Source organism: Populus nigra, chromosome 10 (genome assembly GCF_951802175.1).
Source record: "Populus nigra chromosome 10, ddPopNigr1.1, whole genome shotgun sequence".
NCBI classification, from domain to species: Eukaryota; Viridiplantae; Streptophyta; class Magnoliopsida; order Malpighiales; family Salicaceae; genus Populus; species Populus nigra.
Window position 1 is genome coordinate 5487214 of NC_084861.1, and position 136929 is coordinate 5624142.

At 33.6% G+C, this 136929-nt stretch overlaps 12 protein-coding genes, 2 long non-coding RNA genes and 1 pseudogene across 19 annotated transcripts; 5 read left to right on the forward strand and 10 right to left on the reverse strand.

Annotated features, from left to right (window-relative positions):
- Positions 1–780: 780 nt before the first annotated feature.
- On the reverse strand, positions 781–2457 carry LOC133705161 (uncharacterized). Its single transcript, XR_009844220.1, has 2 exons — positions 1023–2457; positions 781–864 (listed from the first exon to the last, which is right to left on the reverse strand). It is a non-coding gene; the product is annotated as an uncharacterized LOC133705161 (long non-coding RNA).
- Positions 2458–2994: 537 nt separating this feature from the next.
- LOC133705977 (alpha-mannosidase I MNS4) lies at positions 2995–12189 on the reverse strand. 2 transcript variants are annotated; one of them, XM_062131446.1, is made up of 18 exons: positions 12086–12189; positions 11809–11985; positions 11211–11330; positions 11038–11130; positions 10689–10775; positions 10266–10356; positions 9786–9841; positions 9507–9579; positions 8040–8149; positions 7228–7278; positions 6777–6865; positions 6570–6651; positions 6363–6476; positions 6026–6105; positions 5337–5472; positions 4340–4410; positions 4000–4246; positions 2995–3675 (listed from the first exon to the last, which is right to left on the reverse strand). In XM_062131446.1, exons 2-18 carry the CDS (start codon positions 11956–11958, stop codon positions 3484–3486), a joined length of 1842 nt encoding a protein of 613 aa, XP_061987430.1. In that variant the 5' UTR covers positions 11959–11985; positions 12086–12189; the 3' UTR covers positions 2995–3483. The 2 variants fall into 2 exon arrangements, with proteins under 2 accessions (XP_061987430.1, XP_061987431.1); XM_062131447.1 differs by lacking the exon at positions 12086–12189 and having other exon boundaries at positions 11809–12077.
- A 1437-nt stretch (positions 12190–13626) lies between these two features.
- On the reverse strand, positions 13627–16868 carry LOC133704665 (rRNA-processing protein EFG1-like). Its single transcript, XM_062129571.1, has 8 exons — positions 16632–16868; positions 16425–16554; positions 16218–16348; positions 15754–15892; positions 14943–15057; positions 14561–14624; positions 14147–14428; positions 13627–13925 (listed from the first exon to the last, which is right to left on the reverse strand). Exons 1-8 carry the CDS (start codon positions 16788–16790, stop codon positions 13920–13922), a joined length of 1026 nt encoding a protein of 341 aa, XP_061985555.1. The 5' UTR covers positions 16791–16868; the 3' UTR covers positions 13627–13919.
- A 2450-nt stretch (positions 16869–19318) lies between these two features.
- Positions 19319–30904, reverse strand: LOC133705461 (putative ion channel POLLUX-like 2). 4 transcript variants are annotated; one of them, XM_062130681.1, is made up of 24 exons: positions 30583–30903; positions 29996–30075; positions 29529–29647; positions 28914–29194; positions 28019–28090; positions 27041–27113; positions 26600–26698; positions 26367–26521; positions 26177–26281; positions 25713–25799; positions 24520–24604; positions 24291–24438; positions 23820–23896; positions 23664–23744; positions 22334–22528; positions 22130–22243; positions 21129–21209; positions 20871–20997; positions 20710–20786; positions 20493–20540; positions 20332–20401; positions 20178–20251; positions 19839–19949; positions 19319–19752 (listed from the first exon to the last, which is right to left on the reverse strand). In XM_062130681.1, exons 1-24 carry the CDS (start codon positions 30669–30671, stop codon positions 19651–19653), a joined length of 2550 nt encoding a protein of 849 aa, XP_061986665.1. In that variant the 5' UTR covers positions 30672–30903; the 3' UTR covers positions 19319–19650. The 4 variants fall into 4 exon arrangements, with proteins under 4 accessions (XP_061986665.1, XP_061986664.1, XP_061986666.1 ...); XM_062130680.1 differs by having other exon boundaries at positions 21117–21209; positions 30583–30902; XM_062130682.1 differs by lacking the exon at positions 20493–20540 and having other exon boundaries at positions 21117–21209; positions 30583–30904.
- A 7916-nt stretch (positions 30905–38820) lies between these two features.
- LOC133704060 (serine/threonine receptor-like kinase NFP) lies at positions 38821–42072 on the reverse strand. Its single transcript, XM_062128795.1, has 2 exons — positions 40876–42072; positions 38821–39718 (listed from the first exon to the last, which is right to left on the reverse strand). Exons 1-2 carry the CDS (start codon positions 41998–42000, stop codon positions 38978–38980), a joined length of 1866 nt encoding a protein of 621 aa, XP_061984779.1. The 5' UTR covers positions 42001–42072; the 3' UTR covers positions 38821–38977.
- Positions 42073–43154: 1082 nt separating this feature from the next.
- LOC133705226 (serine/threonine receptor-like kinase NFP) lies at positions 43155–43892 on the reverse strand. Its single transcript, XM_062130355.1, has one exon. The coding sequence runs from the start codon at positions 43890–43892 to the stop codon at positions 43155–43157; it is 738 nt and encodes a 245-aa protein (XP_061986339.1).
- Positions 43893–53250: 9358 nt separating this feature from the next.
- LOC133705369 (acylamino-acid-releasing enzyme) lies at positions 53251–61868 on the forward strand. The gene is made up of 18 exons (XM_062130512.1): positions 53251–53436; positions 53737–53915; positions 53996–54305; positions 54501–54722; positions 54817–55035; positions 55164–55238; positions 56024–56159; positions 56645–56796; positions 56897–56979; positions 57070–57191; positions 57282–57360; positions 57814–57991; positions 58807–58867; positions 59989–60111; positions 60232–60429; positions 61195–61263; positions 61446–61522; positions 61624–61868. Exons 1-18 carry the CDS (start codon positions 53288–53290, stop codon positions 61685–61687), a joined length of 2496 nt encoding a protein of 831 aa, XP_061986496.1. The 5' UTR covers positions 53251–53287; the 3' UTR covers positions 61688–61868.
- Positions 61869–61872: 4 nt separating this feature from the next.
- On the forward strand, positions 61873–64645 carry LOC133705229 (pentatricopeptide repeat-containing protein At3g23020-like; annotated as a pseudogene).
- Positions 64646–66905: 2260 nt separating this feature from the next.
- Positions 66906–68559, reverse strand: LOC133704903 (CBL-interacting serine/threonine-protein kinase 4). The gene has a single exon (XM_062129961.1). It carries the CDS (start codon positions 68504–68506, stop codon positions 67208–67210), a length of 1299 nt encoding a protein of 432 aa, XP_061985945.1. The 5' UTR covers positions 68507–68559; the 3' UTR covers positions 66906–67207.
- Positions 68560–72687: 4128 nt separating this feature from the next.
- LOC133704979 (uncharacterized) lies at positions 72688–74748 on the forward strand. Its single transcript, XM_062130061.1, has 2 exons — positions 72688–73005; positions 74511–74748. The coding sequence occupies exons 1-2, from the start codon at positions 72877–72879 to the stop codon at positions 74610–74612; spliced, it is 231 nt and encodes a 76-aa protein (XP_061986045.1). The 5' UTR covers positions 72688–72876; the 3' UTR covers positions 74613–74748.
- Positions 74749–79814: 5066 nt separating this feature from the next.
- On the forward strand, positions 79815–82379 carry LOC133704672 (3-ketoacyl-CoA synthase 11-like). The gene is made up of 2 exons (XM_062129582.1): positions 79815–80863; positions 81435–82379. The coding sequence occupies exons 1-2, from the start codon at positions 80084–80086 to the stop codon at positions 82215–82217; spliced, it is 1563 nt and encodes a 520-aa protein (XP_061985566.1). The 5' UTR covers positions 79815–80083; the 3' UTR covers positions 82218–82379.
- Positions 82380–84134: 1755 nt separating this feature from the next.
- On the reverse strand, positions 84135–89718 carry LOC133706027 (armadillo repeat-containing protein LFR). Of its 2 annotated transcripts, none has more exons than XM_062131534.1 (8): positions 89380–89718; positions 89133–89296; positions 88842–88984; positions 88529–88767; positions 85187–85292; positions 84959–85097; positions 84750–84877; positions 84135–84606 (listed from the first exon to the last, which is right to left on the reverse strand). In XM_062131534.1, the coding sequence occupies exons 1-8, from the start codon at positions 89558–89560 to the stop codon at positions 84351–84353; spliced, it is 1356 nt and encodes a 451-aa protein (XP_061987518.1). In that variant the 5' UTR covers positions 89561–89718; the 3' UTR covers positions 84135–84350. The 2 variants fall into 2 exon arrangements, with proteins under 2 accessions (XP_061987518.1, XP_061987516.1); XM_062131532.1 differs by having other exon boundaries at positions 89133–89302.
- A 7719-nt stretch (positions 89719–97437) lies between these two features.
- LOC133705356 (uncharacterized) lies at positions 97438–99608 on the reverse strand. The gene is made up of 3 exons (XM_062130496.1): positions 98606–99608; positions 98310–98502; positions 97438–98216 (listed from the first exon to the last, which is right to left on the reverse strand). Exons 1-3 carry the CDS (start codon positions 99011–99013, stop codon positions 97651–97653), a joined length of 1167 nt encoding a protein of 388 aa, XP_061986480.1. The 5' UTR covers positions 99014–99608; the 3' UTR covers positions 97438–97650.
- Positions 99609–115056: 15448 nt separating this feature from the next.
- On the reverse strand, positions 115057–120643 carry LOC133705141 (pyruvate kinase isozyme A, chloroplastic). Its single transcript, XM_062130251.1, has 6 exons — positions 119846–120643; positions 119561–119651; positions 119266–119459; positions 117720–117841; positions 117144–117622; positions 115057–115830 (listed from the first exon to the last, which is right to left on the reverse strand). The coding sequence occupies exons 1-6, from the start codon at positions 120431–120433 to the stop codon at positions 115529–115531; spliced, it is 1776 nt and encodes a 591-aa protein (XP_061986235.1). The 5' UTR covers positions 120434–120643; the 3' UTR covers positions 115057–115528.
- A 3784-nt stretch (positions 120644–124427) lies between these two features.
- Positions 124428–128967, forward strand: LOC133704219 (uncharacterized). Its single transcript, XR_009844016.1, has 5 exons — positions 124428–124939; positions 125021–125073; positions 126123–126195; positions 126888–127024; positions 128318–128967. It is a non-coding gene; the product is annotated as an uncharacterized LOC133704219 (long non-coding RNA).
- The last annotated feature ends 7962 nt before the right edge of the window (positions 128968–136929 follow it).

Genomic DNA, 136929 nt, shown 5'->3' on the forward strand with positions numbered 1-136929 from the left:
AAGACCATCACTAGCATTACAAGGGATCATGTTATTATTATCTTAGAGAGCACAAGATCTGCCTGCTTTAAAAGCACTGGTGGAAGTCATAATCGAACTATAGTTTTGCTTCTCATTCAAAAACGATACCTGGTTTTTATTATTCTTTTCACTTTTCTCATTGAGCGTCTGCTCAACTTTAAACAAACAAGTACATACAAGACAAATCACATTGAAAAATAGCAAGGCTCTCTAGGCCCAGTTTCACTTCAGGGGACGTAAGCATCTAGCCACATTAATACTTGCACCTTGATGTTTCCCTTTTTACATCGGCAATTTGTTCTTTACTTGATAAGATATCAGGCCCCAGTGCTATTAGCTGGTGGCAAGTTCCAGTGTTTTTCGGCCAAGGTGGAACCAAAAGAAAAGGAAATATCCATTCCCACTTACAGATCGTTACTCAGTTGATATCCGAGTGATGCTAACATTCAATCTGGCTAGATAACGCATTAAAAACAGTTCCCCTCACCTACCCCAACTTCTAGCCATTACTTTCACCTTCCCAACTTCAGGACCACATTCCTCAAAAGTTATAAACTACAGCCCATTGAAGAAAACAATTTCATCTACCTAAAACACTTCATTTTGAAACCAATTCTGGAGGATTCGTAGGATATATGTACTGAAACTGGTTCCTTTGACAAAAGTACTGCAAACTTTCCCACAACAAACAAATTTTTTAAACACAAATCTAAAAGCAAATACGTAAAACAACTTAAATTATTAATGAAAAAACGATGATTTTCCCAAATAAATAATGAATCTTACTGTTAATTTGACGAAGTGAGATTTCTTGGGATTTGATCCTTGAACGGACTCAACCACCTAAGCAAGGGAAAAGGTAAAAGTTAAGTCCAGTTCATGAGCTACTTGCCACTTTTGTATTGATCTACAATATCAAATGAAAGGTCATTCTTGCGTTTTTTTTTTGTTGAAAAGTATAAAGGGCTTATAGTTTTACTAGCAGGATGATTTTAGATAACCTAGTTTTATAGGAGGAACTGTGTTTATGAATCTGGGCAGTACTCTGCTGGAAAATTTGCAGTCTTGTCTCTATATCACTTCATTCTGATCATCCATCTTTCAAAATGCTGCAGGAGCACATATTAGAGGGACACGTGGTGCAGGGAGGAAATACTTCTCTTTTGAATTTCCATAATAGATCCAAAACCTTCATATCTTTGATTGAGTCTAAGATATAATAAATGTTGAGAAGTATCTCTCATGAAGCTTCATGGATAACACTTCCCAACTCAAATCGGCTGGAACTTCTATGCTTTCTAATTTGGTTCTCCCAGATCATTGCTCTCAATTTAGCAACATGATCCGATCTTCCAGCAACTGCATGGATATCAGACAAAAGAACAAGATTACCAGAATATTATCAGGCTCGATCTTGAATAACGCAGCTCCTGAAATTTCAGCCAATTGAATCTTGTGATGAACCCAGCATGACTGCTACGCTACTAACAAGGTTATATGCTTATTCAAGGCACCTAGCATGACTAAGAAGGTCATCAACAACACCGGCATAGAGCTTTGCCACTGATTGAATTCCATGATCATCGGTCATTTGCTTGAAACCTCCTCCCTCGTTCACAATGCCCCCAATGTTACAAGCAGTCAAAACCACTAGAAAGCAACTATATCAAGTTTTATTTTTTCCCTTTGCATCAACGTCGTGGGCCTTGGGCTTTCTCTGACACCTTTCTTCCCCTACCTCTGCTGTACTTGCTTTGGATAAAGAAATGCTATCTTGATTCGGTCCATGATTTGCAAAGGCAGTAATATTTTGCAGGGCAAATCTTTCTTATAGACCTTTCTTAAAAGCTTTCAAAGCTCTTTCTTTTCTTGCACCATTTGCATACACATCTATCAAACTGGTAACCACTGTGAACAAGCTAGTATGATACCCAATATAAAGTTCCAATTTGGCCTTTGATACCTTATTCCTAAAGAACTCATACACGTCCAAAGCATTATGCGGCTGCTATTTTTAGCATCCTGTCAAAAAAGAATTCTGCAGCTTCCAAATTCCCTGCTTTACAGAACCCAAGACCATTGAATTTCAAGTCACAACATCACGAATTAGCATAGCTTCTAAAATATTCCAAGCAGCAGAAACTATCACATCCAACACTACCAAGTCCTTCATAGGCACTATCTCAAAACGAATGCCTCCTCAATGTCCCCAGCCTTGACATATCCTTGAATCAAACTATTCAAACAGATCACGCTCCTCTCTTCCATCCATGATATATATGTTGTCCAGCATAAACTCTTTCGCTGTTTCCATACCCCAAAACCATTGAACTCTTGCAAACAATATCTCTATCTTCCATCTCTGCAAACAACACCAATGTATAGAGAGCAGTGAGGTCGGAGGTGATGGTGATAGAGCCTAAAATTACAAGAGCGAATATCTCATGGCGCCAAAATTGAATTAGGGTGGTTTTAATTGTTGGGTTAAGGAGCGTAGAGTTTTGGAGAAAGAAATGGACGGGTTGTGTACGGTATAAGATTAAAAATACATTTTTAAAAAAAATTTATTTCAAAGTATTGAATTAGTATCTTTAAATGATTTTGATATATTTATATCAGATATTTATATAAAAAAACATTAATTTAGTAATTAGTGATTCTATGCCTTTTAGCAATTGGCCACTGCTACAGGCACGAAAACACCACAGGGCCAGCGACCCATTGGTGGATTATGCCTCTACTAAAATGGGGGTGCGATGTGGATTTCAAGCCTGTATCCCGAATCGAAAAGGGGATAAATCCCGAATCCTAAAAGTAGAGATTAACTTGTAAACCAGAGCTGAATTCAATCAAAGAACCCTAAAAACTAAACATTTGTCAAACCTGATTGAATCCTCAAGAACAGCTGTGCCTGGCAAAGAGACAGTGAATGGCTGCCATGTCGTAGCAACTTTTGTACTGGAGTCAAGGATCTCACTAATAATCTCAAATTACCAATAAAATCAATATTTAAGGCTCACTATAAGTATAATAGTACATAAGGTATGGCGAATCATGGTAAGTTACAAATGCTTTGAGCTCGTATTCCCATCTCCTTATCCGGGAAACATGGAGACAAGGTAAAACAAATATAGGATCACTGTTTGTTTTTCTTCTTATATTTCTATCCCGAGCCAGAAACCCGCTTTCTCAACAATTGCCGAATTGCCCAAAACAGTCATCAGAAAACATTGGTAGTCTGGAGCCAAAAATATCAACTAGTTCAGGGTTTGCACAGGGCCAAAGTCAGTGCCATGTCAAAAATTTCTTCCATTTCTCTATCATAATTCCTGATCTTTTCCCCGGTGAAGCTAGCAGGATTAGAGCAGCTGATGCCTTGTGAATCTTTGGTTGCCCAAACAGTACTTTGCATCAAGCAGATATTCCTATTATTCACTTGATTCCTGTACATTCCTGTCATGATCAATGTTCTTGTTTTTCGTTCTTGTTTTTCGACAGAGAATTATCAGCACTTTGTTGGGAAACAACCAGCAGAGAATGGCTATCAGCCACATTCTCTCTTTGGTGCGTGGAGTGATCCTCCTGAGCTGTACGCGTTGCATCTAGGTATGATATTCCATATTTTTGTCCATGAGTTAATCCGGGGCAAAGTCCCTGCAAAGAAAAACCATCAACATTCCATGTCAAGATTATTAAGGCTGTTGCAAACAGCAGATAACATGTAGGTTGACACTCCTTGTTTTTACTCATTTATTCTATAACTTCACAGTTGGATATTCATTGAAATTCAAAATGACACGTCAGGGGATAACAACACTCAATTTGCATCAAATTTACTAACAGCATTCTTCCTCTTCTTAAGAAAACGTAAAATCAATTAATACATCTTTAACAAGGTATCATATAGGATTTAGTGCTTAATAGTAATAAAATGAGGATGCAGGCGGGGGATTTGGAAAAAACAAAAGGTAAACTAACCTTCATCAACCCTGATGTAGAAGTAGACTCGAGAAAAGAGGAATCTGATGGATAGCTGGAATGAACCCAGCTCCCAGAAAGCACACTGGCATTATTTTCTTGGGGATGGATTGAGATGTCTGATTTACGAGATTCCTGTTCAATGCCACCACCTTTACAGTTTGCACCTAAATATGAACAATGTTCACGTATGAGAGATATTTGTGGGGTTGCAGGCAATAAGTGGCCCTCTGTGCTGAAGATGTACCTGTAAATGAATAAATATTTCCAACAAATGAGTGAAAATAAGAGATAGTAGAGAATTAACCTTGCAAGCACAATTAAAAGCACAAAGCCTTACTTGTATGGCCCATTTTCTACAAGGTTATCTGGACCCGTAGCCAAATCAAAAAGAAGCCATAGATACTTGACCTAACAACAGTTTTAGCAAGTAATTAATCAAATGCAATGGCATAATCAAGGCATAGACGGATTAAAACTCATGAAGCACAGCAAATGGAAAGGCAAAGTCACTAATATAACCTTCTGCATGGCAGGACACACTCATTTATTGCCATAGAATATGAGCATCAATCCCTCTTATATCAAATATTAAAAAAAATAATAATAAATAAACCTTCTGCCTTATTTCCATGAAGACACCTTATCCTCCTTGCTGTACAGCAGTTTTTATCTCTTCTAATAAATCTATTCTTCTTTTTCCAGAAAAAGGGAAGCAAAGATGATTGTGCCTAATTTATCCCGTAGGAAACAAGCTATCATCAAAATATAAATCTCATATAAAGCAAACAGTCAAACCCAAGGTTCGCACACCTTGGCCAGAATAGGAGTGGTTCAGTTTGGCCAAGGCAAAAAAGTTTAGCTGCTGGGTTTGAATAGAACATAACCCATTTAACCAGTCTGCATACCAACCCTAATCCTAGTATCTAATTGAAATTCTTTAGCATGTACTTAACACGTAATGGCACACTTTTCTCAAGCAGAAGGAAAAAACACATAATATGGAAACCAAACAACATATTAAAAGAATTTTATAAACATCTTCATGCTATTTTTTTCGTTGCAAACATTTGAAAAGGTAAAATTTCCCTCTCATCATAAACGATCTTTACATTCTCAAGCATTTTCACAACCTTCCATTATTGGATGACAAGACCATCTATCAGGGCAATAATATTAGAGATAACTCCTAAACATGATGAACAGACAGTCTTGATATTAACCAAATCCACAAAGATGAAAATATTCCATCCCATTTGATGGTATGGTTCCTCTATAATACCAAGCGAAAAGGAAAATAAAATATCTGACTGGAGTTACCCAAAAGTAATACTAACAGTTTCGGCCAGGAAAAAGCTCTCCATGTGGTCCTCTTTCTTGTGAAATTCTACATCTACTATATGGCAATAACCACAGGGGCATCGAGCCCCATATTGCAAGCTCACAACCATATCCCTTCCAACATCAAGATATCTGCAGAGGATAATTAGAGACATGGCTTCAATTGCAATTTCGTGACAGTAGAAGCCACATTAGGTGGAGCACGGGAATTGAAACAACTAAGTTAGGTGGCTATGCAATCTGGCAAACAGACCAGAATCTGTTTTATAGCAGCTTACATTCCAGAATATTTCTCGAATTTCTTTCCAGGTAATATTTTGCATCCAGGTAATTCCAGTCTACCCCAAGTTATCTGTTTGTAATTAAATCTGGTTAACCTTTTATTATTATTTTATGCTAAATGTGAAGGTTAAGTAGAAGGAGCTAACAGCTAGTAAATCAGCAATGCAAATGAATGTATTATTCTCCAATTTTCTAACTGGGATCTACTGCCTATGATAAACATATATAGAAATTTCATGGTACTGGCACGTCAGTATGTGATCCTTTCCAGATCCACTGGTTTCTTCTTGGTAGACATAAAGAAGCAATGATATTTGTCAGTATATAAAATTTAGAAATCCTCAATACTGGAAAAACAAAAAAACATTATGCAAGTATGAAGTTGTCACAGATTTTATCTGACCTCGGATCTCGGGTAGCTTTGTAAAGCCAATATGTGCTCTCTATCAACTCTGGGCGCAGTGGATAACTCTTCTGCCCATGCTATAAAACAAATGTATGGAAAAAAGATACAAATATATGAGATAATATATAACACACAAGATGTCTATTAGCATGCAAAGTTAATTACTTAAAGAAAAGTGCACGGTGGAGGGAAAAGGCAAGAGTTATGGTGATGTCAGGTCAACAGAATAGACATTTCCTGCACAGCTATTTGTAAACCCATAGAATGGGCCTAACATCTGGAACACTTATGAATAATAACTTTCTTGGGCTTCCAATAAAAATGATTTGGATACCTGAACAGTCAGAGTAGCAAGATTAAAGCCTTCTGGAGTAAAACCATATCTTTTCCAGACACTGAAGAATGCAGCATGAGTTCGAATTGCAGGATCAATATCTCCTGCTAAAACCTTTACTCATATCCAATCAACCAAATATAGATTCAAAAAAAGGCAGTCATAAAATCTATAGTCCAAAATCTAGAATAAAGAAAAAGAAAATACCTGTAGGCCTGGCCAGAAGGCCTGCAAACTGTTAAACAATGGCCAGACAATAGCAGCAGAATCCATGTTTACCTCAACATACCTATAAAGACATCTAAAATTAAGATCCAATGGGTGAATTATTGCCCCATAAAAGAGGAATAACAAAAGAAACCAAATATAACAGATATATTTATATTGAAGCACAAAATAGCCACAAGATTTTACCAAGGATCATTGTAAAGATAGTGCATAGCAGCTGCATAGGCTTCTTGGAAAATAAACAAATACTCCTCGTCACCAAATAACAAATAAGCCTGAAAAGATGAAGAAAATTTTCAGCCCAAAGATTCTTGTGAAATGAACAAATACTCTTTGCATAAAGAGAACCTGATTTATCTACTATAGCAAAGAAATCTCTACCATTATCTGTGAACAGGAAATGATTAAAGCATTTTGATAGTGCTGGTTCTGCATAGACAATTATTTCTGAAGTGCTCTTTCTAAAAACCTTAAAAAATGGTGTCCATCAGTTTGGAATTAAGGCTTAGTTGAGTTGAGTATTTTTACCCCCCTAATTCATGATATATAGAACACTAGTCATAAGAAAGTGGAAAAAAAATTTGGTGACTCTGATAATTAAATACTTTTTTGATGGAATCACTGTATGATCACATACCTTTAAGAGATATTCATAGAAAGAGTCAATACTTGTTCCTATTCCAGCATCCTGCAAAGCAGCAAAGGAACATGAGTATTGTCCCTTGGGGAAAAAAAATGAATTGAGTTGCCCAAACGTTGAGAAAACTCAACCATGAAGAAATATGTGACAAGAAGCTTGATTGAATTTTTCAAGTGAATGCCATCCCTAATTTTAAGGTCACAAAGAGTGCACGAGCAAAGAATACCACCTTCTCCAGAATTTTTAAAAAAAATGCTCTCAACCATCATTTCTGAGCAAGTTAAGACAAAGTTGTCAAATATCATCAGACATGTACAATTTCAAGCAAAATATCAAGCAATGTGACTTCGATTAACCCAAATTCTTATTCTCAAACCAAATCATGTCATCAGCTAAATACTGAGATTTCAACCAAGTTCCCATATTAGATATCGATATGCTGCATTTTTTTTGGGGGGAGAGGAAGGATGTGGGTGGATGCAATAAATTAAATAAATACTGAAGCTGAGATAAAAACTGCTAATATGTGCCCTCCTCATACTTTTAAAACACACGATGACATCAATTGACAAGGTCATTACAATGTGTTTCAAAAACTTCTGTTCTTTTTTTCACAATTTTCTTAAGGGATGGACTAGTCAGACAAACCATATAGCAATCTGTAATTTGCTCCCACAATTTAATTATTCCTCATTATTCAACTTAAAAGAAAATGTCTAGGAGATTGCCATGTTGCTGTCAAATACATGTAATTTTAAAAACACGAGATCTTCTACATACTTTGAAATGCTTCAAAAAACAAATGTTACCTTTTGTGTCCATTCACCTGTAAATACATTGATGTGAGCACCAACCAAATTCAGCTTTGAACGGCGAGCCCATAATCCACGCACGGCATTCTTTGTTACTTGCTCAAAAACTGCATTTCCATGAAGATGAGATGAGAACAATGACCAATGTCAATAAGTGGATCACAATCAACCTTTGCAATTCCCCACAGAAACTGAGAAGTAAAAGGATAATAAAAGAAACCAGTCAATATAAGAAAAGAAGCTACAAAGTGATATGGAGATACAAAAGGCAGTTTTAGGATAACGTTCTGATAAAGTCTGAATTGACATTAGAAAGTTAATCTTTTATCAAATAAAAGTCAGAATCCAGAAAGGCACTGTAAGGTCCACTTGATGGATGAACATACAATACCCATAGTTGCTAGATACAGTACCACCACATTATGGAACAATTTAGCAGAAGGTGAAGATTGCTTCTGTTTTTATTTCTGGAGTTGAGGTGGAAGGGGCTGTTACCCTATTATGTTTGAAGTACCAGTGAATTTATAGAAAGTTTATACAGTAACTATTAATTGAGGCAAAGCCCCTGGTCAATATACAGAAGTTGCTTGATAATTAACTAAATATAAAGTAACTGAACACTGTTTCAAGTCAGGTTGAGATGCGTGCAACAGCTAGGGAGTCAATGGACTGCCTCTTCTGCTCAAGTCTCTTATGCAGCAACGCTCATTCCAATGCAGGTGAAAAATTTATTACATTGGAGGAGGATTCATTTTTTTGTTTTTTCGATTTGAACCATCAGGAAAGAGCGAGAAATAGGTCACTCTTGTTCCGACTTTCTCAAATCACTATATCCTAGAATATTCATGTGCATAAACTAAACGTTCATATGCTGTTGTAGCTGTCTACAGTATGACTAGAGAAAGTCTTATTCATAATAATGTTACATAAATGCCTTAATATTTCCATAATATAGCCAAATTAAATTTCTTCAGCCATGCTGCCAAAAAGAGCAGACAAAGGTGCTGCCCGTGCCAATCCTCATGGAAAAATCCTATTCGGATCTTGAAAATCTCACCATTGACCATGGACAGCAACTGAAGAGATCACAAATCTGGCACCGCTGCTTTGCAAGGCTCAGGAGTTTCTATTCAATAAATGATATACAAATTATGGATTCCATCTAAGAAATGGCACATCTGACAAGCTAAGAAGTTTGAGATTTGCAAAATATGAAACCTGGCAGTAAGCCAAACACTACTGGGCCATGATATAATAATGCAAGCACAATCTAATTTGTGTGAAGATGCAATTTATAACATTTTTATACATAAATTCTGTATTAAAGGTTGAAAAACACAGCATTATCTCAACTTAATCATGACATCTCATTTCTCTAGGAGAAAATCAGAAACCTCAGTTACTAGATGGAAAACAACAATTCAATGGCTAGCCTGGAAAATGTATCATGCTATGAATACTTACTTGGATCATTGGTCAAGCGACTAAGCATCCCAAATTCCAAAGTCAAGGTTCCACCACCAGCAGTTGACGTTATCTAAATACACCAAAAATTGCATTTCACAAGCTACCCAGTCATTTTAGGATATTGAATTCATGGAGTCAATTCTACAATGAATAACATGTAGCAGCAAAAAACATTTACTATAACTGTTTGAAAAAGAGGGGTGCTATAAGGTGAGGGAAGCATTGGCAAGTATCTCAAGAAATCCACATAAAAGGAGAAAAGGAGGGTGGCTTTACCCTGCTTTCCTGTTCATCAACCCCATATAACAGATTGACGGACCCAAATGGAATTCCTGCAGTACATCATAGCTTAAGATCAAATTAAGATAATATTACAGCATTTATGAACTTGCAAGGCCAATATTCGAAACATGCAATTGCTTTCAGAAATTTTAAATTTAGAGATTGATGGTAAGACAGACTCTATCCAACAAAAATAAAGCTACAAAACACATCCCCTAAAGTAAGCTTGAAGACAATAACTAAGAGGTCCTATTAATAAAAAAAAATGTCAAAAATATGATAGGCTTAAAACAAACCACAAATATAAATTCATTATGAATTGCCAGAAACATAAACTCATGAGTCACGACCACTCATAGAACTACAGATATAGTGCAAATTCTGTGTCCATGCCACAGATTTCACCCACCTCCCGAGGATGGAATGCCAAAAACCACAAGAAATATAGCAAATGTCAGTATCTAGTAGTCATACCTGTAGGAGTGTCAAATGCAGGTAGCATTCTCCGAGCCAGATCCTCAGCTAAGTCAAGCAATTGATTGTCATAGGATGGAATTCTCATACCCTGCAACCAAAAGATGGAAGTGGCATTCTCCCCGGATAGAATATCGAAAGGGTATCTAAGCATTTACTCATTATTGAGGAGCAATCAAGCACATCAAGTTTCAAATATAAGATATATTAGCACCCAAGAACATACTGTCTTTAAGCTATAACTTACGTGCAGCATGCACACACTTGTGTGTCATGCGCATTGCTTTCTTAATGCTTTATTTTGATATTTATTCATAGTAAAAGGCGATAAAATTCATTACTAAATGTTTCCCATTTCTTCCTTATCCTTAACTAGAAAGATATTGCAAAGAAAAGATTTACAAAGGTGATCATTGTATTTACCGTAGCATAATCACTTGCAATAAGATGAGCAGATAGTAAACCTCCAAGGACCCGGATGGTAGTCTCAAAGACAGATACTGTTTTATTCTGGAAACATGATAACAGAATCAAAAAAATAAAAAATAAAAATTAGATAAGATGTCTTCTGATAACTACAGACATAGGTTTTATAACTTCAGAAGGATAGTCATTTGATTGCTCGACCAAAATGATAGGAGGGGTAACATGGCTTGTAATTTCTATGATGTAAATTTCAATATAAAAATGCATTGATGCCTGTTAAAAGGTTATTCCTATCAAAAGTATCAAAACATGTGAGCTCAAATCATCATAGTAAATGCTTACTCACTATATCAAACCGAAGATTTTTACCAATCCAATCAACAGAGGAAGTGAACCGTTCTCGGTCACCAAGTAGAGCCAGCATATCCAAGGAGTCAATCTGCGACAGCATTAATATGTTCACCAAAGTTTCATATAATAGCTTAAAGACAAAGAACCAGGAACAAGGATATCACCAACCAGAGTCAAAGCATAACCCCCAAGGCTGTCTTCTCCTTCACATGATAGAGGCTTTAATTCATCAAGCGGAAAAGCATGCTCCATGTATCCATTAAAAGCATGATAGAACATTTCACGAACCTATATCATACCATCAACAAAAACACATCACGCACATGAAGAAAAATCATTTCTTTATTTCTTTTCTAAAAAGATTAATACTATTCCCAAAACAGAGATGGCGCCATTCACCAAAGATTCGTGAGAGGAAAAAATACATAGAGGGATTTTTGTCAATTGAGCAATGCTTAAAGCTTCAATTAGTGTGATTGCAAATAAATTCATCAATGCAATTAAATAATAAATGGGCAGGATCAAATTTATAAAACTTGTAAGAGCAATTCTCGAACTCCAGTAATTACAAGAGAGAGAGAAAACAGCTAAAAAACTTGAAATTCGATGATAAAGCTAAGAGGTGAATGCTTGAGCAATGACAGATCCAATGTCAAAGAAGAAGAAGAAGAAGAAGAAGAGTTTTCTTTTTTTCTTCTTATGATATTTCGAGGTGAATTAAAAAGAAGAAGAGGCAAATTTAAAAAAGTAAGGAGGGAGGGAGTACCTCGTCTCGAAGAAGCGTGGCTTCCTCGGGAGTGACACCATCAGCCGCAGTTTGTCGAAGGAAGATAATGTTGTTGTGGTTGGTGTCGGCAGATAATATTGAGAGCAACAACAACAAGGGCAGGCATCGTTGTTTCCAGGTTTTTTCCATTCCTTGCTCTCTCTGATTCCAGTCTCCCTGTTGTTTTGGTAACAACAAAGATATATCGCAGTAAATAATAAATAAATAGATATAATGAATGAATGATTGAATGCTCGTGTTTGAGTTGTGCCCTTGCTGAGAATTGAGCTTCTCTTTGCTCTTCTGTTTTACTTTTACTACGAAACCATTTCCCTTCCGTCCCAACCGAGTTTGGTAAGTGTTACTGTTACCCCCCCTTTTTGGTAATAACAAGAAGAGTTGAAAGAAAAATGAAACTTGCTTTGTGTTTTTTATTGTCGTGTATGGATTATTTTTTAAATTTTGTTTTCTTTTAATATTAAAATATTAAAATTATAAAAAAAAATACTAAAAAAATATCAATTTAACATTTCTTAAGACGAAATCACTTTCCAAAAACACAAATATTTTCAAATACATTTTTAACCACGCGTCATTTAGTTTAAACGTGTCTTTGGTATATATTTAAATTTGTGTTTGTGTTTAAAATAATTTGAAAAAAATTAATAATAAGTTAACTTTTAAAAACTAAATTATTATCAAGTTCATTATAATTTTTTAAGATTAATAAATCTATTTTTATAATTTTTATATGATATCAATATTACTCTTCATATTTTATATTTTTATCATTTTACATTTTTTTTCTATTTATCACTATTTTTTATAATATTTTTTTTAGTTTTATCTTTTTTTATTTATATTTTTTTTTTAAAAATATTATTCATATTTATTACTCTATACTGAACCTATTTATATTATTATCTATATTTTTATCATCAATCATTTTTATTTTTTTTCTTTACATTTTTTTTAAAAAAATTATTATACAGAAAAAACTAAGAAGATGATGTTTCAATATAACAATTGCAATATTATCCTATTTTTTTACTACTTTAAAAATAAGTTTGAGTTTTTACTTGTCTTTATCAACACATGTATTATTCACTATATTTTATTATATGTAAATATTAATTCACAAATATATTTTTTATTTACTGTAAAAAAATATATTAACAACACCTACATATTAATTCATTCATGTTAAAAAAAAATTACTAACCTGCAACTAAGAGTGTCGAATATGATTTATAATTAAAATTTTTATTATAAAAAACAAATTTAAAAAAGCATATATATTTATTTTTTTTATCAAAAAGTAATTATCCAATCCAAACACCGGTAAAATAATTAGTACCAAACTATGTATAGATATTGCCTGCTGGTGAATCCATCAAACACAACATAGGCATTCTTCTTTGTATATATATAAAAAATCTCACACTATCCCACGACCTCTATGAATATAAGTTAAAAGTAAAACTCTCACACTATTCCAGCAACCTCTATATGAATATAAATTAAAAGAAAAAAAGAAAGGATCGGAGCCATAAGAAACCGTGATAAAATAATAACATTGCATCTTAACATCTTTAACGTGTTGTTTTGGAGAAAAAGTGATTGCAGACTCGAACGAGCTATGGCAAAGAGATAACAATTGAGCACGGATACATTTTTCAAGCGAGCCCTACAGGAACTCTCTTTAGAAAGAAAGGAATTCAAGGGCGAGGAAACCAAATTTTCAGCGCATGACAACACATTCAAATCCCTGATAAACCATGTTCAGATCCAACTGCCTCTACCACAACAACACCAAGGTTTGCCAATCTTTCATCTCATTTAACAGGAGAATGGGTCTGGGGATACATATAGATCAGAAAGTGAGTTTCTGTCGGAAAGAATTCTCAAATAACGCTAGCTTTCCAGAGACATTGGACCAAGTTAACATTCAGAAAGAAAAAACAACAGATTCCCAACTGTTTGTTGATATAAAAAAATATGAAAAATATTTGGCGGTTATAACAGATCTGCAAAAGAATTTCATAGATATATGATAACAAGCTAATTAAATTGATTATAGTGAAGTTACATGCGTGCTGGTTTCATCCGCTTCAGGCCTGCAAAATGGAGGAAGAAACAAATCATGCACCGCAGAAGTTTGATAATTAATAAATATAACAGCAAATAGAAGCATGTTCACACAAATTGACTTGCACACCTAACAAACTCCAACTCATGAAATTATTTTGAAGATAATGAATACAGCAGTCTAGGATGGTTGAAAGAAATAAAGAGATAGAATGCAAGATGGACATAATTACAGCCAAGGGTAACATACCTGCTGCTTTTTCTTCTTTGGCCTCCTCTTCCTTCGGGGTTTATGAGCATCGGAATTTGAACTGAGATTACTGCCGTGGCCTGTCCTTGTACTTGAAGAACCCCCTGCCCTAAAGGAAGATCCACTTATGCTACTTGATGTATTACAAGATGTTGAAATTCCAGCCCTCTGTTTCCATGAATTTTTGCTTGATGAAGCTCCAAACCTTGATTGAGCATGCACTGGATTTGCTTGCAAATTATTTGAAGGCCGAGGAGGAGGCATTAGAGCTCTGGCAGCTGTCTGTCTCCATGGAAAAAATTGATGTCAGAAAAAATGTTCATTTTCTTTTTTAAATAACAAAAAAATAAAAATAAAAAATAGCTGATATATAATTTCATTAAAACAGTGCAATATTCAGGTTTAAAAAGTGACCTGATTCCTTTCATCGCTTGACATTCCAGATGCTGCTTTGCCAGAAGCACTAGAAGCTGGTTCCCTGAAAACAAATTATAATATGCACCTTTTAAGGTATAAACCAGTTTACACCATATGCAAAACTATATTATGACAATCTAAATATAGGACCAAATGGGTGCGCAGAGCCTTCCAGTCTAATGTGACAGCATAAAGCTTGCAGAATAAACCATTGTACATGCATGTTTATTTTTTCATTGCTATCTTGATTCAGTAGTAAATGTGACTGATAAAAACATGAAGGAAATATAAATCAAGCAACTGATAAGATAAAATAACTTGCCCAACTGCAAATGTAGATCTTGAAACTAGAATCTTCCCTCACAGTTATGGTATATACCTTGTACTTTTATCTGTCCATTCATCATCTGCATCAGCTTCATCACTCGAGGTTTCAGCTAAAAAGAAATCGTCTTCACTCAGATCCAAAAGACCATCATCCTCACTCCCTGTCTCTGTTAAGGTAAGTAAAAAAAAAAAAATCATCACAATAATAAGAAGATATCACAAGAAAACTTTAATGAGAATGTATTAGCAGGTAAACAGCATGAATAGGAGTATAATCCACAAAGCCTTTTGTAATGTGGAAAGCATTATTGGTGGGTGCTTGCTTGTTCAGCTTATGACCTGTATCATTTATCTTAAATCAAAGATGTCACTCTAGAGATCTGCCCACAACCCAATAAATGGTAAAACATTTAAAGCTAAGTAATATCTACCAGGCATAGAGGCTGGGTTCCCACCCTTGGCAAGGGCACAAAAAAAAACCTCATTTCTTCATTCTAGCTACGTACAAATTCGCAAAATATTGTGGTGCACAGAATGGTAAGATAGGGAAAAACATTCTTCCTGTGACAACAGACAGTGTATTCTTTATTAATACAGATACACATAATTGTATATTTTAGCTTCATTTCTTGAGGACAATGATTTGTCTAAACACAAATGCCTGCAAAAAAACTTAATCCATGGAGCAGATCCACAAGCATGAAATGGTGATGTTTCTACATCAAGATTTCGAGAACAAACCATATCCACCACTCACTGCTATAACTTATACAAGGGTCATTCTTTGGGTCCAGTAGCCAAGCAAGAAAGTTCATATCATTTTATTTAGAAAGTTGCAGAGGTAAGCAAAAGAAAGAAGATACCTTCCAAATCCTTGCCGCTGGCTGCAGCAGCAACTAAGTTGGCTTTAATCTGCTTGCGCAATCTATTTCTCCTATCCACTATGTCTGAATCATCACCTCCAGTAAATAAAGATACATATTTCTCGGTCTTGGGGAAAAACTACAATTCCAAGAGAAAATAGTAATGTAAATAGAAAAAAAAATTTCAGCTTAGAAAGATTTCTTTTTTTAAAGGGAAAAAAAAAAACAAGAAGCAGGACAAGCGGAGCTCATGTATTTGTTTAAAATACACCTCCAAGAAGACTCAAGTGCAAACTAAATACAATACAGTCAACATTTCATCTCACACTGTATGGTAGACTGTATCTTTAGTTTCAATCAGGTAAGTACAGAACAACAGTAAATGTCCATTACATATTTGCTCAACTAAAGGGCAAAATATAGCGTTGCAAAAAAAAACATTTAGAGCAGCAGCAGCAGCTTACCCTAACATATTCAAGATCTTCTTTCAATTTAGAAAGCTGGTCAGCAACATCAGCATCTTGGGGTAGCTGACCAGATGAAGCGCGCAGCAGTTTCTCAAGACGCCGTATTCTTCTATCTATCTTTCTTCTCTCTAAACAAAACAAAGGAAATGACTTTGAGGATTTAGCTTCAGACTAAATAATGAAAAATATATATATTTCACTTACCAAAAAACTTAATCTTCCGATCTCGCAAGAAAATCTCGCGTTCAAGAGCCAAACGAGTATGAATTTCTTGTTGCTTCTTCAATTCCTCTAACCTCTTTTCTTGAGCTTCTCTTACTTGAAGTGGAAGTTCCTTGTATTAAAAAGAGAACTAATTAATGGTGAAAAAAACCCTAATTGAAAGTGAAAAAAGGAAGTAAGAAGTAGTACCTTGCGGAGCATGCGATCTATAGAGCGGATTTGGTTCTTGATAGAGACGGATTTGGGCTTTTGTTTAGGCTTCTTGTCTACGCCTAATCCTTTGGAACGGCGACCTACAGGGGGTTTGCGCTCAGCCACTCTTCGTTTGCCATAGCCACCATGGGCCATGTTGCAGTTCGAAAGTTGATATGCCTCCCTTCCCCCCCTCCCCTCTTCTGTTTTGTTTATTCTCGTTTACTCGCTCGACAAGATTTGGGATCCTTTCGCTATACTATGATACGACCTTTTTCTTCTGCTTCGCTTGTTTGTTTTTCAAAAAGTGTTTTTAATTTTTATTTTATTTTTTAAAATTATTTTTTTATTTTTCATGTTAAAAATAAATTTTAAAATATAAAAAAATATTATTTTTATATATTTTCAAATAAAAAATATTTAAAAAAATAATAATTATCATAATTTTAAATATTATTTTAATATTCTTAATGACTCGTGCAATGTCGTAGTCTAAATAAAAAATATTATAACAAAAAAATTAAAAAACAATTATATTTTAAAAACAAATAAGAGAAATTCGATAACCAAGTTTAATTTTAATTAGTTTTATAATACAATAAAAAATGAAATAGAAACAACAAATAAAAAAATTATTTCGAGCAAAGCAAGGCTAACACGGGAAACTCATGACCTGAACATGAAATATATATAGATTATATATTTATCAGGCATCCTAAGTTATAAAATCAAAATAATTCAATAAAAATAAAATTAACAAAAAATAAAAACAAAACTGGAAAATTACGAGATAATTATAAATCAAATTATTTAATATCGCAACACACGTTTTTTACTTAATTGTGTTTAATGAATTTGTTTATTAAAATTAATTTGTAACATAAATCATACTTAAAAACTAGTGAATGAAATAAAAGAAAAAAAAATATTATGTAAGACTGTACATATTAAAAATATTATAAAAAAATAAAACATTTTAAATTTTTAAAAATAAATTTAATCTATAATATATAAAAAATTATAGATGTATCATAATAGCCTTTTAAAAAATTAAATACACCCAATATAATTCAAAAAATTACAATCATTTAAAAAATGCTTAATAAGCCAGAGAAATGACACAGAACAAGTATTAATTAAAACATAAATTTAAAAATTATGTAAAAAATATATATTAAAAAGCTATTAATTAAAAAATTAAAATAAAAAAATAATGAGATCGCGCGTTGCTGACCCTAGTAAGTCAAGCCAAGTGCTTGGCCCATTAAGAAATGACATGTGTAGGGGCTTTTTGTTTTGTTTTTTTTTTTTTTAAGTTGATAGGATGGAGAATATTTTTAACCCAAAACACTTAGAACCCACTCCATGTACTTTGTTAAATCAATCTATGGTTTAATAATACAAAAAAAACACCTAAAAACCTGAAATAAAAAATCTTCTCGGGTTCATATTTGTGTTTTTAGGCACTTCCAATGAAAGCAAAAAAACACTTACTCTAAATTCTTCTCATTGCATAAAATTATTTGACAATAAATCGACTGTTTTAATAGTTAGAATTGTCACAAATGATAATTTTTTCTCTTTACATTGAAATCCGACGAGTCTCTCTTTCTCCCCCACCAAAAAAGTGATTGATAAATAAAGAAAATAAAGTTTGGTATCAAAATAGATTTTTTAAAAATGATCACCTAAGAGTAAAAAAAACAAGGGACAAAAATAAATTTTTAAGATAAATTTCAAAACCACCATCTATTTCACTTTTTTTTTACTTTATTTATCTATTTTTCAATTCAACCCTCCGTAAAAAAAAATTCAATTAAGTATTGATTTGGGTTAAAAAATGATAAAATATGCAAAATAATAATTTAATGATCAAATTAAAAATTTTAAAAAAATCACTTGCAGTTCAAGAAGGAGCTCTAATTTTCCTAAATTTTTCCTCAATGAATACACTTGAGTTTTTTTTAGAGTGTAGCGATATATTAAAATATTTATTTTATTTTTAATATTAATATATTAAAATAATAAAAAAACTATATATATTAATTTAAAACTTAAAAAAAATAAAAATTTTAAAAAACACAATCTAACCATACTCAGAAACAGTTCTGCTCAGTACTCGCAGATCTCACATTTCTTCTAAATTAAATTACATATTAAATAATTGAATACCATTCAAATATATGATTGAAACAATTAAAAACATTAAAAACTTGTTCAATTATTTAAAGACAGATTGAACTATACATCCAAAGTTACATAGAAAAAGCAACAAAGCTTTGAGCCAGAGTGCATCATAACTGAACGAGAGTTTGGATCTACGAGGGTCCCTAAAAAGAGCTATTTTTTTTCAATTTTTTTTTTATCAAATGACACGTGACGGGTTGGCTTTGAAACGGATCAACCCAGTTGAATCCAATTCTTGACTGATTCAGTTCAGGCCAAATCAATCCAGTTCTTACCAAATTAATTACTAAACCCTTGAACCAAACCGGTCCTAGGTCCGATTTACTGGTTAAACCAACTAGTCCAATCCGGTTCTAATAACCATGCTATGAGCTCTCAAGGGTCATCAAGTGCCCGCTTACTGGTTGATTGGATGCGGCCACAATTTTTGTTCTCAAGTCATGGTTACAATAATCCCATCCTCGCAAAAATTTTCTGATCAGATGAACAGCTAAAAGTGGTATCTAAATTCTGGTTACAAACCAATTTGAAAATTATCAACCAGCATCACCTGTGCCAACCTCCTTGGGGCAAAAAATACAGGACAAGGGATTTTCCCGCATATTTACACACTGTATACTGTATGACTCTGCTCTGGGTAGCCATTCCTTTAGTTAAACTACCATTAATCTTCTCTCTCGTCATTTTTCTTTTATTTGGGATGATTTTGACACTGTTTCTGCTTGTTAGGCAGCATCCACATTAGACAGAAACAAAGATGCCCTGCAACAATGGAAAAAAAAAATGCAGGAAGCGGGAGCAAAGGCAGATGATGACTGAAAGTTCACGTTTACAAAACAATGGGCTGCTCTCCTTCAAGCTCGGAGATAACGATTAATGCGTCAGTCAAAGACAGGGAAAGGGGTTCTGATTTTACATTTGGATTGATAACCTGCAAAATTAAGGTTGGTGAGATGTCTAGACCAAAATGGTTAAAACCTAAACCAAATGCTAATATACTTTCTTAATCGTCTATACCTTTCTAGAATCTTTCACATAGCCTATAGCAACCTCTCGACGCAAATATGCCCTTTCAGAGAGCTCTGCGAATGAAGGATTCTCCCCCTCCTTCATGTAGAGGTTGATGTCCTGCCAAAGAAACACAGAATAATGTAGCTAAAATGTGTAAAATGGGTTGGTACTGAATAAACTCCATACTAATTCTAGAATGTTTACTCCATCACCCGCAACTCAAGGAAATGGAAAAGAGCAGCCCCGAATCTCCTTCCACGACCGAGTCACTCTTTGATGAGAAATATGCCTAACTCACCTAAGGAGGCTTGACACCAAAATACAATACAAGGAAGATGAATTTACCTTCACATAAATTTCATCACCCTCTGCATTCAAGATGTCTTTCCACACCTCATTCAATTCACTGTTCTCTGCAACTGTTATGTAAACAAAAAGTTACTCGAACATGGTAATAATGGAATAGTGTAACAGCAAGTAGAGTACAATGATTCGAGACCTTGAGCTGTCACAAGGCTCATTACTTCCTCTGCTGCTATATAAGTCAAGGATGGCTTGATTCTTGAAATCTGAAGAGATAGCATGAGCTTAATAAATACCCACACAAAACAACAGTGTTCTTGACATAAAGCTGAACAAGGCTGTTATAGGATGTGTTACTTGTTTGCCTAATTTTGAGTCGACAATCTCTGCAACTAGATTTTGTACCTGCAGAACAGTTGTTTGTTATATTGATGAGTTGATTATCATTTCTCGAAAAGATAGATCAATTCATTATGGCTAAATTTTTTTGGATTAAAAACTCTCAAAACTAATCTTCAGAAATAAAAAACTTGGATCCATATGATCAACTGAAATTAACAGGAATCATGTTCACCTTGACTCCAAGTTTGTTGCAGATATTTTCAGCAAGAAGAAGAGAGAAAGCAGATTGCTTGTCTGCCCTGGATGGATCTGAAGATAGATAACAATTAGTGCGACGCCACGTCAACCCAATAAAGCTTTGCATGTTGTTATCTCCAAGGCACGTATTTTTACCTCCTAGAAGCCATTCTCTATCAGATATTACCACGATTGAAAAGGAAATATCTTCATCTTTATTGAAAGAATTCTGAATATCCAATATGGTTTCCTGTAATGCATCAAAATTCACGGGGTTTCCAATCTGCAATATTTGAAAGATCATAAAGCATTAGACTCAAAGAAAAGAATGTTTCCAAGAAAAACAAAATAAAGAAAATGGTGTAAAATGGCTGTTCTTGGCTTGGATGAATTAGATAGTACCCTGTGGGAAACCTGGATGTTTTTGAGTTTTCTTTGATTAGCAACGCTGCTGGTCCTCTTCCTCTCATCTAATGGCACATCTGATAATATCTCCTGCATGTATTTGTAGAGGAGGTGAAACTAAACTATAGATCAACACGTTTGATCTAGAAGCTGAAAGCACGTCATGTGTAAACATTAAGTTCTGTTCTATCAAGTTCCAAAAATTATAAGTCAAATCACAGGGGACGCCAGACTTAAATTGTCCAATAGCTAAACAGATACTAAATGCGAGAGGAGACTCGACAAGAAGAAGATGAAGAAGAGGAGAAACAAAGCATAGAAAGTTATGCTTTGACATGAGAAGTTATCAATGGGACTGGAAACAAACAGGCAATTCAGTCTTATTCAGTAAGAAATGGAAATTGACAAAACGCTATTGGTAAAATCCTTTGAGGGCTGAAAACTGGAAAAGTGCAACAAAGAAACCCTCTTGGTGGGAATCTGGATACAATGACGCAAACAAAATGTCCATATACACTTTCACGGAGTTAGAAGCTAAACAAAGGATATTTATGATAATGGTACATTTCTACAGAAGCATTCTGCAAACAACAATTCTGAAACATTTAAATTCTCCAATACAGACTACAGCTGACTAAATCATCTCTTTACTGTGTATATCCAATGCTACCTTCAACATGGTATTCCTCTATTCTCCAGAATAAATGTATCAATTTACTAATCAATTAATCCATGGGATATGTATCCTGGATCATTGACTGCCTTAAGGTTAGCAATAATTTTTTATAGGCTGTTCCTAAACCATTTCTGATAAGTTGCACGTCTACATCATACATGTTCTCATTATAATTGCTTGTGTGTAATTTAATTTTAAATTTCTGGTAAGCAAAACCAAATTTGAGGAGCACTTATTATTTAAATTAAGAGGTATGAAGATGAACTGCAAGAAAAATTGAGAAGCTATCATTTAAATAAACAAGTTAAAAGCTCTAAATTATATAGCAGCATACCAACACACTCCCAGGTCCAAGATAATTATCATACTCGTCTATCATTTCTACAACATCTGGGCGCCATCCAAGAAAAAGAATGCGTTCTTTTGGTCCTAGACTCCAGTCTGATGCCTACATAGACAAGCAAAACAATCATACAAAGCAACAAATATAATCCAAAAGTAAACTATTGATTGAGCAATCATCTCTAGGAGAAGATACCTTTGACCCTGATCTGTTGGAGCGTTTTACAATATTTTCAAGCCGTGTTTTTCTCAATTCTATAGCCGAATTTAAATTGTCACTGTTATCTTCCGGAACTTCCAGATTTTGAAAAAAGGAAGCTCCTTCTTTGAAGACACTGGAATATGCAATTTGTGGGCTCCTTTTACCGTGAACTGGACCAATGAACAAGATCTATGTAGCAAAAGCGAGCAGATTAGAGAACAAGTAAATAAGATCAAGGGGGAACCGTAATCAACCCAATAACATGAGTGAAGGAGACATATTTGAAACAATATACTGTGAGTAAACATATCTTTCCATGTGAAGTAGTAGCCATCTAAAATTTATATAATGAAGTTGACAATGAAATAACATAAGACAACACAATGGCATGGCATATAGGATATATACTGCATAACATAAAACCATTGATGTTCACAAAGTAAAACATGAAGAAAGTGGTAAACTAGGCAACCATACAATTATATGCAGCCAGTGATGGTTGGAAATGACAGATAGTGACCCTTCATACACTGGAAATTGCTCTAATTTATAGTAATTCTAGAACCTAAAGCTCAAAATATCTTTTCTGGGAAGATAGTAACTTAACTAATCCATTGAACTATACAGCATCATTGACTTCCACTTAATGATACATGTTAATTTAGTTTATAGTTACCATCATTAACTGATCCAAATACAGTAAAATCCAGTGAACTGCAGGCATTTGACTCCAAGTCTCAAACATGCAATCATCAATTAGAGATAGAAGCAACACTATTTTGCAGCAACAATCAATCAACTCATTGACATGCAAGGGCAAGGGCTCATATGCATGCCTGTTCTTAGTCAAATTTGGAACCGTTAGATTTATCCTGGCAGCAAACTAACTGCTGCAGCATGTTGTTACTTGAAACTAATCTGTTATCTTTATATTTTCCCAGGTAGATTATTGGATTTACCGGATTTAAAAATATTAAAATCAGATACCATAGGCAGCATGTGATAAGACAGTGAAACAATAAAAACAACAATGCACACCTAGAAATTAATAAACCATGAGGCTGATATATGATTGCCAATTTGCAACAATATCCAATAATCATTCTGAAGTTTTCTGAGTACAACCTCAGTATTTTTTAATCAGGGTCAGACTGAAAAGATAAAGCAGTTTCATGTGGCTAAATAGGTTGGCATTTCAGGTTCCACTCTTTGCTTTCATATAGAAATTAGAAGTTGCACTGGATTGCATCTTAAGGTTAGGATCCTAAATGCGCAAACTAAAGGATCATGTATGCTAGTTCAGAAATCCATAACATCCACATACTTTGTCAGCTTGCTGCACAACCTCATCATCATCTGGGTGGAAGAATATTTTCCCATTCCGGTAGAGACCACAAACCACTACCTGAAGAAGAAAATATCAAACTTAGTGGACTGCATGACAGCTATCTTCTAGCTGAAACCATGTGGATGACATTACCTCTTGAAATCCACGTCTTAGCTGCCAATACTTAATTCCAGCTAGAGCAGGAAAACTGCAAAGATTAAATACATTTTCTGCAACGCGTAAACATGATACCGATTAGCGCTTTCTGTACAAATACAAAATTGGGCAATGGAAAAGATATTTCATACAATAGAAAAAGGAAAAAGTTCTGCTATTTAAACTGATTAACTTCAAGGGGTATTGTATGGGGATATGTTTTAATAGCCCAAGAATTAACCCAATTTGCACAGAACCATTCTAATTCAAACCAAAGCCAATTGTGTTTAGGCAGGAATTTTCTTTTTTGCTTCGGATAGTAGAGTTGGGAAGGTTCAAGTAGTATTTAGGTGGTGCTGCTTTCTTTCAGTAGGAAATAGCATATTAACCCAAAAGGAAACCTAAACTGTCTCTCTCTCACAGACAATACTGGTAGCCATATTTATGTATGGGAAATTCACACCGTACTTTGATAATTAAGCAAGTGTCTGTAGATCTTTATAAGCCCTTTCTGTCGAGAACATTGAACAAATAATTTGGATGCAACATTTTCCACGGGCTCCACTTTCACTCCTGAAATTGATTTTAGAAGCTCGCATGTTTTGGTGTTTGAAACCTGTATATCAAAATGAACCCCATATTCAGTTAAATTTTGCACAATAAACTTTATTAAGTGATCAGGAAAAACCTAACATACCTCAACAATGGTGGGAACTGAATCCATCCTTGCAATAGGTTGAAGGGCCAGCACAGATAGAAATGCATTGGTATCGATTTCATACCTAATCAATAGAAGATCAAAAATTAATATAATTCTAGTTTTTTTCTAGTCTTGCTTTCGCAAACAAATTCTTAGAACTGCACATTCCCAAAACATAGATGATCTGTTCACTAAGAAAAGAAGCAAGATTCAGATGCACAAAAAGTGAGACTTGTAACAGTCAGTTCCATCATTCTAACAAAATCAGAGGCCATTAGATCCAACATCCTTTTATCCTTCCCCATATTCCCGTAAACCCTATAAGAGCTACAGTATTTCTTGGTCAAGCAAAGTCCTATTGGCCAACACCTCAACAAAGTCATCATGTTGATTATTTCAGGTGCATGCAAATTAAAATCATTGATATCGCTAGCAAGATGCCAAAGGCCAAAATTGAGATCAAAAGGCACAGAAGGAGACAGTAGGGAACACTTCAAGTTATGTATGTACTTGATCTGGAAGCAGTTGATCAACGGATTAAATTATGACAGTAAAGATAATGACATGCAAAAGTACAAATAGTGATGAAAAAATTAACAAAAAGGTATTAAATGCAGTCAATTTAATGTGGCATCTTTGTAGTTTCTTTGTTGCTAATGACCATACTCTTTGTAAGTTTCGTTGTTGCATATTGAACAAAATCCAGGGAAGCATCTTGGAAGGGTCTAATATATTTCCTACAAATCTTGAGTTCATCTACTACTGATTGTAAACATTATTTGATACAAATTCAATGCTGTGGAGAAAAGTTTTGCCCGTATGGTAAGGGCCAATGACCACCATAGTGGACAAAAGACACTGAAGGACAGCACTCCTTCTGTCAATGTAATTAAGGTACAAACCTTATCAGTCATCACAATAAAGCATCAAGGAAACATGGCTCATCGATACAATTTGGACCGAGATCCAAATATATTATCCACAATATTTACAGGTTAACAGTTAAGCTTAAAAATGACATTTACCATGGTAAGAATATCTCTATCATTAACAAAACAACTCTGGTGCTTGTCCGTGTACTACAAGATGATTTCCACAAAATGAAAGGGAAGCAGTTTTGTGTGACATATTGCTAACATGTCAATTAATATGAGCAGATAGTCCTACAAATGTTGCTTTGAATTTCTTACCCATCTCCTTTTGTTGGCAGTATAATTATGGAACGTGCCTTATCAGCTGCAGCTCTTGCAAATGATTTTGTTAAGCTAAGGCTGCAACTGTACAAATAAGAAGCTGAACATGTGAAAACAGAACACTCACAGATAGGTTGTTAAAATTCAAATGTAATGTATATGTTCTGGTTGTTTGAATTTATAAAATAATTTTATTGATGGGTAATTCTTTAACGAGAAGAAAGTTGTTGAAAGAAAAGTCCTAGATGCTTGGTGTGCCTTATAAAGAGAGAAATTCATGCGTAATGAAATATTTGCATCGAAATTAAATTATCGCCAAAATAAACAACTGTTACAACCAAAGGATGTTGATGACGAAAGAAGGAACTCTTGGCAAAGCCACAGGGAAAGAAAAGAACATGGTTGAAAGATTTTGCACAAGCCCTGCAGCAATTAACAAAGAGGATTTAATTATACCATACCTTTTGGTGAGGACATCAATGTGGCTAAGATCTTTGGCGATATTGTCGGCTAGCTTGTCCATCTGCTTCCTTGGGAGGTCAGACATGAGTAGAATTTTCTGCCTCCTGTAAAGACATACAAAACACAATCAAAGGTGCATATAGCACACATACTGCAACAGAACAGTCCTAGCAGATGAGAATTAATTACCTAGCTGTAGCAGTACCTAAGCGGACAGCAAACTCATGGTACTTGTTTAGCTGCTTTAGTATGAAAGTAAGACGACTGTTTACTCCGCAAATGATGATATGATCAGTCTCAAGAACTTGCATTTGTGCCCCTTCCCTGAGTCTTTGCATGTTATGCTGTCCAAGTAACAGTCTTAAGAATGCAACTTAAATACAATTCAGCATCAGTAAGTAGTTCCTGTTCCAATAGCTTACCCTGAACTGTTCAGTCATTGTGCTCAGTAGCCGAGAGTAGAACAATATACCCCATATAGCAAGAACAAAGCCAATAACGCGTTCAACTCGTGTTCTTTGCTGCAGTTCCATATATAATGAAGTTCTTTAGAATAGAGAAATGTAAGCAAACAATTCTGAAAATGTAGGAAATCTTTCTAATGAATGAACTTTAGAAATTCCAAAAGCCAAGTTCACTTGGAGGTAAATCCGTGCAAAATTACAAAGGCCACTATTAATCATGTATGGTGGCATTTGGAAGAGGTAAACAACCCCCCAACAAAAATAAAATAAAATCCCACCCAAAACAAAATCATGCATTTTCTTATATATTAAACATTCCCTCAAAAAACACATTGAAATAGCTTTTAATCCCTACACACTTAATAATCACTCCTGTAAGCATTCACCTCTTTAACGCACCCTTAAATGAGTAGAAGATGAACACAAACATGCCCAAGCTTCCCAGAAGCAGTCCTCCAGAGATTGGCTACCCCTGTATTGTTAAACATAGCACAAGCCCAGATTAGCAAACAAGTGAGAGCACTAGATGCAGCCAGAGTTAATTAAGAGAAGAACCAAATAAGCAACGGATCACAGCTAGAGTGAGTTCCTTGATGAATAAAGAATGGTTGGCATTGATAAAGGGAAAATGATTTTACTAAAAAAGCTCACATAGAAGATTTTCAGCTTATAGAATGGAAACTTAACATCTGGTTAACAGAGATGAGCTATAACCAGATCAAACCTGAAGAGATCCTCTCCAATGTCTGTTTCAAATAGTTTAAGAGACAAAATACAGGATGGAGGCATCAATAGATGGAACTTCTTTATGCAATGTTTGCACATTTTTGTCCATTGATCAACTTGAAAATAGAGCACATAGAAGGAACAAACAAGAAGGCACTGAAAGTCCAATGTCAACCAAATGTTTAAAAATGTCATCATATCCACCAAAAAAGGTGACAACATGAAGAGTGGAGGCAATGGCTGTGACTAAAATAAGCCTGAGGAAAATGAAACTTTTGTTACAAAAATGATAGCCTGCAAGATAGGCATATAGATGACATGTAAGTTAAAAGTTTGTTGGTTTAAACTCTACAGCTTAATGCATGAAATGCACAAAGATCCTCAAATAAAAATATGGGCATAGCTTTATCCATGCAATGCATTTTAATTTTCCACATAGTCCCTCCAATCTGCATAAGCCAAAGGATTATGGCAAAATTAGTGCATTGCAATCTTGCAAAAGTTCCAAACCAAGAGGTATTGGAGACAAAAATATCAAGGCATGGTGCAGGCATGCATAAAGCTAAACAGTTCCATTTTCCATCAGAAAGTAACAAAACTATCCTCCTTTGTCATTGTATTCTCCAAAGGGAGCAGTTGTTGGTAGGTTACCTGAACTTGAAAAACAGGAAACCTCCAATGACAACAAATGAGAAGCAAGCCACGAGTAGCACCACAAAGGACCTACAACACGTTTACAACAAAAATGATCACTAAAAAACAACAAACCAAACATAGGGCCCTCATAACTTTTCACATGCTGAAAAACATAATTTGCCAATATAACCCAATGACTGATGCTAAATTTTTTAGGTGCCTTATTTTTTGTGGGAATTTAAACTATGGAAGAGATTTAACAAATACCTTAAGCAGACCATGTCCTTTTCCAGTGAAGGTTTCATTGAAATACTTTGTTGCCCAAATGTTAACCCTTAGAGATTTAACAGATACCAGAACGATACACAGGCTGTATAATTTTCAAGTTAAGGTTTCAATTAAGTACTTTGGTACCAAAATTCTAACCCTAAAGATCAAGTTGTCCACATATTTACAAATGTTTGCTAAATATTAATTTAAATATCCATCTCAGAAATCTAGTAACCCATTATACACTCAAAACGATTGCAATGCTTCTCAAGCAGCCAAGTTTACCACAAAACTCCTAATGCAGAATAACACAGTTAGATTTAAGAGTGAATAATTGACAGATAGAACTATAGAAAACCTTCTTGGCATAATTGGTGATCAGTAGACCATTTGATTGTACAAACATGCTTGGGATTTATGCCATTAGAACTCTACTTATTTTGTTTTACAGGAGAACAAATCCATGGTTTGTTTTCCCTTAACTGCAGCTACATCAACTTTGTATCATAATGTCTTGATGACATCTTATCTTCTAATCCCTCAAAACATAAGGGATAACGTACAAAACTTATTGTGATCTAGCTGGTAGAAAAAAAACAGGCACATGGACCAGAACAAGGATATTTATTGTTTCACTTACGTAGCAACATTTCTTTCAAGTTGCATGTTGAACAAATAAAGTAGGCGTGATAAGCTCCACTTAATATCTTGAAATGAGGGTAAGGACACATCCAACTGCAGAGGTGTTGGTTTGTTCAAGGAATTAGATACACAAGCAAATGGGGAGTTTGTAGTTCCAAAAGTCCCAGCCAAGGAGGGAAGCAAGTCTTTGACAATCTTTATTAATGTATTTGCAGAATTTAAGTGTGTCAATAAGCAACACATTGCAATTGATCCAATTGTAAGTTTAGCTTGGCAATCCTGCACATACAGTAGATCACATCAACATAAATATGACAAATTACAACAAACACATTTACTTGTAAAATTTTCTACAACGAGATATGCAGAAATATTGTACATCAATCTAGATCTCTTTTCTTTCAGTACCAGATATACAACAAAAGAAAACGCTATGAGCCAAATATATAAAATTGTACACATGAAGTAGAGTAAGAATCAATGCAACCAAACCATTCTTTTATTTTCTCGTTGTGGAAACATCACAAATGGAAAAGGAAGATCCCATTCCTCTATTACAGTGTATCCAACTTTTAACTTGTTCCATATTCAGGTTCTTTCACTTAATGCTTACCTCAGAGCTACTATTTGGCTTCAAACTCAAGAACTTGGGATGTGAATTATCTGGAATATCTGTATACACCGCACTATCGAACTTATACCATGTGCTTTGATTAATGGCTTTACAATTCCCTGAAAAATGTATTTTTTAAGATAAAATGTTATCACAGTTCATTTAAAAATGATGATGTAGTATCAGCTAAGCACCAAAATAGGAAGGATTATGATAACAATTGACACAGAAATTAATGTCAAAACAGATTGATACAGCATTTTCTTTGATTTGAGGTGCTGAAATGGTTGCAAACTTATTGCCTCAGAACTTATGGGCTCTGAGTAAAAAATTGCATCCTTGTAAAACAAATAGATGAACTTGATACTACATTTAACTAGACAGAACCCCAATCTAGGTACAGTTCTGACCTTGTTATCATACTTGAGCACTAAACGAGTGGTAAAGGGTTACGGCTTCAAACTCACCTCCAGTGTTGCATAATCCAAACTTACAAGCTCCAGAAGCTGGAGACTTGATCCACCAAAATCGGCATGGAAGCGATTTCCTGTAAAAATACACTGTCAGCGTGAAGTTGTTGATGTCATCCTATAAAACAAAGTACCAACACCACATGAATTTAGCACACTTTTCCATCTTTTCTGTTAAAAAAAAAATTATTGAGTGTAGCCATCTTAAATGCTCAGACCGGAAAATTTTTGTTTAACAAGAGCAGCAGAGAACAAAGAAGACCTCTATCGGGCTGATACTATAAAAAATTCTTCAAGAAACTCCTATCTTACAGAGTATTTTGCATCCAAGAAATCAAACAAAGCCGAACAATTCTCGACTATGTAGGAAAATAATTCTTCAACATATTTTCCTGGAAAAATCTTTATGTGAGCAACATTTACCATAAAAGGTTCACACACTGTCTTAACTATCTCAATTAATGAAGTCCACTTCTTGTTATTGTCAATGTTGTACTTGACTCCAGAAAATAAGTTTAAAATGCTACATACATCAACTCAAAAGAACGTGCGCGTGCAGATAATGAAGATGGAGAAGTAATGACCTCTTAGGTGAAGAAGGAGTTTGATTCAGTCTGGGGATTCGAGATGGTAAGATCCATGGGTGGGAGCTCTGCAAATGGCTGAGAAGCATCTCTCTTTTTCGATGTTTTTATATTGTTATATCCAGTGTTTGAGGAAAGTACTGAGAGAGAAAGAAAAGGAAGAGAGCGGTGAGATGTGATGTACCAGCAGAAAGTGCGATGTTTTTCTGTTGAGAGGGAAAAGGGAAGGGGGAACTGGAGAGACAAAGAGGAGAAAAGAGGAGTAAGTACCCTTTCCAGTCTAGGAGTGCCAGTGTTGCTGACTTGCAGAAGGACAAAGGTATCTTGTGGACCACTTGTTGTGAGTGGCCATCTGTTTTTTATCCTCGTTCGGGACTTTTGGATCTTGTTATTGCCGTTGGCCCGCTTCGTTCAATTCTTAAAAAGGAGATGTTTCTAGGCAAATTTTAGAAGGAAATCCACGTGGTTTATTAATAAAAATTTACGATTAAAAAATTTGTTTTTTTATGATTTTATATTTGCGTAACGTAGTTACCTAATATGATATGGTCACTAAAAACTTATATAATTGTTAATTTCAGAATCCATGATATTAATTAATATACATGCATGCTGAGCCGAACACCTACATTAATTAAAACGAAAAAAGAAATCCACGTGTGTATATATACAAGGATTAATGCTTGGGATCATAAGAATTAAACACGGCCTAGGAGTCCACTTTAACCTGTATTATTTTTATAAATAAAAAAAATTTCAGAAAATGTTGTTTTGAGAAATTAAAATAAAATAAGTTAATGAATTTTAACCATTGATGGAGTTGTGGATTAACGCAACAGGCTGACTAGGTCAAATTAAATCAATTTTATAATTTTATTTTATTAAAAAAAATTAGAAGTGTTTGAGGTGATGTATCGATTACTTCTCAAAATATTTTTTACTCGAAAATATATCAAAATAATTTTTATTTTGTTTTAAAAAAATTATTTTTTATATCAATGCATCAAAACAATTCAAATACATATAAAAAATTAATTTTAAGCAAAAAAAAGTAAATAAATAAATTTTACTCTATCCCTATTTAAAACAGAATGCCAAAGAAGAGCTTTGGCCAAGGAGAAAGACTAGTCGGTAAGGTAGTTGGTGGACCTAACAAGTAGAGCCATGCCAAGTTTAACAACGGATTCAAGTTGCTATGATCTCCACCTTCAAATTATAAACATCTTTGAGGTGTTGGATAATATGAATTAATTTTTATAATCCTAGATGGTTTGTAGAAATTCTGAACAGCAGTTTTAATACACAAAAAACAGCTCAAATCCAATCTGATTATTATAGATTAAAAAAATCTTATTAGTGCTTTGTTTGAGGAAGTTGTTTGGTATTTAACAAGACAAGGTTGATACTTAACCATTAATATTAAGTAATAAGTTCAAAGGGAATGGGAAATTTATTGTTCACTCACATCCAATACACTATAGATTATAATAATAATTTACAGTGCATTCTTTTTTTTGCACTCTTTTTTTTCTTTTTTTCCCCAAAATTATCCTTGTCAGTTTTATTTTTTTTTAATATTGAATTGGTTAAAAATTTCACTTTGTATTTTTTTTTTAAATATTGTGGATTGCTACGGTGTTTTCTCACGTGATTTTTCTATTTTATTCTTTTATTTTCTAAAATTATATTTTTTGATTATATTTTTTTAATATTGAGCTGATTGAGAATTTAGTTTTGTGATTTTTTTCTTTAAAACATTGTTGATTGCTACAGTGTTTCTCCACATGGTTTTTTTTTATGATTTTCTCTAAAATTATCTTTTTTTATTTTATTTTTTAATATTGAGTTGGTTAAGAATTACAATTACAACATGTAAGGGAAACATTGTAACTTTCCTCGCAAATTATTGTGAATTGCTACAATGTTTTTTTCCACATAGTTTTTTTTCTAAAATTATCTTTGTCAAATTTTTTTTTTAATATTAAGCTGCTTAAGAATTACAATTACAAGTAAAGCTAAATCATATGGGGAAAACACTGTAACTTTCATCACAAAACACTATGGATAGATACATTTTTTCCTCACATTGTTTTTTTCTAGTTTCTTTTGTGTTTTTTTTAATATTTTTTTTCCAAAATTATCTTTGTCAATATTATTTTTTTAATATTGAGCTGGTTAGAATTTAACTTTGTAATAAAGCTTAATCACGTGGGGAAAACACTGTAGCTTCCCTCACAAAATACTGGGGATTGCTACAGTGTCTCTCCACGTAGTTTTTTTTCTTATGAATTTTTTAAAATTATCTTTGTCAATTTTATTTTTTTAATATTTAGCTGGTTAAGAATTACAATTATAAGTCATTACAAATAAGGCTAAATCATGCGGGGAGGCATTGTAGCTTTCATCAGAAAACACTTTAAACTGCTATAGTGTTTCCAGCATGGTTTTTTTTTTTCAAAAATTATCTCTATCGATTTTATTTTTTTAATATTGAGCCGATTGAGAATTTAGCTTTGTAATTTTTTCTTTAAAACACTGTGAATTGCTGCAGTGTTTTCCCACATATATTTTTTTTTTATGATTTTTTCTAAAATTATCTTTGTCAATTTTTTTTTTAATATTGAGTTGGTTAAAAATTATAATTACAATAAAACTAAATCATATGGAGAAAATGTTATTGTTTTCCTTACAAAACACTGTAGATTGCTATAATGTTTCTCTAAATGATTTTTTTTATGATTATTTCTTAAATTGTCTTTGTCGATTGTATTAGGAAAATCACTGTATTTTTACTCATAAAACATTGTTAATTGCTACAATATTTTTTCTAATGGGTTTTTTTCCTTTCAAAATTATCTTTGTCGATTTTTTTAATAATAAGTTGGTACAGAATTTAGCTTTGTAATTTTTTTTTCTTTTTATTAACAGAAAAGCAAAATCATGTGGTGAAAATACTGTACTTTTCCCCACAAACACTGTGAATTACTGCAAATCATTTTGTTCAGTCTCTAAATTTTTGATCGCCAACATAATTTTTTTTATCATGAAATATTGATTTTATTATACTTTTAATTTTTATTACTTATGTAATATTGATTTATAATTATAATATCATTAAATATATTTATTTTATAAACCTACAGCAATACTCCGTAATGAGATCTCATTCATAGAAGAATGACTTATTTTTAATCCCACCAAAGATAAATATATTCATGGCATTGAAGAAAAATAAAGTCAACACCATGCTTCCCTTGTAATGATACCAGTGTCGTTGCAAGTGGGATAATGAGATGCTAATATTACAAGGTAGTGCTCGGTAACGTGGATGCCGCACATAGCTGTTCGGTAAAAATTTAAATATATATTTTTAAAAAAATTATTATTTTTTAATTATTTGAATGTGTTAATATTAAAAATATATTATTTTAATATATTTTTTAAAAAATAAAAAAATAATATAAATTATATTTTAGAATCTTATCTAATAGTTAAATTTTTTAGTTGAATTAATTTTTTAATATAATATTATAGTTTTGATTAAATATTATTATATTTATTTATTGGATAAAAATTAAAAATAAAATAATATAAATTTATAAAAGTGTCAAGTTAAAAACAATTTAACTAGAAAATATATATTAAAAATTAATATAAATTAGTTTAAAATCTTAGATAGAATTCTCTGACAAAATAATCACTGTAACGCTACCTGAAAAGGCTATGGCCATCTCAATCAGAAACGTGAGTAAAAAAGGGAAAGAGGGCAGACCACCGCAGGATAATGTAGTTGGACGGGAAGAGTGACAAGGACGGACAGACAGACAGACAGCCCACTCAGCATCTCTGAACCAAGCGAAGCATTTTCGAGATAAGAAGCGTGAGCTCTTTTCTGTTATCAGGACAACGTGTTCATGGACCACCCACGTGGGACAGGGATGAGTAAATGCTAGCTTCAATTTCAGCTCCGATTTAGTGTTTTTTTTTGTCCTAGATTTACGCAACTTGATACTTAATTCTTTATTAAATTATTATTTTTTTTAAAAAATTCACCCCCTAATTTCATCTAATTTTATACTCATAATTCGAGCAATTTACAATGATGTTTTTGGCTATGAATTTTTTAATTTAACTTCTAATTAAATTTAAAATTATAATTCTATTGTAATTTTATTCCTGATTTAAACTAATTAATTTGATAAAAATTAAATTTAATCTTATAAAATTTTATTCTTAATTAAATCTAAACTAAATTTTCAAACTTAATTTTTTAACCATCAAGCTTCTAATAAAATTTATAACCAATATTTTACACTCGATTTCGATTCTTAACGTTGAATCAAACATAACTTTTTTTTCTTTCCATAGGAACCAAATACAAGCTCAAGGATGTGGCCTCCAAGTTGCTTAAAAGATAGTGTGGGAGTAAAAAAATTAAAAAACTGATTAAATCAAGAAAAATTAAAAAGATTAAAAAAACTAAATTGTAAAAAAACTGATTAAAATTTTTAAAAAACCAATTGACTTGGTTTCAGTTTTGTAAGCCCGGAAAAAACCGAGTCAAACAGGAAAAAAACCAAGCGAAACCGAACCGGTCGATTTGAATTGGGTTTTGTTTTAAAATAACCAAAACCGGTCAGTTTGAACCGGTTTCGATTTTTTTTTATAAAAAATAATCAGTAAGTATGAATGCGTGTCTTAGATAGAGGTGAGTAAAAAAAATTAAAAAACTGATTAAATTGAGAAAACTAAAAAAAAATTAAAAAAACTAAACCGTAAAAAAAACTGATTAGAATTTTTAAAAAACCAACTGACTTGGTTTCGGTTTTATAAGCCCGGAAAAAACCGAGTCAAACAAGAAAAAAACCAATCCAAACCGAACCGGTCAGTTTGAACTGGTTTTTGTTTTAAAATAACCAAAACCGGTCAAGGTTTCGATTTTTTTTTATAAAAAAACCAGTTTTATTAATTCTTTAATAAAAACCAAACTAAATAAAAAATAATCAGTAAGTATGAATGCGTGTCTTGACCATTTGGCAACGCTTGTTGGAGAGATCAAAGTCAATTACCGTTTCACACAGCTAGCATGCACCGGATACCACGTGACCAGGTTTTTCCAGTCTTTGGACGCATTGATTCAAGAAACACATTTTGCTCCGCAGCACAAGCAATCTCACTCGCCCGTTCATCTGAATCTTTCGGACACGATAAATACTAATTGGAGGACTAGCTTTTTCTTTGTTCAATTCAAGGTCTTTTTAGGAGTGCTTCCTCCAATAGAGGCCACCACCTTCTCGATAGTCTACTAAACTCTCTCAGCTTGTAAATCACAGAATTCGCAGATGAAACCTGTTAATTAGGAAGTCCTAATATGTATGAAATAATTTCCATTGTTATAATTCTAATATGGAAAAACATGTGAATATAATCCCTTTTCTTTTAATTAGGAGCTGGAATTCCTGTGGGATTATTGAGTCACTTTCCAGGAACATTCCTGTTTGAAAGTTAAATGATATTTATCATTTGTTGGCCTCTTTGTGAGCTAACTTCCCAGCTCTCTGAAAATATTCAGTCATCGATCAGCATTCCCTCAAAGAACTCTGGTAGTTGGTTTTTCTATTAACAATTTTCTAAATCAAAGTCTAATCCTAATATAATTCAAAGAATTGAAAGTGGTTAATTGTTCGCTCTTTTCTTTATTCCTTTCATAGCCTACGGAAATTGTTCGATAACTTGTTATACTCATTCATAATCTCATATGAAAACATATTATTCCAGTCTCCGTACCATGTTATATTTCAAACTTCAACCCATGCCAAGTCATTTGTAAGAATCCAAGCATGTTCCGCTCAAGTCAATTGACCAATTAACAGGTGATTGAGCAAGCAAAACTCCTGCCTCGTACGTAAGACATGGACATGTTGTATGTCTATATATATGAACATAATTCCCCTGCTCAATCATACGCATTAATTATCTGCAACAGAGTCCTTAAGTTCATTTTTAAAAAATGGCCTTCAATGGAAATAGTCGTGTCACAATTGTTTTCACTTTGTTCTCCATTTTGTTGACTTTGAGCACACTCCAATGTGGTGCAGCCATGAGGCCACTGCATGAAGAGCAATTGTTGAAAAAACGCTTTCCACTTATCGAGTCCCTTCAACGGGGTCCAGTGCCGCCATCTGCGGCTTCCCCTTGCATCCCTGGAGTAAGTGGCACCTGCCAGTTGAATGAAATGAACTTCGTTGGCCGTGCCAATCGTCAACCACCGCCTGCCTTTCCCAGCTCAGTTACTGAGCAATCCAAAGCCTCTAACTAGTCCATACAGTAGTAAGACTGCAACCGGGATATGGCGGTAGGTTTCATGCCCTAAAAATAAAACGAAAATGCGGCTGGGACATTGTCTACTTATTAATCCTGTATTTTGTTCTTTCGTATGCCAATTAAGTACTCTATTTCTTTTTTTTCTTCTTCTTCTGAAAAAAGAAACGTATAAACAGCAGCTTTACGTATAGCTTGTGTGCATACAGTTGTTATACCTACAAATGTCATGGTGACGAGTATGATTTATACATGTATCGAATCTATCAACAACAATATTTAAGAATTAATCTGAGTTTCTCTTCTCTTTTTCTTGTTCTTTTTTCAATTTTGCTAGTTAGTGAAATATTCTTGTTCTTTAATAAATACTGGGCTGGGCTGGTTTGCTGCCAAATTCCTCCAGGTCTGTGAGTTTTCAACATATGGTACTGGTACGTACGTAGTGCTACATTAAAATTAAAAGTAAACTATAATTTAGTCCCTGTGTTTTTTATGATTTAGTGAGTTAATTAACCTTTGAGTTTTGAAAATTACAATCTAGTTTTTTTTACCAAATTTGACTGTTAAGTATTTTTTTTTCTAATTTCTATTACCCTATCTTAATGTATTTTTAGTTTTGTCCTAATAGGTGAGATTGAAGATTTTTCATTAAAAAAAAATGATGGACATTTCAGAGAAAAGGAATAATTAAATTGTTATGAAGAGCTAATAGAAGGATCAAATTCTAAAATAAAATATGAAAAATATAGGGATTTAATAATGGATTTTTTTAAACAAAAGGAATTAACTAATTATTCAACTAAAAATATCAAAATCAAGTAATAACTGCCTAAATACTCTAAGAAAACTAGGGTTTTTTTATGATGTTTTACTATTCATATCAAGAGTAAAGAATCTTAATATATTTTTTAATCATGTTATAACAATATTATGTTATAATTTAGTTAATTCGTGTACGACAAGTCAGAGGTCATGAATTCAAACCCTGAGGATTGCAAATATTTTTTCAATTATGACAGATAACATATCATCTATTTTTTTTTTAAAATAAAAAATAGATAACATATCATTTATTCCCTCAATAAAAAAATAACAAGAAGGTAAAGAGGAGTAAGGTGTTGGGCCTACCCTTTGTTGTCTCTTTTTTTTACACTCAAAAAAATAATTATATATCTAATCTGAAAATAATAATAGTAATAACAAAGTATTAGTCAGATTGAAATTAGTTTTTTTATTATTAAATTTTTTAAATTTATTTCTAACATGATTTTTTTTTTAAATATTTTATCTTTCAATTACACAAAATAGAAACTTGTTATTTTGAAATTGTTTATTGACTTGCTTTAACACTACTGTCTGCCTTCGTTATATTTTGCATATTGAAATTTCGTTAGATTTAGGTTTATATATATATATATATATATATTATGATTTTCTTATCCGACTTGAGGTTTGGTTTGGTGAAGAACTAGAATTACTGGGTTCAGGCAATCAAATCAACACTTTTTTTTTTAAATTATAATAACATTCTTTTATTTTTCATACAATTACATAGAAACTATCCAGACATATTTTTTTGCTTTTCAGTTAAAATTTATTTTTTAAAATAATTTTTTATTCAAAAACCATGATATGGATAAAAAAAGACATGATTCTGTTAAAAAGGAAAAACACAAACAAGGCCAGAAAAGTTTTGCAAAACAGGCCTTGTGCCTGATGAGCATGGAGACAGTTCTTATATTTTGCAAGATTTATCTATGAAAACGTTGCAAGAATTTTTTTTCCATTTACTCTAGTTTGTGTACATCAACATTCTCTCTTTCAACTCTGTTGATGGCAAAAGTTGGAAGCCATATTTGAAGCTTGCCACACGTCAAGGTAAAAGCATGCTGCAGTAGCTGAAGGGAAAGTTGAGAGTTTCAGGCCAATTTCCACTTTAATTTGTTTATGTGCAAAGTGGCACCGTATGTTTCAGTCTTAATATGTATATTACATCGTATTATTAAGCTTAAATATATAACCCTTTACTTTAATGACTCCCTAAATCTGATCACCAGCTCCCCAAAAACACAACTTATCTTGCCATTACCTGAGGGTTTGACAATCCGTCTTCTGAGATGTCAAAAAACAAATCATCGCTCTTGCACAAGGCATAGACAATATCCACCATGCTAGGCCTCTTTGATGGATCTCTATGCAAGCAAGCAATTGCAACAGCCATTGTATTCATTACACTCTCCATTGAGCATGACTCCTCTAAAAGAACCTTGTCCATCCATGCTGTCAATCTCTTTACCTTCCTCCTCTCTTCAACATTTCCTTCCAGAATTCCAATAGCTTCTGCCCACAAAACCTTGCCTTCTTCATCAATTGCTTCTCTTCCTGAGATTAGCTCAAGCAAAACCACACCAAAAGAGAAAACATCCATTCTCGTTGACACCACACCATCAGCTAAATATTCAGGCGCAATGTAGCCTTGAGTGCCAACAATGTGCATTGTTATGGCGTTGCAGCCTGATTTTGCTAGTCCAAAGTTGGCAATTTTGGCTCTCATGCTGGAGTCCAAGAGGATATTGCTGCTTTTAATGTCTTTGTGCACAACCCTTGGCCTAGTGTGCTCATGGATGTATTGGAGACCATTTGCAACATCAATTGCAACGCGTAACCTTGTTTTCCAGCTTAGTTTTTCTTTCTCGTTGCGATGCAACCACGAATGTAGAGAGCCATTGTCTACGAACTCATAGACCAGATAGCAATTTGCATCCTCGGGGTCTATGCAAAAGCCCTCTAGCTTCACCAAGTTGCCATGGTTTACCTTCAACAGGGAACAGTGAGTTTGCCACACAGCCATACAGAAATGTATTTTCATAGATGATTAAAATGAAAATCATTAAGCTTTTAAACATAATTTGGTGGGTACTAGACAAATTATATCACAGTTCTGCTTTGGCTAAAGCATTTTATTCTACATATTTAACCCAAACTGTCCAACCCATGGAGCTAAAAGAAATAGCTTAAAAAAATATATACGCTAAGCTATTCCAGTAGCTTGATATCAGGCAATGAAATCATTCACTTATTTACATATTTTTTTATAATAAAATCATTCACTTATTTATATATGTTAGCATTTGATTTCGAATATTTTGCAGTTAGGGACATTCATTTATCTGCAGAATTTAGTAAGGCAAGGATATCAAGAAAACAAAAGGTTGACATTTCAGTATTTAGCTATGGCTTGAAAGTCCATGTTCTGATAATGGCATCATGACTTCTTTTAACTGGGAAATCGACAGCCTTTATTGATTTTGTTCGAAAGAACGGAGAAAAGATGGCATTTGACTACTGCCTTCATCTGATGAGGAATCCACATTCCGCAATAGCATTAGCACGCCCTCAAAGAAATGGGCTGATCTGACATTGACATCCTAATCTCATTATGAAGCTGCGGAATAGACAGGTCACTTCACCTAACCATTATAAAAATTAGACACTTGCAAATTTTAATGGAAGTCAGACACTGGGGTCCTTGTCATGTCTCAATTTTTAATCCCGTGTTTTTCTGGATTCCTCATTATGGCCCCTCCGCATTTGGAATTATGTAAAAATTTCCTATCGCCCAAAATATCCCAGCCCACAGAAATCAAGCAGATGAGATTCATGAACTTAATCGTCTATGTTGCTACTTGGGAGTTCAGGTCAAGACTAGAGGTTTTTCATGCCGGCGATAAGGCTAGACCTCTGCTCTACTAGAACTCTGATCACTGGTATGCATTGAAAGCTTGTGAAATATAAAATGCCAAGTCGTCTTTAATTGGGTTATATGTGTTAAATTTTATGAGCTGTAAAAGCACGGAAACAGCAAAGTTTTATGCAACTGGGTCCCTGATCCTACTATCTCATTGGAAACCAAAACAAACAGTAAAGGCTGGAGTATATACTGTAATCAGTGAAAGAAAAAAAAAAACTTACCTTCTGCAATATCTTGAGCTCCTCACAGGCATTCCACTTCATCTTCTTGATGGCATAGGTCTCTCCATTTATGGACCCTTTAAACACAGATCCTTCAATCAAGCAATTTTCACTGAACCCGTTAGTAGCTTCTTTCAGTTCATCAATCTTAAAAACCCTGTACTTATCCAAGCAATCTGAAACATCTGCCATCAAACTCACTTCTATATCCTTCAACCCTTTCCTTCCCCCATTTAACTGCATCCTACGCTTCTCCTCAACTTTCTCAACATCTCTTCTCTTCTTCAACACACCCTCTCTATAAAACCAAACCCCACTTACCAAGACCAATAAAAGCCCAGCAATTCCTAGCCCAACTGCTAATCCTATAATCACACCTTTCCTCTCTGTCTTCTCAGGGGGCGGCGCCCCAGAAGGAACAACTACTGTAGGTTGTGCCAGTTGTGGAAGTTGATTGACTGGAACGAATATGGTATCATAAGGCTGGATGTTATTGCCATTAACATCAACAATAGATTGTGTTTCAACTCCAAATGTTGAAGCAACTGAAGATAAGTTATCAGAAGGCTGAAACACATAAGATACCAGATAATTCACCTTGTTTTGCAACTGGGTTTGATTAGGACACTTGCAAAATATTGGAAAGATCACCTCTACTCCTATGTCGAGTAGTTCGGGGATAAGTGTAGGGTTGAAAAGCTCAACAGACTGGTAGGTCGTAAGGTTTTGGAAGTATTCAGTCGAGACAATGTAGAAAGTGTTGCCTTCCAGGATGGTATATGTGATGTTTGCAGAGGAAATGCTAGTGCTATTGATGGGGTTGCAAGAACATGATAAAGGGACAAAGAGGGGTTGATTGGGGATGAGAGGTGAGGTTGGAGAGGAGATGTTACCTGGTTTTGATATCATAAGGCGGCTAACCGAGAAAAGGTCACCGATTGAGGCAAGGTCAAGGAAGTTAGGAGCTGAGGCTCGGTAGAAGGCATAGGTTTGACATGGAAAGGAACTCTGGTTGGCTGGGCAGGTGAATCCCTGAGTGCTTGGCTGGGCTTGCAAATGGTGGAGGATATTACTGTAAGAGAGAAAGAAGAGGAGAGAAGAGACTAAACGGGATCCGGGTCTCATTTTGGCTCTTGATAGTTCTGCTTTTCTGCCTTGCAATGTTTTGTTTTAAAGAAGGTAAAGATGTCTATGGTTTCAAGGTCAAGGTGATATTAGTCAGCTAGTCAATAATATGGTCCCGTTTTTCTCTTCTTCCATCAATGAAAGGGGTCCAACCACCTGCTGGATCCCACCTTCGTGGACTTTCAGTCAGCTTCAATGGATGGATTATTTAAAATTAGATGAATAACAAATACTTCGTCGAATTTAAAAGAGTTACAATCAACTAATTTTGATAAATAACAAGATTACAGTTAAAAAAACAAAACTCATCCGAATCATTCATTTTGATTTTGAATAAAACCCGTCATACATATTCACATAAACTCAACTATTTTTACGATTAAAATAATATTTCTTAGTCTTTATATATTTTTCTACCATCAGCGTCAGATATCGTATCAGACTTTGAAATGTTCATGTTTCATATTCGAACAGAAACCAGAAAGAAGGGAGCGCATAAGGAACAGACTTGACGCTAGTTTTCAATCGATCCAGGTCCACAAGAGTTCTTCTTTCTTTTTTGATTATCTTCCTCGCCTATGTATAAAACTCAATCCATTCTATTTCTAAAATAGATTATTCATCCTTTAACTTTTCGAGAAATCCTTCATAAGTGATTGTGAATGACCGATTTTTCTCAATCTTTTCAACCTCTTGGTTCTGCAGGAATAAATCAGAAAGATTGAGAAATAGAACTATTTAATTTGATTGGTTCTCAATAATCACGAGATGATCTTGTTAGGATGATTTTTTTTTTTGATGGATGCTCCTATTATACTTGTAGTTTCTGAAAGATGAGAACCAACTATATAGCATGTATATCGAGATATAATCTTGAATGTTATTAGTTTTGGTGCGTAGACCAAATAATACAATGCAAGTAAAAGTTTTTAAATTCATAGAAATATAGAATAGCATATAAATTATCATGCTTGCATATCCACCATTTTAGTTTCCAATAATTACATATCTAATTTGATTTATAAACGAACATATGCAAGCATATATTTCATGCTTGTTTGAGTAATAATAATGAGATTCTTCATTGTCATGCTCAGAATAACTAGGATTTCCAGAAGAAGATGCCATTTGTTTAATATTATCAAGCATCACCATCAGGTTCCAATTCTGTTAACTTTCAATGCTCTATCTGTAGGTTGTGCCAGTTGTGGAAGTTGATTGACTGGAACGAATATGGTATCATAAGGCTGGATGTTATTGCCATTAACATCAACAATAGATTTTGTTTCAACTCCAAATGTTGAAGCAACTGAAGATAAGTTATCAGAAGGCTGAAACACATAAGATACCAGATAATTCACCTTGTTTTGCAACTGGGTTTGATTAGGACACTTGCAAAATATTGGAAAGATCACCTCTACTCCTATGTCGAGTAGTTCGGGGATAAGTGTAGGGTTGAAAAGCTCAACAGACTGGTAGGTCGTAAGGTTTTGGAAGTATTCAGTCGAGACAATGTAGAAAGTGTTGCCTTCCTTGATGGTATATGTGATGTTTGCAGAGGAAATGCTAGTGCTAATATTGATGGTGTTGCAAGAACATGATAAAGGGACAAAGAGGGGTTGATTGGGGATGAGAGGTGAGGTTGGAGAGGAGATGTTACTTGGTTTTGATATCATAAGGCGGCTAACCGAGAAAAGGTCACCGATTGAGGCAAGGTCAAGGAAGTTAGGAGCTGAGGCTCGGTAGAAGGCATAGGTTTGACATGGAAAGGACCTCTGGTTGGCTGGGCAGGTGAACCCCTGAGTGGTTGGCTGGGCTTGCAAATGGTGGAGGATATTACTGTAAGAGAGAAAGAAGAGGAGAGAAGAGACTAAACGGGATGCGGGTCTCATTTTGGCTCTTGATGGTTCTGCTTTGCTGCCTTGCAATGCTCTGTTTTAAAGAAGAAGGTAAAGATGTCTATGGTTTCAAGGTAAAGGTGATACTAGTCAGTGGAACTCTTGCTAAAATTCTAGTCAATAATATGGTCATGTTTTTCTCTTCTTCCATCAATGAAAGGGGTCCAACCACCTGCTGGATCCCACCTTCGTGGAATTTCAGTCAGCTTCAATGGGGGTTTCAAGCTAATATTATATCTTATTATTTAAAATTAGATGAATAATAAATACTTCGTCGAATTTAAAAGAAATACAATCAACTAATTTTAATAAACAAGAAGATTATAATTAAAAAAAACACAAAACTCATCCGAATCATTCATTTTGATCTTTAATAAAACCCATCATACATATTCACATAAATTCAACTATTTTTACGATTAAAATAATATTTCAAAGTCTTTATATATTTTTCTTCCGTCGGCGTCAGATATCGTATCAGACTTTGAAATGTTCATGTTTCAGATTCGAACAGAAAAACCAGAAAGAAGAGCGCACAAGGAACAGACTTGACGCTAGTTTTCAATCGGTCTGGGTCCACAAACTCTAAAACATCCAGATCCGTTTTCAAACTGCGAGGTGCACAGGCGTGGGCGTAAAATGGCCAAACTGTTTTCAAACGAGACATGGCATTATTATGAGGCTGCTGATGTTCAAGGTGTCGAAAGGACGAGGATCAAGTGGTTGCTGATTGGCTGGGAGCAACCAATTGGTGAGTCTAGAGTCTTAAATTCTGAGATGACGCTGGCTTCTACTGTAAATATTGACGTTATAATAAATCTTGCCGTGTGGGAGAGATAGCACAGTGTAGCAAGCAGTCAAGCACCAGCAGGCCAGCATCATTAATTCCCTGGATGAAAACAAACAGTTGCCATCTAGTTTGTGAGGAGCTAGAAATTCTATTTAGTTTCTTTAATTATTTTTTAAAAGTTAATTTTGATATAAAAATTTATTTATGTTATTTTTCGATCCCTTGTTAGAAAAAAAAAAAGATTATCAAATTTTGATAAGAAAAAAAATTACTATTTAAGTCAATTTCAACCACTAAAATGGATTTTTTTTATGTCCGCAAGTTTTATGAGATAAGATGAGTTTGATGGTAGTTATTTGATGCCTCAAAGTTTCCTGGAAAAAATAAATATTGATCGAGGTGGATAAATCTAAATCGGTTTAATTTCAAGATTATTTTTTTTGTTTTTTCCTCTCATTCCCCCGCCTTGTAATTTGTGAAGAGAGATGAGAGAGAAAATAAAATAAAATAAAATAAAAGGATCTTGGAGGCTCACCGAAACTTCGATGTCTATACCATCAATATTCAATACCATTGAAAAGATCTTAAAAAAACAAATCTAACAGTACTTAAGAAGGTCACAAACCGTGAATGTAGTGGGTCACGCTAGCCATCCAAAGATGTCAGGACTTGCTTGACTTCAAGTCACTCGTGTAATTCACTCCGATTATCATTGATGACCTCTCTTGGTATCGTTAGATTTATCTCATCGTGATCTTTTCAACGATACTGGTGATGTTATTATTGGAGTTTTACTGTATCTTCAAGATCTTTTTTCCCCCTCTCTCTCCTTATTAAATTTATGTCCAATCAAATTTGTAATTTGAAAGAGTTGCAAATATCACTTACAAATCACATATATTATATGTGACTCACTAAATATTTTGTGATTATTATTTCTCTAAATATTTTTATATATTTTCCTATGGTTGTATGAAAAAAAAAAAAAAAAACTAAGTGTTGAACCCCAACCATAAAAGCGAGAATTTCATTAAAGATGAATGAGGACAAAGGGTACATATAAAAAAAGCCCCTAGTTGCAATTACAAATAAAAAATGGTGTTCAGGTTGAAAATGGGGTTAGGTGATTTTATAGAACGACACAAGTTTGTCTTTGTGTTTTTTTATTTTTTTAAATTTATTTTTTTATATTTTTTAAAAATTATTTTAATGTATTGATATTAATAAAAAAAATTAAAAAAAATATTATTTAAATATATTTTCAATCAAAAAATATTTAAAAAACACAGATATAACAATACAAAAAACTATCTAATCCATAGGCACCATGACCGGGTGACAGAGGTGCCCTTCCTGGGTGACTTTAATGTTGCTCCACCAAGGATGACTAAAACGAACAAATTATTCGTGATTGTCTAATTTCAAAAGACAAACCATGAAAATAATAATTAAAAATAACAAAGATAACATAAAAATAATTATGAGAGATGTAGTTTAACTAGTCATATCTTGAATTTATTTTTTAAAAATTATTAGTTTGAATCTCACAAGCTTCAGGATAATTAAAAACTTATATAATTATTAATTTCAGATCTATAAAATTAATCATAAAATACCACATTAATAATTAAAGAAAAAACATAAAAATACCTTAGTTAACTAGCCTTCCAGAGAAAATGGTGGTGGAATCTGAGTCATGAGACGCCAAAGTCACTCTTCTTTGACTTCCTACTCTTCTACTACTCAAAACGCCGATGAATCGATGATCATCATGACCCCTTAAGAACTATAACCAGTTAACATGGAACCTCTTCCATACAAAAACATCTCGAGGTACAGCAACAATAATCTAATACAGGCAGTGCAAAATTTTTGAATTCTAGAAAACGGGCTCATTTTCAATCAAAAGGATTTACCAAAAAGAAAAGAAAATAAAATAAAATAAAATAAAATAAAAAGTCAAATCCAACGAAAAAGAAACATGGGCATACAAAGCACAAACTACAGAGAAGAGAAAAGGTGGAATAAGGTATATACCATTCAACAATGTCACTTACTTGCCAAGGTGAAATCATGTCTTCCGTCTTCATGGTGAAATCCCAGAGGCCTCCATATTTCTCATTGAAGTCCCTTATGCTCATAGTGTTGTAGTCATATATTAACCTGTCACGAGCTCCTCTCTCCGTCTTGTATATCTGGGGTTCAAAGTTGTGTGCTCAATCACGCTGAAAATAAACATAAATAGATATGCTCTAATGAACTGATACCGCCCCTGAAAACAATTAGATAAAATCTTGTATGGAAGCATCAGAATTAGATAATACCGGCATATTGAAATACATCCCAGCGGCAACTGCTGGTGGGAAGATCCATCAATATATCTAGCAAAATATCAGCTAAGAATCAACCCAAAATCTTTGCACCTGAACAGTTTATCACCTCTAAATTCTGATCCACATGACTATGTCATCCAAGAGTTTATGGCATTTTATTGAAGGACGACAACAGATTCCCACTCCAACATAAATTGCAAAGTCCTTCTATTCACGTTTCTTTAATTATGTTGCATCAACTGTGTAGGGAAATATAGTGTAACTTCACTCCAAGTACCTTTCAGGATTCCAAGCAATTGAACATAGATCTTGTCATCTTGTTGCAGATTAACAAGATTTCTGTTGATTTGAAATATTCAAACTATATTGTTCTGATTTCTATACATTTCTTTTAACGCTTCCCATGGTTTCAAAGATAACTCTAAGTAGCTGAATATTTCAGCAATACGATTTTTCATAGAGTTAAATAACCAAGATATAATAAGTTGGTCTTTACGTTGCCAAGCTTCATAAGCTTGTGAAGAAGATTTAAGAGGACTAACATGGCTATTCACATAGCTAGGTTTGGATCTTCTACCAAAAGCAATTGTCATAGCTCTTGATCAAGGGAAATAGTTAAATTCATTGAGCAATATTGAGCCTAAACGTTGATTACAATTTGATTTTCCTTCTTGCATATTGCAGGATATATTTGTGCCATCAACACTATTCATTTTGAACGGGTCTTTCATAGGATTCTTAAACAATCAACAGGGTATTAAGAACCTCCCTGATACCATGAAGAAACAAAGAGAAGGAATAATCTTATTTCATATATTTTTTGTTACAGCAGCAGAGGTATATATTGTATACAATATATACAATTGATTTCTGTTATAGCAGAGCAAAGAAGGATGGCTATTAATTCTTCTATATTCACGGTCTATCTTTATTAACTACTATCATGTCACTAGTATGTAGAGCAATCGTAAAATTGGAGCAGTAGGAAGGAAGCTCTACAACTTGTGTTGGAGTTGAACTGAAACTCTGTTATTTGTACAATTTGTGTTGAGGTCAGACTCTTCAATCTGAGCTGCAAGAGAACTATGCAATCCGTGCTAGAGTGGGACTTAATAATCTGCGTTGGAGCGAGAATCTGTTGTCGTCCTTCACTACATTTATTACACCTTGAAAACATGTTGGGGGGGGTTCTGCTGTTGTGTATTCTTCTTTCAGTATTTCCCAATATGGTCTTGATAAGATTCAGGTTCTAGTAAAATGAGATTGCTTACATGCTTGTGTTATTGAAACAGAAGATGCTTGATCCGTTTCTTGAACAAGATTATCGAGGGTTCTCTGGTTTAAAGCACCTAACCCTATTTTCGATATGGATATTACAGATGATTTTGGGTACTGGATTTGCCAAGAGAATTGAGGGTGATGAACTCACTGGCCACTGCCATTATTATTATTTTTTTCTTTCCTACCTTATCCGGTTCTATTATTGTAGCCATTGGCTGTAGCCCTGAGGAGCCAAGCTAACTAGTTGAGCTTGAGCCTTTAAATTAAATGCCCGCCTTTTTCATTCTTATCTCGTTGTTTTTGTTCGGAAAAATGTTTGGGTTCCCCGCGTCGTAGGAGTTTGATTGTACAACCTTGGATTCTTTGCAACACGTGTTCCTGGAGTTCTTTGTGCCGGACTGCTTGGAATCGGTTCTGAACGACGTTTCTAAAATACTAGATACATGTCTTTTTTTATATAAAAAATATTAAAAAAATTTAAAAATTTTTAAGTTTTTCTGCAAAACTATACTCAAGAATCTTGGATTTAGCTGCAACGCTTGACTTAAGAATAATATTTATAATATTAATAATAAAATTAAATTTGCATAACCCAGGTTTAAGTGAGCCTGGCTGCAATACCGGACCCAAGAATATTGGATGTGGGTCTGGCTATAAGGTCGTGTCATAAAATTATGATAATTAAATAGATTAATTAAAAAAACAAAGAAAAAAATCAATAGGAAGGAAAAAACTAATGAACAAAAAGAAAAAAAATTGAATTAATTGGGTTAACCCTTTAAACCAGGTTATCCCATAAAACATGAGATTCGCGTCATGAAAGTTTGATAACTAAATAGAAAAAAAATAACGGGTTTACCCAGAATTAACTGAGTTAACCCATTAAGCCCAGAATACGTGTCATGAAAGTATGAAAGTCTGATAATTAAATAGAAAAAAAAATTAACTTTAACAAACTAAACTAAATGAAAAAAATAACTCGTCAAATCAGATTAACCCATCAAACTCGAGATCCATATCATGAAAATCTGATAAAGAAATAAAATAAATTAACATTAACAAACTAAATCAAACAAAAAAAATTCATTAAAAAAATTTAAAAAGAAAAAAAAGGAAAAACAATAATATAATATAATATAATATAATACAATACAATATAATAATTATAATTATAATTATAATTATAATAATATAATATATTAATAAGTAAATATATTAGTAAAAGGCGTGACATGCCCGTCCAATGCCGCGGGCTTGTGGCATGCTTGTGTATTGTTGTGGATTTATAAAAAAAATCATATAAAAAAAACTGTTAACATCCATAATATTTTAAAGGAAAAAACTACAAAGTTATATTATCAACCAGCTCAATATTAAAAAAACAAAATCGACAAAAACAATTATGAAAAAAAACAAAAAAAATGAAAAAAAGAAGATGATAATTTTGGAAGAAAAAAAAAAGCAAAAGGCAAATAATAAAAAAATGGAAAAAAAAAACATGTGGGGAAAGTTAACGTTAAATTTTCAACTAACTCAATGTTAAAATCATTTAAGAAAACACTGTAACAATCTATAGTGTTTTGTTAGGAAATATACAATTATAATTCTCAACCAGTTCAATATTAAAAAAATCAACAAATGTAATTTTGACAAATATAAAAAACTGAAAGGAAAAAAAACATGCAGGGAAACACTATAACAATCTATAGTGTTTTATGATGAAATCTACAGTTGTAATTTTTAACCAGCTCAATATTAAAAACAATAAAAACAACAAAGACAATTTAAAAAAAAAACATAACAAAAAAAATCATATGAAAAAACACTATAGCAATCAACGATTTTTTTTTTAAAAAAAAAGCTAAATTGTCAACCAGTTCAGTATGAAAAAAATAAATTTTAAAAAAAAATATTTGGAAAAAAATATCGATAAAAAAAACATGTGGGGAAATACAGTAACAAGGCAAAAATCATGTGGGAAAATACTGTAGCAATTTACAGTGTTTTAAATAACTACAAAGCTAAATTCTCAATCAGCTTAATATGAAAAAAATAAAATCGATAAAGATAATTCTTAAGAAAAAATTATTTAATAAAAAACCATGTAGAGAAACATTGTAGCAATTTAGTGTTTTAAAGAAAAAAATTTAAAATTTAAAAACTAAATTCTCAATCAGCTCAATAGTAAAAAAAATAAAATCAACAAAAATAATTATGAAAAAAAATAAAATATAAAGAAGAAAGACAATTTTGGGAAAAATTAAAAAAAATGAAAAAAAACATGGGGAAAGCTAAAGTTAAAGCTAAATTCTCAACCAATTCAATATTGAAAAAAAAAATTCAACAAAGATAATTTAAAAAAAACATGTGGGGAAAACACTGTAGTAATCCATAGTGTTTTTTTTTAAAAAAAAAAAGCTACAAAACTAAGTTCTCAACTAGCTCAATATATTAAAAAATCCGACAAAGACTATTTTAAAAAAAGGAAGTCAATTTTGGGTAAAAGAAATGAAAAAAAAATGTAAAAAAGGGAAACAAAAGCGGAAAAAAAAACACGTGGGGAAAGTTATAGTGTTTTAAAGGAAAAAAAACTAAATTTTCAACCAGCTTAATAGTAAAAAAATAAAATCAACAAAAATAATTATGAAAAAAAAACAAAACATGTAAAAAATGATAATTTTGGAAAAAAAATAAAAACAAATAAAAAAAACATGTGGGGAAAGTTAAAGTTAGATTATGAGCCAGCTCAATATTGAAAAAATAAATTCGATAAAGATAATTTTTTAAAAAAATATGTGTGGAAATACTGCAGCAAAACAAAAACTATGCAGGGGAAACACTTTTTTTAAAAAAACTATAAAGCTAAATTCTCAACTAACTTAATATAAAAAAATAAAATCTACAAAGATCATTTTGAAAAAAAAATCATAAAAAGAAAAAAAAACAGTGTATGAGAATATTATAGCAATCTACAATGTTTTAAAGAAAAAAACTACATAGTTAAATTTTCAACCAGCTCAATATTTAAAAAAAATTAGCAAAGATAATTTAAAAACAAAATTAAAAAAAATTAAAAAAAGGAAGAAGAAGTCAATTTTGGGTAAAAAAAAAGGAAAAACACATGTAAAAAATAGAAGAAACAAAAGCAAAAAAAAAAGCTACAGAAAAAAAAGAAGAAACAAAATGCTAGAGTGAAAAATCTACGCGTTTTAGAGTTCTTATTAATGTTTTTGGATTACTTTGATATAGTGATATTAAAATTTATTTTAAAAAAAATTATTGTAATATATTTTTAAATAAAAAATATTTTAAAAAATTATTATTACTATACTCTTAAATACCTGATTATTATTAGAAAGCAACAATAATATATCTATATTTTTATCCTGTTTAAACAGTTTTTTTGGATGTTATATTTTGCCCCAGTTTAGGAGTGATACTCAACTAGAGGGTAATTAATTTTTTTTATTATATATATATTTAGATTATTTGGATGTATTAATGATAAAAATAAAATTTAAAAAATAAAAAATATTTTAATATATTTTTAAATAAAAAATATTTTAAAAATAATAATAAGATACTCTCAAATACTAAAAAAGCACAGAATCATCGCTATCCGTTTTATACCCTTACTTTAAGGGGGGATATGCTTCAACAGAAGATGAATAATGTTAAGGAATACTTTTTTCTTTCTCGGATAATGTTTGAGAATGTGGTTCAATTCGTGTTTTTAAAAAAATTGAATTTTTTTTTAAAATTTAATATGATTTGTACGTTTTGGATCGTTTTAATGTGTTGATGTCAAAAATAATTTTTTAAAAATAAAAAAACATCATTGACATGCATTTTGACACGAAAATTTATTTGAAAAGCACCCGCAACCACACTGCCAAACAAACTCTTACATTTCATCACTCTTCCTCAAATTTAAATACAGTATTTTATATTAAAAATTCTTAATCTTAACTGTTATATTATATTCTTAGAAATTTATTATCGCGCTTTTGATATATAAAGTATCAATAAAAATATAATATATTAATAAAGAAATTCATTTTATATCAAATGATTATTTAGTTTTACTAGATAACATATTAATAAATAAAAGAAATCTCTTCCGGAAACTCGAGAAAAAAAACAAAAATGAAATAATATACAAACAAAAACACATATCCGTACACTATACTTGACATGTCAAATTCAATGGCATGATTTTCAATTTAAATTAGTGGGAAATGTAAGAAGAAAAAATAAATCAACATTACGTTTTTTAACTTTAATATTATCAACCATCATATTCTATTTTTAACCAGATAAATTGTTCTATATCTCATTAATAAAAATATTCTCATCATCAAAATCAAGTTTTCTTTATGATGGATGTTCATTGCATCATCCACAACTCACATCAAGATCATGTTTTTAAATTTTTGTTTTTATTAAAATTTAATATAGTTTGTATGTTTTAGATCGTTTTGATGTGGTGATGTCACAAATAATTTTTTAAAAATAAAAAAAATATCATTGACATGTATTTTGACACAAAGGTTATTTGAAAAATAACCGCTACCATACTGTCAAGCACCCTATGCATTTAAAAATATGTTTTTAATAGGTGATCTAATGGTAAGAATTTGAAACTAAAATGTTTGTTTTCTTTGTAATTTAATATTTAAGTCCTATGGTTGTTAATATAATGACCACTAAAGACTTACATGATCGTTAATATTAGGGTTTATGAAATTAATCGAAATACTTGCAAACTGACCCAAATAACCATGTTAATAAAATATATATATATATTTTTTCCTTTTCAATTAATTCAAACAAACAAAAAATATATAGCAAAATATACTAAAAACAAAACAATACCTGCTCATGGCAAAATATAATAATAACAAAACATTATTATTATTATTATTATTATTATTGGTGTCAACGCATTTTCATAATGGCAAACGAAACAAAATTGGAATCCGAAAATGGAAAGAGCATACCTGGTAAAGCTTAATTGGTTGTCGTGTCTCCCTCCTCCTCCTCCTCCCCATCTTCTTTCTTTAACAATATCTCCTCCCTCTCCCACTCCCACTCTCCTTCGCTCCTCTTTTTCCGCTCCACGTTCGCTCTCTACGTAAGCGTCCCTTCTCCCTCTCTAGTCTCCTCGCAATGCTTAGTTTATTTCATTAACGTTAGAACTCCATTTTTCTTCCACCTTTAAAAAGTGTGGATTCTTCGTTGCTTATCCTCCTCAAGTTTGCTTGTTTTGTTTGATCATAATACGGCTAAATTAATGATTGATCTTGTTTGATAATTGATGGGTTTGACCCCGATTGACCGAATTTGCTTTCTTTCTTGATGCTACTTGCTTGTTGTTGTTCGCTGCTGGCTTGTTCTCTCTTTTGATGATATTTGTTTTCCCTTCAATCTGTAGTAAACGATCTTCTGCCATTCAAGCATTAATGGACGCCTCTGTATCTTCCTCACCGAAGGATCTGCCAGTTGGGTTAGATGCTAAAACTGAGGAAGAGTATGCTTCCCTTTCCAGTTTACTTCAAGAGTTCACTAGCATCCCTAACATTGACAAGGCATGGACTTTTAAGTCTAACACTGGTAAGTCTAGTTATTTATGCGACTTTAACTTTTTTTTTTCTTTTTCCTGTTTGTGTTTCTTGAAACAATTTTTGGTGCAGGAATTGGTTCCCAGGCAATGTTTTCGATTAGCCAAGCAAATCTTCTGGCTAATAAGAGGAGGAAGTATGCTCTATCTGCTAATATCTCGAAAGGGAGTGGCAATTCTGTTAACTTTCATTGGTCTCCATTTCCTGTTGAGATGACCGGTGTGTCTACAGTTGTTCCATCACCATCAGGTTCGAAGCTTCTTGTTGTTCGGAATCCGGAAAATGAATCTCCCACCCGTTTTGAGATTTGGAATCAAGGTCATGTGGAAAAGGAATTCAACATCCCCCAATCTGTACACGGTTCTGTGTATTGTGATGGATGGTCAGTGACTATATAAATCTAGCCTTTTCGCTGCGGGTGACATCTTTTTAATATTTATGATTTGCTAAGCCAGGCTTGCATACTTTCGACTTTGTACATTCATGTCTTTTAGTAGTAGATTTGTTTGATTATAAGTATCATTGTTCACTGCCATCCTCGAGCATCCAGAAATTTGAATGTTTTTAGATGTTATAGGTTTGAGGGGATCTCATGGAACTCAAACGAAACTCTTATAGCTTATGTTGCCGAGGAGGCCTCACCCTCCAAGCCTACATTTAATGATTCGGGCTATAAAAAAGGTGGTTCAGCAGATAAGGACTGTGGTAGCTGGAAAGGTCAGGGGGAATGGGAGGAGGACTGGGGAGAAACCTATGCAGGGAAAAGGCAGCCTGCACTTTTTTTGATTGACATTAACAGGTTTTGTAAGAGGTTTTTGTTGTCATTGATACAGCTAAACATAGTTTTTTGTCAGACATTAAATCCTCAATTTGAACTTTCCCATGCTGTGCAGCGGACAAGTACAGCCTGTCAAAGGAATTTCAGAGTCCTTGAGCGTTGGCCAAGTTGTCTGGGCTCCATCAACCCAAGGCTTGCATCAGTATTTGGTGTTTGTGGGTTGGTCATCAAATCCAAGAAAGCTTGGCATAAAATACTGCTACAACAGGCCATGTGCATTATATGCAGTTAGAGCACCAGTTTATGCATCAGAAGCCAATGATTTAGAGCTCAAGTGGGTTACTTGTTCTCATAAAGCTCTCGTTGTTTTTTCTGTCTCTCTCTGTTGTTAATTAGTTGCAGTCGGAGATTGAGTATGCTAACTCTGGTTTATGTAATTTGAATTTCATTGTGATCTTTCAGAGAGAGTCCAAACGAAGACTCACCCGTTCTTAACCTAACTCAGAGCATAAGTAGTGCCTTCTTTCCATCATTCAGGTATGCTATTTATACAACCACCTTGGTTTTGAGCCTTCACATTGACCTAGAAACTTTGTTTCTTCTCCTTTTCTGTGTGATAAGCGATAACTTCTGCAGTGTGATTTCTCAAGTTTTGGATACATTTTCAAGACAATCAAGTCTGACGAAGATTTTATTTCAGGGGAAATGAATTTATCCTGAAGCCCTAGCCCAAAAGAGGCGTGATGGCTTCTTTGCTGAGATTGCATGTCTCTTTTCCACTTTCCAATTTGACACGACCTTTTTTCTTTTTGTGTAAAAAAATATTACAAGATAAAGGTGACCAGTTAATTTTTGCTAGTTTCACATCTATGACTTGTACGGGTTATGCACTGGCATAGTAAACTTGTTCCTTCTTTTTTTTCATCACTATTTTCCATCTCTCTATTCTAAGTTAATGGATTCCCCTGCGGCTATGTGTTGATATTAAAATTTGCAAATTCGTTGTCCAGATGTCCTTTTAGGTGTCACAGACACATCAAGTTTAACTTGTGCATCATTTCTTCTCTGTTTAAGTGTGTGAATGATTCCATGCATGTGCTTATGCACTATTTCTTGTTTTTTAGTTGGTGGTTATATGCTTAAAAGTTATTTATAATCTGCCTCACCTTCTCTTTATAAGTATAGCTATAATGATCAACAATTCTTCAGTTAACTGGAAACCATTGAATATATTAAGTTGTATAACTTGAAAAAAAATTCCTTACACGAAGTATTGATGTATTTAAAGCTGATTGCATGTGAAACATGTCTATGTTATCCAGCCCAGATGGAAGGTTCCTTGTGTTTCTATCTGGAAGAAGTTCTGTAGATTCGGGTGCACATTCTGCTACAGATTCACTTCACAGAATTGATTGGCCAGTGAATGGACAATTGTCCTCTTTAAAAATTATTGATGTGGTGAGCTCTTAATGTCTATCTGTATAATTTTCATTTGGTGAATTCCACTGGCATGTATAGAATTGCTGATTTTGTTTGCTATTGCTTTATTCATTTACAAGAAGTTATGATGAACTTTGCCTTGTTCATCAACAGCTTTTATATAAGATACTAGAATGTGAATATTTAAAAGTAATGATTGATAATATAATATGGTTTGCATTTTGTTCTGGGATCAATGTTGCTTTTTAAATAGCCATGCTTTTACACTCGATCTTCTTGTGAGCTCTCACCTTTTAGAATTTCAAATGAAGGGAAGGAGTATACACTTGTTGGGAACCCAGGCTGGACGACTGCCAATCCCTTGTCCTGAGGCTATCCCTGGCAATTTCCTCTTAGCTATATTTCCCTATGAATGATGCATTTACCAGTTTCCACAGATTTGGAAGATTTTCTTTCATGTGTATGATCTGTAACTAACTATTTTCTTCTATAAATCATTGCAGATTCCTATTGTGCAGAGCGCAGAGGATGGTTGCTTCCCAGGGCTTTACTGTTCTAATTTTATTCCTAATCCATGGCTTTCAGATGGATGCACTATGATTGTATCTTCAGCATGGGGCAGCAGTCAAGTTATACTTTCTGTGAATGTGTTGAGGTAACTTTAAAAGTCATATATCTGCACAGCTTTTCTTATGTGTACATACCTTCAGAATCTGTTTGTATAGTTGATTCATGGTATGATTATCGAATTACAGTGGGGATGTATCACGTATTAGTCCCACAGACTCCAATTTTTCATGGAATCTTCTTACTCTAGATGGAGACAGCATTATTGCCGGTAAAGCCAAATGCTGAAAGCTATCTATAACCCACCATGTTAAAGTGAAGAGGATGGAAATGTAAATTTTTTTTTCTTCCCCTGTTCCAGTGTTTAGCAGTCCAGTAGATGTACCTCAAATCAGGTATGGTTATCTTGTTGATAAGGAAATTAAAAATGCTGAATGGGATTGGTCAGATGTATCAAGCCCAATATTCGGATGCTCTGCGAAGGTTTGTATTGTTGGCATTTTTAGAACATGAATTTTGTATCGTTTATCCATTAATTTCTAGTTTTGTGATGACCGTTTCTTCTTGGTACAGGTTAATTCTTTGCTCTCTTCTCGTCAGTTCACTATATTGAAGATTCCAGTCAAGGATGTTTCTGAATGCCTGACAAAAGGTATTATATCAATATGTTGTTGTATCAAAATTCTGAACACTTCGATGCATTGGCATGGGTCTACTATCACATTTCAGATGCATCATAAAAACAGTGTGATTTCAACAGTTTAGGCTGCTCTGCAGCCAGTTTTTTATGGGTTTTTTTTTTTTTTTTTGTGGAGGGGGTATTGTTTTCTGTATGTTTATTCATTGATTTACATGCATTAGCCCATTCATTGGAAATTTTGTTGGAATTTGATTGGTAAGGAAAGAAAGTAAGATAGAAGTATTCTTTCATTGAGTTTCCAGCATCAGCATATGGAGCTGAATTTTTATAGGGACTTTGTACGTGAAGAATGGGATGATTGAATTTTGTTTCTGGTATTATTGGGAAGTCTTTCGCAATTCATGAAAGTGTTGAATTGTGATCACAGCAATGAATTTTGCTTCATTGTACATTTGTTTCTTTCAGGTGCTAGCAAACCTTTCGAAGCTATTTTTGTGTCTCGCCAGTCTAAGAAGAATGATGTTTGTGATCCACTAATAGTTGTGCTTCATGGAGGCCCACATTCTGTCTCATTGTCAGGCTTTGCAAAGTCCTATGCATTTCTGTCTTCACTAGGTTACAGCTTGTTGATTGTAAATTACAGGTGTTTTAAAGCTTTTCCCTTTCTCTTTCCCTTTTCATCTTAAGTTTAATTAGAAACTCAGATCAATGCAAATTTCTCTATGCTCCACCAGACTGTTTTACCCATGGAAATATAATCTGCAAAAAAAAAAAAAAAAAAAATCTCTCTCCAAGCTGATGTTTTATATTTTTTACATGGCATTGTAACGGGGAGCGAAGAAAGACAACAGCAGGAAATATTGTTTGATTATTTAGGAATTTCAAAATTGGAATTTAGTTTACTTTAGTTTTATTATTGGATGAGAACTATTTAGTAGGTTTTCTAATTTTACCGTCTATAAACAAAGACCCTACCCAGATATTCAAAAGAACATTGAATTTGATTATCACCAAGATGCAGTTTTTCCTCAGAGAATTAGTACTTTTGTATTCTTGCTGGTGGTTCTACACCAGTTTGAAATTCACGTTACTTTACCATAAAATTCATTTGGTCCCTTGATAATTTTCATCTTTGCATGCTCAAAAGTTTGGTGCAGTCGTTAAAATGGTATTAGGGTGTGTTTGGGGGTGCTTCTGCTTTTGAGTGTTTTTTTAAAGTGTTTTTGGCTTGAAAAGGTTTCAAATTGATGTTGTTTTCAATGCTTTCTGATGATTTTGATATGCTGATGTAAAAAAAAAAAAACAAATCTGAAAAAAATTCATTTTGATGCATTTTCAAGTGAAAAGCTATTTTAAAAAGCACCATGTACCACAATCCCAAACACACAATAGAGTGCCAGCATGTGAATGTCCTTTTTGTTCTTTCCCAGATTTTTCTAACTAAGTCTTTGATCACAGAGGTTCACTAGGATTTGGTGAGGAAGCTTTGCAGTCTCTTCCAGGGAAAGTTGGTTCACAGGTACTCATTCTTATTAAAGTTTATAGTCCAAGGACAAATTTACTCCCAAAGTGTTATGTCTATCCCAATGGAGCCCCCCATATATGGATATCTCGAACGAGTCCCCATCCTTTGAGAATTTTCTGAATTAGCCCCTGCGGGTGCAAGCTCTTTTAGCCTGATTTCGAGGACAAAAGTGAGCCAAAAATATTTTGGAGTTAAAAATCACACCCATATGTGCAAGACTCTTTAACACACAAAATAGGCTATAACCTCTTTTTATATTTGAGCATTAACATGCATCATGTGGGGTGATTTTTAGTGTCAAGATCCTTGTTAATGAATATATATGGCACCACAATGTCTGAGGGAGCATCAGTTTTGTGCGAGTACTTGCCTAAAATATTGGCTTAAACTGAAGGCACGGGAGTCATGTTAAAAATGAACAGACCTTTTCACTGTAGATAACATTGGAGATGATTTAACCAACCCTAATAAATGGGGACTCAATTGATCGGTGGAGGATTCATTTGGGACGTGCATAATAATTTGAGGGCAAATCTGTCCTTTCTCTTAAATTTTGTTTGGCATGCTTTTTGTAAAAATCAAGGCTTTATGCATCAGGTTGGATTATTTTTCTGAGTCCTTTTTTTTATCTATGAAGGGATTCTCTGATGTAGTTTGGGAACAAGAAAGTTACCTGAACTCAATAAGAAATAAATATCCTAATAACAACAACAATAAAATCCTAGAAAGTTATCAAAATAATCTTTAAACTCTAAGCAGTACTAAGCTACAAACAAACAAGTCAACTTTCTTGTTCCTATATAGCATATTTCTCTCTTACTTTCTCCACTTCCCTTTGCCCCAGTGTTGATTCTTCATTGTTAATAATCTTTTGCAAGTAGTATCAGGACACATTACCTGTATTTCCTGGTTTCTTGTTCTTTTTCCTCGTTTGGAAAAAATCCATTTTCTCCTAGAAGACATACAGATATCTACTCAAGCATCTCAAACATTTGGGGAGTTTGTGCAAATTCTAACCTTATAGCTTACTATGCACAGGATGTCAAGGATGTAATTGCAACAATAGATCGTGTGGAGTTTGTGCAAATTCTAACCTTATAGCTTACTATGCACAGGATGTCAATGATGTAATTACAGCAATAGATCATGTGATTGACACGGGTGTTGCTAGACCCTCCAAAATAGCTGTGATTGGTGGTTCCCATGGTGGCTTTCTCACAACTCACTTAATTGGCCAGGTTTAGCATTTCCAGCTCTCTCCTTGTGATAGTCAGGTGTCTTTTGTAGACTATATATCGAGATTTTTGTTATTACATAGACCTCTAATATAGTGAACATATCTGTATAACTTTCTGCAGGCACCAGATAAATTTGTTGCTGCAGCTGCGAGAAATCCCGTCTGTAACCTTGCATCAATGGTTGGCATAACAGACATCCCTGATTGGTGCTATGTGGAAACCTATGGAGTTGAGGGGAAAACTAAATTTACGGAAGCACCCTCAGCTGAGGACCTGGCTCTCTTTCACAGCAAATCTCCCATATCACACATCTCAAAGGTACTTTCTAGAGGATCCTGTTTTCTATTAGGTGATATGTGATGGTGTCCATTGTCCAGTGGATAGGACAGAGGTCTTCAAAACCTTTGATAGTGGTTCAAATCCTATTGGACACAATATTTTTCCATTTTTCAATATATATATATATATATATATATTATTTCTTTGTATTTTTGGGACTTAAGACAGAAGCACTAAGAATAGGAATAGAATGGTCCAAACCAAATAAAATTTACTGCAAAATACTCCTAATGAACAGGCTGGTCTGCAGCCTCGACAGCAATACGACACCTGGTAGTGCGGTTGCTTTTACAATGCTGGATGCTATCAACTTTAAAGCAATGGAAAAATCTAGTATAGCTAGTGTCAGAAAACACAATGCGTTTCCATGCAACTTGCAGTGGACAACTGTACTGGATTAGAAATTGTACCCGCATGGAATGCATTGGCACTAGCAAGATGCATGGAATGCTGAACAACAACAGCCAAGCTCTGCTTTTGGCAGTTGTGCAATGCAAAGGAAAACAATATGTTGAGAATGAAGAATCTGAGCTTTATGGTAAAAAAAATTCTTTGGTTATTTACCAGAACATCAACTATGTGTCGGTGTTTGCCAGAACATCAACTTTTTCCCTCTTTCTTTCAGTCATATTGGCCGGGTAGAGATAGTGATTGGCATTTCTTTTGGATTTTTTTTTTATCTATGCTGAGTACCAAAACCCTCAAGTCATGGTATTGAATTTCTTAGTTTGATAACATTCACAGGTCAAAACACCGACCATTTTTGTTCTAGGTGCTCAGGATCTTCGTGTTCCATTGTCTAATGGGTTGCAAGTAAGTTTCGTTCCCTCTTCAAGTACAAGCTGGCTGTTTAAAATTTTATTCCAGTGTATGTTTTGAAAAAAGCAGCTGGAAGAGTGATAGACAAGATAAAAAATCGCAAACAGTTTTTTTTTTTTTTCTATTACTTGCATAATATGATGGTACTAATGGTTTGATACTTGAAAAATTTGTAGTATGCACGGGCATTGAAAGAGAGAGGCGTTGAGGTCAAAATCCTCATGTTTCCCAATGATGTCCATGCGATTGAAAGGTAAAACATTTACTGGGGCACATTCTAGTGTAAACAGCTACATCGAAGCTCAAATCTAATTCACTTTCACATAAAGCCTGATCCGCATTGCTTTTCTGCAGACCCCAATCCGACTACGAAGGCTTCCTTAACATTGCAGTATGGTTCAACAAGTATTGTAAATAAGCATGCATGGCTTGCCAAATGTTGCTCATGCGGTACGAAGTCAAAATACAAAAAATAATCAGCAAACTATTTGCTCGCCTGGTTGCGGTTAATTGGTAAAGGGTGGATCATTATGCTCAACCCACCATGTAAAACAGTCATTCTAAATAGTAACAAAAGATTCACCGTCTTGTATTAGAAAGTTTATGAGCCCTTTAAGCACTGTTGTGCACAAGCAATATGCTCACTCACGGCATGAGGTAAAGAAAAGGGATAATCATGTCCTGTTGCATCTGCTATTCGTTTGGAAATTGGTGATCTTTCAAAATCCTTTTTGACTTTCGATAAAGCTGCATGCTGCATCAATTTTTTTATGGATATGGAATATGGATGCGAGCTATATTTTTCTATATATTTCTTCGAGGCGTTATAGGAGCCTCTATTTTTTTTAATTTTGTTTTTGTTTTGAAATTCATTAAAAAATCAATTTTTTTAAAAACAACGGTGTGTCTGCAATACTATTCCAGCTTAGACGCGTTTCAGACCGTGGTTACACCCTGTATGAACCTATAAGAAGAGAGAATTTGTTTGCGGCGCATCTTTTTCGTACTTTTCATGAAGGGTGCTGTGGGGCACACCTCTTAAACAAACACACCATCAAGTTGAGTCGCTACTCTCTATCCTCTTTTTCGGCTAAAATTCAAGTGCAAGGAACGTGATATCTGCTGGGCGTGATATCTGCTGTTTTGGAAGCATAACAGTTGACAAGACCCGGTGTCAGAAATTAAAAGGCTCTCGACTGCAAGGGGTGTTTAAGTTCAAACCAAGGTCAATAGAATATTTTACTTCTAAAGTGGTTGTACTGTTTATATATATATATATATATATATATATATATATATATTTAAAAAATATAATTTAAATTTCAGATAAATTAATTATAAATTATACAACATAAACACAATGCAAAATAAATATAATTTTAAAATTTAAAATATTTCTAAATAGTTAAAATTAAATAGATCTTTAACTTAAAGTAATTCAACTTAAACAAAATATCAAAATATTATAAAAGTAAAATGTTTTAACATAAATATTTTAAATATAAAGTTAGGTTAATGTTATCAAGGCTAATGAAATCTAAAACATTCTTTATTTTACTCAAATTCCTACAGAGTATAAACATAAAAAAAATGAATATAAACTATATATATTAGTGATAAATCTAATTTTAAAAAATTAATATGATTATTAATGACAATAGTAATAATAATTTTCTATATTATTATTAATATCATTGTTATTGAAAATAATAATGAAAAATAGATTTTTATACTTGGATGGTTTAATTAATTAAATTAAATTAGATTCAATTTAATTCAATGACTTTTTAAAAGAGGAACGGAACATGTGGAATGAAACCGGAATATTCCAGATGAAATTTAGTCGAAAAATTCAAAACAGACTGAGATTTAAAATAAAATAAAAATTATTCCACTTTTTAAATTAATATAAAATGTTTTGACTATGAATAAAACAGAATAGAATTAACAACCTTATTCAAACAGTCTATCTAGCTACTTTAAAAGGATGAAGGAGACTTGTCGGAGGAGTTCCGATGCCCACCTGACACAAGGACATATAATATTCTCATTTCCCTTCGTGCTAAGCATGATAATATAACCGTGGAAGCTAGCTACTTTAAAAGGATGAAGGAGACTGGTTTAGTGCCAGATCGTGTCAGTTACCACACACACTATAGTGATGCAGAAGACCTGGTGCCTGAGATGGATGAAAAGGGTTTGGAGATTGATGGGTATACTCAGTCTGCTCTGACTAGGATGCACATTGAAGCTGGAATGCGTTAGTTTTCATGGCTATGGTTCAGGAGATTTCATCTCACAGGAAATATGAGTTTTGAGTGCTATTCTGCCAGCATTGATGCATACGGGAAGCACTGCCATATTGTGGATGCTGACTGTCCTCGTGTTTAATGTGATGATTAAAGCATACAGGTTAGCGCAGAATTATGGTAAAGCATGTCGCTTGTTTGACAGCATGGAGAGTCGTGGCGTAGTTCCAGATAAATGTACCTATAGTTCTATCATACAGATTTTGGCTGGTGCTGACTTGCCACATAAAGCAAAACATTATCTGAAAGAAGATGCAAGAGGCAGGACTATTTACTGATTGCATCTCCTATTGTGCTTTGATCTCAAGCGTTGTGAAAATAGGTAAACTGGAAATGGCTTGAGGAGCTTTATAACGAGGTGATAGGTCTTGATGTGAAGCCAGATGTTGTAGTTTATGGTGTACTGATAAATGCTTTTGCTGATGCTGAAAGTGTTAAAGAAGCTCTTGGTTATGTAGATGCAATGAAAAGAGCAGGCTTGCCTGGAAATACAGTTATATATAAGTCCTTAATCAAGCTTTATACGGAAGTTTGGTGCTCAAAAGAAGCAGAAGAAACATACAAACTGCTGCAGCCGTCCGATTCTGGTCCTGATGCATTTTCTTCAAATTGTATGACAGATCTGTGAAGCGAAAAACCCATGGTCAAACAAGCAGAAGAGATCTTTGAGAGCTTGAAAAGATAAGGGAATGAAAATGATTACCTTTGCAATGATGCTGTGCATGTAGAAAAGACTGGGGAGGTTTGAGGAAGCCATTCAGATTGCAAAACAGACGAGAGAGTTGGTGCTTTTGACTGACTTGTTGTGCTATAACAATGTGCTTGGGTTGTATGCATTGGATGGCAGATGGAAAGAGGCTCTGGGAACGTTCAAGGTAGAAGCTTCCATTCAACCTGACGATTATATGTTCACTTCTCTTGGAATTGCTCTGGTAAAATGTGGAATATCAAAGAAGGCTGTTGACAAGCTTGAAGCAACTAAGAAAAATGATTATCAGAATGGCTTGCAGGTATGGATGTTAGGTCTCTCCACTGTAGCTGACGTAGATGATGATTATGACGAGTAAACTTAGGTTGTGGTTATGGTCTGCAGTCCCTTTTCTCTTGCTCCTAGGGTAGCAGAAGTTGTTTGTCGTTGTAATCTGTAATGGATAGGATCGACAAAAGCGTATGTCAAATGTACAGTGTTCAATTTGAGTTCAATGACACCTCTATGGAGCGAATTTCTTCAAGTCAGTGCCTGTGACCTCATCTGGTTCTTAACTCAATTGACCCTTCCTCCTTCAGAGATGAGGTAAGGAAATGGGATTGTCACATAAGCTGCCTTCGATATCATTTTTCCAACAATGAAATTATTTTTACTGGTTACAGCAGTTGAAATTGATCAGCTGAGATCAATGAACATCAAGCCGTAACCTTACCAAAAGTGTTGAAAAATTCTTGTATTATATTAGTCGTGACGCCAAAAAATAAATTACTTTTTCATTAAAATCTTCTAAATATGCCAGCCCAGGTTTGAAAACAAAATCAAACGTGTTACCACAAATTTCTGGTGGCTCACACCGTCATTGTTGAGCTCATCTGAGGTGGCTCCTTTGGTTCCCAGCTTCCAATTGCTCCCTTAACTTTCTCCATTAAAAATGCATGAAATGTTGTCAGAAAGAAAAGAGAATCTCCGAGATGAGTCCAACACTTGGAAAAAAAACAAAACAAAACATGTTATTTGCTCTTTTTTCCCCTCAAATGGCAAGCAATTTTGGATACAGTTCTCTCTCATCACTGGAGCTGGATAAAAGTACAAAATTTGAATGCTATTAAAATTAAACAAATCCAGAATATGAGTTCACAGAAACTACATTTTAAAAGTAAATTCTGAAACACTCCCAAATCTCTGGAAAAGATTCTGTATTACAAAACCGTTTTTGATCATTCAGTTTTCCAGCTAGGATTACTCTGGCTATCATTAACAAACAGTTGTAAGAATATATACCATCACCACGTCAATTACATCGGTACTGTTTAGTATTAGCGAAATTGGATGGCTCATTTCTGTCAAGGTTGGCAATTCATGATCATGATCAACAGCTACTACTGTTGACAAAACTCAAAGCAAAACAACATCATGATTCGTATCAGCAAACATCTGCATAAATTCTTAACAATCCTTTTAGTTTAACTTGTACATAAGTTCTTTAGAAAAATTGTCAGAATTCCAGAGTGTTTAAACTCATTCTCAACTGATTTCATTTTTTGTCTTCATTTCTGCTAAAACATCTTCATTTTCAGTCAACAGGAGGAAAAGCAAAAAAGAAATCTTCAGTTTCAGTTTCCGTTTCCGTTTCATGCAGGGAATTAATCATAATTGTCCCCTGGATGTTGACCTTGAAATGTTAGTTATTGCCAAGAACACAAGATTGTCACTGCATAAACTGGAATGTGTAGTTAAGAATCATTCCGACAAGTTAATGCCAATCGAATAAGCTATATTCAGATTCTCATTCACTATTTTCTTTTCAAAGATACACGACCATTGTGTTGAATAGAAAAGCTGGAAACTTTTCCAGACTTCACAATAATCATAACTTAATGAATACAATACCGCTCATATCATGAGCAACCATACAATAAAATTCATCACCATTATTTACTAACTTGACTCTTGATAGAACTCTCCAGAACGCAATAACTTTATACTTTGGCAGGTGGGAAGCAACCGAGGAGATGGTAATTGATGAGTAATTAACATCTCTGAAGAACTTCGGTGGAAATATGACGCTGCAGTCATAGGCTGTACCCTTCCTTCCTTCTGATATTGCATGTTATTGTGTCATGCATTGGATCATCAAACGAATAAGGTGTATAATACCTGTATTGTTTTGTGCTTCATAATTTTTTTTAAAAAAGGAGGTTTAAAATTCAATGAGTGTGAATAACTTTTTAGAGTTCTAGTTCATGACTTCACAGGGGTTTCATCTGTGTTCATTTATTCTTTTTTTTTTCTTTTTCTCTATGCATATTTCTTCACAATTGGCCGCCTGTGACTATGGCTTCTAATTCAATGGATGAATGACTAACGAGCAATCAGTGGGTATCTACAGCCAGAAATCTCGAGTCTCATCAAACCAAAACCAAAAGTTGACAATGCTGTAAACTGAAAAGAAACTTAGAACTGAAATTAGAGGTGACGCAATGCGACCATTGATGAATTATCAGGCACAGTCTCACAGCTCCTGATAAAAAAAAATCTTGCAAGTGCTTCTTTTGCATATCCTGAAGTGCTGGTTTTGTGTCATGCCAAATCAAAGAACACAAGTATAGATCAGAAAGTAACAAGGCAAACAAAGAGAATTTAATTATTCCAACTTGAGTGAGATTATCACCTTTACAAGTTAACTAGCTTAAACCAAGAGGTTAAGATCACAAACCAAGCTAACACAAGTAAATAGTGAAAAATATACTACAACTGAACACATTCTTTCATGAACAAAGATCAACTCAGGTTATCCATCCCCGATTAGAACAGTAACCATATACGCATCCATCCGAGAACAAGTAATTAGGCTAACTTTGTTACTAACATCCTCGAACCTCCTCAAACTGATCCATTGAAGGACAACATGAACCTCTCTTCACATGACATCATTATGCCATTGAAGCACAACGTCCTCGAGCTCATCTTTCAGTTCTCCCCAATGAACCTCCTCAAATTCCACCTCACCACCCTCCACCACCTTAACTTCCACCACCAACAGCTTCTCCGCTATTTCGAACACCTCAAACAACACTCCCACCTTCCCTTTCCCCAACCCAATAGCACTCCCACCCTTTCCTTCCACTACCCTATACCCCAATCTCCCTCCAACCTCTCTCACTCTCTCAGTAACTCTTTCCACCGTTTCGCTTGATGTAAATCTTCTTTCTTTCCGATTCTTAACCTCAAATAACCGTGACAAATCCAACCCTGAAAATAGAGATATTATATCAAACGCGGTAATGCTAGCAACCGCACTCTTTTGATCAAATTTACAATATTTTTTATAATCCATCTCGAACACACTACTTTGAGTTGGCAATTCAAACTTCTTCAAAAACCAAGAATGCTTCATTAAAGCTTCCATGCTCATTCTTGTATTAGGATTTGGGTCTAGAAGCTGGTTTATAATCGATTTAACCGGCTTTGATATACAAGAGGGCACTTGATATTCTCCTTTATGAGCTCTCTTATACAAGAATGCAAGATTACTGTCATCAAATGGCAAACAAGCCGACAATAAAAAGAACAAAATGACTCCACAAGACCAAGCATCCGCTTTAGCTCCGTCGTAACCCTGCCGCGACATAACTTCCGGTGCCGTGAAAGCTGGAGTCCCACAAGCAGTCTGAAGCAAAAACACACCGTCACCACCACCATTCTTCAAAGCTGAGAGTCCAAAATCAGATATTTTTAAATTACCTTTACCGTCAAGGAGTAAATTATGAGGCTTAATATCGCGGTGAGAGACACCATTTTGGTGGCAGAAGTGGAGGGCAGACACAAGTTGTTGAAAGTAACGACGTGCGGCTGATTCTTTGAGTTTCCCAATCTTGCGGATCTTAGAGTACAGATCACCTCCTGAGGCAAGTTCCATGACGAGGTAGATTTTGGTTTTTGTTGCCATAACTTCGTGAATTTTGAGAATGGTTGGGTGGTGTTGCAGGCGGTGCATGGCTGAAATCTCGGAGATGATACGAGGTTCCATGGCAGCATCGGTTTTTGTTTTGTCTATGATCTTGATCGCGGCCAGCTGTGTCTTGTCGGATAAAGAGCGGGCTGCATAGACTTTTGCAAAGCTACCACGGCCTAGTATTCGGCCTAATTCGTATTTGTTGAGAAGCGTGGTCGGTATCGAGGTGGTCGTTTGCAGTGTTGATGGTGGCGGGGGCTCCATGGCTCGTGGAGGGTAGGGGGTAGTGGGGAGGAAATTAGCAAGCAACACAAGAGCGTGCAGGGGATCGGCTTTTAATGCAGGGAAAGGTTGCTTTTATAAGTGGGTGAGCGTGTGCCGGTTGGAGTTGTCGGTTTCATTTAGAATTCATGTGTCTTCTAAATTCTTTTTTTTTTTTAATTTCCCTTATTTTTGTTGTATTAAAATATCTCTACTACTTACATTTATTTTTTTTAAAAAAATAATATAGCACAAAATAAAACAAACACCCTTTGAGGCACAATTAAGGATGTTAATTTAATTCCAACATAATGTACCGATCTAAATTGATAAATTTGTTTTAATTACTTTATTTTATAAATAATAAATATGGTATGAATACTATAAAATCTAATTTAAAACTTGATATAATTTAATCTAAAATCTTTATTTGTATGTATATATATATATATATGATAATATTTTATTGTAGGTTGAATAATAAATATTTATAAAAATATCTAAAACTCAATTAATAGGATATTAATATCTAAAAACCTTAAAAAACATCCACCACTGCAATAATAAATGCTGGTAATCGGCAAGCCAGTGGTGGTGGGAAGACCAGAGAAAGGAAAAGAAAACAAAGCTAGATAGTAATTTTCTATTCATATGCAAGATATGAAGCAGGTGATGTATCCAAGAATCCAACTGTTGCTCGGAGAATCTGGTCGAGGAATATTATTTCTTTTTTAAGCTTTATTTGCTCTCGAGTTGAGGGCCTCGACGCCTCAAAATGAAAGAGCACTGCAATTGAAAAGGACCTCGCCACTATGAGCAATTAAAATGCTTTAATGACTATGAGACGCGAAGAGTTATGTGCCGACGCTTATCATGCATAAAATAACATATCATCTCACTGTCAGAGAAGACGACGAGTCCAGCTACCCAACGATCAACTTCATGCCATCGGAGTCTAAAATTTCTTGAATCTGTGTCCTCTTTTTCTCCAAATGGTGGGCGGACGACTGGAATGTTCAAAGCATCCAATCATCTGCAAGACTTAACTGGCCCTCCCTAACAAAAGCAGAGAAAAGATCAATCTTGCGATATTATTTCAATGGCGTAGAGTTCCCTTTTTCTGCAACCTAGAATTGATCTTAGTCGAGTTAGGTGGTGTTTATCATTGATTTCCAGCTGTTTTTTTTATAAAGATTTAATTTTTTTTAGATTTAGATTGTTCTTTTTTACATGTTTTTTTAAAAAAATTCAAAAATTAATTAATTTTTACACCACTCTCAAACAGTAGCATGTTGTATACTCAGCAATGTTCCTCGAGGAAACCGCCTTCATATATTCCAAGAAACCGCAATTGCAAAGTTTGTCTAGCTTCTTCTTTTTTTAATTGTTTTTTAATGCGTGAAGATCATGGGCCCAAAAGGTCAGATTTCACGAGCCATATAGGGTAGCCTCCTGGTGATATCTGCGCAATTTGACTTCCTTCAGAAGCAGCAGCTGCAGGCAGGTGGATTACGCCGTGTTTGGTGGTGTGGGCTACGAGGTCACTCTCCAGCTATGCTATTTTGGCAGTTGCTGGCATCATTGCTACGTTGAGCTGGACGGTTATTAACGTGCCACGTGGGAAAACTCATGACCTGTGTGTTTCCGGGTCAGGGTTGTGGGACCGTAAGTCAAAAACGCGAACCCACACAAACGAGCTGGAAAGTAATTAATTATGCAGGATAGAAGTAAGAATAATAATAATTAACGTAAACAAACCAAGCACGCATTCTCTTGACAAGACGAAAATAACTCTCAATTATTAAATATAAATATCTAGGTCGTAGATGCGTTAAAATTAGAATTTATTTATATCTTAAATAAAGGCCAGAATCAATGAGCGACTTTTTATTTTTAAATTGATATTCAAATTAATTTCCATGTATCTTGATTAATTTTATAAATATAAAGTTAATGACTATATAAATTTACAGTAATTATTATATTAATAACTACAAAATTTAAACTGCTTAATCTTAAATTCTTACCCTTTAATCGTCTAATAAATGATTAATTTAAAGAACACCTTTGATTTTTAGTTTACTTGATCATATTTATTGCTGGGTTCAACCATGATTTTTAAAAGTTTTTGAATATTTTTTTCTAACGAGAGATCATGCAGCCGTAAGTTAACTAGATATCGACATGCCACTGCAAGTGAATTTTAAAAGATAATTTAAAAAAGAGAGCAAAAACTGTTCTTTAGCTAATTAATCCTTTCACCAAGGGCCACTTAGCTAGCGTAAGAAAAATCAATTGATGATTAGAGATGATTGGGGGTGTTAAATCATTTTTTAATAATTTTAATACGTTAATATAAAAAAATAATATACAAAAATCACTTTTAAAATCACATCAAAATACCGAACACAGCACCTACAAGTAATGCTTCGAATAATTAACAACTTTGGAAATTTTGTAATCATGTTTTAGATATTCTATGTATCTTTTTTTATATTACAAAGTAGGTGGGACGATTTGGATCCATTGTCCACGTGGACCAACATTAACCGGTCATTAGACGCTAACGAGCCTCCCTGAATAATTATCGAAGAGTATTAGATTTGCATGTCAATAATCAATATCACCCTCTTTTATTTTTTATGCACAACAGATAAAAAAAAAAAAAAAAAAAGAAGGTGATATTGACAAGCACAGACGGAGGGGGGAAAAACACTGTAGAGTAATAACAGGAGCTGTGGTCTGGATTGTGTAGAGAGTAGATCCACAGTTTCCTGGTGCCATGGTTTGAGAATAGATGGTTAAAATAGTCTTTTTTGCTCTATATGGTGTCAATTGTTATTTTTTAAAATATTTTTTATTTAAAAATATATTAAAGTAATATTTTTTATTTTTTAAAAATTATTTTTAATTTCAACACATCAAAATAATTTAAAAATATCAAAAAATATTAATTTAAAACAAAAACAACTTTAAATTTTTTAATAAACACTTTTAAAACATAAAAATTATTGTTTACCAAGATTTTCAGTTAATAAATCATCACATAAATTGTAGAGAAATTAAAAAAAATTAAATCTCTAGAAGTAGATGATATTGAGCAGCGTAAACAATACCAAAGGATCAACGGTTGAGTTTTTAGGATTTTTGGCATATTATAGTGTGTCTCACTAGATATAAAATGTATGGGTGATGAATTGAGAAAATATAAAAATTAATTACTCCTAACACGTAAATGAAGATTTATCACACTTTCGATTGAAATTATTAAAGTTAATATGGAATTATTTTTAAAAATTATGTAAATTTTTTAATAATTATCGATAGATTTGTATGAATCTAAAGATAATATATATTTTTTATAAATTTATTTTTAACATCGACATATTAAAATGATTTAAAAATATATAAAAAAATATTTCAAACAAAGAAAAAAAATTTAATTTCTTGTAAAAGAATTGCTTTGAATATTTTGTTTTCTTTTTTATTTTTCACCCTCAGGTATCTATCCAGCTTCAATTGTACTACTGGATTAATTACTCCTAAGCCCCCCACCCCTTGCCATCCCTGAAAGGACATTTAGCTCGAAGGCCACTGAACAATCTTCGCTGATAGAAGTGATTTCAAGTCCAGTGTAGACAAAATAATGGAGATTGTGTAAGAGAAGAAAGGTGAAGTGATTGTTTGGAAACATAGTAATATTAATTAATAATATTATTACATTTTTTTTTCTCTTAAATACAAAAACCTTTAACAATGTAAAATATTAAGAATATTATTTTTTATTTTAATATTTAGTTGGTCTCATAAATTTAATTTTTTTAGTTTGTAATATATTTTTTCATGATAATTTTTAATTTTAATGAATTGAAAACTAATATCGCAAATACAAAATACTAAGATGATTATTATATATTATAGTTTTTATTTTTTTTCATGAGAAATGGTTATGGTCTTCATGCATTGTTTTTTCAATGAAAAGATTTATCTTCGTTCTCAATAAATAAATGGAAACATTTTCTATTTTTTTCATTTTAAAAAAGGAAAACAAAATAGTTTTACGGTAGTGAAATATACCTTACTAGAACTTAGTGAAAATTGTTGAAATAACACCAAGATAGCCGCTGGGCCAAGTCCAGCCCACAATTGGCCCATTTCCACATGAAATGAGCGACCGAAGCGACTCGCAATCTCCAATCCTTTCACGTATCCCCTCCGCTGTTCCTTTCATTCATCTATTATCCATAAACCCTTTATTTACCCTCCTCCATCTCATCTGAGAGACCCAGCTTTTTGTTATGTCAATGATTCAGATGGATCACAATTGAAAGAAAGTTTTCGGTATCTTGATAGAGAGAAAAGAAAAAAGAAAAATGTCGTCGTTGGGGACATCAAAGGGGATTTTGGAGATTGCTAAATTCGGAGTTTATGTGACCGTTCCCATAGTTCTCATGTACAGCTTCGCTAACAATACCAACAATCTCCATAAATTCATGGGAAATGTATGTATCAATGATACTGAGACTCTCTTTCCCTTTTTTCTTCATGCTCTCTCTCTCTCTCTCTCTCTCTCTCTCTCTCTCTCTCTTGATGAGATCTGTTATTCTTTCTTTCTTTCTGGCCTGCCCATGTCTCTGTCAAACTATGCTTGAGTTAATGCCGCGATTAGGACATGTTTAATATAATTCTCTACGCGCATTAGCTGCGATTATTTTCTGGTATTTATTTGTGCCTATTTTTCATGTTGCTGACAAAAGAATTGCGGGCACAAGTTTCTTTTAGCTATGGAAGGAGTGAAGTAGACTTGAGGATCTAAACGTGTCATTATCCATGATCAGTATCAACACTGATGGAATATCTCTTGTGGGTTCTGTTCTAGCAAGTGAGATACAAGACAGAGAGAATATGAAATATTAAGGGAAAAAACAATGAGGAAATAGTGCACAGAGGTTATCCAGTTAGCCTAAGAGAAATTTGAAATAATAAAAATAAAAATTTTCTTATATTTAGCATATCAGGGAATTGCACGAGCTGCTGTTCAACAGGTTAGGAGTACTTGTGACTGGGCTAAGACTTGGTAGTTGGTAGAGATGGGGGCTTTTGGTTTTGGACATCACATGAAGATTTTATTGTATTTTCATCAGGTCAGATCAAGGGCTAAGGATTAAGTTTAAATGGCTGAGATTCAAAACTTCCATGGCAGGTTTTCTTGGCAGCAGCTTGAGATGGATGCGTATATGTTGGGGTGGTTAAATTGCTGGAAAAGATCTGGAAGAATTGTTAGTAGTCAAGGTTTATGTTGTAGTTTTTAAGAGTTAATAAATGTGGGAGGACATTGGATGCATCCTGGATGCTCTACGCTGTACCCAAGGCACTGTCTGAACATAATTCAGAAATGAAAAGTAAGAACATGCACGAAGAGAGAGAGGGTGGGGGGGAGAGCAGATTCTAGTGGCAACTCGGTAGTAGATCCTCAACTAAATTATGAAATATCATGTTTTCTCGGAAATCTTAAGAGGTTACTATTGTCTCCTTGCATATAGATCCACCTGTATCTGTGGTACTTAAAACTAAACTTAACCTAAAACTAGTAAGGGTTTGTTCTCCACAACAAAGTAACCAATGCCTGTGTTGAACTTTGCTCGTGGAACGTGGCGGAAAAAACCTAAGCTGTAATGAATGACATTAGGTGATAATGGACAGGTATGATCCCTGGGTTACACCATATCCTTGACATCATTGTATTCTAGTTTGTGAGAGTTGCACATTTTAGGGCAATGACAAGTTTACATTATCTCAATTGAGCTGTAAGATGGCAATATGCACTTGATGTATCGCACCTAAAATTTTGCAGGTTTTTTTTTTCTGAAACTGTTTGTTTTCTTTGTTGCCAAGTCCTTTCATGAGCATGGGTCTTAATTTGTCTAAGGAGTGGCTCTGTTTTTCTGAAATGCAATTTTGATCGATTCTCGTAATCGTCATAATTTGTTTTTTCTTTTGTGTGAAGCGTTCATACATAGTGTTCCCATCAAATACAGTAAGACCTCCATCACCAGAAGAAATGAGGGAAAGGGCTCGAGCGTTGGGTCGCAGGAAGGATGTCCATTGATGCTGACTGTAAGTCACCATTGTAGCCTCTCAGTTGTGTTTATTTTTATTTTGTACCAACAACATATCTGTTATATGCAGCTGTATGCTTTGTGGATTTTGTTTCAGTAATTAAATAATTTTTCCTGTTTGGAGAAGTGTTAGTTGAATGCTGCTGATGACGTTACAAATACCCAAATGTTGATTTGATGTAGGAAGAATTTCCTTACAAGAGTCTGCCCTGTCTTTATTTTTCTTTAGTGTTTTACTTCATTCATAGGAATTAAATCAGGACTGATCCAGAGAGTCGATTCGGGACCCGGAAGCTGAACTGGTTTGGATTTATTAAAAGACCGGCTTATGCAATGATCCGATCAAATTTGATCGACCCGGCGGGTCGGCCCTTGACCCGGCCGACCCGGACAAACCCTAGCGAGACTCGAGTGACTCTCCATGATAGATTTGAGATCTTATTTCTGTTTGGATCTTTCTTGCCGCCTCCAACCCCTCCAGGCATGACGAGCCTCACAATCTTCCTTACTGGGGAACAAGGCCACGCAATTTAAGATCTAACTTTAAAAGACTTGAGAAAGGCTTCTCAAAGAACCACAAAAGAACACTCATAACCCTTTGTGAAGGCATATATATGAGACCGCAAAGACATGGACTGGAGCTCACTGTTCCTGCATCTAAACCCAGAACTGAGTGAGAAAGTGATTGAAAAAAAGAAAAGGCAAGCAATATCATGGCCAACCTGGAACAGCAAATCCAACCACAAAAAATGAATTACGTGTTGGCAAGAAAAAGTAGCAGCGGTTGCGAGTAGTGAAGTATGGAGGATAAAGATGAAAAATGAATCAAGAATAATAGATACAGAAATAAACATGAAGGACAATAGCGCAAACATCCAAGAAAGCAAGCTATCTTTGGATGAGGATGACCAATTGCTAATGAGAGGTTGTCTTTGGATGGCAGAGTGGTGGAGGGGGTGGAGGTAAACGGGAGCGGATTTCAGGGCTGCTTTTTTTTTTATTTTTTAAATGTGGGTATTTTTTTATATATTTTTTAAGTTGGTTATTAACTTTTTTTTCAAGTTTATTATATAAATATTAGAAAAATATTTTATTTACAATATACATAGCCTTATATTCATATAAATTTTTTTTTGAAATATTAAAATTTAAAATTTATTTTTTAAATTTTTTTTAGATTGATCCGAATTAACTCATAAAACTCGAAACTCAGCTTTTTGACCGGGTTTGATAACTGTGATTTCATCTATTGTTCGTACTGTTGGACACCAATATCCACATAGATTGAGGTACTCCTACATGCTACGTGGACCTTTTGGTTATCATCTCAAATTTTAAGTTAGTAATGGAGGGAATGCATCCTCCACTTCTAAACACGGTCTTGAAGAACCAATTATGTGTCAGGGACGTAACATACGGACATCTTATTTTGATGGAGAAGTTTAAGAATCTTAGGTCTCAGGAAGAATTTTAGGGCTTCATTATGGTGGGTTCTTTCAGAGCTCAATTATGAGGTGGTTGATTGGTTTTATCTCCCGATCAGAATTATTTGACAGTTGGGATATTGGCCGGAGTATGAATAATGGTGCCAGTGGCCAGTGACTCGATACGGCATCCTGCCTCTTCAGATGAAAAATGAATGCCGAGTGGAGCCCTCGTATCCGCGACCTCCTCGGGAGTTATTGCTAATCTTAAGCTTGGCAAGTGCACAGGTCCGAAATTTGACCCGCTTCAACTTGTCATGGGCCAAAGCGTCGCCCTGGGCTCGTTTACAGCCCAAGTCCATATTAGAGTAAAGAGGGGCCGAGTTTTCCCGGTAAAATCTTGGGTGAAAATTATGAAGACTTTCAAGTTAGGGGCCATGCACATAAAAGAAATTAAAGCTGTAAAGAGTGGGACATGCATGGATGGAGCCATACGCCTCTCAAAGTTCCCGGAATCCAGGCGAAGAAGCTACAGGTTCCTTTATTTGTTGGACGCTTGCCACCTAATAAAAATAAATAAAATGTGGGTAGGGGTTTCGTGCATGGAGTATTTCTTGCCTACCATGCCCAACAAGCTGGTGCTTGTGTCCATGCAGGGTGATAAATACGCTGGAACGGTATCAATATCAAAGGTGGTTGGTGGGTGCTAATTGACTCGACGTTCAATCAATTAAAGGAAGAAGTTTTGGTAAATGAAATTGGTGGAAATATGCCTCAATCTTGGACACGCAATTTCAAGAGAGAAAACAGACGGCTGTCATGGTCAAAGGGCAGCTATGTAAACCCGACTACTTGAATTCAATGCCGATCCATCTGTCTAGAAAGTCTGGGAGCACTGCTGGAACATGTTTTTTAAAACCCATGCTAAAACATGCCACGTCAAAACCTAGATAGCTAGATTATTGTTCATTTTATAAGTTGTATTTTTTTTATTAATATGGGTATCTGAATTAGTTTGTGCGTACTTCAACTAATCCCACGGGTCCTAAAGTTATTGATCATGTAAGCCTTCAGTAGCCCTGAGATTTGTGAAACTCGAACTGGTAACCTTTAGGGAGCAAACCTAAAATCTGATCAGTGAGCTATACTCTTCAAGATTAGAAGCTATATTTTTTTCTTTTAATGGAGGTAGTCGGTTAACTCTATGTTTTGACTTCACTGGAAACACAACTAAAAAATTAAAATTAGAGGGTAAATAAGAAAACAATTGATTTTTATAAATACAAAACATAAAAAATTGAAGAGTGTGCTTAAGATTTTCAAAACTTAAGAATTAAATTATAAACTGGATTCACTAATGTAATACATTAAAAAATGATGCTTTAAATCGTGTGTGAAGATAACACTGTTATTTCTCGTAAACAAAAGCAAGCTACTACACAATAAATTAGTCTCTTAATTTTAATATGCTTTCTTATTTAAATTTAAAGTTTTTTATTTAAATAGTTATTTAAATTTTTTTAATATTTTTTTGATTTATCAATATCAAAAATAAATTTTAAAAAATAAAAAATATTTTTAAATATTTTTAAATAAAAAATATTTTAAAAAATAATCTTCTAATTACGTCGGGCGTACGATTACCACCTATGGTTGGATTGGACTCATACTTGAGCCCTGTTCGTTTTTGTATTTCAAAAGTGTTTTTTAAAAAAAATTAATTTTTTTTTGTTTGAAAATAATATTTTTTTGATGTTTTCAAATTATTTTGATGTGCTGATGTTAAAAATATTTTTTTAAAAATAAAATATATATTACTTTAATATATTTTTAAATAAAAATTATTTTTTAAAATAATTATTATTATATTTTCAAATAGACGATAAATAAACTTCGCACTGCAGATAATGGTTCGCGGTATTTATGACACCCCACTTCGGCTTCGTGTCGGGACCCGTTATGTTACATCTGCGTGTCCTGGAAATAGAACGAACTACTGTGAAAAATTCGTAACACCGCGTGTTGACAATTTTTTCTTTATTAAAAAACCTGTATGTAGGCAGTAGGCTTTTAAGACATGTTTTGCATATAAAAATATCTCTGGAATTCAAATATTTTTAATTAAATAAATTAAAAATTATTTATATAATAAAAAAATATTATTCAACCTAATTCTCACTAAGCAAAAGTTAATAAGTTAAACACGCTAAAGTTATGGTTTAATTTTTTTATATATATAATTTTTATTAAATAAATCAAGAACTATTTATGCAAAAAAATATATATATTATCAAGAAACTTAATCTCTAATTAGCCAAAGTTAATAGACCAAACATGTGATCTAAGTCATGGACTCAATTGAGTTCAATTTTTTTAATATATATAATTTTTCATTTAAAATAAACACCTATAAAATTATGAACCAATAAAGTATCAAAGTGATTGAAAAAAAAAACCAAACCAAAACAAATTATGTTACTCAATTAATAATTAACCAAATATTAAGTGATGAGATTGAAAAAAAAAACAAGAAAACAAATGCAATTATAATAGATAAAACTGAAACAAAAAAAGAAGCAAAAAGGTCTAGTCTCTCGGGCAACGAAAGCCTAAAGTTCTTAGGCCTCTAGAAAATGCCCAAGCACGGGGCCGGAGTAGCCCATGCTTTTGGATCTTATTTTTTAAAATTTTTCTTACAGGGCGAGTTCACCGGAGTAGCCCATGCTGATACTATCCAAATTCCGACGACCCTAAAAATCTTGTAAAACATATACATAGCCTCTAACATAAAAGAAATTTGTTCCCTAAATCACAATTAACTTAAAATAAAAATTATTCTTGAATTCAGATCTACTATTTTATATAAATTTAAAGTGGAAAAAACACCATGTGCAAACTTTCATCATTAAAAGGAACCATTAACATCAAAACCATCTGTTTTGATTGTTGAAATCGGTTTCAAACAATATTTTTTCTTTCTATCACTAAAATCTGGTCTTTTTTTTTTATGAATATATGTACCAAAAAATAAGAAAAATGAAATTTGATATCAAAATTGAATTTCATATATTTTTAGAGACTGAAAGTTTACAATTTAAAAAGTTAGAGTATCAAAATGTATGTTTAACCCAAGCTTAGAAAAACCATTTTTTTACCTTTTGTTTTTTCTATCTTAGTTCCCTATCTTTGAATTTTGTTCTTTTTAATCCTCAACTGGACCACCCTAGCCTCCCCCCAGCATTCATGCACGATTCAGATGTTTGAAGTGTTAGTTTGTTATCCACTATTATTTCAACTTGTTTTTTTGTGTTTTAAATTTTTTTTTTAAAAATAAATTTTATTTTATGTTTTTCTTTAATTTGAATTAACTTTTTAGTGTTTTTAAAATGCTTTATGTGTTGATATAAAAATAAAAATTTAAAAAATTATTATTTTAATATATTTTTAAATAAAAAATACATTAAAAAATAATTATTATTACAGCACGAAAAAGACAATCTATGAATCCTTCGACATATGGCCCAACAGGGGGGGCCGTGTTGAATGTATTGCCATCACAGGATAGGAGAGGCAGAGTTCAAAATTAGATGCGTACAAGTAGACCTAATTGTACAAAAAAAAAGGGGGAAAAATACTTGTGTACAAAACTAATACATGTATTTTCCTGGTTGGCAAATTCAATTCCATGGCGGGTTAACAATTAAATGTTCGCTGGGGTAGTTGCATCCTCCCGAGTACAATTCTCCCTTCTTTATCTATACCCATACTCTTTAAATCCCAGCTCATCTCTTCCCTCTTTGCAAGCCATTTTTCTTTCTTCTCAATTATCATACAACAAAGCAAGCACACCTTCAAGTTTTTTTTTTCTGTGCTCATTTCACAGAATCCGGCCCTCTTAGCTATAATTTCCACACTGGTCAGAGATCTTTCCATTCCTTCTCTATAGCTTTGTGGGTTCTCCTCTTTTTGTTTAACCACATAAAAAGAGTAAGAACTCCGGTTTAATTTCTTAGGCTATACATTGAAGTTCCAATAACATGGCAGAGGATCAGTGCAAACAAAAACCGAAACCAGAATCAGTCACAGTTGATGCTGAGACGAAGAGAAACAGGCTCCCATACTTTCTCTTATCAGTTAGACTCAAATATGTGAAGCTTGGCTATCATTATTTAATCTCTAGTGCCATGTATCTCTTGCTTGTTCCACTCCTATTCATTGCATCAGCTCATCTTTCAACACTCACTATCCGAGATTTTGTCCAGCTATGGAACCACCTCAAGTTCAATTTTGTCTCAGTAACTCTGTGCTCAGGTCTTGTAGTTTTCTTGGCTACTCTCTACTTCATGAGCCGTCCTAGAAAAATATTCTTGGTGGATTTTGCATGTTACAAGCCTGAACCTGCTCGAATGTGCACCAGAGAAACTTTCATGGAGAAATCAGCAGTAGCAGGCTGCTTCAGTGAAGAGAACCTGGCCTTTCAAAAGAAGATCCTCGAGAGGTCTGGTTTAGGACAAAACACCTACTTCCCCGAGGCTGTGATGCGGGTCACACCAAGGCCGTGCATGGAGGACGCAAGGAAGGAGGCTGAGATGGTGATGTTTGGAGCCATTGATGAGCTCTTGGCCAAAACTGGGGTTAAAGCTAAGGACATAGGTGTTCTTATAGTGAACTGCAGTTTGTTCAACCCAACCCCTTCTCTCTCTGCTATGGTAATCAATCATTACAAGCTTAGAGGGAACATATTGAGCTACAATCTTGGCGGTATGGGTTGCAGTGCTGGGCTTATTTCCATCGATCTCGCCAAGCAGCTTTTGCAGGTATGAAAAATCAAGTATCGTCCCTTTGTTTTGGACTAGAAAAAAAATAGGGTGATGCAATTTAATGAAACGGCTCAGTAATTAATTTGGTGACATCCACAATCTGATGTCCAGCTGTTATTAGGCGATCGACCCATACCATGCTGAGTTTCATTGAACTTCGAATTACAGACAGGAGTTGTACTCTGATTAAAGAATAAAAGGTAGTAAGGAGTGTTCGAACAACATAAATGTTTGTCCCATGCACACAACCACCTTAGGTTGGTAAATAGTTTCCCTTTCAAACTCTATCCTTGTCGTTCACAGTACTGCATTTATAGCTTTGGAAACAGTTCAAACGTCCTTAATAAATAGGGAAAGAGAAAGTACTACACAAAAAACAAGATTAGTCCAATATTGCAATAAATCAACCTCCAAATATTTGCTGGCTGAGTTGGGTGAACGTTAAACTGATGATCCAGCTGTATGCCATGCTCTTTTTCGGAAATTGAAGCGCACAAGGTGGGTTCTGCATATATACAATGCTCCTGTGTATAAGTTAACTGATGGATATTATCTTAATTAATAACAGGTGCTCCCCAATTCCTATGCCCTGGTGATCAGTATGGAGAACATCACTCTTAATTGGTACTTCGGCAATGACCGCTCCATGCTTGTCTCCAACTGCTTATTCCGTATGGGTGGTGCCGCAATCCTTCTCTCCAACCGACCATCCGATCGCCGCCGCTCAAAGTATCAACTAATCCACACTGTTCGCACACACAAAGGTGCCGATGACAAGTGTTACAATTGTGTCTTCCAAAAGGAGGATGACACCAAAAGAATTGGTGTCTCACTTTCTAAAGACCTTATGGCTGTTGCGGGGGAAGCTCTGAAAACCAATATTACTACACTAGGGCCATTGGTACTTCCCATGTCAGAACAGCTCCTATTTTTTGCAACTTTAGTAGGAAGGAAGATCTTTAAACTGAACATAAAACCATACATTCCTGATTTCAAGTTGGCTTTTGAACACTTCTGCATTCATGCTGGAGGGAGAGCTGTGTTAGATGAACTAGAGAAAAACCTTGAGCTCTCTGATTGGCATATGGAGCCTTCAAGAATGACTCTTTATAGGTTTGGTAACACCTCTAGTAGTTCGTTGTGGTATGAATTGGCTTACTCTGAGGCCAAAGGAAGAATTAGGAAGGGTGATAGAACTTGGCAGATTGCTTTCGGTTCAGGATTCAAGTGTAACAGTGCGGTGTGGTATGCATTGAGGACGATCAATCCGGCAAAAGAGAAGAATCCCTGGATTGATGAGATTGATGAATTCCCTGTTCATGTGCCTAAAGTGGTGTCCATTGCTTCTTGAAGCTCGACAGTTTCCCCTTTTCGGAGGGAGATAGTTATAATGTCAATTGCTTACAACTCTTTTCTTTTCTTTCGATTTTTCTTTTTTGAGAACGGATTATCAATTGTTTTATGTAAGTGCAATTTATGTGCAAGTGAAGACAATTAATTGTTTATGGTTAAATTCTGATTCTCTTCGTATTTTTATTGTGTTGTTAATCAACGAATGTCATTCATGTTCAAGATGGCTGAAAAGCTGAACATTCTTTAATCCATCTTTTTCTCTCGAAATATTTATCAAGCCTCTCAGCCTCTGTTGGATCATTGATCTAGGAGAAAAGGAAACCGAAAAATAAAGAAAAGGAGCCTCTTGGATCATAACACCAGCCCAAGAAGATGGTTCCATTGTTAATTTTTTTTTTCCTTTTTCTTTTTTGATAATTACAACCAATTCTAAGATCCATTTGGGCTATCTCAAAATCGAGCCATCCCATTAATCCCATCCATAGTTGTCAATTCCCAAATGCATTCTCGAGAATGCCAAGCATCAATTTGGTCGATTGTCCTGTTTTCATATATATGATATACATTCCCGATTGAGGCATTATTTACATGTATATTTCGTAGAAGGAAGTGCCAGGGCACCAATTGGATTGTTTACTTGCACAGCTAAGGTGCACTGAAATTCGTTTTAATAGGAGGTTGGTGGGCTTTGTTAACTTTGCTTGTATACACCTCCACCGCCGGAGGCTAGAGTCAATTAAGCTGGAGGTAGGGCATGCGGAGTGTCTTGTCAAATTAGTAAAGAGGTTGGGTGCAAGTATATCGATTTCCATCCTAATTTAACTCTAAATGATCGTGGTTTACGAATCTAAATTGATGGCGACAGGCACACCCTATTTTGCTTAAGATTACTTGCTTTATGTTCGTTTCGGGATTGAAAATTAAAGACTAACATATGGGTTAGGTGTTGAGTGGTAAAATATTAATAGTATATAAGAAAAATATTTGTAGAATGAAGTGTGAAGGATCTCTAGTATATGTGTAAAACCATATGCAATGATGAGTTCATCCATAAATTTAAATTAAACACAATAAAAAAATATTAGGGGGTTCAATGCTCTGCAAAGAGAGTAAAATGAGTGAGAGGTTTGAAAAAATAAAAAATAAAATAAAAACACAAGGTTAAAACTTGAGGCAATTATGAGGGTAAACTTCTCCTCCTTTCTAAATAAAACTTCCAAACAACGTTAATAAACATCTATTTATTTAGGGTTTCAATAAGCATATTAAACTCGGAAAGATCAGATCAATTAAACACAAGGCATCAAGAATCACTTTATTATTATTATGACTTAAGAGCATGAATGCATTTAATATTAATAAAAAGAGTGATTCTATCCATAACAAACGAGATTGATATTTTTTTTCCTTTAAAATGAATAACAAGTATATAATATTATGGGCATCAAAATATTTTGCTAACTCTAATTCATAATCCAAACCTTTTATGACCTAACAAATCAAACTCAGAGGTTTTGGATGTATTATTCGAGATGCATCGCTCACGTTTAAATGTAAGAGTATGTTAATTATTCGAGATGCATCGCTCTATTCTGTCTTCTTTGTGGAGAATAGTAGGGAAGGGGAGAAGGAAGAAAATCTTGGACCGGGGAAGGATATCTTCACTTGTGCGAAAAGATTGTTTGCTTAATTTTAATCAGTTTTTTTATTTGACATGTTCAAACATCGTGGACCAACCTTTTATTTTCTATAAAATACAATGAAAAAGGCTTTCACTTTCACTTGAGGACTTATTTGCCAAAAAATAAATAAAACATAGAGACCAAAGTAAAGTAAATTTTTTGGAGATAAAAACATACACCAACCAAAAATAATATAAATAACGCATGGGTAGACGTAACGTGCAAGTTGATACTAAAACAAAATAGCAGAAATACTTTTAAATACAAAATAAAGACTACAAGGATGTGAAGGCATCAATCCGATTATAAAGTGAAGAACCCTAAATGCAAGTAGGCAACTACAAAATCCAAGTCTTAATCAAGCTTTAGTACATTAAGCTGAAAAAAGTTTCAATACAACATTCTGGCAGCTCGGAGCTGGATCAGCTATAAATGATGCCGGTTTCCAATCACATGCCCCAAACACCACGAGCTGCTGTGAATTTGTTACTTGGTCTGGACGTCAGTTCATACAATATTCTGGCAAATGTATCCGAATATCTTGTATCTGAGAAGAGAATCTCAGCAAATGCATTCTCGTAAGCTAGTAGCAAAGCCTTGTTTTGTGGCTCGGAGACCAGACTCTCCAATATCATCGCCGCTTTCCGACAAACTTCTGGTACAGGATGTGGCGCCCGAATCACTCTAAGCAATCGATCAACTGCCCTGAATTTTATAAATTTTACACACCAAAAATGTCATGTCTGCAACCCAGTAAACCCGTTGACAATAAAATTTCTTGCCACAGCCTTCTTTCTTCGTATTATTCTAATTTATGAAACCAAAATAAAAAATAAAAGAAAAATTACCATCGCTCACTAGCAAGCTTCAATCTGCAGTCCATATTAACTTCTGCAAGGTTATAAAGAGCGCCTACAGCAGCTGCCTGGGCATCAAGTGCAGGTGAGCTCATAAGATCTACTAAACGCTTGTGTATCTGCAATGGTCATTTGGCCCATCATTATAAATTTATGCAAAGACATTATATAACTTGCGCCATCTACAGAGAAAAATCAACCTGTGGGAAAAAGGGAAGAAGGAAAGGTTCATTGTCAGGATTTATAATCAAACGCCCTAGTAATTCAGCAGCTGCACAGTGCCAGGCTTTAATTGCAGATCCCAGCATCCCCATGATTGCTTGTACTGCACGTTTTTCTCTGCTCAATAAAGAAATTAACAAACTTGTCAACCATAAGTAAGAATAAAAAATTTAATCTTTGAGGCAATAATAAATAAGATTTCTCACGTTATTTTGATGTAAGATGGCTTTGAGGAGCTAAAAATTCGGAGATCAAGCAACGGAGCCAAATTTACAATTGTCTCGAGGGCATTCGTAACAAGTTCCTCATCCTCTGTAATTGTCAAGAACTTTTAGAAGCATTCAAGACAACATGTGAAACATATACATCTATTTTCTGCATCAGCATTGTATGGTGCAAGGAAAAGAAGGCTAGAATATAGCAGGTCCTCAAATTATTGAAAGCCTCATTATAAATGAGAAAAGATAGAACTACAAACTTCACATAATTCAAGAGCTCCATACAAGGAAGTCCAATTAAACTGTCAATAACAAAACAAGCAAGCAAAGAGAAGCTACAAACTTAAATTGTTTGCACTTTAGGAAAAAAAATTATTCAAAAAGAAAAACAGAGAGACAAAATGGGAGTGGCAGGTTGATGAAATAACACAAGGGAGCTGCTAGAGGGGAAGACAGGGTTATCGATAATTTGCAATTTGACAAGAATATCCACACTGATATCCTCTCCATTAACATAAAGCAATCTTACGGTGTTTCTTGAGGATAAAAGTAAATGAAAGTGTTACTATAGTCTGCGATGATGCTAAATGAGTAAAAAAAACCCTTCTTTTCTGAGATCAGATCCTAAACTAGTAATGGCGAAGCTAGAATCTAATATCATCACATTAATGGTAACTTGAGCCTTTCAACTATTAGGATAATGACCTCTTCAAACGACTCAGAGGTCCAAACTCATCTCATATCTTATTAGATTCAACAGATTATCTAAACTATAAGGCAATTATGAGCAATAAGAAAAAGTGATGTCCTTCGTGTTGCTTCGGGATTCAGCGTTTCTTAATAAGGTCTAGACTTACATGAAAAATATTTAATGGAACAATAAGTACAAAGGGAGCATTGCAACTCTACATAATTAAGATAAGTCTAATGAAACATGAGCACGGTATATAGTTGGTGAAACATAGCGACGTACCTCAAAAATAACCTATCCATGATGATGATTTACAAATTTCATGGAGGACCCTAATATCATTACATTTAGTGAGGCTGGTCCTAAATCTGTCCCTACTTCCCAAAGCCACAAAATGATGATCGTTAAGGGCCTTGAGCCACGGAGAACATCGCTAGTCACTCCATAACTTAGTCCCCTCCGCATTCCCAACTAATAATGTTGTATCAACCTTCTTTCTTCTAAATGCTATCGCAACACAGGATCCTTTGGAGACCTAATAGAACTTTCCCTCATTAAGTAGTAATATCCTATAGACATTATATTTGCCCCTAAACTTTCACAGCCAATATCAAAGAAACAAGGGACAGGACAAACATTTTATATACTCAAGCTGCTATGTCGGGAATATAATCAGTGACGTAACTCCACCTAGAAGTTCAACATTTAGCTGCTGCAATTTCTTGTGTGCCTTCAGGAAATGTCTAATCACAGCTACATCAAAATCCAAAATCCAAAATTCTTCAACAATATTAAGCTATGTAGGAGACAACGGCATTCTATCAACATGGAAAATAAGAGAAACACAAGAATAGTGAAAACGCAACCGACTTTGCACAACCTCAAACAAAGAACAAATGTAAGTCAACCCTTTAAGAATCATAAGACAGAATCTACAAGATCAGCATCCTCTCTCGAGTCTTCAAAAGCATAACAGGTGCAATTACCTTTCTAAACATCTTCCTACTTACATCACCGAAAATAAGTTCAATTTCACAGGCTATACTTGTGTATTTGAGAAGCACTTTGTCATAAACAACCTTTTTTTTTTCTCTGCTGTGCACAAGGGACAGGGAAATGGCTAATAAAAGCAACATCAAAATCAAAATTTCTCTAACAATATTAAACCATGTAGTAGACAATGGGATTCTAACAACATGAAAATAAGAGCAGCACAAGAATAGTGAAAACAGAAATGATTTTGCACAACGTCATACAAAGAACAAATGTAACTCTACCCTTTAAGAATCATAAGACAGAATCTACAAGCTCAGCATCCTCTCTCAAGTCTTCAAAAGCATAACACGTGAAATTGCCTTTCTAAACATCTTCCTACTTCCTTCACCAAAAATAAGTTTGATTTCATAGACTATACTTGTGTATTTGTGAAGCATTTCGGCAAAACAATTTCTTTTGCTGTGATCAAGGGACAGATGGCAGACAGGAAAGGGCAAAAAAGATTTAGTTTAGCATGGCAACAATCAGCAATTATCAGACCACCTTTGATGATTCAATGTGAACGAATATGCTAAAATTCCAGTAGGTGCAGTGTTTGCATTGTATCACTATCCCAAACCAGTTTATTAGGCTTTGAAGATATCTTAAACTCATAAAAAAACTTTTTCCCTGACTGGTGAACTCACATTAGAAAAATCACTCCATTAGAATCAACAATGAGAAACTAAAAGGAATAGCCAGCCCTAATATCATAAAATAGAATCAAGAGAAGTAAGCCAACTTAAAAAAATCTAACTCTTTCCTTCTGTTATGTACATGTAAATATATATGTAGAGTTCTCTGGTGCTATTCTCCAAGGACATTTGCTGACTCAGCGAGTGCAGTTGATATCTCTATATTTCTCAACCAAATTCTAAGATCATGAACTCAAGGCTAAATCACATATTTATACGCTCCCAATCCCTGCAAACTCCAATATACCGAAGCATGAACTGCACTAAGAGAAGAACTAGATCATTTTTTCAGAACCTCCCATATGCACATGACATGTAAAGGAGGCATGGGTGTTTCTCTTTTCATTCAGGGATCACGAACCTAAAATTTCATGCATGTACCTTAGCAGCAATGGCCCTTATCATTATAGTACATTTTGGTAGAAGGTGAAACAAAATAATAAGATCAGGGAAGAAATGTAAAACTAATAAAAAAAAGAAAAGAAAAGAAAAGAAAATGGAAACAGGAAAAATAATTCACATCAATATCAACTCCTGAATTCTAGGCCATGCAACACAATCTTCACTTTCCACATTCAAATGAGCAACTACACATCCGACAAGTTTTCTGCCCTCAAAGTTAGCTCTAAAGCACAAGGATGTCCCACGAGGCTTCTCATCAATCTGAGCATCAGCTTAATGACCCTAGATGACCTAAATTTTAGTGTCTTGGTCTACCATATTCTGCAGTTTTTTGCTAGATATAGTTCACACAATCTTTATTTGCAACTGGCCGTATGAAATCTCAAATTATCCTGCGATTGCTTCAGAGAAACAATTGTAAATTTTCCAAAATTTTTGATGAGGATGATGATATTCAACTTGGATGATAATTAACAGAAATAGCATTTTGCTTTATTAAGTCCTCACCAGTACTGTGATCCTCTATGCACTGGAACACTGTTTCCAAGCAATGCCGATTTGCAGCCATAATAACTTCATTCTCTGGCATGAAAGAGAAATTGCGTATGATATTTGAAGCAGCCACAGCACACTGCTGCTTCTCTGCCCTCCCTTCATCATCTAAATTAAACAAACCATCCTCGTCATACCACCACTCTGAAGGACGAAATTTGGCTACATTCTTTTGCACAGAAGCATCCGTCAATCTGCCACAAAGACATCACCACACATTCACATCCCACTTTTACCAAGACAAGATTTTAATAAAAATCCTACTTACCCAGATTGCTTGACATTGTCATTTGATCCCAATGCCTCGTACTCGTAACCAAATCCTGTAACAAGCGAATTAGAACCTAACGTTCTTACTCTACGAGTCTTCTGGAGTTCTTTGGGAAGCGCAATATCACGCCAGTCATCTATCTGTTTTGTTTTAACACGTCATCATTAGCACCAAATTGCTAAATATAAAACAATCATACACCTAATTAAGTTTTGCTAAAATATAAACAATATAATTCAACAAACCATGAGATTTTAAGAGAGAGAGAGAGTAAAGCGAGATGCATACGACTTGAAGAAGAGCATCAAGCAAGCCAGATATTTTAGCGAGAGAGTCTTTGCGCATGTCTTCTTTTTCTTTGAAAGAAAGCAATGTGAGAGTGTTGAGTGCCCATGTTAACTCGCTCTTCAATCCACTTTGAAGTGCCAGTACTATTCTTTTATTATTCTGATCTGAAGCTAACAAATTAATCAAAGATATGTTAATTTTAACACTAAAAGTTAGGGTTTTATCTTTTTTTTTTTGAAAAACTGACCGGCGAATGAGGTGTGAACTTGAAGTGAAGGACCGAGGAGAGTGGACGGTGCTACAGAATCTGCAGCAGATGAGGCGGCGGCGCTGCCGCTTGTGCTGCCGAAGGGGCGCCCTCTCTTAGGTGCTGGGGCTGCTGATCCGCCCCCTGAGCCACCGGACTTGTTCAGGTCCCGCTTCTGCATTATTTTGTGTGTGTATCGGTCTTGTTTGGCTATCGCGATTAGGTTGGCGACCGCGGGATCTATTTTTCAGGGGCAGTCGGGCAGGGAGTGTTTTGACCCGAATCCGATTTGATTATGATGGTTTGGGCTTTTGCTTTTGCTTTTGCTGGATCATCAGACGTTGGGGCCTACAGACAGAAATGGGTTTTGAAGGTGTTTGGAGAGGAGGTGGTTTCAAAACACTACTATATCTTTTTATTAAAAAACATGTATTTTTTATTTTAAAAAATACAATTATACTTTAAGGAAATAGTACTTTAAAAAAGAACTACAACAACTCTCATCCAAACACACTTTTTAAAATTTCAATAATTTACATCAAAAAAACAAATTGAGATAATTACGAAATCCCCTTCTAAAATAATATTTAATCCAAAAATATATGTCAAAATATTTTCGTATCCATAAAAATATTTTCATATCTAAAAATCAATATATCTAACTCTTAGTTAACATCGTTAATCCATTTGAATTTTTAATTATGGAAAACCATACTTTAAGGTTTTTTAGATATATAAAATATTTCACAATATAAAAAATGATCCATGGAGGACTGTCATTCCTTGCTTGCTGGTCGTTTCTTACAGACTTCATCGCATTCTTCTCTGCGTGTTTTTACCATGATTGAGCTAGGCAGCTTCTTGGCTGATGGAGGCCGCTTATTTTAGGGGTAAGCGCAGCTGTCACCCGTCGGCATTTGTATGATATTCAGGTCGTTTAATTCCTGTAAAAGGCCGGTCAGGTGGTGAAGCATGGGAGCGGGAGGCTACTGTTTGATTTTGGATCAGTTTAGTAAGCAACTCTTTATGAATAATTAGGATGGGCTTGATTCTGTACTGGATTACAAACCAAGAAAACCAGTTCGAAATCATTTTACAGGCCTGGCTTTATAAAAGTTCTGACAGCCCACATGTTGGTGGGAGATGGATACGTTAAAATCTTCAAATCAACCTCTCTTCCCGTCACTATTTCCTTGCAGCTTTGCTGATATCACAGGAACATTCAGGGACGCGTTCTTGGTTGTAGCAAGATTCTTTTTATCTTGTCACTACCAGATAGAATTAACTGGGGTTCATAGACCGAAATGTGAATTTGGAATGAAGATTTCCTCTAGTTACGAGGTACCAAACGCAGTATCTAGGGTTTCGTCCTTAGGAGAATGATGTACAAGCACTATCATGTACACAAGTTGCAGTAAGCATCGCACATTAGAAATACCTGTTATACGAAATGGATCAGGGTCTCACTGGGTTTTCTTTCTTTCTTGTTCGCTTCCTCAAAAAGATGATTACGGCCGTTGTTTTTTTGGCTTCAAAACTTCGATATCTCTCGGAAGAGGCGGTTCGTGGAGCTGTTGATTCTGAGATATAGTTACTAATAGAATAAAAAAAAATTTTATAATCTTTTCATACCAGTGCTGATTTACTTGCAAGAAAGGGTGATACTCAATCAACCAGAGATAAGATTATCATTATCTTTACAATTTTTCGTATCGCTAATGACAACTTCCAACCCACAGTAGCTGGCGGGTCTGTAACTTTTCATGGGGTGTTTTCTTATAGACAATACTAAAAGGTTCTTGCTTGATTCGCCCTGATCTTGAGACTGGCTAGCCATTATAATTATAGCCTCTCTGGAATCTAGCTAGTTGGTTTATTTTGTGTTCAAGATTATTATCGAATCCCTCGCCTTTTTTATAAAGAAATGAATCTGTGTCAAGCTCATAGTTTTCCCATCACTTCTGATGACTATTATGCGGATAAACAAAGAGGATCGTTGCGTGGGCTGGGAAGAAGAGAGTGGCTAATCATTTAAATTATCTATATGTGATTCATATATTATATTGAAAATTAACAAGGAAGCCAATGGAATCAACAAGGTGGTTAAGAAACTAATACTGTACGCAACTGTTCAATAATCTTTCTGCCCTTGTGTGCGGTAGATAGGGCCACCTAAATACTGATGATTCCATTGGCTGGTTTATTTTTTAAAAAAAATCCTCTTCTGATTCCATCTATATGTAAAGCCATTAGCTAACAATCGCTCCAACTCCATGAGACTAATCAAATAGCTTTATTAATTTCTTTCTAACATAGAAATGCAAACATTAGAAAATTGCTACCATCTAAACTAGTTTTATACTACAATTTTCTTTTAAATCCTACAGTAGAACTTCAAAAATCTCAAGATCATCAACCTTGTGATATCTTAAAAATTCAAGTAGTCTAGAAGCATTATTACCGGGTTGATTAATCGATTAATTAATTGTTTCTTCTTAGTTAAAGTGATTAACAGCTTATACTTTATACTTGATAGACCAAAGTAGTTTGTCGCTACCTTTAATCAACTTGCTTCCCTTAACCTACTTGCAAAAAATTTCTTTTGGTGAAAGTATGAACTTTTCAATATTTAAATAAATATCTTTTTAGAAAGAAAATACACAATGATATTTTAGAGAAAGATGCTTTCAAAATATACATGCACTAGAGAATGAAGATTATGAATCTTTATTCTGATGAGTCTTATCCTTTTATAGAAAAAAATAACTTAAATGTAATTTAACCTTTCTGATATTTTGAGATATATTCTACTCATTTTATCCAGTTAAAAGATGATGACATAGTTGACCATGAAAAACTTTAATACATCTAATGATATCGATGAAGTGTAAACTTATTTAATTAAGTCTATTTGTTGAGGAATAAATATAAAAATCTATAAAATTGATAATATTAGACCCAATTATTTATTGAATCTGGCTTTGACCAGAGATTTAGAGCATCTTCATTGAGATATATGTTTGTAATGGTGTGTTCTAGCTCAACACACCCGAAGATCAAGAAAATTATATACATGTTTTTTTTTATTCAATATTTTTTTGAGGAAGATAAACCAATAAAACCTTGATTTATAACAACCCTTGAAAATTGCCACACAACCTTGACTACATATGTGATGAACGGTTAAAATTTATGTGTTCTTTCATGTATACACGCATGGTATTAAAGTCTTCGATCTCAAGTTAGGAATAACACGATCCATTACGTTTATATGATCCATACTATTTCATTTGTGTATTAATGTCTTTCTATGTTTCAATCCTTCTTGATCGGTATCTTATCCTTTCACCGTCATCTTTGCAACAGAATACTGAGAGTTTAGAAACTCCAACTGAGATCTGATCAACACATGTACATGTATTTGATGAGCAATATTTGTTTGGTTTAAATTAGTATTCTATATATTACTTAGCCGTAATACAAGGGTCCTCTGACATCATTTACATCGACAAGTGATCTGCTTTGATTCTGAAGTTTAGAAAAATCTGTCATAAATCTCAAGGTCAAACATTCATATTAACAAATAATTATAAGTTATTAATTGCAAATGATTACATCACTCGGTACAGTGATACTACCTTTCTAGTTTCTTCGGGAAAAAAAAGGATGTCTAATCATACTGTTCGGATTAAATTATAATGTAAAAAGTCTCCGTGAGACTTGCTTCAAGAAATTTAATAGAGCTTATCAATTCAACGCTAAAAAGTTTATCCCAAGTCTTGCGCTCCATCTCTAATATTTGCCTAGCTTTGCACGGCAGTGTAAAAATATAGCTTAATGATCAGTGAATATAAATAGTTGATGCCTTGCTTACAAATCACGTTTAGCCAAACGCGTATCCATCTTCTTGTGTTGTGTGTTGTGTGATGTTTGTTTCTTAGCACCTTGTGCCATTGCAAATATTAGAGAAATTAAAGGACCTCTTTGTTCATCGCAAAGCTGGCCCAACTGGGAATCCATTTGCATGACTGCCATAGCTAGCTCTGCTTTGGCATATTCTACTGGGATAATGAATATTCCTCAATCTTCATGAACTGCATTATTGGAAAATGCATTCTAGATAGCACTGGTTGAGTCCATTTCAAAATTATAACTGGAGAAATAACAGTAAATGCTTGCCAGTTGTGAGATTTGTAAGGAAAAAAAATGAAAGGGGAAAATAACAAAGATAAACAAGACCATGAAGCAATTTCGTGTCATATAGCGTTGTCTGAGTACTAATAATGGGAATGCTAATCACTCATGCTTTGTATGCGCTGACTTCGTGGTAACTGATACAAATATCGAAGTTCTCTTGCATTTTATTGCTGGTTTTGCTATTAATATTTCGCTAGCTGGGTCATTTTCTTTGAGCTGTTCTATTTTCTTTTTTATGCATAAGGATTCAATGGGATATTGCGAAATCATTTATTTTGGTGCCCTCTGCAACTTCTTCAGCTACATACAGTAGCTGGAACTCAAGGCTGGTAAATGCAGCAGCAGCAGCAGCATCTCATACATATTAATTGACATCTGATGTGAATTTTATTTCTTATTTCTATTGCTGGTTTCCAAAATGTCCATATATGGTGTATTTAACTGGGATTGTGGCATTTTTGTTCATAGTAACATTAACTAACTGGATCAAATATAAAAAGTACTGCTGGATAACAACTGGCGAGTACGTTGTAATGGCGCATTTGAAATAAGCTCATATTAATGAAGTAAAGACTGCCATAGCAGAACATCGACTAGCTGAATTGTAAATGCACATCTGCAGAGGAAATTGCTCTTTTAAAGAATTGGAATTTATTGCACGAACCAAACCCCCAAGGTTGCTTTACCACCTTTACAGTCCGATGCACATCGAATCTGATTTCTGGCAAAAAAAAAAAAAAACTTCGATGGCCTTTGTATCCTTTCATTATTTTTTGGTTTATAGCTTATAGCTGGATAAACTACCAAACCTCGGGAGTTCTGTCAACTTTCTTCATAAACAAAAATTTCGTTAAACATACTCCTGGGCCTGGGGTGAGGTTTCAGTTTAGCTTTTACTTTATCAATTACCAAGAATAGAATACTTTAATTTATTTTCTTTGGGTGATAATTGGAAAAGGTTCACAAATCTCATGGAGGATATTGCAATGGTTAAGTGATCGTTGTAAAGTTGTCAAGGAATTATGTTATGCAGCATAACCCAAAAATATGAAGAAATTGAAAACGTACTAAAGTGAAATTTGATGGAAGTGATTAAAAAAAGTTATCAGTGTAAAGGGAAAAGTGACGGAACCCCCGAAGATCAGAGAAGGGCTTTGTGATTTACCCTTTACAGGTTAATGTTGACCCGAGAAACTTTTAACCTGCTTTATTGATTCGACGAGGTGAGCTATAACAGAGCCAGTCAGAGGCATAAACTACATCAACACAAAGTAAAACTTGTAGATGGTCCAATGCTTCTCGAGATATAAGCTTGGTGAATCGAAGTAACACTATCGATCACAAGTATGGTTGCCTTGTAGTATAATCATGTGGCTGTTCTATGCTTTTTTGAGTTTTAGTTCATTCAAGGTTTGACTATACGAAAAACAGGGCAAGAGTCCGATAAAAAAAAAAAAAAAAAAAAACAGTAACATGTGAGGAAAAGCACTCAAGGGGGGAGAAAGGGCAAGGCTGAAACACACGCACAAGGACCACATGCCACCTAATATCGAGTCCATGTCATAACGGATATATGCCATTGAATAAAGAGGGACTGTAGGCTCTGTGGGCAACATGTTAAATCTTGATTGGATGGAGGAGAGGCTAAGGTGTCTAGACTTTCCATGAGCTCTCACACTGTTTTGGATTGAGACATCTCTCAAAATTTGTGATTAAAGTAAAGCACCAAATCGTGTACTACTATCGAAAGAATATTTACTCTTCTTTTTTTCTATATATGAATAATCGCTTTTTTTATATGTATATAAAAGTACATAGCAAAAGGGAGTGTCTCTCACTCTCTTGTATTGGTTTCCAATTCCATGCTGTAGCAATTTAAATGTCACCTTAATTTCCTTCAGTCATTGTTTTCGGAAGCCCAGCAATTTGCCCAGCGTTCTTGCCATGAGCAACTGCGCTTCCAAGTTCTTTTGCCGTTGTGCGCTATGAATGCTCTGATTTCGTGAAGCCTAGGCAAACTCAGTTAATCAAAGCACACCTCACAAGCAATCTCCATACCATCCATGTATCCATCGAGAGGAGGAGAGAGGGGGAGTAGGTGAAGGGTTGCTTTCACAAAAGCATTATTATTGTCAAACTTGGGCAAATTTGCTTTTATTATTTTGCTTTGTATAGGGAAAAGAGAGCCCGCCCCACCATAGTCCTATCATCCAAAAAAATAAGAAGAGGAAACAGACCCCACATCCCCTCATTAGCTCAGAGAGCTCTGTAACCGACCCTACCCACTTCGTGAATAAGATAATACTTATTGTGGAAGTATTTTCTCCAAATAATGAAAGATACGCAGATTATTACAAACAGGACTGCCCAAGAACAATGATTGTGGAAGTGTTTTCCCCAAATAAAATCATCAGAAAGTGATAATTAACACACCAAAGTAAGCCAAAGGAAAAGGGAGTTCTGTGCTCAAATATGCTAGCAGACCAGGCCATTTGCGAAGCTCTTTAGTTGCCATGATGGAAAAGGTCTAAAGGTGGGGCTCTTGCGATCCTTGAGAGTTAAGTTTAAAACAGTTTCCCTAAAGTTGAGCTGAAGAAAAGAACTCCATCCTCCTATCTAACCTGCTCCTGTTAGTCCCATAACTCTGCAATCAATGCCTGCTTGGAAATGACTGCTCGCTTCCCCCCTGTCTTTACACCTTCTGGTGTTAACAATGTGCATCCAAGCTCACACATTCAATTGGCGATGTCCTTTTTAATCCACTGCATCCAACTTCTTGTTAAACATGCCGAGTTTTGAAGTTGCTTAGATAATGCAACGGTGCGCTCGTCCAGGGAAAGGGAAAGGGCACAGGGGACAGGTGAATTCACCTTCAACATGTTAATAGGATTTAAATAATATGAGTGGCCTGAAGGAGCTGATTTCTTTAAGGAGTGGTTGGTTACAGATGAAAAAAACAAAAGATTTCAAATTATGACATGATATGTTGGCCCTCTTATCCTCCACAATAAAATATAGAGGGAGCCTGGATTCAATCCCATGAGCTCCAGGTCCATTTTGACCCAGATGCCTCTCGAATAGCAAGGAACAGGACGGGATTCGCTTTCAGTTTTACAGATTGCTCCACTAACATCTAGCCAAGGTTAAAATATCAGAGTTTATGCTCTCAAAACCTGTTCACCAATTATCAACTCAGAAATCTGAAGTGCTTCCCGAGAGGGTCAAAGTGCGTCCTCCCTCTTTAACCTCAACCAGTGCTTATCTTGCACGTGTGACAGCATCTTCCTAGATTATACCCTTATTTCCAGTCCCAAACTCACAAACCTTGACCGACGGTAGAATGAAAGGAGAAATTTCCCTGAAGGCTGGGAAAACCATTGAAATGAATGGATTCAAGAGCTGCATTGAAGTAAAAGAGGCGTTTTTTAGGTCCCCCGAGAAAAAGAAGAAAACGAAATAAAAAACAAAAACCCAGGTGGAGTAGTGCTAGACTAATAAAAAAGCTTTAAACATGAAAAGCTAAAGAGAATATCACGCCATTCTAGTGAAGTTTTTATTTGCATCCTCCCTCACGGAGTCCGAGACTCCACGAGCCACTGCCGTCATCATCGACAGCAATAGCAACACCCCCCAGGCACCTCCACTCCTGCAATATTTCTTAAAGAAAATTGATAAAATAAATACATTTTAAAAGGTAATTTGCCTAGAAAGATGAGTTCTTTTTTAAAAAAAAAAAACACTAAGGAAAGCTTCATCCTCCTTTGTTCCCTTTCTGGAAACAATACCTAATGGAAATGGATATGACACCCCCAAACTTGTAATCGATAGTGCCTGACATTTAGAGTAACGAGGCTCCTCAGGTGCTTTAATATTTTTAGTATTTTTTTCTGATTTCTAATATTTACATAATTGGTTTTTTATTACATTGACGGTAGATTCGCCTGCCTCAGATATTACACAACCCTTCACCTCGAAAAAAGAACGAAAAAAAAAGATATATTCATATTTATATATAGCACTAATATTTTTTTTCTATTTTTTATGCCTCGGAAAAATAAAAAAATCCAAAATTTTTTATGGTTTCTCCTTAAGGAGAGAAGCTAATCCAGTCACCATCCTGGCCCCTCTCTCTACGCCTTTCGGTTTCACCGCCGGTGGCTGCCACGCCACTGTCTCCACCTTTTTTTCATCCTCGTCCGAAATTTTATTCGGCGAAAAAATTAACGACTCGGAATCCAACGTCGGGGTATCCTCTCCAAAAATCAGCTCAAACTCTCCACGGCAATCGTCACTGATCTCCAAGGACTTCTCGTTTTGCTCTTCAGTTGTGTTGCTGTTGTTGTTCAAAACGTTTTCGTTTAGTCTGGTATAAGGTGAGAGCCATTTAGCACGCATGTACTCGGCTTTTCTCCAAGGAGGAAAATGCATGCCTTTCTTCTTCAAGCTCTGTTTGGCTGCCTCCGATACGACCGACACGATCTGTCCAAGCCGATCTGATTTTCCGACAAAGATATACGGCAACGATTGCAGGATGGCCTTGTAGGCCCCAGTCGATCTCGCTATTTCAAATTCCGATTTGAAATCAATATCGATTATCAATCTCTCTTCTTCAATTATCACATCCACGTACTCGTATTCACCTGATCAAAGAACAAAATTAAAATAAAATCAACAATTTTCTTTTCGAGTTTTAGACTGAAAAAACAAAAACAGGGAAGGAATTGTATATGTACCGGCAGGGAAAGAGGGGGATTTGTCCCATTTAGACTTGCAAATTGAGGAATGGTAGCCGAGAGATGTTAATCCATCGGCTACCATCTTCCTCAAAAAATCATCTTTCTGTTTGTGATTCTTATTCTTCTCCAAAATCATTGCAGTGTCTGCTAGTAGATTTCTCTCCGCAACGCTTGCACAAGGAATCAAACTCTGCCATTTTTAAACACCAAGCGAACAAATCACCATTTTAGCTCTCTCTGATGATTTATTTCAGAAAATTGAAAGAAAGAGTCTTGTTATGTTATTTACTTACCTTGAGAAAATCACAGGCGTCGCCAGAAGGAGCTGTACCCATTGATTCTCCGAAACCATTACCAAACACATCAAATTCATCATCGGAGCTGTCGTTGCCATTTCCGTTGAAGCAATTGCAGCGGTGGCGGCCACGAAATGGCTTGTCGTTGGATTCCTCCATGTAACTCTGCACCATTTTAGCCAAACAAACCGAGCTTGGCTCGAACTGCTCATCTTTACTGTTAGCCCCATACTGAGCTTCGATACTGCTAGGTGGTTTGTCCACAGAGGAAATCCTCAGCACGCTTGGTAACTGCCGGTCAAAGAGTCTCTTCAGACGCGATTTCAGAACCGGTTTAGCCGGTTCAGCTCGAACCGGTGCCTGAGAATCGATATCTATAGGTTGGATCTTCATAGGGAAAGGCATAACAGAGATTGAAGGTTAATAAGTATTGATTGCTATGGAATTTTAAACACTTGCTGCTTGTCAGTTCTGCAGCTGCTCCATATTCAGAGCTAGCTAGCCGCTCTCATAGATTTGCTTACTTAGACAGTGACCGCCTAATCATCAATGATTCATTCTGATCCTGATAAATCTTGCTTTGTACATTTTCATGAAAAATCAGTGCGTGTTGGTTAAAATTGAACCTCCTCTGCTAAGCTACCAGTATTATCTCCCTTTTCCCAGAAAAAAAAAACCCACTCAAAGCCCTAAGCAAATGAGTTAATCTACCAAAATTTGATCAAAAGAAAAATATAGAAGAACAAAAGTGAAACTTGGAGACTATGCAAGAGAGGACGATGGGTTTTAGCTTTGGGTCTTTTCGTGTAAGACATGACGGCGATGGTCGGAAACGCGGACATTGCGTATAGAGTTAGAATAAGTCATCGCCGGAATATTCATTTCTCCGGCGAGATGCAAATCGACTGCTATGGTTAGAAATTTGAAGAAGATTAAAAGAGACTCAGAGAGACAGTTCTTTTAAGGAGGAGTGTGGAGACTGATGGACTGGCTCAAATGGATGGGGTTTGGACAATTTATAGGGGGAAATGGTGTTGCTGACGTGGATTTCTCAAGCCATGTAGACTCTGAAATGGCAGGTTTCCTCCTGATTTTGCAGGTAGTTTTTTTATGTGGACCTGGTTCAATAATTCCACCTGCGACTGTTTAAACAAAAAAAAAAATAAAGGGAGCTCGTGATTGGCTTGTTATTTGTGTAATTACAAGATTGACCTCCCGTGGCGCTGGGGTTGCGGGGGTACGTGCAATGGTGGTGTCTGTCATTAGTGGGGTAAATTTGAAATTTGAATAGAAGTGGGAGATGGATGCCTGACACTGTGTAACACGTAAGGAGCATCAGTCGTGTGTATATTTTACTAAAATTGATTTTTATAAACTGGTACATTAATTATAATTTTATTGTGTTTTTGAATTATAATATCAATAAAATAAAATATGTGAGTTTTTATATGTATATATATTTAAAAAAAATAAAAATAAATATTTTTTTCTAAAAAACACACGGATGGCTCATGAGAGTAAAAAAAATAGAACTAATTTTTTAAAAATTTTGATAAAGAAAAGGTTTTTTTTTCAAAAGGAAAAAACTTTAAAATATTAAAAAAATGATGAAATAATATTGTTTAATTTACTGGGCTGAAAATACCATAGTGAATTACTTGTCGTTTGTTTTTTGTTAAAGGAAATTATGCAGACAACTCATCTTCTAAGTAAGTGGACTAGTGTCAATTAAATAAATATGCGTATGATGCGTTATCGGCAAGCTCAAAATTCTTTAATCGGAGTGTCACTGAAAAATCAATGCAATGGATTTTCAACCAAAAAAATCATTTTAATCTTTTCTTACCTAATAATATTTAGAAAAGAAAACAATTTATAGACATAAATAAATTTGTTTATACCTTCAAACAACTTAAAAATAAGTTCAAAAATTAAAAAAAAAATTCAACCTGCAACTTAAAATCTTCTCAATGTTAAAGTTTAAAATTTCACGTCGAATGAAACTTGTTGACAACTGAAATAGCTTTTTATGTTTAAAATTAGTATCAATAATGATTTTCTCTCTCTATCATCAAAATTCGATGACTCCTCCCCTCTCTTTTTTTTCTAACTAGAAATTAAAAAATAAAATTTTAGATTAAAATTAAATTTTTAAATAATACATGGACCATTAAAGTTGAAAAGCAGAAGTAAAATGAAGAAAATGAATATTTTACCTAAATTCTATATTGGCTATAGATTTTCTATACTTTTTAGTCCCCTGTCATTGGATCTTTATTTTTCTTAGTAAAAAAATATAAAGCATGTAGATTAATATAGTATGGTATTTTCTATAAATTATTGTTTTATCTTGTTATATTTTGTTATACATATTTTATCAAATTTATAGCATGTAGAACATACTATGGTATTTTTCTATAAATGGATAAACAGAACTTTGAGTTAAACAAAAATATATGTGGGTTATAGATATTATATTAAGTAAATAAATAAATAAAGCATTAAGATGAACAAATAGCCTGTGGTCTTGTGAAGGAGTACATGAAGATCTTGTAAATTTCGAGATATTGAATATTACCATCTCTAGTTCATTAAAATAAAAAATAAAATCCCTGTTGAAGAACCAAGCAATTGTCCTAATTTTTTTAATATTTTTTTCCTATTTAGTTTGAATTTGTAGCAACCAACCTCATAAGCAAGTGTGTGAGCGCCCATGTGTGTGATGTATATATATAATGTAAGCCAGAATCTAGAAGATCACGATAAATCTTTATTAAAGCAACATTTGCATAATATATACATGGAAAAAAGGAATTAATATAGTATTTTTTGTGAGAGTTTTCTTCGGTGCAATCGGGTTTCTGGGTAGTGAGGTATTCCTATTTACATTAATTAATTACTGCAGTCTTCAATTTTTTACAGTGAAGTTTTCATGACTGTGTGGAACCATGACAAATCTTGTATCATTTTCGTTTTGTATTATTACCTGGCCTGTGCAAGTTCTGCACAAAAATCTAGTAGTGGAGCTATGTTCAAGATAGATTGTAGGTTTGTGTGAAAAAACTGAATATGTATACGAAACACGAGATTGATAAATTAGAACATAATTGTGTCGTTGGATTACGCCGAGAGAAAATGAACGTTATTCGGGCGCAACAAAGATTGCATATAGCATCGATGGCATGGAGAAGATGCATGTAGAGATGATGGATGGCCCAAAGCCCCAAACCTTCATGTTTATTCGATGGAGAAGGTGTTTTAGTCGAGGGAGATAAAGTAACTTTGTTGCTTAGATAAAAAAAAATTGCTAAGCACGCTAATGATGGTAGCAAAAATTTTTTTTTCTTGTTTTAAATTATTTTTATTTTATTTTTAAATCGTATTAATGCACTGACATGAAAAATAAATTTTTAAAAATAAAATAAAATAATTATTTTAATATATTCTAAAATAAAAAAAATTTAAAAAAACAACTCTAAGAACTACTTCCTTAAAATAATTGAAGCAAAGGGTGGAGATGTTGCTATTACCAAGAAAAATAAGCAACAATGATCGCAATGTTCTTATGGTTCATTAGGTAAGGAAGTTTTGAAAATTTTATGGATTTTAGATTATGTTTTTCTATATATATATATATAATGTATGCTAGAATTAGGTCTCAGTCTCATCCATTTTTTTGATCGGGCAGCATTTGCGTAATATTTGTATTGCTTGTTAAGAAAATATCTAGCAAGGAATATTTTTTGTGAAGTTTTCTTTAATATGACCGAGTTTCAGATGTCGAGACGCTTGTACACATAAGATTTTTTATGGAATAGATTTTCCCAAATTATATTATTTTTTCATATCCTTTTTATTTTATTTAATTGCCCGATTAGTGCCGCCTATGCGCGGGTTTTCAACTGCGCAGGAGCTAGCAGAATAAAATACTAGAATTTAAAAGCAAAATGCTAACATGTCACCTGGTAAGTACAGTCAGAAACAATAATTTCCACCGTGGTGGGGTTTTTATATATTTTATTTAGATCGAAGGCTCCACGCCACGTGAATGATGACACTGACCTCTTAATTTTTTTTATCGCGAAAGGTTACTTGCCAGTACACACGTAGGACAAGATAAAATCTAATTAAGAGAATAATTACTCCTAATCACTGTACAATTTTAATTCTAATTACATAAATAGGCCATCTTCGGTGCATAGATGATCATCAAGTGCCGATTGTGGGGAAAGAAAAATATAACTCACAGTGTTTGTCAGTGTTGTATAAATTGCTCTTTAAATATCTCAATTTCATAATTTGTTTGGGAGACCCTTTCACCTTCCGACTTGACTCTTCGAGTATGTGCTGTGGTTTTAATCGGAGAACCTTCTGATATACTTTAGTATTCAACTAGTTATATTGACCCGCGCGATGCTACGAGTTAATTGTTTTTTATATAAAAAATATCAAAAAATACTAAAATTTAAGAGTCTTAAATCTTTTTTCATAGCTATATCAAAAAGTCTTAAATTTAACTGCAACACCTGACCCAAGAGCAATATTTATAATATTATTAACAACATTAAACTTGCAAGACCCAATTTTAAGTAGGTCTGGCTGCAAAACCAGACCCAGTAGCTTTGGATGTGGGTTTGATTGTAAGGTCGTGTCATAAAAATGTGATAATTAAATGGATAAATTAAAAAAAAAACAAAGAAAAAAAACCAATAGGAAGGAAAAAACCAATGAAGAAAAAGAAAAAAAATATAAATTAACTTTGTTAACCCTTCAAACCAAATTAACTCGTCAAACCTGAGATTCGTGTCGTGAAACTTTGATAACTAAATAGAAAAAATAAATTAACAGGTTAACCTAGAATTAACTGATTAGCTCGTCAAATCCGGGATCCGTGTCATGAAAGTTTGATAACTAAATAGAAAAAAATTTAACATTAACAAACTAAATTAAATGAAAAAAAATTAATTAAAAAGAAAGTCAAACCTGGTTAACCCGTTAAACCTGGGATCCGTGTCATGAAAGTCTAATAACTAAATAAAAAATTAATGTTAACAAACTAAATTAAATAAAAAAATTATTAAATGAAAAAAAAAATTGACGGGTCAACCCAGAATTAACTGGGTTAACCCGTCAAACCTGAGATATGTGCATTGAAAGTCTGATAACTAAATAAAAAAAAATTAACATTAACAAACTAAAGGAAACAAAAAAAAATTAATTAAAAAGACAAAAAACAAAAAAAAAATTATGGTTAACTCGTCAAATCAGGTTAACCTGTAAAACCCGAAATTCGTATTGTGAAAGTCTGATGACTAAATAAAAAAAAATAACATTAAAAAACTAAATTAACAAAAAAAAAATATTAAAAAACAACAAAGAAAGAAGCAAAAAAACAAAACCCCAAATGCATAAAAACAAAAAACAAAACAGCTAAAAAATTAAAAAAAAAAGACAACACAAAAAAAAAACTAAAGAGTGTTTTATCGTGGATTGCACTGTGCAATCCACAGTAAAACACTGATTCCTTTTAGTATATGCTAAAAACATGGCCCGCGCTACGCCGCGGGTTAATTTTTTTGTATAAAAAATATCAAAAAAAGTTAAAATCTAAGAGTGTTAGGTCTTTCTATAAAGTTATACCTAAGAGTATTGAGTCTGTTTGCTACTCCTAACCCAAAAGTTAGATTTATAACATTAATGATAATATTAAACTTGCATGACCCAAATATAAGTGAGTTTTGTTGCAACATTAAACCTGGAGCCTTGGATATAAATTTGCTTGTAAGGTCTTGTTATAAAATTTTGATAATTAAAAAGAAAAAAATTTAATATTATAGAATAAAACTAAAAACAAAAGATTAATTGAAAAGAAAAAAACAATAAAGCAAAGCATTATTTCGATGAATAGTGCTTTGCAATGAGAGGTGCAGTAAAATCCTCTTATAAGATCACAATAATCTAATGAACAGTAAACAAAACAAATCATAAAGTTTAATTCTTAATCAAATTGATATTAAAAGATGAAATTGAAAGAAAAAAATTACTTAAGAAAAAAAATATATTAAATCAACTGGTTTAACTCGTCAAACCTGAGATTTGTGTCATAAAATTAAAAGAAAAAAGATTGATGTCTTTTAGTTATAGTTAATTATAATATTTAAATAAGAAATTGGAAGAAAAAAACTAACAAAGAAAAAGAAAAAAATCTGAATCAACTGGGTTAGCCCATCAAATCAGGGTAACCCGTCAAACTTGGGATTCGTATCATGAGAGTGTGATAACGAAATAGGAAAAAATTAACATTAATAAACTAAAGTGAAAAAAAAGATTAATTAAAAAGAAAAAAAGGAAAAAAACTTACAGGAAGAAAAAAATTAATGAAGAAAAAGAAAAAAATCTGAATTAACTGGGTTAATCTGTCAAATTAGGTTAATCTGTTAAACTTGGGATCCGTATCATGAAAGTTTGATAACTAAATAGAAAAAAAACTTAATATTAACAAATTAAATTTTCAAAAAATAATAATTAAAAAGGAAAAAAAAAAGAAAAAAAGAAAAATACCAAACAAAAAAATATTAATTTAAAAAAAAACAAAGAAAGAAAAGCCTACATGAAGAAAAAAACTAATGAAGAAAAAGAAAAAAAATCTGAATTAACCGGGTTAACCTGTAAAATCTGGGATTCTTGTCATGAAAGTTTGATAACTGAATAGAAAAAAAAAATTACGGGTTAACCCAGAATTAGTTGGGTTAACCCGTCAAACCATGAATTCATGTCATGAAAGTTTGATAACTAAATAGAAAAAATTTAACATTAACAAACTAAATTAAACAAAAAAATTAATTAAAAAGAAAAACCATAAAAGAATCCGGGTTAACTCGTCAAACCCGGAACCTGTGTCATGAAAGTTTGATAACTAAATAGAAAAAAATTTAACATTAACAAAAAAAAATTAAATAAAAAAATATTCATTAAAAAACAAAAAAAAACTGCTTAAAAAAACAAAGCAAAAAAAAAAAAACAGCTCAGCGTTTCATTGTGGACTGCACTCGAAAAAATTAAATAAAAAGAAAACCAGAAAAAAAATCTAGGTTAACCCCTCAAACCCAGAATCTGTGTCATGAAAGTTTAATAACTAAATAGAAAAAAAAAATCAACATTAACAAAAAAAAATAATAAACAAAAAAATATTCATAAAAAAAGCTTAAAAAAATAGCTTAAAAAAAAAGCTAAAAAACAAAAAAAAACAAGAAAAAAAAAAGAAAACAGCTCTTCAGCGTTTTACTATGGATTGCATTATGCAATCTAAAATAAAACACAAATACTTTTTAGTATATGTTATAATTATTTGTCAAGTCTTGGTATTTTAAGATAAAATTATTTTTACTTTGATCTTAACTAAACAAATTAATACATTCAAATTAGTATGCGTACAGGAAAATATATTTCTTACTGCTCTGGATTCAAACGTGTTATCCGAAATTAATACCATTGGTTTTCATCGATCTTAAATCGTTAATTTAGAAGTCAAAGCAACTTGAAGTGAAATAAATCTGTTTAGACTCGTGATTTTACAGGTGATTTATTTTTATATTTTAAAAATATTTTTAAAAAATTAATTTTTTTTATTTGCTTCAAATTAATGCTTTTGTATTTTCATGTCTGATGTTAAAAATAAATTTTAAAATAAAAAAATTATTTTAATATATTTCTAAATAAAAATTATTTTAAAAAGCAACTGCTACTATAACATAAAATGAACTCTTAGATGATATTTAGCATTGCAATCCAACCATAATTTTTTTAAAAAATTGAATTCCTTTAACTTTAATTTTTTGTGTGTTTATGAATTATTTTGATATGATAATATTAAAAATAAATTTTAAAAAAATAAAAAAATTATTATTTTAATGAATTTTCAAGTAAAAAAATATTTTCAAAAATAACATCTATTACACTCTCAATCAAGTACATTACACTCCCAAATAAATATCTAGCTTGTGTTCAATGTTTGAAAATACTATTTCAAAATACTTTTTTTTAAAAAAAAAAAATTGTAATGGTGTTTTTTTTATGTTTTTATAATTTTGACATTTTCATAATAAAATCACTTTAAAAATATTAATTTAACCATTTCCATTCAATTTTTTTTTTTAAGAGCTACATAACGAACACCTGAAATGTAAAGCCAAACATTGCTACTCACCTATGATTTGATCAAAGAAGCTATACATCCATGTTCTCCACAAACAACGGAGCAAAATTTCACCGTACTAGCTAGTGCCTTCATTAGGCAAATTAATGTACTATTATTCATAATTAAAATGTAGTTTTGAGTTCAAAAATCGTGCCCACAAATATATAGGGTATTTTTATGACAGATTTTGGTTTTGTGAAAAAGAACAATAGCATTTTTTCTCCCTTTTTTCTTAGAATTAAAAGAAGGGTCACTTGAAATGATACAGGGATGCCATGATCTATAGAAAAAAGAAAAAGGATGGTAATGATAGCCAAAACCGATGGCTAGCCCCCCGGAATCAAATCAAATGATTAAAAAATAGCTCTACTTTAGTTATAGTTAATGATTGAACTGGCTCCGATCATGGCTATGATTTTTATAATAATCGAATCGAGAGAATGGTATTGAGATTTCTTGCCAGTATAATTCTTTAAAATATCCTCAATGCAAAAGAATATTTTGAAAGACAAGGTGTGTACCTACCATGGATACATATAAAATTAACGTGTTGTTAAGCTATGATTAGACAGCAGTTCAAACTCCGAACCATTGGATCGTATGGTCTAGGCCTGGCGGTGTGAAAGAGGAAACAAGGGCGGAAAACGATCAAGCATGACTCTTCATCTATAAGCATGTCTGGCCATTCTCAACACAGTCAAAGCTACAAGAACACCAAGATAATGATTTCATGTACATCTCCTAAGAAAGCAGTGATTGTGTATCTGGGTACTGAGAGCTGGGAGGGGGGGAATAAACAGAGAAAGCTAAAATCAATGGCTGAGGGTGGGGTACTCCATTAATTTCCTGGCTGTGCATGATGGAAAATCTTTTACAAAGCACTAACCCAAATGGGATTGATTCATGGCACAGATCTTTGAATCAACTAGAGAGAACCCATGATTAAGTTAAAGCATATTAAACTGTCCTTGTTCATTGGTAAATCCGGGACACAGCGATTTCCCACAAAGTTTGTGCACAATCATTATGTTTATATTAGGGATTCTGAGTACTTATGGACATTTACACATGGCATTGTAAGATTTGGCTCGTCTGCAATGAAAGTGTAATCCGCAATCCAAAATATAACTTGTTCTTTACTTTTTATCATCTAGGATTTTATTTTTAGATACTTGGTTTAATTAGTAAATTGTATACTTCTACGTTATCGATCATCTAAACCGTCTAAAAATAATTATTCCTGCAAAGTTATTAATTCCACTTCGAGTGATCTACAATAAGATTATACCAGAGAAAAATATAGTCTCAGTGTCCAAAAATGATCAAAAAATTATTCTGCCTTAAATAAAAAAATCATTTTGAAAAGTTAATCTACCAGCACCCTATATTCTTGTGCAAGTAAAGGGTCGCCGAGGTTTTTAAATAACCAGTATTATGTATCAACTTTCTCCAAACACCGAGTGGGGCCTTGCTACGCCCATTTAAGAATTTCCCATTGTCGACTACTGTTTGTAACTTTCTCTTATTTAATGAAAAGACAAAGCTTGACAATCCGAGAGAAAAAACCAGGTTCCATGAATCGGAGATCTGTCGCCAATCTGTTGGGTTTATAGCCTGAATGTGTTGCAACTTTAACGTGGCAAGACTGTTGATGCCACCTTGATGAACTTCTTTTCATGATGTCTATTGATAATTTGATATTATTGAATCTCTTTTAAGAACTTAATGATTTTCTCTTTAAAACCCTTTTTCGTTTTCTTTTCTTTTCTTTTCCTTTTCCTTTATTTATTTATTTTTTGGGGCATGGGCTTGTTAAGTTGTTATTAGCTTTTGGAGGCTCGGATGCTTTTTACTTGCAATGGATTCCTTTGGGTGACTTGAGAAAAAGTTGCATACTTTAGGAATTTTTCTGTACAGTGAAGGACTTTAGACAATCGTATTAGGAGGAGGCCCTCCTTTCATAATTCCGGATTTAGTGCCTCGAAACCCTAATCTGCCCCTTTTTAAAAAAGTTTAATTACCTTGAAATTCCCAGGAACTTACCTCCTGCCCAGATCCTCGCCTTCAATTAACCAAACGGGCTGATAGCGTGCTATTTTGTCGGCACTTGAAAGTTTCCCTTGGATTTAGTGCAGTTACAGACATTGGAACTGATATAATATTTGACAAAAGTTCATGTGTTGAAAGAACTCCAATAACACAGGACATAGTACAGCCATGATGTCCCCGGAACCCTAACATAAGTACAGTTATTTATTTATTTATTTATAAAATATTCTTTAGGATTAGCAGTAGCATATCAAGAGTAAATCCATCTTGTTAATCAGCGTATTTTTAAAGTTTTATTTTCTTTTATTCACTAGGGAGAATTGGATTAATGTATTGCGTTAAAGAGTGCACATAAAGAGATGGTTTTTTTTTTTTCTCTTGAACACAAGGAGCTTGGTTATAACTGTTTTTACACAAAGAGAAGATAATTAAGATAAACATTAGCTTTATTTTGGCATAAAGGAAATAATGAAATAAAGAGGGAAAGAGTGGAGCATTAATCTAAAGCCAATGAGTGCCCTTATCCATCAAGTCTTTAATATATATTTTACAGATGAAAGGGATAAATATAAACAAGTCATGATGATGAAGTAGGGCCTTCCTCCCTTTATATTCATTGGTAGATGGGGGGTCTAATCTACGTGTGGTGAGACCACCTGAAAACGACACTGCTCTCAAAAACATTAGCCCCACTGCCGGAGCTGCTGGTATTCACAGATTCATGACGAGGAAAGCCACAGAGGTGGTGTGCCTGTGACCATTTCTTGACCCCCGTCTGGATAACAGTGATTTCTCGACGCTGGATCACTTGGATATGATCGGTAGTTACATAAAGTTTGTTATCCAATCCTCTACCATTAATTGCTTAGACCTAACCACGGAACAGGAGGTTGCGCAATCACTTAGTAGACTGTGATGTATGGCACAAGGGTCCTCCACAAATTATTGAGGCGTCAACATAAATAGTTGGCATATAATCATGCACAGAAGTTGCTGTCTTCTGGTGGGAGTTTAGCTCTGGTTTTCGATTTTGACCGCATTCATGTATATATTGACCATAAATACTTGGATTTAGTTGCAGAATAAATAGTTTGTTTTCAACCGGTTCCAATGCGAGAGATCTATCGAAAATAATTTTGGCCGAGAAGAAACAAAGAAAAATATTCGATGCATTTAAAAACTTTTAATAATTTTTTCTAAGTGCTAACGCTAGAATTCTAATCTGGATTTTTTATATATATATAAAAAATAACCTCATTCGCAAATGATAGAGTCTTTTTTTCAAAAATTGTTTGTAATTCAGATTCCGTGGAAGCATTACGCGTAGTGCATGAATGATGATCATACGTACTCAGTTCCATTGTCTTGAGGTTGTTATTCTGGAGATCAAAGATATTTTAGCCAGGTATTGAGAGGTTTATATCAAACACACGCTAAGAAAAACTAACTCCTGTGCTTATTTCTTAGCCAAGATAAGACTTGAACAGATGATTGAGTTTTTTAGTTGTAAATCCTCTCTTTCAGGGATTATTTCTAGTGGAGGCTAGTTTTTTTTTATAGACTAAAAAAAGCTAACTCCTGTGCTTATTTCTAGTGGAGGCTAGTTTTTTCCTCTTCTTTCATTCCACCATACCAACAAAAATGATACAATCTTTTGGAATTAATATAAATTCTTCCAACATAAACAAGGATGGTCCTGTACTAGGCTATGGTACTATGGTCCGGTATGAAAAAAGTCGTACCTTTCCTTTGATTACCAGCAGGCTTGATGCCCAAAAACATCATATGGTCCCTTAGATGAGGATGATTCAACTCAGATATTTCATCTTAATTTTTCAGTCTTAATTTTTCAGCCACCATATTAATCTAATATAAACAAAATTAGATAATAAATAGTTTAATTTATTTATTTTTCAAAAAAAAAAGAATGAAAGACATGTTAATTATCCCATCTACGTTGAAAAAATATTAAGGACTAGCTCAAGTGCACGGGCCCTTACAAAATGGGTAGGGCCCAACAACGCTTAGCTTTTTCTTTTTTATCTAAATTTTTTTAATAGGTGGTTTTTTATATACATTTTTAAAAAAAATTAATACTCATTCCCTCGTTTATTTTGTTTATATAACCTATTTTAAATGATGATTATTATTTTTATTTTGTATGCATTTGATTTTTGAAGAGATTATTTTAATTCTATATTTTTTTATGTTTTATATAAGTAAAAAGTATTTATTTTATATAATATTTATAATACATGTAACCTTAAATAATAGTTTTTCTTTTTTTTATTTAATAAATTTCACATGTATCTATTTTTATTATTGTTTGTTAAATAAAAAATTAATTTTATTAGATAAAATCATTTAACAATTGGATCGAAGACTCATGTTGCAATTTAAAATATTTTGATTCATACATGTTTTGTTTTCTATTTCTATCTTCATTTATTGTTAATAATTTTTTTTAATACACATAATTTTTAATATATTTAATTATATGTATAGCATAAAATCTTAATTCACACTTATAATTTTTTATATGCAATTACACTTCATAGAAGCCCGCATAAATAATTTTTATCACACTCACCGAGCACTTTGGTGACCAGCCCAGAGAAAGAAGCTACATAAGTACTCGAATACTATAACAAAAAATGCTATCTACTTGACCAATAAAGGAGCAAACGTCACAAGTACTCATATCAAATTCCATGTCTAATCCCGAATTTGTTGGCCTACCAAATTCTCTAATCCCACATAAAACCTAGCCAGTCATCTCTACCTTACCTAAAAATATATATAGACTAGGTATTGGGACCCGAACAATGTTTGCTTGCATCAGAGCACACATGCTTTGTTTATTTTCCGCATAGATTTTTTATGCTTTGCTTGTTAATGTCTACTTTTCTCTCGAGCACGGACAATGTCTCGAAGATAATCTTTGTATTAAACCCTTAATATAATCCGTGTTGTTGCTATGTAAATTTAAATTAATGGCACGTACGTAAGCCGTAAGTTATATGAGATTCCATTATTGTTGATGAAGTTCAACCCTCCTCCACACACTCAACTATCACTCGATAAATCAATTTAATTTCTAATCAAACATCAACGTCTATCTAAGTGATTAAAGTTTTACTTGTAGGTCCTATAGCATAGCTCACTGTGCAGGTCTAACCCACCGTTTCAACCTTATATATAACTCGGGGGATCAAAACAGAGATGTTCATATCAAACTTTTGAAAAGTTCGGGATGGCTATGGGGTGTCCCAGCCCCGCGCAGGACCGACCCCTGGACACGCGCCATCGCTGGCCTCACATTCGGCGTTCTTGTCTAAATTGCCAATGATGCTTATACAGTTTTATTATTATTCACAGATAACGTCCAGAATGTTATGCTAAGTGTAATAACATCAAATTAAGGTTTGATTTTACTCTATAATATCACCAAATCTCAAATAAATAGTTCTTAATACCCATTCCAAGACCCTTCACTTTCCCCTCCTGCAACCTTAAGTTTTTTCTACGGGATGGTTTGAGCCTGAGACGCATATATATTCCAGGACAAGGTGAATGCATTGCCTGCACAGTTGAATTTAGATCAAGTGGCTAGGTCTAGTTAAATCAGATGTGATTAAAAGGTTGTTAACATGTTTATAATTGGATATATATTTGTATGGTTTGTTGGATAACTTACTGAGCTTTTACTGTGAATTACAATATCGAAGTTAGCCATCTTCCTCCTTTAATCCTCCCTTTTCAAGCGCGAACAAGTTTATCCATAAACCAGTCGAAACAACAAAATCACTTTACAAACTATATATATATATATAGACTACCAGAGGTATTTATGCTATATTGTGTTGACTATATAAGCAAGTTAATCCAAATCCATGGCCTTAGATATCTCGTCCACGATAAAGATCTACTTCATCGGTTGTTTTTTCTATTAAGAAACTCAACAAAACCTTTGTTATTCTCCGAAATAGCAACAATAATAATTACGCCTTTGTTCGTATCAATCAGAACAAATTAAGTTGGTGCCACAAAAATAAAATTTAGGTTTATAATTAAGAACAGAGATGATGACTGATGAAGACATAAAGGTGTTTGATAAGGAAAGCTGAAAAAGAAATTATGGGGTATTTCTTTGTCTCCAGCACCAAAACCCACTTTCTCTCCCGTGGGACTGTTGTGGTTGGATTCTTGTAAGTTCAGGTTTTCTTCTTTTCCTCAGACAGCCAAATCAGGTACCGTTCTACCATTGTTCCCTTTATTTGTTCCTTAGCAATAGCAATAGGGTTTAGGTCACTGTGCAAAAATAATTTGCCTGCTTCCATCTGTTTCGTGATGATGGTAGGGATACCCGTTTTCACATCTTCTGGATTGAACGAGTCTCAAGTTGATAGAGAACTGGGCCACTTCAGGGTGATGGGCCCATCTACGATGACGTGAAGATGGGAAACATTATTGGAGAAAATAAATCTCACTTGGTGGTATGATTTTTTTTCATAGATAATATAAATTATATTTTGAATTGTAATGATTTTTTTAATATAATATTAAAATTTTAATACTGATAATAGTTATTATTTTAAATTCTATCATCTTTATTGATTTAATAAAAATTAAATATAAGATAAGATAAACTTATATAAATTATATTTTAAAATTCCATCCAAACTTACAAGATATTAAATTGAGATGCCGTTTAAAACTATTTATCTGACAATATTATCGTTGATGGAAGCCATTAAAAAGTAGAATTGGATGTTTGTGTAATAAATCAACGGTGAAATAGTGAAAGCTATATCAAAGTCACTCCCTAGTCTATGATTTCAAGGGAAGCAGGTGATGTACAGTAGCCTCACAAGTTGAAGTCACCTCCATAACTCTTTTTTTTCTTTCTTGATCTGGATTGAGAAAAGTGGGCCCAGTAAACTATGTCGTTTTTGTGATAGCAGGAGCCCACACCGTGGACAAAACTACTCGACAATGGTTTCTGGCCAATCCATCTTCCATGAAACGTTAACCTCCGCCTCTTTTCGCCACTGGCCACGGCCAGGCACGACTGCATCTTGTATCCGACGTCTCTCTCTTTTTTCTCAAGAAATGAAGAAGAGAGATCAGATATAGATTTCTTGTGGGTGGATTATGGACACCATTCTTCAAAAAATCTCTCTCTTAAAACTATTCCTCTCAACTAAATAAATAAATAAAACCCCCTCTAATCCTCCTGTTATGAATAAGAGAAGAGGGACGAACGGGCACAAGTAAAATTGTAAATTGTAACATCAACAACGAGAAGCAGACAAGGAGAGAGTAGAGAGTAGCTAGTTCAATTGACATCGGAGCGGTGGAGCGGTGGAGCATTTATGGTGACGTGAAGACAGGAACTAATAAGATCTCACACAGAGATATATGACAGAAGCGGTGGACCACCACCGCCACCGTGACTATATTGCCGTTATATTGATTTCACTATTGATAATTTTATTTTACCAACCACTAATTATATAAACCAATATCCCCATGGCGGAATAAGTTGTGAGATATAAATCGATTCGTCTGGAATATGTGAAATATTTTCTTCTTGCTTTCAGGCGACCGGAGTGTGGCCATTAAACTAAACGGCATATTTTTCCTTCGCTCTAAGCATAAAATCCCGTCTTCCATTAAATAAATTAAATAAAAAAATAAGACCAGTCAGTCTCAATTCCATTACACCACGTCTTTCTGTCGGTCTGTTAAATTTTCTATTACACAGATTTACAGTTTTTTTTTTGAAAAAAATATGCTGTTTTGTGGACCTTTAATATAACTCCCCAGTCAATCTTGTTTTTCGGAATGATAAAACACGAGAATCCCAAATGGGCTCCCAGCTACCCAGGCCCAGAAGTTCTTCCGGTCGAGACAGATGATAGCCAGCTACTTTCTCCGATCCCGAACTTCCAAATCCACCTTGTTTCCCATTTTCTGAAACTGAATTGCCAAGAGGCAGCTTTAAGGTATCTTTGGCCAAAAGTAGCTTTTCAGGGTTACATGGAGAGGATGGTAAACGACATTTTAACAGAGGAACGGGAATAAGAGATTGTTAAGGACACCAAATGCTTGGACAGTACAAATTAAGCAAGCTGAAAAACCCTAGTAATGAAATGGAAAGATGATGAGTATGTATGAACAAATACAGGCAATAATTGAATAACACAAACAAATCTGCTAATAACTTGTATTGATTTTGCTTTCTCGTAGCATTTAACGGAATTACAACAATCTGGATACAAGCAATAACTGAAAATACTACTTGAAACAATCTGGAATACGCTGGTTATATAAAACCACACAAAAATACATAAGAAAATACAGTTCTGCCTTCCGTTGGTACCCTTAGCAACATGTCAAAACAAAGTCACTTGGGTAAAATTGTGATCACCTGCCAAAGAATTACAGCTGCTCAAGTGGAATGATCTGTCAAACCTTGTATGGTTGAATGGGTGGATTTCCTTCAAGTATCAGGCACGAGGCCCAGTGAAAGCAGGATGAACTCAAGACTACCCTCACGATGAGTTCATCTTATAGCAACTAGATTTTCTAGCAGCAACCAAATTGTCGAACCGGTAACAATGGACATAGAAAAGAAGGTTCCAAGTGGCGATGACAATCTAACCCAAAATCTAAGGAACATTCATAACTTGGATGGACTGTAACATGTCCGATACAGCAATGACAAGGTCACCTGATTTGATCATTCCCCTAGCCTTGAGCAATGAGAAGGTTTTATTGAGGTTGCTCTCCATATCATCAGAGAAGCTCACACGGAAAGGAATCAGGCCCCACTGTAGGTTCAGGCGTCTCCTTACGGATTTTGTGCTTGTAAAGGCAAAGATTGGGCAATCAGGTCTGCAACGTGACAAGAGAGAAGCCATGTGGCCTGTCTTTGTGTAGACAAAAAGTGCATCTACTCCCAAATTGTTAGCTGCAAATTCACAAATCATAACTTACAATCCATGTAAAATTTAATGAACACACAAAACATGCAGGTACACAAACAAAAATAAAGTGGTCCATCAAATAAGGACGAGAAGGGGAGGGGTGGTCTAGAATCTAATCACCGGAGAGGTTTGAGCACTCTGATAACCAACAACAATAAAGCAAGCAAGTCATGAGAGCCAGAGCAGGGGAAACAAAAAGAAGGTGCTTAGTTGAACCAGCATAATATATTTAGATGACTCGAGACAATTTACAATGGTATTGTGACAATGTTCGGAGAAAAAAAGGCAACTCAGTTTATGGCAATAAACGAGAGAAGAAAAGAAAAAAAAGGAACCAATAACAATAGGTGATCATGCAGTAAAACATGGAAGAAAGATTTAAAACGATATTGAAAACATAATTATCCAAAACTAAGCATAATATATTTAGATGACTCGAGACAATTTACAATGGTATTGTGACAATGTTCGGAGAAAAAAAGGCAACTCAGTTTATGGCAATAAACGAGAGAAGAAAAGAAAAAAAAGGAACCAATAACAATAGGTGATCATGCAGTAAAACATGGAAGAAAGATTTAAAACGATATTGAAAACATAATTATCCAAAATTACCCATCAAACATCCTTAAATTTGGAGTTTAGACCACTTCTGGAAGTGGCACCCATCAATTAAAAGTGTGTTTGGCAGTGGTTGCAGGTGCTTTTCAAATAACTTTTTGTGCCAAAATACATGCCAATGATGTTTTTTCATTTTTTAAAAATCATTTTTGACATCAGCACGTCAAAATGATCCAAAACATACAAATCATATTAAATTTTAGCAAAAAAAAAAAATCAAATTTTTTGGGAACGCAGCCGCAGCTGCGTTCCCAAACGTAGCCTAAGTACAACAGCAAGTTCTAACTGCTGGTGTAATTTTGCAATCAAAATATAATGGATGCATTTTCTTCATTTTCCACTTTTCTTTACCTTTGGTATTCATGTTCCCTGAAAAATGGTTTCCCAATGAAATTTTTTTGTTTTCAGAATTGAAAAACTGAAAATGTGTTGACCAACTATTTTTTCCACTTATTCATGAGTTGATAAGTGGAAAACTGGCTTTTCAAACTTGAAAGAGAAGAAAAGAGAAACCCTTAAAGTATTTTAAAACATGGTTTCTGTGAAGTGCTTCATTTTTTAACTAGCTGAATCAGAGAATTTTGGCGGAGTAAAGCCTCTGATTCTGAAAATAGCACAGTTAATTGTAAAAGGTCCATAAATTCAAGATATCTAGAAGATAGGAATAACGTGCACATACCCATCTTGGCAGCAGAACTGCAGATCTCTTCTGAAATACTGTCAGAAAATGAGGATCCCACAGCAGGGAGTTCCATAGCTTCATAGCGTTTCTCTTCTCTCCACCACTTCTCAATTCTCACACTGACACTTCTCAGAACAGCCAGTGCCTTGTCAGGGTATTGGCCCATGGCTGACTCACCAGATAACATCAAAGCATCTGCCCTTTGCCTAACTGCTTCAGAAACATCAGCTACCTCTGCCCTGGTAGGTGTAGGGTATTCAATCATAGATTCAAGTAACTGGGAGGCAACAATAACTGGCTTATTTAGCTGCCTACAAATCTGAACAATCTTTTGTTGGGCTGACGGGACCTGTTCTAATGGTATCTGAGCACCTAGATCTCCTCTGGCTACCATTGCTCCATCTGATGCTTGAATGATCTCTTCCAAGTTCCTCAATGAGTCAATACTCTCTATTTTTGCAATGACAGCTATGTCACTACATCAGAATTAAAGATCACTTCAGCAGATTGTTTTAAGATGAGATTCAATCATGAGAGTGGAGAGCATTACATGTATCAATTCAATAGGCTTACCTGTCACGAGACCGAGCAGCTATGTAGCTTTTAAGATGATTAATCACTTCAGCAGACTTGACAAATGATATCGCAATGAAGTCAACACCCTCTGCAATCCCAAAATCAATGTCCAACCAATCCTGAAAAATATATATATATATATATATATATATATATATATATATATATATATATATATATATAAACATGGGAATTAAAACAAATGACCATTTTTATAATTTGCAGATAGAAAGGTGCAGTGGAGATGGGTGATGAGCAATAACTGGTAAATTGATGTGGTACACAAATCGCTAAAGATTTATGCAAACATAATTTTTGCTACACATGGTAGTCGCATTTGCATGCAACGGCTACAATTGAATTTTTTTACATTCAGGAGACCTGCAATTGGTTTATCAGAATGAACTCTACAACCCCTATTTATGAGGGAACTTTCAACTCCAATTGTGAAAAATTGACCAGACTGCAGTTCTTCCAGGTGTTAAGGTCAAGATAGACTTCTGGAATGAGTTGACCTAGAAATGAATGCAACTCCCAACCCAGGGTTTTACTTAGATTATATATTAATTTTTTGTAATGCAAGTTATTTCAATAATATATGTGTAACAATTATTTTCGAAAGATGATGGTATCCTCTCCAACAAAGAAAGTACCAATATAAAGTGGATGATGGGGGCATGGCAGAAAAGGATATTTCAGTATGAAAGTTCATTCACTCAATGAATCATATAATGGATAGGCCAAGAAAGTTATGTGTAAACCAAAAACATAAACACTGATGATTGACCATTTCCATTCAAAACCATATGGATTAGTTGACATGCCCTCCATTTGTGAAGTAATAGAATTTCTATCTTGAGAATCCATGAAAATGGACAAGCTTTAGTTATCAAGAAATTACTTGCAGCTTGAGGAAATGAACTAGCCGGTGAGAACCAATAAGCAGGTATAGAGAGAGAGAGAGAGTACAAATGAAAGACACAAATTAATAATAGTAACAATGTTATTAATTCAAATTAATAAAAGCATATCTAGAATTCTAGTTCATAATTCAATAAGTGGGATAAGTGATTGAACATTTAAATCAATTAACTATGAAAGAAATTGAACTATTATGAAAATTCTCAGCTCCTCTTTTTTGTATCTTCTTGTTAACATTTTTATGAAATTGAGTGAATTTCACATTCAAAAGAGAAAAAAGAACACCCTTGAATCCCGAAAACTTGAGCTGGATAACTAGTTAACCACCTGAACACCTTTCAATCCCAAAAACTTGACCTGGATAACTAGTTAATCACCTGGACACCTTTGAATCCCGAAAACTTGATCTGGATAACTAGTTAAGCACCACCCCCCAAAAGAAAAACAAATGAAAAAAGAAAAAAACCCGCAAAGATTTAAAGAATCTAGAACTTGGTATTCTGTCATATAGATCCAACCTTAATGAAAGGCAAACTCTCAGAGGTAGTGAAAGGCAACTTTCGCACTTGAAATAAAAAAAGATACTAATTTATATAACAGAGAAAAGATCGGAGGCGCCAACCTTTGAGGAAATTGTTGGGAGCATGGCATTACGTTCTCGTACTAGACTTCCATCCCTCCAGAAAGTCAAGTTAGCCCGTGGTAGCATCAATCCAGGATCAGTACACCTACACTTGACATCTGGACCAATTTTCTCTATCACCTCGAACCGCACCATTCCACCATCAACAAGAAGTTCATCCCCAACTTTCACATCTGTATCAAATCAATTGTAGGTTTGAATTGGGCTAAAGATTTATAGTTCCTTGCAAAACAAAGTAGGAATAATATTTTCCTTCAAATAAGGATAGCATTACCCTCAGCAAAACCATCATAATTCACATTGATGGTGCGTTCTGGTCGGGGCAAATCGAACGCTCGCACACTAAAAGTCCATATTTCACCATCCTGCACACACACGCATCCAACAACTCAACGAATAGCTACCAAATTTTGATCTCAGTGCACATTTAAATAACACTAATAAGCAAATCATTTTGCAAAACATATAATAATTTAATGAATTAATGCTTCAATTGAATTCACAAAACATCCATAACAACAACATAATGTTAGTGAATTAGCCAAAATTGCAATGTTACCTCAGCTTTAGCAGAGGAAGCACCACCAAGATCGCCCATATGAATCTCACTGCCTTCAGTATCCATCATAATAGCAACAGCAAAACCTTTCTCTTCATTCAATCTCCTCACTCGCTCAATTACTCTCTTATGCCACTCACGCGTCCCATGACACATGTTAATTCGTGCAACATTCATGCCTCCAACAGCCAACGCCTGCAATTCCTCAAATCCACACGTCGCTGGTCCGATCGTGCACACCAGTTTCGTCCTCCTTGTGCTCCTGAACCCATTCTCCTTCAACTCCACCTCCGTCACCGCATCAACATCGATCGAGCTCGAGTCGGATAGAAATGATTGCGAAGGTGGCGTATCGTAGTCCTGTGGTGTAGAAGACAATATCTCGCCCGCTCCGGTTCCATTGTCGGAGATTAGGACTTGAGGAGGGGTCGTGGAGGAGTTGGGATCTGCTGACGTGGAGGCTTTGATTGAGATAAGTTTCGGAGAGAGGGTGGTGACCGGGAACCGGCGATTACAGGAGGGTTTAGGGAGAGATTGTTTGGAGAAAGTGAGGTTAGAGGGAGTGAAGAAGTGTAATGATTGAGACATGGTTACCGGGAAAATGTGAAGTCTGGTGATGACAGGGAGGGAGGGAGGGTGTGCTTGGGGATTGGTTAGCGAGGAAGGAAGGGTTTTTTAAAGAGATGGAAAGGGGCGGATGTAACGAAGCGAGTGAAGTGAGAAAGAGCTTTGTAGATATCGCCAGGGCTGGATGGAGACACAGGCATCGTTTGTTTCCAGTGTTAGGTGTTTTATGCAACGGCTAAATTAGGAGGGTAGGAAAGATGCTACGATGATTTTGGCTCGGGAGTTTGGTTACGTGGTTGCATTTGATTGGCTGTGTGGATGATGGGGTGTTTCTTGGTACCACCTGGGATATTTTTGCGGAAAAAGAATTTTTGTTTTCATCATGTAATTTCCTTTTTTATCATTAAAAACCTTCATCCATTCCAAATCTTACTTATAAAATAACATCATTTTGTAGAAGATATCATAATAGTTTTGGAATATATTTAAAATCTATCTAAAAAAATATTTAATGTTTTTGATTATATATTGTTTCTTTTTTATGTATGTTTTTATGATATTTTTTTGTTTTAAAAAAAGTCTTAAACAATTCATCTAGTTTTGCAAAGAAAATATATTATTTAAGTTACATCTTTAATAATGATTTAAATTAATATAATTTCATTTACATTTTAATATAATAACTCATTATCAAATAATTTGATATGTATATTCTCACAGCATAACATAGCAAACGCAGCATAACATTTGCAATACTAGCACATCATATTCTCACGTGCTCTGCCTTTCAACTTCCCTTCGCACGTTACAACAAAAATTAAATGGTATGAAAAAAGTAGTTCATGAGATTTTTTAGAAAAAGCTTCTTTGACTCTTTTTTTTCTAAGTTAATGGGTGATTTTCGTATCATTAGAAAGATATATTTATCAAATTTAAACATTTTAGGTTTGAGATGTTATCAGACTCAAGTACTTTGTGAACATTTAAATCTGTTTTTTTTTCTTTTTACATTATTGTTTAGTGATTTTTATTGTTTAATTTGTTGATATTAAAAATATTTTTTAAAAAAAAATATTACTTTAATGTATTTAAAAAAAAACTTTAAAAAACAACATTTACTACACTTTTAAACACCCTTTTCAAGACATGGTGTCACTTGGAAGGTCGTTGATGTCAGTGCTATGTGAAATAATAAAGATTGCTAATTTATTTATATTAATTATTTCTAATTAAAAATTGTTTTTCATCAGATTATTTGATTTTTGAGACTTGTTTTCAAATTTGGAGTTCTTTCTTGGAATTTTTATATGTTTTATTTTGAATTATTTTTTTAATTTATTTGTTTAATTTTTTTTACAATTCCACTCATAGATATTTATTTTCATTTTCATTTAATTTTTGTGTGAAATTTGGTCCAACTTCTTTTCATTGCTATTGTATTTTTTGAGATTTGTTATCAAATTTGGTGTTCTTCCTTTGAATTTTTATTTATTTTGAATTATTTTCTTGATTGATTTTTTTTTACAATTCCACTCGTGGGTATTTATTTTCATTTAATTTTTGTATGAAATTTGGTCCAGCTTCTTTTAATTGCTATTTTTTAATCATCTACTTAATGGATTGGTTTTAATTTAGTCATAATTCTTTTAGTTGCTATTTTTATTTTTATTTTGCATTTTTTTCCTTTAATTTCATTCCTCGATGTTTGTTTGGTGAAAAATTTAGCTTTTTTGTTTTCCCAACTTTGCATTTGATAGGGTCACGTTGATCTTATAACCTGGATCGCAAATTTAAAAAATTAACCCAAATTTACTTTCATGTTTTTTTATATTTTTTTACCATTATTTTTTAAGCTTTTCTATTTGTAGCATCATCTTAGTATCGTGTTCCAGGTCATATATTTTGATTTGTTAGCTCTGGTTGACTGTCGTATTTACTGGAGGCTTTTTTTTATTATCTTGTTTTGGCTTTGGCAAGTTTTTCAAATTTATATTTTAAAATTGATTTATGATAAATTTCTTAGCAGGATCTGGATCCAAGTTTTTATTGGTTGCGAGCTTTTAAAAATTTGATTGTGTTTAAAATCTTTATCGTTTACTTGGTTTTTACATATGTTTTCAATTTTACTCTTTATGATTTTTTTTTATCTTTAAAATTTGGTCTTTATTTTTTTAATTTTATTTATTGCTTTTGCTAAAAAAATTATCAATATTTTTCCAGTGACTTCATCCTTTTAAATTAAATTGGTTGAGAATTATACTTCTTAACTGAATCTGGATAAAAATTTTTGGTTTGCTTTCAACATTCTTTTTTCTATTTCACCCCCTATAATTTTTAATTTTTTAAATAATCTATCATATTACAAATGATTTTCAATTTCACCCCTGTAATTTTGTAATCTTTCAAGTTTGATCCCGATTATTTTAATTGCAATTTTTTTAGGATAATCTTAATTTATTTTTCAAATTTCATCTTTATTGAGTTTTTTCCTGTCAGATTTTATGTCCATTTTTTTGTTACTTCTTTTCCTTTACAAGTTTTTTTTTGTTAGTGTTTTTTTCAATAATTTCATCATTTAAGATTAAATTGGATAATATTTAAATTTTTTGACTGAACTCAAGTTCATGATCTAATAAGTTGCAAGTTTTTTAGATTATGTTAGGTTTAGAAGGTTTTGCATGAGATTGTTTTGTTTTTTTTCTTTTGTTTTTTTATATTTTTTTGAAGTTTGATTATTTTTTTATGGTTTTGTTTAGTCAAGTTAGTATAGGAATTGTTTGATAATTGAGATAGGCTATGATGTGATTCCTTCTTATCTTTTTTTTTTCCATTGTTTGTTGATTAATTTATTTATTGTTGTTTTTTTTGGTATTATTTAAATTGCTACTGTAATGAGACTTAATTTTTCCTTACCTGTTACTTTTTTTTTATAAAAAAAAAATTATAATTGCACCTGCGGCCAAGGACGTACAGCATGTCTAGATGGTGCCAATTTAAAGTGTTTAAACACCACACACTCCTGCATGGAATACAAGTGTCATTCATGTCCAGCACTACTTGTGACGTGGGTGCTTTGTACTTCTTATAACATGACACAACTCAACCATCCTAGCTAGTCCAGATTCAGTACTTTGCTGTCTTGTTTTGCTGGACTAATATCTGTCTCTACGGAGAAAAATGTCCGCTTCGGTGTCTGCAATATCATCCAACCTCGTGAAGAAAGCCATCCCATTTCTACACCAAACTCGACCGTTAGTAAGAACTTTAAAAATCAGTCCATCTCTTTTATTTTCCTCCTCAATTCTAAATAGAAAGATTATCAAGAGCCATGTTTATGGAAAACCAGGCATTATCTCTCCTGTATGTCGATTACTAGTCCATAACCAATCTAATATTCCGCCTGAGATTCCAGGCAAGAACCCACTAGAATTTCTGAGAAGGTACTCTAATAATAATGATCCGCCTTCAGTTCCACCAGAAGTGCCAGAACTTCCAAACAGTCCTGAGATCGAGACTAGTCCACCAGATGAAGGATACATAAGACCTCCAAGGATTCCAGAGTTGCCTAATCCCGGACCTGACTTCCCTGTTCCAGTACCGTTACCAACGCCTCCTGACGTTCCACTACCACCCCCGGGGACACCTTGGCCTCCGCCACCAAATCGACTGCCCCCCGAGTTGCCGCCTGATATATATTATACCACCCCCTGCTCCCCCGCCACCTGATGTTGACCCTCCACTGGATACGACAGATATTAAACCACCACCTGGGCCGTATGTAGTCTAATGAAATGGTGGTCCTTGGAAAGTTATATCTTTGTTAGTTGATATATATAGTTATGATTTCTTTTCTCTCAGTTTCCAATCTCGGAATTTTAAGTCCAAGAAGATCACTACTAAAAACAGGGGGCATTTGCATCTGAATTTAGCAACGGAATTATCCGTTGCTAAATTCAGTAACGGATTTGCAACGAATTACACATATATTATTTTTTTAATATTAGCAACGGACTTTAGCAACGGATAATCCGTTGCAAAATTTACGTTGAATTTAGCAACGGATTTTCCGTTGCTAATTGAAAAAAAATAAATTAAAATGTTAAAATTATGTAGACCGTTGATTGCATAAAATCTGAACCGTTTATTTTCACTCTCTCCCCCCACACCGAAATACAGATCCAACAACCATTTACGCTGAAAATTAATTTACTTCCACTCTTCCAGTATCCTTCTTCGTCCCTAATAACATCGATTCCTAACTGTTCAAAAATCACCCTCTCTTCATCGATTTCATCTTCCTTTACCCGAAACTGTTCATCATCTTCGCACTCGTCTTCGGCAACCCTATTTTTTTTCTTCATCTTCTTCTCCTTCATCTTAACAGTTTCAATATTTCTCTGCAAACCAACAAAAACAGAGACCCATGGCAACATCGCACCAGATCCATCGATTTCACCATCGAACATCCTGTTTTACCCCTTCTCTGTAAACGGGTTAGGTTTTGCACTGTTTTCTTCGATAGCTCAGGTAATTAATTTATGGTTTTTGTTTTCTTTGTTTCAATTTAAGTTACACTAAACAGTTCTAACCTAGCTTTCCCAATCTCAGGTGTTATTCTGTCGTGTTGATCCATCTCCCTCACCTGTAACTGAAGAACACAGGTAAGAATTTTTTTTCCCGATACTGTGAATAATGGTTTTAGGCTATTAATTTGAAAATATAAGGTTTATGAAATGTTTTTACCATGATTTATATCCTAATTATGCACGTTTAAGTGAAAATTTATGAAAACCCCCAAATTAATTTTTAGGGTTACGGTTCATAAATTGAATGCTGGCAATTCTTGTGTCTGGAAGAGAGTGATTGATGGAAATTATGCATGTTTAATTGAAAATTTATCAAAACCCCCAATTTAATTTTTATGTATGAATTATTGATGCTGGGTGTTCTTTGATGTCTGCAAGTCTTTTTGTCCTCCTGTGTGCAGACACCTAGGTGTTTTGAATGTATTCATATGCTTATATATATATAAGGAAACTTGCTTGTTGATGTTGTGTTTTGTTAATAAGATTGCTGTTTTATTTTTGTTTCTTCATTCATTATTTTTTTTTCTTGCTGTTTTACTTGTTATATATATAAGTAGCAGAATTGTGTAGTGAAAGAGGTTGCAATTCATGGTTGCCTCCTCCTTGCATGGTGATCAGTTAATTTCCCACATTAGCTATATATGTTGTCTGTTTTCATTTGATTGTCCTGTCTTGAGGTCAGCATGCATGATTTGGAAACGTTATTGATCACCAAATGGTTTAGGTGGCAGGCTTTTAATATGATAGTCACATTGAGAATTTAAAAAAGTTAGAGAAACAATGTAAGAAATGGGACATGATTTTTTAGTACATGAAATATAGTAATTTCACTATTTAATTTCTTTTATTTTTTTTTAATATTCTTTCTCTGTTTTTAAAAATTTCCTTAATTTAACAATTTTCTTATTTTATTTTTTTCAACTCAAAGGCATTCTAGATATAATAGGGAGTTTGGAACTGGCTATATGAATCATCTATATGTATGCTTCAGCTATTGAATTTTGGATAAAAATCTGTAATATTTACTCATTTTGTTACAGTACCTAATGCTTGCTTTGTTATTTGGCTTTTTTTTTTTTTAATTTCTGGGTCCTGACATGACTTTGTTCAATATGATGGCTTAGGTTTTTAAGCGTGGCATCAAGTTATCTTCCTCAATAATTAATCAGCCTTTGGGTTCTTCTTGGCACGAAAGCGGTGTGTTGCGTTCTTACTATTATTTAATATGGTCTCCTTAATGCTTTGTCCTTTTGAGGTCTTGTGCTCTTATACTACATGTCATTTACATGGAATATCATTTAATGCATCCAGCTTCCTTTGTTCATGCAATTTTTCTACATGTCATTTACTGTTTTTATACAAACTGTTACCATTTTCTGCATCTGCTACCATTGTTAATTAGAGTTAATTAATTTAGTCTATGCATTTTTTGTGATTTTATAAGTTAGTCATTATGTTTTTGAAAACCATAAGTTAGTTCCTTGTTATAAATTAAATGCTAGTTATTTTAAAATTTCAAAATGAATCATGTTTAAGATTGAAATTTTTCAGGTTAGATCTTAGAAGAAAAAAATTGTGATGAGAAGACAAGTGCCAAAAAAATATTAAAAATTAATAGTTTAACTTGGATATCCTTTCTGTTTTTCATAGTTTAACTTGGATTTGTTTTAAAAGACTAGCAAGTGTTATAACTGGATGGGTTTAAGATGTTATGCACAATTCCTTTACCTAAGATGTACACTAGTAGATTTATCAATGAATATCTACTGGAATTTTGTTTGTTGAAGCTTATTTTAGAGTTAATTGTTATGACGTTCCATTTCTGCAACTGACCTCATGTGTCAGTTATTAACTAAGAGGTGGAATTGTGTATTGTATCTTCTTGGCAGGAGCAGTGGATTTCAAGTAGCATCCAATCATCGGCCATGTACAAAAGGAACTGCCACATTAGAGAACTGACCTTGATGGAACTCAGTACAATCTCTTACTGTTAGACAGTGAAGGAATAGATGCCTATGATCAAACAGTAAGTGCATTTACCTTATCAAGATGAACTGATGATTGTTGTGCTGCTTTTATGTTTTAACAGTTCAAGAATTGATGAAATGGCTAGTAATAAATTTTATTAATTGAAGAATTTATTTTCTGTGATTCCTTCTTATTTATAATTTACACCATATCCTTTTTATATTCCCACACAGCTGCTGTTTTGGATTATGCAGTAATTGTTGTTTTGGATTACCATCAATCTATTTAATAAGCTTACTGAATACATGTACTAGAATAGTGTTATGAATCTACCAAGCAGCTTAGCACATTAATTACATGATATAATTGCATTTAGATATTGAAATCCTAGGTCCTGGTTGCTTCCTGCCACAGTAACCTCATCCTTCTTCTTCCCTTCTTTTCTTGGGGCTTACTGACTTCCTTTGAGCAATTTCGTGTAAATGCTTCCTTGTATCAAATAATTAGGCCTCTCGTTGTGGCAATGCATGAGTTTCATCGTATGTTCTGTTATGTGAAAAGCTGGTACAAAAGAAGAACATTATTTAAACATCAACCTTTGAAATGGCACAAGTTCACTTCCCTGTCATTGTTGAGAAATACACATCCTTCTTCCTAAAATACGTAATCCAGCAGTTGTTACTTTGTGGTCTGGACCTTCAGACTGTCTGTAAATTATTCACACTTTCAGTTATTTCCTTTCCACATTCCATGTTTTAGATGACTCTGATTGTTGCATGAACTAAGTAGCAAATTGTTTGGAGCCAACTTGTGTAATTGCAGAAACAATCGCATGTTTTTTAGCAGGTTTGTCTGTAATGATACATGTAAAATGCACCAGCATTGTGCAATGGTTCATTTTTTAGTCAGTTAGCTGAGTTTCTCTGTGTGAATGATGCAAACTGATGGTGAAAATCTTTGCTTGCTTAGCCATTATCAGTGGATATAGGATCAGTTAACAAACTACAAGCAATCGCATGGGCTTGTTAGAATTATTTGTGGAAAAGGCTAGGGTCAAGTGCTGTGAGGTCACTGGACTTGACCATTTAAATTGTGAAATTGGAAATATTAGACACTCTTTTGCTGTTTTCGGTTCTCAAGGTCATGATCTTGTTTGGAATGAATATAAAAGATGGGATCTTGATGTTTACACTGTGAAGTCAGTTCTAGCAAAGCACTAATTAGTATAGATCCATTTCCAATCACACAAAGGATAAAGGATTAGAGAGGAAAGCACTAATTTGTTTTAAAGACTAGCAATTGTTATAACTACATGTGTGTAACATATTGTTTATGTTTTTTATTTTTCCAGCAATATGAATGGCTTATTGGATCACAATATGCTACATCTGATTGGGTTGCAATAAGAAAACCTCCACCTTGTGCCATTGATTCTTGGGGCTTAGGTAAGTCTATTTTGCTCCATTTTTACATGGTTGCTTAATTATATCGTGCGTAATTTTTATGTTGGGCATGCTTATTGTAATCTTTTCAAGTAGTTGGAACTTTGCCTTTCATTGGGACAATATTGACAGTTTGTATAAGAAAACTAATGGAATGATTTTCTTTCATTACATCCTATATTGAGTACAATCAAACTCTCAGAAACATGATTACACATTTAGGTGTGTGGTAAATAACAATACTTACATTACAATGATGGAAAAGTTGATTCCTTTTACTATATGCACAACATAATTGATAAAATATGAATTCTGTTGAAACAGCTTGAAATATGTTGAATTTGATATTGAATTTTGTTGATCGGATTTTGAGGGAGAGATGGGAGAAATGGGTGAGAGATATTGATGTTTGAAGGAAATGTTTAAATTGTTATTCAACACTTTGAAAAATGCAAAACCACTTTTAGGAGTTTTACGAAAAAGTAAGTATTCTTTAAATTCGGTGATTGCAATTATAATTACGCGTGGAAAACATGTATACCCACGCAAATTAAATAATGTCGTGTGATTTTTAATTGAAATTATATTAAAATAAATTTTTATAATTTGTTTAACATTGTTATATTAAAATTATTTAAAAATATAAGAATATTAATTTGATATTTTTTTTTTAAATGTCATAATACAAAAACAAATCCTCATCCAAGAGAGTAATAGTATTCTTTAAATTCGGTGATTGCAATTATAATTACGTGTGGAAAACATGTATACCCACGCAAATTAAATAATTTCGTGTGATTTTTAATTGAAATTATATTAAATTAAATTTTTTTAATTTGTTTAACATTATTATATTAAAATTATTTTAAAATATAAGAATATTAATTTGATATTCTTTTTTTAAAAATGTCATAATACAAAAACAAATCCTCATCCAAGAGACTAATAGTATTCTTTAAATTCGGTGATTGCCTTAACCATAAATATTAACAATATTTATTGCTCGTCCGTGTAGAACTTGTAATCAACTAAATTGGATTGTGCCTAAAAAATTTATAAAACAAATGTATTTATATTTTCATCCACTAGTATTATAATTATTATTTAATTATTATTTCACTACGACATAAAAGATAGATACAATGTATATGATAAGAGACAGATACAAATGTGAGTAACTATTGTAACACATAATAAATTATGTTTTTTTTTATATTGCATTTTTTTCTTTTTTAAAAAATGAAAAAAATTCTTTAATCTTGTATTACCTCGCATGTTTCTGATTTTATTTACCATTTATTAGTTGAGCAAAAAATATCCGAATAAAAATAAAAAGTTTGATGGATCCAATAAAAATAAAATGATCCAAATAAAAAAAAAAACTACTTGAGGTGGTAACAAAAGTTAGAAGGACCAATAAAAAAAATGAACTCCAAAACTATTATAAAGATAAATTTATTTAATATTTGTTCAACTAAATATTTTTTTTTCATCACCCATTTATGCTGTATAAAATACTAACTGAACATAATCTAAAAGTCTACTTCTGTCACTAGTTAGAAAATATAAATGAAAATATAAAATACTAACCGAACATATTTTATTTTAAAAGATTGTTTAAGTACTAGTAGTTAAAGAAGTATGCTTATTTCAAAAAATGCTTATTGGTGTTGTCATGTTAATTAGATTAACATGGATGATCGATCGTGGATGTATCGTCGTCTTATGGATGGTCGCCTTCGTCCTGAATACATTACCGGTGTTAGAAGATTTATCAATTTTGCATTTTCAATTGATAAAAATATATCTGGGGGAAAAATTAGATGTCCTTGTGTGAGGTGCAAAAATCAAAAGTTTTTAAAGGAAGATGATGTTTGTAAACATCTATTGACAAAAGGTTTTTTACCTTGTTATGAAAATTGCACTGTACATGGGGAGCCTTATGTTGCAGAACCAATATTGGCTGGACCTTCATCGATTGGAATGAGTCATGTTGTTAATGATGTTTGTCTAGAGAATCCATATAGGAATATGGTTATGGATGCAGTGGGGTTGGGTGATGCATTCTACAATGATAATGTGTCTAGTCCTGTGGTAGCAGGAGAAATTCCAAATCCGGATGCAACTAAATTTTTTAAGCTTTTGAAAGCTGCGGAGGAGCCGTTGTGGGATGGGTGTACCAAGCAATCCAAATTATCTGCTTGTGTACAATTGCTTAATATGAAGTCAACTTTAAATTTGACTCAGAATGCCTTCAACAATTTCATTGACTTTACAAAAAGTTGCATGCCTAATGATGAAAATTTGGTTTCAAATTTTTATGATGCCAAGAAATTTATGCGGCCACTTGGACTTGGTTATGAGAAATATGATGTGTGTCCTAATTACTGTATGCTATACTATGGGGCAGATGCAATGAAAATAAATTGTGATTTTTGTGGAAGTTCACGATACAAACCTAGAAATCCAACTAGTAAAGGTTCCAATAAGGCGGAGAAGCAACTCCGATACTTTCCTCTAACACCAAGGCTTCAGAGACTATTCATGTCCCCATATCATGCCAAAGATATGACATGGCATCATTTTCATAAGTCTGATAATGGGGTTATGGTGCACCCATCTGATGGGGAGGCATGGAAGGAGTTTAATCGTGTCCACTTAAGCTTTGCATCAGATCCGAGAAATATTCGGTTAGGGTTGTGCACTGATGGGTTTTGTCCATTTGACATGTCTTCAAATACATACTCTTGTTGGCCAGTAATTGTGACTGTTTATAATTTGCCTCCGTGGAAGTGCATGACTAGACCATTCATGTTTTTGACAATGATGATTCCTGGGCCAAAGAATCCGGCCAAAGAATCCGTGGAAGGGTTTTGACACGTCAATAGATCCAATAACAAGAAAAAAGGAGCTTTGTTTGTATGGAACAACCGAGTAAGTTCAAACTTTCAATAACTAACTTATTAAGGTTATATTTTCAGGTATGAAAAAAATTACTTATTATTGTGTAATTATTTGTTTAATATAAGTTTGTTATTATATATTTTCAGGTTCAATAATGCATCGTGTGGTCGTGCAATCGGAGATATTTTGAGGTCCAATTTTAAGGGAGCATGGCACTCTTGGGAAAAAGTAGATTCAATGTGCAGGGATGAACTCTTTAAAGAGTTTAAGGTAAGAACCAACACTAATTGTCATAATATTCTTTTTAATTTTGATAACTTTAATGTAGAATTATAAAAATTATCAACTAAATAGCTATGATTGATTTGTGTTATAATTTGTTCTTATTTCTTGTTTACTCTTTAATATCATTTAATTTCTTTAGTTATTATATCATCTTGCAAATTCTGAACAAGATAACACAATATGATTAATTATTTATATAATTTGAAATTTTGTGCACTCTTTTTACTTGGTATATATATTATTTGGTAGAAAAAATATTCCTTTCCTGAGGAAGATGAGTCGATTGTTCGTAATATTTGGGAAGATAAGGCTAGGATAGCTTTGAATCAACAATTGACCCGAGCTCGCAAGAAAGCCATGTCAAAAGAAAACACTACAAATATTATAGATTGTCTTGATAAAGGTCCTGCCTGGATAAACAATGATGACTGGAATCAAATGATCAAAGATGTTTGGTCCACCCCTGAATTTCAAAGGAGATCTGAATCTGCTAGGAGGAATCGATTAACCAAAACAGATGGCAAAATAAGCACTCATTCTGGAGGAACAGTGTCATTTGCATCATATCGAGCTAACATGGTAAGGATTTTTTTTTAATGCTTAAGATAATAAATTAAAATTTGTATATTTATCTTTTATAATATTTATTAATCTTGAAAGCAAGAGGAAGCTGGTGGAAAAGAACCTCCATGGGATGATGTCTTTACAGCTTTGCATCAAAGTACTAAGCAATCTGGTAGCTTTATCGACAACAAGTCTAAAAAAGTGGTTGTATGTATTTTTATTTGATTATTTCTTAATATAACTTAAGTATTATTCAACATTCAAATTAATTTATTGTTGCATGTATTTTATTTGTAGGAAAATTATAAAATGGAGATGATTTCAAAGTATGGAACTGATCGGGAAAATCATCCTTCATTTGATGGAGCAGCTTGGTGTGTGGCTTCAGGAGGAGTTACAAAGGGTAGGGTATATGGTGCACCTCGTATGCCAAAATCAAAAGTTAGTACAAGCTCTTCATCACATTCCTACTCGGTGGAGTCATCATATCCCAGTTCATCGTATCGAGCATTGCAAAAGGAGATAAAGGATAAAGAAGAGGAGATAAAGAAAAAAGATGATTTTATTCTTGAAATGAAACGGCAGATGGATTCCATGAAAGAATATCTTGTGAACAATCTTGGATACCATGGTGGGACATCAAATATTGATCAAGGTATGCCACCACCTTTGACTCCATCAATACCGCCACCTATGGCTCCTCAGATAATGACACCTATGGGTCCTGCATTTCAACCAATTTTTAGACCTACACCTCGACCTTTATATCCTGCTCAATCTTCTGTTGATCCACAATATCATGGTTCGTCTTCGCAACCAGCACCATGATTGTATTTTTTGTTGTTTTTTTTTATTGTATTTGAACTTAATTGTATTAATGCAAGTTTAACTAAATTTTTATAATATGAATATTATTTTTATTTTGTTTTTTATTAATGATATAATTAGTTTTAATATTAATTAATTTATGTTGGTTATATATATTCTACAATTTTTAAATTATTGATAAATAATTAAATAAATAAATTAAAAGTGATTTTAATAAATAAATAAAAATTAATTTAATAAAAAAACAAAATGCATGAATCAGCAACGGAGAATCCGTTGCTGATTCACAAAATGAGCAACGGATTTGTCCGTTGCTGATTTGGCAGCAACGGATAATCCGTTGCTAGTTTTGCAACGGATTATCCGTTGCTAAATGTCAGCAACGGATTTTCCGTTGCTGCCAAATCAGCAACGGACAAATCCGTTGCAAAAAAATCAGCAACGACAAATCTGCATCCGATTTGTGCCGTTGCTGATTCCGTTGCTAAATTATTTTAGCAACGGATGTTAGTTTTATTTGCAACGGAATCGTCCGTTGCTAATTACTCCATTTTTTAGTAGTGGATGTTAAAGCATACATGCCTCTACATGCAATCCTTGTTCTGGCTGTGCAACCGATCTTTTAACTCTCTATATATAATTGATGCTGTGCTAAATTTGTCAAGTTATGTTTGGAACTTTCTGCTATAAGAGCTCGACAGGAACGCAAATGGCGAGTTGGGAGCTAATTATAGAATTAGTCCTTGTAGTTTATGAAAATGAATTAATTAGTCCTATTATGAGAAGTTATTTGATAAAACCCACCTCCATCCACATCGCGCCAACAACAGTGCCGCCTCTAAACTTGTAGTTTATTTTATTTTTAACAACAGAGTAATGTCATGTGCTCTTTAATCTTAGGGGTAAAGACCGTCGTGTTCCGTTCTTGGTCATTAGGATTTAATTTTCAAATTAGGGTGTGAAAACAAAATTCTCATGAATTTTATAGCCTTGAATAAATAGTTTTTTTTTTTTTTTACCGGACTGTAAAAGATAGCTTGAGGTTATCCTATCCATGGAACAAAAAAATATAATTTTTTGCTTATATACCAATTTTGGTTCTAATTATGAGAATTTCTCTCATTCATTCTACATGCTAGTCAGTCACGTCAAACCCAGAGGAATAAAAGGTGATGCCTCGTTTCGTGTAGTTGACTCGTTCATCAAGAAGACATTTTTATCCGGGAAATTTTACGATGCTCTGAAAAAAACTGGGAAAATCTTATTCTGAAACTTCAATTTTTCTGTATAAAAATGTAGATAGTTTATCAATTAATTTTCTAAACAAATTCTTCACATGATTCGTGTTATATTATATTATATGCATGCATGCATGTAACTTACTTGGAAGATATAAGAGAATTATAGCATGAATTAAGATGATATAATAATTTGAATTCCAATCAATGGAAAAAATTCAGAACATTTAACCCCTTGAGTTTCTTACCTAAAACTCGACCAGCGACCTTATAACACACACAACATAGAGTACGAATAAATTTAGCCAGTGGAACTTTTATTTTTCCTTTTCTAAAATAAATTCAAATAAAAAGCGTATGCTGATTGAGTTTTAAGTGAAAGCAATCTTGTATTTTTCACTAGTTTAATTAATTAAGCTTTAAGTGATCCTTTTTTTTTAAATAATGGACTTAATTAGCTGTGTATTTTTCCTTTAAACATGATCACCGTTCAAAAAAAAAAAATTCATTTGATATATATATATATATATATATATATATATATATATATATATATATATATATATATCAAATGAACAAACGGATGATTGAAGTACATTCATTTAGTGTGCGTTAGATATTATGATATATGGTACTTTTAAAAAATATTTTTTATTTAAAAATATACTAAAATAATTTTATTTATTTACTTTTAACATTTGTATTTTAAAACCATAAAAAACATTCAATTGAAACACACTATCAAAACATATAAAAAAAACACAAGTTACTGCATTTTGGAATACCTATATGGTTTTAGACTGCAAAATAGTTTAAAGGTCCATTTGTTTTAAGAAAAAATATTTTATATATAAATAATTTTTTAAAATATTTTATTTTTTTATTACCGGGTTATATATGTTAACGAAATCTATTTAAAAATAATAGTTTGGTGTTCAGTGCATGTGAAAAATATATGTTAAAAAGGAACCGATAAGGATTAATTAATGATGAAGCCCGTAATTTATTAACAAGACTAGTCTAGTAAAATATTTTTATTTTTTTAAAGCTGTAAGTTGATTTCAATTGTTTTAATTTCTTTCACTGTAAGAATATTTTACATTTGTCTATCTAAATCAAATATAGAAAACTAGAAAATATATTTTATATTTTGAGAATCGCTAAAGAATAGTGTTGGGTTATTGCGTTCATGATTTGAAGGGGAATCTGCATCTCTCCTTAATCATTAGAGTATCAAATCTTAAGTCATGATGTGAAAGGTAAAATTTGTGAGAACTCTCCTACACTGCGATTGTTTTTCATCAGTTCTTGTGTTCATAATAAAATAAACACAGTAAAATATTTGATAATTAACAAATTAAACTGTGTTTTTTTTTTATTACATGAAACACTAAGTTTGAAACGTAAATTTTATGAAGCAATTTTTATATGTTTTTTTTAATTAAATTCATAAAATTCTATTTATTTTTATGTTTGAAAAACGTTTTTGAAAAAAAAAAAATTTATTTTTATTTTTTCTTTACTTCAAATTGATATTTTTTTGTGTTTTAAAATTATTTTGATGCGCTGATATCAAAATTAATTTTTTAAAAATAAAAAAATATTATTTTGATGCATTTCCAAGTAAAAAACACTTTGGAAAGCAACTGTAATTACACTTCCACCATACATTTTATACATGTTTTTTGCTACACATTAACCAACCACACTTTTTTTAAACTTATTTATTTTAAATCATAAGTACAAAAATTATCTAAAAAACAAACACACTCTTAAAGATCATTTGGGAACGCGGTGCAAACTGCATTCCCTCAAAATTTAATTTTTTTTGTTAAAAATTAATTTTTTGGTATGTTTTAGATCGTTTTGATACGTTGATTTCAAAAATAATTTTTAAAAAATAAAAAAAATATCATTTTAATGTATTTCAGTACGAAAAACACTTTAAAAAATAACCACAACTATACTTCAAAAAAGCTCCAGTCTAATGTGAATAACTACTTCTTCTTCTTCTTCTTTTTTTTAGAACAGAGAAAGTAATTATCTAGAAATCCTATCTCTAAAAAACCGGGGGGAAAATCATGTTTGTTGCTAAGATTATGAAATTCACATAATAATAATAATAGTAATAATAATAAAAAACATGTAACCACGTCATGGAATTATGGAACATAGTGAATAGTCTAGAAAGTTGGAATGGTCCCACAATTTGATTACTTTTCCAAGCACATATCCTCGTTAAAATGGTAGGAATATAATCCAAGTCTCCAACTTTAATCACCTCAATAAAAAAGTGAGAGGTGCCTTAATGTGTTTCACAAGTCGGCTGGGCTCCATTTTTGCCGAAATTTGATTTTTGATTTTTAAATTATTTATGTTTTTAAAATTTTTGTTACATACTAATATCATAAATAAATTAAAAAATAAAAAGAAATTATTTTAATTGATTTCTAAATAAAAAATACTTTTTTAAAAAATCATTACTACAAAATCAAACACCACCTAAAAAAATTATTTTACAAAATTTTTACTTTTATTTTTATATGCTTTTCAAAAATAATTATAGTTTTAAAAAATATTAAAATAATATTTTTTTTAAAATGCTTTTGAATGTCTTAATATATTAATATAAAAACTTTATAAAAAAATATTTTAATATATTATTTTAAAAAACTCAAACCATCACACTTTGGATAACCCGA

Excerpts from the sequence above, each read along its gene's own strand:
- LOC133705977 (XM_062131446.1), bottom strand. The coding sequence starts at position 11,958 with ATGGAAAAAACCTGGAAACAACGATGCCTGCCCTTGTTGTTGTTGCTC. Across the intron at positions 11,331-11,808 it reads CCACGCTTCTTCGAGACGAG|GTTCGTGAAATGTTCTATCA; the intron begins GTACTCCCTCCC and ends GGTATGATATAG. Across the intron at positions 11,131-11,210 it reads GGGGTTATGCTTTGACTCTG|ATTGACTCCTTGGATATGCT; the intron begins GTTGGTGATATC and ends ATGCTGTCGCAG.
- LOC133704665 (XM_062129571.1), bottom strand. The coding sequence starts at position 16,790 with ATGGCCCATGGTGGCTATGGCAAACGAAGAGTGGCTGAGCGCAAACCC. Across the intron at positions 16,349-16,424 it reads TCGGAAGATTAAGTTTTTTG|AGAGAAGAAAGATAGATAGA; the intron begins GTAAGTGAAATA and ends TGTTTTGTTTAG. Across the intron at positions 15,058-15,753 it reads CAGCGGCAAGGATTTGGAAG|AGACAGGGAGTGAGGATGAT; the intron begins GTATCTTCTTTC and ends TTACCTTAACAG.
- LOC133705461 (XM_062130680.1), bottom strand. The coding sequence starts at position 30,671 with ATGCTTCTCAGCCATTTGCAGAGCTCCCACCCATGGATCTTACCATCT. Across the intron at positions 26,699-27,040 it reads CATCTTCTACTCATTTAAGG|CAAAGAACACGAGTTGAACG; the intron begins GTGCGTTAAAGA and ends ATGGAACTGCAG. Across the intron at positions 20,402-20,492 it reads ACTCAAAATTAGGCAAACAA|ATTTCAAGAATCAAGCCATC; the intron begins GTAACACATCCT and ends CTATCTCTTCAG.
- LOC133704060 (XM_062128795.1), bottom strand. The coding sequence starts at position 42,000 with ATGAGACCCGGATCCCGTTTAGTCTCTTCTCTCCTCTTCTTTCTCTCT. Across the intron at positions 39,719-40,875 it reads AGCTCAAGATATTGCAGAAG|GTAAACCATGGCAACTTGGT; the intron begins GTAAGTTTTTTT and ends TCCCTGTTGAAG.
- LOC133705226 (XM_062130355.1), bottom strand. The coding sequence starts at position 43,892 with ATGAGACCCGCATCCCGTTTAGTCTCTTCTCTCCTCTTCTTTCTCTCT.
- LOC133705369 (XM_062130512.1), top strand. The coding sequence starts at position 53,288 with ATGGAAAGAGCATACCTGGTAAAGCTTAATTGGTTGTCGTGTCTCCCT. Across the intron at positions 53,916-53,995 it reads GACTTTTAAGTCTAACACTG|GAATTGGTTCCCAGGCAATG; the intron begins GTAAGTCTAGTT and ends TTTTTGGTGCAG. Across the intron at positions 56,797-56,896 it reads CTTTCTGTGAATGTGTTGAG|TGGGGATGTATCACGTATTA; the intron begins GTAACTTTAAAA and ends ATCGAATTACAG.
- LOC133704903 (XM_062129961.1), bottom strand. The coding sequence starts at position 68,506 with ATGGAGCCCCCGCCACCATCAACACTGCAAACGACCACCTCGATACCG.
- LOC133704979 (XM_062130061.1), top strand. The coding sequence starts at position 72,877 with ATGTCGTCGTTGGGGACATCAAAGGGGATTTTGGAGATTGCTAAATTC. Across the intron at positions 73,006-74,510 it reads TCCATAAATTCATGGGAAAT|CGTTCATACATAGTGTTCCC; the intron begins GTATGTATCAAT and ends TTTTGTGTGAAG.
- LOC133704672 (XM_062129582.1), top strand. The coding sequence starts at position 80,084 with ATGGCAGAGGATCAGTGCAAACAAAAACCGAAACCAGAATCAGTCACA. Across the intron at positions 80,864-81,434 it reads TCGCCAAGCAGCTTTTGCAG|GTGCTCCCCAATTCCTATGC; the intron begins GTATGAAAAATC and ends AATTAATAACAG.
- LOC133706027 (XM_062131532.1), bottom strand. The coding sequence starts at position 89,560 with ATGCAGAAGCGGGACCTGAACAAGTCCGGTGGCTCAGGGGGCGGATCA. Across the intron at positions 89,303-89,379 it reads AGTTCACACCTCATTCGCCG|CTTCAGATCAGAATAATAAA; the intron begins GTCAGTTTTTCA and ends TTAATTTGTTAG. Across the intron at positions 85,098-85,186 it reads CCATCTTACATCAAAATAAC|AGAAAAACGTGCAGTACAAG; the intron begins GTGAGAAATCTT and ends TTTATTGAGCAG.
- LOC133705356 (XM_062130496.1), bottom strand. The coding sequence starts at position 99,013 with ATGCCTTTCCCTATGAAGATCCAACCTATAGATATCGATTCTCAGGCA. Across the intron at positions 98,503-98,605 it reads ACGCCTGTGATTTTCTCAAG|AGTTTGATTCCTTGTGCAAG; the intron begins GTAAGTAAATAA and ends TAAAAATGGCAG. Across the intron at positions 98,217-98,309 it reads ATCCCCCTCTTTCCCTGCCG|GTGAATACGAGTACGTGGAT; the intron begins GTACATATACAA and ends TTCTTTGATCAG.
- LOC133705141 (XM_062130251.1), bottom strand. The coding sequence starts at position 120,433 with ATGTCTCAATCATTACACTTCTTCACTCCCTCTAACCTCACTTTCTCC. Across the intron at positions 119,460-119,560 it reads TTATGATGGTTTTGCTGAGG|ATGTGAAAGTTGGGGATGAA; the intron begins GTAATGCTATCC and ends GATTTGATACAG. Across the intron at positions 117,842-119,265 it reads TCCCAACAATTTCCTCAAAG|GATTGGTTGGACATTGATTT; the intron begins GTTGGCGCCTCC and ends TATATTTTTCAG.